We start from the raw sequence: 120,320 nt of genomic DNA, 5'->3' as shown, positions 1-120,320 counted from the left end.
ACTCATTTGCTTTACCTGCCTGGCTGGTGTAGGAGCTTATATTTTCAATCCTGATCCATGATGTAAGGTGTGTGCTTGTAGGAATGACTGAGGAGAGGGGCGCCTGGGTGCCTTCGGCTCAGGTCATGACCCCAAGGTCCTGGGATCAAGCCCACTGTCGCCTGCTTCTCCCTCTCCCTCTGCCTGCGGCTTCCCCTGCTTGTGCTCTCTCTCTCTCTCTCTGACAAATAAATAAAAATCATAAAAAAAAGGAATGACTGAGGAGAGGCAAGAGAGGGCAGCAGAGGGCAGGTCATGCAAACTTTTGTGTGATAGGCATGATGTCTGTCCTGTATGGGGTGCTCCAGAGGCTAATACAGATAGATAGGAGATTGGGAAACTTTTTTTGGGGGGCACTTAAAAAAAACTAGTTTTATTGAGGTATAATTGATATGGCATAAACTGTACATACTTAATGTGTACGACTGATGAGTTTGGACATATGTATACACCTGTGAAACCATCACCATAATATCAAGGTAATAAACATATCCATCACCTCCAAATGTTTCCTTCTGTCCTTTCATGTGTGTGTGCGTGTGTGTGTGTATTAAGAACAGTTAACATGAGATCTACCCTCTTAAATTTTTTTTAATGCCCCCTTTATTTTTTTAAGTAAACGATCCCCAACTTGGAGCTCAAACTCACGTCCCCAAGACCAAGAGTCTCACGTGCTACCAACTGAGCCAGCCAGGTGCCCCCCCCCCCTTTTTTTTTTAAGATTTTACTTATTTATTTGAGAGAGTGAGTAAGCAAGAGAGAAAGAGAATGAGCAGGGGGAAGGGCAGAGGGAGAAGCAGGCTCCCCGCTGAGCAGGAACCCAATGCCCCCTAGATCCCAGGACCCCAGGATCATGACCTGAGCTGAAGAAACCGACTGAGCCACCCAGGCACACCCCCCTCTTAACAACTTTTTAAGTGCGTAATATTGTTGACTATAGGGAGATGTTTTATAAGTAGAATCAATTGGACTTCAAGAAGAGAAGACAATATACAAATGACTGAAGTTTAGGTGACATTGACCCATTTGCTGAAGAGCTGAAAAAACAGGTTTTGAGTGTGGGGGGGGTGATAACAATTTTAGTTTATTGGTGTGAGGTGCCTGTAGAGCCCCAAGTGGAGGTGTTCAACGTGCCATTGGATTAGTGGAGTGGAGCTCAGGAGAAATGACTACACCTGAAACCTAATTTAGTAATTGAGCCCCTCTTTCAACAATGGTGGACTGAACAATTTGCTTGAGCTGAGGATGACTAAAAATGTTAGATGAAATACTTTAAAAACTCAAAGCACTAATAAGACACTGAGGAATTATTGGTGTTGAGAACATGAAAGAGGAAAGCATAGAAACGGGAAAGCATAGAGGTGAGATCAGCAGTAGGACTGCTTTTACCCTGGGGTCTTTTGCAGATGAGAACTGGAGGCAGAAAATGGGCTGTGTGGGGCAAGTGAGACAAAAATTATAGTCCAAATGTCCCCAAGGGTGAGAAACCTGGCAAACCATCTTCCGCTTTGGGGTTAGGATCCTGAAAGCTGTATTCCTGGGGGAAACCTTGGAGTCCAGTAAATCAGAAGTGAATAGAAAATTCACACCCCAAAATACTAAAAAACCAAAATTAAGAATTAACCAATAGGTTTAAGAGTAGGTCAGACTCAAGAGCAAGTAATGCATTGGAAGAAAAAACGAAGAAACTACCCAGAATGAAGCATGGATTCAACGAGACAAGAGGGATACTGTGAAAAAATCTGACATACCTTTATTCAGAGCCCAGGAAGTAGGGGGAATAAAAAAGCCCCACAGATTCAAGAAGTTCAACAAACCTCAAGTAAGATTTAAAAAGTCCATATTTTGACCCATCAAGATGAAATGGCAGAAAATTAAATCAAAGGCAAAATCTTTAAAATAGAAAAAAAGAGGATTGATTACCTTCAAAAGAGCAACCATTAGGTTGGCAAAAAAAAATTTTTTTTTTTCATAGCAAAAGTGGAAGCCAAAGATAGTAAAATAATATAGTAAATGTGCTGAAGGAAAATAACTTCCAAGCTAGAGTTCCTTATCCAGAGAAAATGTCCTTCAAAAACAAAAGCACCTGGGTGGCTTAGTCGGTGGAGCCCTGATTCTTGATCTCAGGCTCCTGAGTTTGAGCCCCACTTTGGGCATACAGCTTACTTTCAAAAAGGAAGGAAGAAAGAAAATACATACAGAATTTAAATAATGTACACATCTACATCTACCAAGAGAAACAGATACATCCGGCCACACAAATCTTGTACAAAAATAAAGCAGCTGAATAAAGCAGCTTTATTCATAATGGCTCCAAAGTGTTAACAACCCAAATGTGTTACCTGTGTGTCCCAGCCAGTTGGAGAATGGTTGAACAGGAGAGTCGATATATTTATGTAAAGGAATGCTGCTCATAAATAAAAATCAACAAATTGCTGATAAATGCAAAAACGTGGAAGAATCTTGAAACGTGTCAAGCAAGAGAAACTAGACAAAAAAAGAGCACATACAGGGGCGCCTGGGTGGCTTAGTCGTTAAGCGTCTGCCTTCCGCTCAGGTCATGGTCCCAGGGTCCTGGGATCGAGCCCCGCATCGAGCCCCGCATCGAGCCCCGCATCGGGCTCCCTGCTCAGCGGGAAGCCTGCTTCTCCCTCTCCCACTCCCCCTGCTCGTGCTCCTGCTCTGGTTATCTCACTGTCAAATAGATAAAAAAAAATCGAGTACATACAGTGTGAGTCCATTTATGTGAAGTTCAAGAACAGACAAACCTAATCTATGCTCATGGAAATCAGAATCATGATTGCCTCTAGGGGCCGGGTAAAGGGTCAAGAGCAAACTTTCTGAGGTGATAGAAATGTTCTTCGCCTTAATCTGGGTGATGGTTACATGGACGGAATACATTACTCAAAATTAATCGAGATGAAAACTTAAGATCTGTGCATTTTGCTGTAATAAATTATACATCAGTAAAGTCCTTAAAAGAATTACACAACAGCAATAGCATATAATTCTTGGGGGTGTGTGTGATGGCGGTAAACAATTAAATTATCTCTGCATTTTTCACCAGGAGGGCAAAAGTATTGCACACAATTAGACCTTGCTAAGTCAAGGATGCATGTTGTAATTTTTATTTTAATCAATTGATTGATTGATTGATGCAAAAAGGTGATTTTATTAAAGCGTGGGGACAGGACCCGTGGGCAAAAAGCTGCTGCCGCATGTTGTCATTTTTAGAGTACGCTAAAATAGTAGAAAAAGTGCCTAACCTCCAATTAACAAGGGCGGGGAAGGAAATAAACATAATCAGCGCAAAAGAAGGCGAGAAGCCCGAGAAAAATGACTCAGGAGGGACAAAAACAGCAACCCGGGCGCCGCCATTCGAACGTAGGGGACAGCGCCTGCGCACTCAGGGCGGGAGCCGCCTGCCCCCTCGGCGGCGGGCCTGCGGGGGGAGCGGCGACGTTGCGCGGGCTCTGGCGGGTCCTTGTCCCCGCCCCGCTCGCTTTTTCTGAGCTCTCTTTCTAAGGCTGCCTGTTTCACTTCTAGCCCGTCATCATCAGTGCTTTTCCCTCTGATTCAATCTGTATAATACGCTTCTCCTGCCTCAGGTTTCTGGCCTTCGGTGAACCCCCAGGCATGTAGTGTTGCCTAAGGTCCCTTCCTATTCCCTTCACTTGCTGATGGCAAAAACGGTTCTAAAGCCTGCGTTTTTGAAGAAGGAAAAAGTAAGAGGGTGGTTATAAGCACTTAAGGGTAAGCAGAAAATAAAAGAGCACGTGTTAGCAGAGGATGGTTTCGATCCATCGACCTCTGGGTTATGGGCCCAGCACGCTTCCGCTGCGCCACTCTGCTGCCTCGAAGAGGGTATTCTCTGGGTTCCTAAAGAAAGCTGTACCATGCCTTCTCCATATCGCGCCATCTAGTGTCCAGTTTAAAAAAAAAATTGTCGCTACCGTTAAATCTGTTGTTATTGGCTAATTTCTGACACAGCAGGCGTTTCCTATTGGCTCGCAGACTGGTCTGCCAAAGTAAGCCAATGGGCATTAGCGGCGGGGTAGGGCGGGAGCCAATCGCGCCAGAGCTTGTTGGCACGCGCGGACAAGCCGTGTCTCCAGTGTCTGCTCCTCTGAGGAGAGGGGCGGTTGGTGTGGCCTCCATTGTTCGGGCTTTAGGGCGCCATGAGGTAAGGGTACTGGGGTGTTCTGAGCAGGGCTAGCGTATTTTCCCGAAAACTTTGGGGGAGGTGGGCCGACGGGAGCCGGAATCCCCGAAGGGGCCGCGTGTCCGGGGGCCGCCTGAGGCCGGAGGGCCGGACAGACGGGCGCCGGGGGCGCGTCCCGACGGGGGATGGCGGCCCCGGGGGACACAGGGTTTACCCCTCCCGCGATCCAGGAGCGGCCGCTCTGGTCTCTGAGGGGTGTGGAGCCGCCGCGTCCCGGGGCTCCTGGGGTGCTCATCACAGGACGCGGTGCTTGAGGCGGGGCACTGGGAATGAGGAGGGTGGAAGTGCAGCGCCGTGGAGGTGCCTTCGGCTGAGTCAAAACGAGTGGACATCTCTGCCTTTCTAGGGGTGACAGAGGCCGTGGTCGCGGCGGGCGCTTCGGTTCCCGAGGAGGCCCAGGAGGAGGGTGAGTGCGAGTTCCCCGCGTCCCCGCGCTCGTTAGCTGCCGTCAGCCGTCTCCCGCGTCGGCCGAGGACTCGGGCTCCCGCTCTTGTGGGGTCCCGCCGTGGCTCGGCACCCTCTCTCTCCGTGCGCTCTGGCTAAACGACTTCGACCTCGTGATGCTAAGCCATCTGAGTTTTTTGATGAGTAATTTGGACTGTTTTTCTTGTTTTAGGTTCAGGCCCTTTGTGCCACATATTCCATTTGATTTCTATTTGGTGAGTACCTTGGCTCCTGTTCACCGCTGTTGACTGGTAGTTTCCCGGAACCCAGCACCTCTGTTAGGGAAACCAAATAGTGCTACGAGGCCGAGAGGGATCAGTGAATGGAGTTGGGGTTTTGAGTCGGCTGTGCGTGAACACGGTGGGGAAGGTAATTCTTGGGCTACTGTTGACAGTAACAGGGTTGTAATCTTTGTTCTGAATAATTAACTGTCTCTGCTTCGTCTGTTAATGTAAAAGCAGTGAGAGCTTAAATTATGGCTAGTCCTTCCCACAGGTATCCTGGTTTGAATATCTTTTTTTTTTTAAAGATTTTATTTATTTATTTGGCAGAGAGAGACACAGCGAGAGAGGGAACACAAGCAGGGGGAGCGGGAGAGGGAGAAGCAGGCTTCCCGCGGAGCAGGGAGCCCGATGCGGGGCTCGATCCCAGGACCCCGGGACCGTGACCTGAGCCGAAGGCAGACGCTCAACGACTGAGCCACCCAGGCGCCCCTGCTTTGAATATCTTAGGGAGTAAAAACAAATAGAGAATTTTCTATTTTCATTTGTTTCTGTTGTGGCAATGGAGAAAATGATCTCTCCTGTATAGTACTTTTGATAAATACCATATCATTGTTTCTTTCTGCTTTAGTGTGAAATGGCCTTCCCCCGGGTCAAGCCAGCACCTGATGAAACTTCCTTCAGTGAGGCCTTGCTGAAGAGGAATCAGGACCTTGCTCCTAATTCTGCTGAACAAGTATATTCTTTTGGCTTTCTTCATGGGATTTCTCTAAGAAAGCTAGAGAAGTGACTAACTCCTGGTGAGGTTACTGTTACCAGAGTCTAAACTCCACAAAGGCTTAATTCTCCTCATTTCTCACTGTGGGTAGAGGGAGAGTGCCAGCTGGATTATATAAACAGATTACATGGGTATTTATATATATATATATTTTAAGATTTTATTTATTTATTTACTTGACAGAGACCAGAGAGCACAAGCAAGGGGGACAGTAGAGGGAGAGGGTGAAGCTGGCTCCCCACCAAGCAGGGAGCCCGATGTGGGACTCGATCCCAGGACCCTGGGATCCTGACCTGAGCCGAAGGCCAGACACTTAACCATCTGAGCCACCCAGGCACCCCTGCATTTATATCTTTACTGGGGAGACCTATCTTTGGGTCAGAAAGTTACTGTCTTCTGGCATATTCAAGGCCAGAAGGTCAGAGTGTTTTCAGAGCCCTATGTAGATACTGATTCAGCTTGTGTAGAAGAGATTAGGGGAAAATACTCAAACTCTGAGAAGTTGCTTATGTTTCACTTTAGGATATTTTTGTTTCCTGCTGTTTTTCAGGCCTCTATCCTTTCTCTGGTGACGAAAATAAACAATGTGATTGATAATTTGATTGTGGCTCCAGGGACTTTTGAAGTGGTGAGTTTTTAATGATTCAGTCATGGGAAAGGGCAGCCTTGGTAGTGTGGGTAGTGTTTCCTAGGTGCCCATATCTTAATTCGTCAGTTACTTACTCTCCAAAGCCAAGCCTAAATAGGAAGGAAAGTACAGTGAATTCCTTTGTAGTGGTGATCTTGGGGACAAGACTTGTATCAGTGTTACCAGTTAGCCATAATGTATTAGGCTTTTCATGTGGTGGTTTTGGGATATGATTTGACTTCTGCTACTTCTGAATCTGGGTAATAATTGTGTTGTAATTGAATTCTGAGAGGAACTAGACAGTCTTTTTTTTTTTTTAAGATCTTATTTATTTGAGAGAGAGCATGAGCACAAGGGGGGACGGGGCAGAGGGACAAGCAGAATTCCTGCTGAGTGGGGAACCCGATGCAGACAGATCCCAGGACCCTGAGACCACCACCCCAGCTGACTCAGACTCAGATGCTTAACCAATAGCCACCCAGGCGCCCCTAGACAGTCTTTTTCACTTCTACCTTTTTTTTCCCCCCTTGAAATCCCTTTTCCAACAGCAAATTGAAGAAGTCCGACAGGTGGGATCATATAAAAAGGGAACAATGACTACAGGACACAATGTGGCTGACCTGGTGGTAATCCTAAAGATTCTGCCAACATGTGAGTGTACCTCTTTCTGGCCACAGGAGCAGAGAGTTGAGTTTGAGGCATAGGGATCTTTAAAGCCCAAATTTCTTTTCTTTTTCCTTTTTCTTTTCTTTTTTTTAAAGATTTTATTTATTTGACAGAGAAAGAGCATGAGCCATGAGTGGGGGGGGGGGAGGGGTTTGGTGGGGAGAAGCAGACTCCCCACTGAGCAGGGAGGTCCAACACAGGGCTCGATCCCAGGACCCATGAAATCATGACCTGAGCCAAAGGCAGCCACTTAACCAACTGAGCCACCCAGGTGCCCCTAAAGCCCAAATTTCTTGTGAGAAAGATTTGTTTGGAAGACAAATGGGAAATTTATTTATTTAATGTGTGTTGAGGTAATAAGGGACAAAGTCTGGACCACGTGTCCGAAAGAATGTATGGCTAGTTACTACAAGGCAGTGTTTCTCATTTGGTGATTTTTGTCTCCCATGGGATATGTGGCAGTGTCTGGAGACAGTTTGGGCTACTGGCATCAAAGGAGTAGAGATCAGTGCACAGGACATATTCTACTCTCTGACCCTCAAACAGAATTATCCAGCCCAAAATGGGATTAGTGCCACTGATGAGAAATCCTACTATTAAAAAAAAAAAAAAAGGGGGATGTGGCTATAGGAGGTATCCTGTTCCCTGAGCCTTCCAGTTTCTGTGTTCAAGTGTTAGTTTCCCCTTGTAAAAGTGTTTATTCTTGCTTGCCGTTGCTCCATCCTTGCATGTGGGGCAGAAATCAGAGGGTGGAGTAATGTAGAGATGTATAGAAAGTCCTTAAATAGTTATAATGTTCATGGTCTCTCTTTCTCTCAATCTAGTGGAAGCTGTTGCTGCCCTAGGGAACAAAGTTGTGGAAAGCCTAAGAGCACAGGATCCTTCTGAAGGTTTGAGTTTGTTGCTGAACATGTATTTAATGGTCACAGGAGCCAGGTGTATAATTACAAGTACACTTTTAACAAAGTTAGGTCAGCCTAGAAGGGAGAGTGAATGCAGAGTTTGATGGTGGGGAAGTTTTCGGCAGCGATCTCTAGTGTTCAAAATTCTGTTCATCTCCTTTACTTTTATTTACTTTTTTTTTTTTAATGGTCAAGGCTACTGTTTTTTTATTTTTTTTTTAAGATTTTATTTATTTATTTGACAGAGCAAGAGAGAGAGAGAGAGAGAGAGCACAAGTAGGGGGAGCACCAGAGGGAGAGGGAGAAGCAGACTTCCTTCTGAAGCAGGGAGCCTGATAAAGGACTTGATCCCAGGATCCCGGGATCGTGACCTGAGCCAAAGGCAGACGCTTAACCAACTGAGCCACCCAAGCACCCTTACTTTTTTTTTTTTTTAAGATTTTACCTACTTAGCAGGGGGAGGGGCAGAGGAAGAGGGACAAGCAGAGACTGCATGCTGAGTGCAGAGCCAGATGCAGACCTCGGTCCCACAACCCTGAGATCATGACCTGAGCTAAAATCAAGAGTCAGATGATTAACCAACTGAGCCACCCAGGCACGCCTACTTTTTATTTTTTTAAAGTTTAAGTAATCTCTACACCCAACATGGGGCTTGAACTCACACCCCAGAGATCAAAAGTCCCATGCTCTACCCACTGAGCCAGCCAGATGCCCCTTCTCTTACTTTTAAAATTGTATTCTGAATCCTCATTCTGGACTCTTAATATTTTTTTAAAGATTTTATTTATTTATTTGAGAGAGAGTACTCGCTCGTTCGCAGGGAAGAAGGGGCAGAGGGGGAAGGAGAGGGACAGGCAGACTGTGCGCCCAGTGCAGAGCCAACATGGGGCTTGATCTCAGGACCCTGACATCAGGACCCGAGCCAAAACTGAGAGTCAGACGCCCAGTGGACTGAGTCACCTAGGCGCCCCTGGACTATTGCTATTTTTTTTTTTAATTTTATTTATTTATTTGAGAGAGAGAGAGCACATGAGAGGGGGAAGGGTCAGAGGGAGAAGCAGACTCCCCGCTGAGCGGGGAGCCTGATGCAGGACTCGATCCTGAGACTCCAGGATCATGACCTGAGCCGAAAGCAGTCGCTTAACCAACTGAGCCACCCAGGCGCCCTGGACTATTGCTATTTTTAAAAACCCGTCTGTTCCCCTACTCCCACTGTATATTTACCTCTGGTCATCTAAAGGAAACGGGAAAGTTACAGCTTTTGATTTTCTTTCAGTTTTGACCATGCTGACCAATGAAACTGGCTTTGAGATCAGTTCTTCTGATGCTACGGTGAAGATTCTCATTACAACAGTGCCACCCAATCTCCGAAAACTGGACCCAGAACTCCATTGTTAGTTTTTTTTTTTTCTATTGCTGGGATAGTTGGGGGAAAATCAAAACGTGGTATAAGGTTGTTGTTGAGTTTACTTATTAGCTTGTTGCTATTCCACGTGAAACCTTCTGGACCTAAGTTGACCAGACTTTGTTGTCCCCCTCTGTAATGTGGGGAGTTTTACCAGCTTGCTAGTGAAATTGTCACAGGGGATGGCTAAGAAAGCACCTGGAGTGGAGGACTTAAGAAGGACTGAGGAAATATTTATGGAGGGAGTAGGCTCTTGGAGAAAGTGGTGGATCTTGCATGCTTGTAGATTTGATTTGGGGGAGGAGTAGTGATTTTTGGACAAGTGATTTGCCTGCTGATCTGTGGAACATGGGGTGGTTTAAGAAATTAGGAAGTTATCCTGTCTTCCTTCCAAGTTCTTGGACTATGGCAACAGGGTTGAATTGCTTAATGATGGAGTGCTTCAGTGTGGTCTGTCCTGCTTGTCTTCTAGTGGATATCAAGGTGTTGCAGAGTGCCTTAGCAGCCATCAGACATGCCCGTTGGTTTGAGGAAAATGCTTCTCAGTCCACGTGAGTCACTATTCTGAGTTAAAATAATCTAATCCTTCTAATTAGCGGTGAGTAGCCAGATGCCCCATACTTCCTGTGTTAGAACTTTTTTGGCTGTAAGTCAGGGTTGTTTTTTGGTGGTGGCGGGGGGTGGGTTAACAAATTTAGATTGAACGAAACAGAAATGTGTAGTTTTGGAAATAGCATCAGCTCTGTACCTCAAGGATGGAAGCACATGATCTTACTCCTTTTAATCTCTGGGTCCCTCTTACCTTCAGAGTTAAAGTTCTCATCAGACTGCTGAAAGACCTGAGGATTCGTTTTCCTGGCTTTGAGCCCCTCACACCCTGGATCCTTGACCTACTCGTAAGTGAAGAAGGGCAGTTGGGAGTTCCTGCTCATCCCTCTTTTAACAGTAGTTATTCTGAAACCTACCAGGGTCTGAAATTCGGTGAAGCTGAAAATAAATTTCATGGTGGGCAGGTAATCCAGTAAATACTCAAGGTTTATTACTTCCTTAGGTTTTTGGAGTATTCAATTGAATAATTGGCTGCCCCTATGCCTTTTTGTTACTGATGTCATTTCAATACTGTGATAATGAGAGGAAATTACTGAATGAACAGCCATTTCAGAATACTTCTGAACTTTATAGCTAGGCCTCAATAACCGGTTTTCTCTTTGATGGTTTAAAGTTTACATTTATGGGGCGCCTGGGTGGTTCAGTCGTTAAGCGTCTGCCTTTGGCTCAGGTCGTAATCCCAGGGTCCTGGGATCGAGCCCCATATCGGGCTCCCTGCTCCGCGGGGAAGCCTGCTTCTCCCTCTCCTACTCCCCCTGCTTGTGTTCCCTCTCTCGCTCTCTCTCTCTGTGTCAAATAAATAAATAAAATCTTTAAAAAATAAAGTTTACGTTTATTTGGCTAGTTATGCCAAGTTTATGGCACACCTACCAGATTGTTTTATTTTCTAGGGGCACTATGCCGTGATGAACAATCCCACCAGACAGCCTTTGGCCCTAAATGTGGCATACAGGTATAACAAGCTGCTTTGGGTTTGGGGCTGGATGTAAGTTGTGTTCTGTGTTCTCTTAATGTTCTTATGTGTTTCAGGCGTTGCTTACAGATTCTTGCTGCAGGACTGTTCCTGCCAGGGTCAGTGGGTATCACTGACCCCTGTGAGAGTGGCAACTTCAGAGTACACACAGTCATGACTCTGGAACAACAGGTATTGGGACAGCTCTGATATGGTCTGTTGTGCCCCACTCGACTACTCCAGGTCAGAAGGCAAAGGGAATGTGGTCTTTAGGGGTCAGGATTTAGGGGTTCTCACAGACTTTGGTCTTGAAATTAAGTTGTCTTCATCTTTTTTTTTATGAGAATGTTCATCAGATAAGGTACTTTGATTCATCTTGCTAGTTTACTCTCACTTTGCTCTCCTTTAGGACATGGTGTGCTACACAGCCCAGACTCTGGTCCGAATCCTCTCACATGGTGGTTTTCGGAAGATTCTTGGCCAGGAGGGTGATGCCAGCTGTGAGTGATCACTGTGGGTCAGGGGTTCTTTATGCTACTCTGTGGTCTGCAAAGATGTAGTGCACTACTCAGATGTCTTGATATTTCTACTGTATAGATCATGACTTGTATGCTGGGCTACTTGGCCTGAAATCACTTTTTCTTTTCTAGATCTTGCTTCTGAAATATCTACCTGGGATGGAGTGATAGTGACACCTTCAGAGAAGGCTTATGAGAAGCCACCAGAGAAGAAGGAAGGGGAGGAAGAGGAGGAGAATACAGAAGAACCACCTCAAGGAGAGGAAGAGGAAAGCATGGAGACTCAGGAGTGAACTTCCTTTCTCTTCACCCTCTTTCTTTTCCAAGGGGAAGACTGCAGCCTAGCTAACTGCTACTGGCCTTTATATGGTGGCATTTCTGAGGGATAGGGGAGACAGAGAAAATAAACTATAGAAGGAAGTGTCATTCCACTGGGTTCTGATTGGCTCAGTAGCCAGAAGTCTCCCATTTATGACCTATGCCATCCATCTATAATGAAGCAGGATACCAGCTTTTCTTCCTAAGACTTCAGAGAACCCAGTTCCTGGAAACCTCTCTCAACCAGTACTTTGTTGTTGAAATGTTGTGAACTGTTAGTGTCTGGATTTTTTTTTTTTTTTCCCCTAAGAAAAATGATTAAAATACTTCCTAGTAGGGCTCTTGGTCTTGTTTTTCCTTGGCATCTGGCAACTTTTTTGCTTTCTGCATTCTTCAGTGAAAGTGATACTTGAGTCTTCTCATTGTAAACACTAGATCACAATTTGGAGCTATATTTGAATTAAGTACAAAGACTCTTGGATCCTTTCCATATACCAGAGTAAACTAAAACTGTTTTAAGCATTTATTGGATTATATGGTTCTAGCAGGACTGCTATATATTCAAGCCAAGTGCAATCAACAAAAGAGGGTAGACAGGAGTCATTCCCTTGACTTTGCCTGCCCTCTTCTCCAAATCCTCTGTAAACAAAGGAAAAAAGTCACAAGTAGAGGACATGCAACAGAAGAGAACTAGGCCTGAAGGTAGAGGAGCTGGGTCTTGAGTATGTAGAGGCCTCAGCTCATTCTTGGAAGCAAGAGCCATAATAAGTCCTTTGGGATCATTAGTCCTGCTGTATGCAGGTTTCTTTGGGACCCCATATAAACAGGTAAGACTTAAGTGCTTCAAGGAGAAACAACAGGGCTGCCTTTTTGATGTCCCAAGGTCTGCAGGGAGGAGTCCTGGAGGAAACAAGGCAGCTCCGGAACAGTACTTGTGCTACTCTGAGGCAATGCATGGGTCCCATCTTCTGGCCTGTTACTTGCTTGGGGAACCAGGCGGGTAAACTCCTGAATCCAGCATTGCCCTCCTGCGGGCTGTTTCCTTGGCCACGCTGTGGTTTAGCCGCCTCAGCCGTTCCTACAAGACAAGATTTGGAATTATAACTGCTCTGTGAAAGGCTTCAGCACTCCCTGTCAACTAGGTGCTGGGAAATACCTTGGGCTTGCTCTAACTCTGAGGAATTTAAGAATGTACAGGAGAGCAGCTGGGTACTGAGAACAAGAGTTCTATCACGCCTGACTCCAGTTAACTCCCTTTCACTGCGCTGGGGACTTTGGGATGTCCCAGAGGACTTGTAAAGAATCCCTGCTGGCGGGGAATTCTTTTACCTGCGCATTCTGGAGAATGTTGTTGACCAAGACAACTCGGCGCCGGGCATTAAGTAGCTTTTTCACGTAGGGGTCGAGGTCCAGGGCCACTTTCTGATCCTCATTGATTCGGCACAGTTCTGGGGGATGGAAGGAAGGGGCAACTAACACCTAATGGTTCCCTTCACGTTCGTAGGGAGAGCAGGCTGGTAAATGGGATGCAAACACGCCTGCACCCACACGGGCCGGCCACTAGAAACTCAGGAAAGCAGGAATCCACTGCAGCCCCGAAGCCCTGGAAGCATACGACCGAAACCCACCCCGAGCTCGGCTAAACATGAGGCCCTAAAATGCGTGGCAGTGTCGCTGGTCTAGGGGGCGCTTACTCACCAGTAGCTAGGTTGTCAATTTGTTCTCGTAGCTCTACCTGGCTCTCTCTGCAAAGAAGTACGAGGCCCACACTGTCCGTTAATGGGACTCGAAAAACCCAGTCCCCGAGGGACTCCCCAAGCGCCGGAAGAAGCCATCACCACCCGCGGCTTCCCGCCCACCGGCCGGGCCCCCCGACAGTCCCACCCGGGACTGGCCCCTTCCGGCACAGGCCCCGCCCCTTCCGGCACAGCCCCCTTTCACCCGGGGAGCGGCCCCGCCCCGCCCCTCCCTCTCGGACCTGACGGCGTGGACGTGAGAGTCCAGCTGCTGCACAGCCGGTCGCAGGAACTCGAGGAGCCCCTCGGCGAAGAGGTCGCGGCCTGCGGGACCCGCCACTGGGGTCCCTGCCCCGGACACAGCGGCGGAACCAGCCGCAGCCATCATGAGCAGCCCTTCCGCCGGGAACGTGCCGCGCGGGCCGCCGGGAACTGGAGTCGCTCTGAAGTGCACCACCAGGGGACGTCCGGGAGCTGCCGGCTGGACCCAACCTGGGGACTTCTGGGAAACCGAGTCTCCGCGATCGGGGGCGGGGCGGGCGGAGCAGCAGTTCCTTGGAGGCCCCGGAGAGGCGGTGTTGGGGGGCGTCTCCAGACCTCCGGGGGGCTGGGAGGAGCAATTTTGAGGGCGGCTATCTTTGGTGTTCTGCGGAGGTGAAAAAGAAATGCTTGTCTCCCCGGTTGCGCTTAGCCCTCCCATGCTAGCCGGATTGTATTCATAGTATATATAGTTAAAGATTTCTAACTTGGAGAGTGTACTTTTTTAATGGCACCCTAGTGTCTACAAAACTGCATAGGAGTATTATTAAGTCTTAAAAGGGAATGCAATTCTGGTACATGCCACCATGTGGATGAGCTTTGGAGACTATGCTGAGTGAAATAAGCAGAGCAGAAGGACAAATACTGTCTGGTTATTACATGAAATACCCAGAGCGGCCAAATTCATGAAGATAAAATATGGTTTTAGGTCTCTGTCAGAACAGGGTTGCCAGGGGAATTACTGTTTAATGGTTAGAGTTTCAGTATGGGATGATTAAAAAGTTCTAGAGATGAGTAATGATGACACAGTAGTGTGCATTTACTTAATGCCACTGAACTGTACACTTAAAAATGGTTAAGGTGGTAAATTTTATGTGCATTTTGCCACAGTAAAGCAAAACTTAAAACCTACAATATTTTCATTTTTTCTTTCCTTCAAAAAGTTTCCTTAGTTTTGTTGTGTTTTCATGGCTTTCCAGAGTTTACATGTCTTGTCGAATTCTCAACAAAGGGCACAGTCTCTTAAGCTCTGGAGTGTTCCAGTGGCTTGCAGTCCTGTGGCCCTGGGGTAAAGTGTGTGTGCTCCTGGAGGGCAAAGGGGTCCCCAGAGATAAATGGCACCAGAATGTTCAGCCTTGAGCTTCATCCTCAGGAATAAAAGAGGAGGTGTTTAAATCACTGTGGGAGAGTGGTAGTCCACAGCTGGGAACCTGAGGCTCCAAGTGTGATAACTTTTAAAGCCTTGTACACTTTTTGTTGTTCATTATCTTTATTTCTCTGTATCTTTCCCTCTAGTGATTAGAGCTAAAAGTCTCCTGAGAGGCTGGAGGCTTATTATGGGAGTCAGCAACGGGACGAGGGTAGCTAGGGTCACTAGCCTGCTCCACAGTCAGGCCTAGCGAGGAGGAAGCCCAGAGGATAGAGAATGGTGACAGTGTTGAAGAGGAAGGAATAAGGGCTAAGTCCTTGAGGCCTGTACTGGAGAGAGAATAGGGCTGGTCTGGGCAGGGAAAGGTTAGTGGCTCAGTGTCTAGACAAAATGCTCCCAAGTTGGGCCACAGTCCTTTCAGGTACCTTTTTGAAGTAAGGTTGTGAGATTTGGAAAACAGAACAATCAGAAAAATTCTGGGACACTAGGTAAATTTGAAGTTCAGATAAACAACATTTTTTTTTTTTAGATTTTATTTATTTATTTGAAAGAGAGTGGAGAGGGGAGCACAGAGTCCCATACTCCCCGCTGAGCATGGGTCCTGATGTGGGCTCGATCTCATGACCCTGAGATCATGGCCCTTGAAGCCAAAATCAAGAGTCAGATGCCTGGGGTGCCTGGGTGGCTCAGTTAGTTAAGCATCTGCCTTGGGCTCAGGCCATGATCCCAGGACTCTGGGATTAAGCCTCACATCCGCAGGGAGCCTGCTTCTCCCTCTCCTCCCTGCTGGTGCTCCCTCTCGCTATCTCTCTCTCTCAAATAAATAAATAAAATAAAATCTTTTTTTTTAAAGATTTTATTTTTTTATTTGACAGAGAGAGACACAGCAAGAGAGGGAGCACCAGCAGGGGGAGTGGGAGAGGGAGAAGCAGGCTTCCCGCCGAGCAGGGAGCCCGATGCGGGGCTCGATCCCAGGACCTGGAATCATGACCTGAGCCGAAGGCAGACGCCTAACGACTGAGCCACCCAGGCGCCCCAAATAAAATAAAATCTTAAAAAAAAAAAACAAACTCTACCCCCAGCGTGGGGCTTGAACTCACCACCCCGAGATCAAGAGACTCATTCATGCTCCACCAACTGAGCCACCCAGGCGCCCCTGAAAGGGACTTTAGAATCCATCTTTCCGCGGTTTCTTGGATACCTCTGTAAGGGAGACCAGGCAAGGGTCTGTTGAAAGGAAAACCAAGGGCCTAAGATGGGGTCACTTATGTCAGGCCAAGTCACCAGACCTGGGCTTTATACTTAACCTAATTGTAGTTTCAACCTCCCCCAGAAATGTAGTTTTAACTGGTCAGTCGGGAATTTTCTGGTCGGCACCAATCAGGCAATCTGTCACAAGGGCCCTCTCCATACCCTCCTCGTCCCCCCCAAAGGAAGGTGAGGTCATCTGCAGGATAAGACCCCTCTGCCCTTCCCCCAAGGGAAGGTGACCTTGCCTGGAGCAATCCTTTCTTTTACTAATAACTTTTTGCCTCACCCTCCTTCCTACAGAACCCTTCCATTTTTGTACAACTCCTCAGAGTTCCCCTCTCCTTGCTGGATGGGATGATGCTTGATTCACGAATTACTTAATAGAGCCAATTAGATCTTCAAACTTACTCATTTGAATTTTTGCTCTTTAAGAAACTGAAAGCACAGGGCACCTGGGTGGCTCAGTTGGTTAAGCGACTGCCTTCGGCTCAGGTCGTGATCCTGGAGTCCCGGGATCGAGTCCCACATCGGGCTCCCTGCTCGGCGGGGAGTCTGCTTCTCCCTCTGACCCTCTTCTCTCTCGTGCTCTCTATCTCTCATTCTCTCTCTCTCAAATAAATAAATAAAATCTGTAAAAAAAAAAAAAGAAACTGAAAGCACATCCTCTAAAGGAATTTCATTCCTGGAGAAAGCCAGGTAGCAACCAGAGGCGAGGAGATGGGGGGCAAGATAAAAGGACAGGCCTCTGAGGCCGTCTCATGCTCCTCAGCGCTGCCGAGGCCAGGACTCCAGCCTCAGCTTCTGACTCCTTTGTGACAAGCAGGAGTCCTGGAGTCTCACCAGATCCTGGTCTGACCAGGGAACCCAGGACAGCAACTCTCTAGAAGCACCAGTTGGGGGGGGGGGGAAGCTGGAATCTCAGGCCTCGCTGCCTGCTCTACGCCTTTCCAACACCCATCCCAGTGCTGCCCCTTCAGCTCTGCCATTGAAGCATTGTAGGGCTCCCTAAACCAAGTTCTCACCTCCCAGAAAGTGGGGTGGACGAGGAAATCCCTGTCCCTTACCTGGGCCTGACTCTCAGGCCCCCTCCCCTGGTAAAGTCCCCCGTCCCCCAAGCAGGACCCTCTGAAAACCCTGACCAGCCCCCTGCCCCACCCAGGCTCCCCATTGGGTGTGGGGGCACACCTAGCCTGCTGAGCAAAGGGCATGGTGGGCTTGTACCACCGAACCAGTGCAGCTTCTCCCTGAAGAGCCTCCTCAGGATGAGCAAGGAGGGGGCAGTTCAACCTAAGCACCTCTCAGGTGACCGGGCGAGGAGAGGAGGCAGTTTTTTGTTTTTTTTTAATTTGAGAGAGATTTGAGTGGGAGCACGAGCATGAGCAGGGGGGAGGGCGAGAGAGAGGGAGAAGCAGACTTCCCCCTGAGCAGGGAGCCAGACAACATGGGGCTCGATCCCAGGACCCAGGGATCCTGACCTGAGCCGATGGCAGACGAAGGCAGACGCTTAACTGACTGAGTCACCCAGGCGCTCCTGAGAATAGGGCAGTTCTTATGACCTACATCCCCTACAGCCTCTATGGAAAAGCCGAGAACTGGAGGGCCACTGCTACGTTTTAGAGTGCAAGCAGGGAGGAGGGGGGTTCTTCACTGAAGACCTTGTGCCATGATGCCTGGAATTTGATAAACAAAGAATGAATAATTGAGCCAGCACTGGCCTTCAAGCTGTTACCAGATTTCAGAGTTTCTGTAAAACCTGTTGAAAAACAAAATTCAACTAAATAAATCTGGAGATCTAATTGGCTCTATTAAGTAATTCGTGAATCAAGCATCATCCCATCCAGCAAGGAGAGGGGAACTCTGAGGAGTTGTACAAAAATGGAAGGATTCTGTAGGAAGGAGGGTGAGGCAAAAAGTTATTAGTAAAAGAAAGGATTGCTCCAGGCAAGGTCACCTTCCCTTGGGGGAAGGGCAGAGGGGTCTTATCCTGCAGATGACCTCACCTTCCTTTGGGGGGGCGAGGAGGGTATGGAGAGGGCCCTTGTGACAGATTGCCTGATTGGTGCTGACCAGAAAATTCCCGACTGACCAGTTAAAACTACATTTCTGGGGGAGGTTGAAACTACAATTAGGTTAAGTATAAAGCCCAGGTCTGGTGACTTGGCCTAAGTGACTCCATTTGGGCCTGTGCATTAAACAGGTTTAAGCAGAATTTAACAGGTTAAAATGCAAAGGATAAAGCTTTAGGGCATTTTGGAAGAACTCATTTCACCCAAGACTTCCAGATAGCTTTTCAACTGTGCGTACCTTCCATCCCTGTGTCTTTTGGGTTCTGAGAATTCAACTCCATTCGGCACGGTCTCCCCGGAGGTAGCATCAGACCCCACAGGTTAAGTGCATGATGGCCAACCGCCCCCCCCTGCCTTCAGACACCAGTTGCAAGCCCAACTTGTCCCCTGTGCTTCTGTCTGACCAGGTATAGATTGGAGGGTCCCACCTCCCCTCCCTTGGGTTCAGTTAATTTGCTAGAGGCTCTCGGATCACAGAGAAGCATTTTCCTTACTAGAATGCCGGTTTATTATGAAAGGCTAGAACTCAGGAATAGCCAGGTGGAAGAGATGCAGAGGGTAAATCCGTGTGGGAAGGAGCACAGAGCTTCCGTGGCCTCCAGGTGCACCACTCTCCCCTGAGGCCCCACGAACCCCATCCTTTATTACCCAGGCATGATTGCTTCCTTGGCCACTGGTGATGGATTGAACCTCCAGCCCCTGTTCCCTGGAGGTTGGGGAGGTGGATGGGACTGGAAGGTCCAGCACAGGGTTGGTTCCCCTGGCAACCAGCCTCCATCCTTAGGCTATCTAGAGGCTTTTGGAAAGTCAACATTAACACAACAAAAGGCCCTTTATTGCTCTCATCACAGGAACTTCCCAGGTTTTAGGAGTTCTGTGCCAGGACAAGACTAGATACATTTTCTTTCTTTCTTTTTTCTTTCTTCTTCTTTCTTTCTTTCTTTCTTTCTTTCTTTCTTTCTTCTTTCTTTCTTTCTTTCTTTCTTTCTTTCTTTCTTTCTTTCTTCTTTCTTTCTTTCTTTCTTTCTTTCTTTCTTTCTTTCTTTCTTTTCTTTCTTTCTTTCTTTCTTTCTTTTCTTTCTTTCTTTCTCTCTCTCTCTCTCTCTTTCTTTCTTTCTTTCTTTCTTTCTTTCTTTTTCTTTCCTTTCTTTCTTTTCTTTCTTTCTTTCTTTTCTTTTTCTTTCTTTCTTTTTCTTTCTTTTCTTTCTTTCTCTTTCTTTTCTTTGTTTATTTTTTCTCTCTCTTCTTTCTTTTTCTTTCTTTCTCTTTCTTTTCTTCTTTTTCTTTTTCTTTCTTTCTTTCTTTTTTTTTTAAAGATTTTATTTATTTGAGAGAGAGGCAGAGGGAGAGGGAGAAGCAGGCTCCCCACGGAGCAGGGAGCCCGATGGGATCATGGACCCTGGGATCATGACTTAAGCCAAAGGCAGGCGCTTGACCAGCTGAGCTACCCAGGGGCCCTAAATACATAGTTCTTATTATAAACCACAAGATCACACCATGGATATGTTTAAATCTTAAGCCGATAGTCACCTTACACTAAAGGGTACCTGGGTGGCTCAGATGGTTGAGCGTCTGCCTTCGGCTCAGGTCATGATCCCAGGGTCCTAGGATCGAGTCTCGCATCGGGCTCCCTGCTAGGTGGGAGCCTGCTTCTCCCTCTGCCTCTGCCTCTCTCTCTCTCTCTCATGAATAAATAAATAAAACATTAAAAAAAAAAAAAGGGTAAAGAAATCCAATAAATCGAACCTAAATAATCAAGTGAATATTTTTAAGAGGTTTCCTGGAGCCTTATGTACACCAGGCCTGCTGGCCAGCCTGCCCTACACAGTAAGAGGACCATGACTGAGGACTGCTGTCGCCATCACAGGCCCCAGAGCTGACCTGGCCTCCGTGTCCACCCTCAGGGGTCCCCCTGCTGTCCTTTGCCCCTGGGCCATGTGGTCAGTCAGGGCCCTCACTAGTCAGGGTACAATGCAGGTTGAGAGCCCACCCAGGCAGGAGTGTAGGGCAGCCAGGTGGCACCTGGAATATCTCTCCCACTGGCATGACCAGGTAAAAATGGGAGACAGAACATCAGGAGCCTGGGGGTGTGGAGATTCCTATGAAGAGGCTGGAGATAGGGGCGCCCGGGTGGCTCAGTCGTGAAGCGTCTGCCTTCGGCTCAGGTCATGATTCCAGGTCCTGGGATCGAGCCCCACATCGGGCTCCCTGCTCCGCGGGAAGCCTGCTTCTCCCTCTCCCACTCCCCCTGCTTGTGTTCCCTCTCTCGCTCTGTCTCCTGCTGCTAAATAAATAAAATCTAAAAAAAATAAAAAAAATAAGAGGCTGGAGATGGTGTCTAGAGAAGGTCCTGGGTCAGAAATCAGATGATACACCATTGTGGCAACTTTGTGTTTGTGGGGAGGGAGCGAATCCTTAAGAGGTCCCCAAGAGCCCAGGGAAGTGGAGGCTGGGGCTCTCTGGCTCTTCCCACGTTGCCTGGGGAATTGGTGGGAAAGGTACTGGGGCTTCAGAGCGATGGACGGCACAGTCCACTGGAAGAGGAGAGGGGTTACAGAGGCCAGGCAGGTCCTCGTCCCAGGTCACAGCCTCTCCGGCCCCACTTACAGTGCTGATCTGGGCATACCCTGCTGCTGGAGCTACAGGAGCCCCCAGGAAGCCCCTAAGAGGGGAGGAAGTGGCCCTCTTGCCTGGAGGCCTGGAACCTTGAGGAGCGGGAGGCTGTGGTGGAGGCTGGACTAGATGGTGGGCAGCAACGCTGCCATTGGTTCCAGATCAGACATCATGGGGTCATCAAGGGGAGAGGGAACCACACATGCCCTGCTGCCCCTGGCAGCTTGTTCAGGCCGCCCCGACTGCCTTCTCATGTCTGACAAGACAGCCAGATGTCAGCGCGGAAACCGCTGAGGGTGTGGGCTTCTCCCCAGCCACCCTGCCACCGCCCAGATTCAGGTTCACTCCGGCGACTGGACTAACACAACAGCCGTGAGGGTCTCCCAGCCTCCACCGTGGCTTCGGCTAACCCATCTGCACCAGCACTGTGTATATCACCCCGCTTGAAAATCCGCAGTGGCTCCCCACCACCCGAAGCATGAAGCCCAAGCTCTTTAGCAGACAGTTAGGCTCTGGGCTACCTGACCTTGTCAGTCGTGCCTCCCACCCTAGGTTGGAGGACCACTGAACACTCACTCCCCAGCATGCAACACACGTTTAGGCCTCTGTCCCTTTGTATTTGCTGTTCTCTGTACTTGGGAGATTCTTCCCCCCTTCTCTGTGAAACTTTCCCTTTTCTTTTTTAAATAGGCTCCAGGGCCAATGTGAAGCCCAATGTGGGGCTTGAACTTGCGACCCTGATTGAGACCTGAGCTGAGATCAAGAGTCAGATGCTTGGGGCACCTGGATGGCCCAGTCGGTTAAGCGTCTGTCTTCGGCTAGGGTCATGATCTCAGGATCCTGGGATTAAGCCCCGCATTGGGATTCCTGATCAGTGGGGAGCCTGCTTCTCCCACTGCCTCTTCCTGCCGCTCCCCCGCTTGTGCTCTGTCAAATAAATAAAAAAAAATTTTTTTTTTATTTGACAGAGACAGTGAGAGAGGGAACACAGCGGGGGTGTGGGGAGTGGGAGAGGGGGAAGCAGGCTTCCCGCCGAGCAGGGAGCCCGATGTGGAGCTCAATCCCAGGAGCTGGGATCATGACCCGAGCCAAAGGGAGCTGCTCAACGACTGAGCCACCCAGGCACCCCAAATTTTCCCTTGACTTTCAAGGTCCAGCTCACCAATCTCTTTTCTGTGGTCCCAAGACCCCCTTTACAGAAATTTTTAAAATAATCTCTACACCCAAAGTGGGGCTTGAACTCACATGCCTGAGATCGAGTCATTACTGAGCCCGCTGGGGCCCCAACCCTCCTACCAAACCACACCTTGTCGGTGTCTGCATGGCAAGGCCTTGGCAGATGGTGGTTGAAGGGGTGAAGGGCTGACCCAGGAACTGGCCTCGATCTCCTTGTCCCTCTCTACCCTGGACACTCGGCTGGGACTGAAGGTGGAAGAAGTGGCCACAGGGCTCAGATGCCCAGAACTGCAGTGAGCAGCAGGAGGGCCAGGAGGGTCTGAAGCTGGTAGAGTTCCTTGTGCCCATTGCTGGGAATCCTGCTGCTTCATGAGGTAGGACGGATATAGTGGAGGGTCCACTGGGACCTTCAAAGCAGGCCCCCCACCCCCACCCCCTCAGGGTTCACAGTAAAGATTCACACAGATGCTGGAAACGGCGGCCCCAACCTGGTCTTAGCTCACTCCGCTGCAAGTTGGGCCCATGCAAGAGATGGGTGTGGACATGGGGCAAGTCGTCCTGATGGCCACCTGTGGGCAAGAGGAGCCTGGAGTCAGCAGGGTGGTAGGGCTGAAGCACCCTGGGAAGGGGCAGTCTGGGCCAAAAGAGGCTGACCTGTGAGGGAGCAACTAAACCACACTCAGCAGAACCCCCCACCCTCCCTTTTCCAGCTCAGGGGGTGGGAACATTCAGGGACTGTCCTGAAATGAATCTCCCAAGCAAATCCCATCAATGAATTGGAGGGCAGTACGGGCTCAGGGCCACCATTCCAGCGTCCTGCTCTCCCATTTCCCGACTCCCTCAACATTGTGCTTTTACTCTGAAACTTGCCACACGTGGTGCTATCTGCAAGTAAAAGGGGAGACATGGGCATAGATGTGTGTGGGGCACTGCGGCCCCTCCCCCCCACCTGGCCAAGTTCCCTTTTCCTCACGTATGCCTCAAATCCTTCTGTGAATCTTTTTCTTAGAGGATCTCAGTGGATTAAAAGAGGGGTGGGGGGAAGAAGTGGTTCAAAACGCACCAGATTGGGGCACCTGGGTGGCTCAGTTGGTTAGGCATCTGACATAGTTTCAGTTCAGGTCATGGTCTTGGTGTCCTGGAGTTTAGCATTGGGCTCCACGCTCAGTGGCAAGTCTGCTTGGCATTCCCCACCTGCCTTGTGCCCACTCTAAAAATAAATATCCTATTTGGGGGCATGCACCTGCTATCTAGGGAGACTGGGGAACAACCCCAGAGAAATGGATCATCGGAAGTTGTGTGAAGAGGGTGAGGGACCTACTCACCCTGTACTTCCCTTTCCTTCTTCCCAAAGGTGTCCTGTAAAGTGCCTGGTGTAACCAGTGATGTATTTGAAAAGGGCACCCCGTCCACTGCCAAGCAGCACTTCCCTCACAAGTCTTGGGAGCTGACAAGAGTCTGGGTCTACCTAAGGGACTATCCTTACAATTGGACTTGCCCAAATAAAAATACTTTCCACCCCTTCCAATTACATGTTATGAACCCCTGTCTGACCTAAAGACCTCCAGCCTCACAGTCCATTTTTAATAAAGAGAAGCGATTATAGCACACTCAGAAACCAGATCAGGTGGGATTTTTTTTTAAACGTGGTTGTCCTCTACCACACCTGGTCTGTCTCACTCTTCTACAGGACTAAACCACTCGCCTTACAATCCAGAGGCTAAGCAGCCCAAGTCATACAGACAGGATTCAAGTCCAGGCTGTCTTGACCAAAATTTCCTTCCCCGTATGCCACACACACCTCCCAACAGTTTAGGGAACCATGTGTCTCACTAGCAACTGGTTTGGTTGGAGGTGGTTAGGTTCTTTCCCACAGCACAGGGGAAAAGAGAAACCAGCGCCAGGGTCCAGAATATTGCCTAAGATCATTCCGCTGGAGCTTCCTATGGGCCAAACAGGCAGAACATTATTTTGTGTGGATATTCACCTTTCTGCCAGGCTTACTCAGAAGGCAAATTCACTTTCTGGATCAAGGCCCTATCTTTATCTGCCCCCCCCGCCAACCCTGATTTTAATACACCTATGAAGAAAAGGACTCTGAATCCCACAAGGGGTAGGTCAGGGTATTGTTATAGTGACCACAGCATTTCAAGGAGCCCAACAAAAGAGAAAGTCCTGACTAGATTTGAGAATGATTTCTTGTTATGATGAACCAGAAATACAAGATTCCACTGAAAACTGGAACAGCTGACAGAATATAGTTGAACTTAAACCTTCAAAGGGAAATAAAAAGAGGACCAAACAAAGCCAGTGAATGGAGAAGCCCAGGACTGGTTTGGGATAAACATAAGGACAATAGCATTCCAGCACGGGTATGTTCTGGCTCCTAAAAGGTATCTGCCATTATTCTATCCCTTTCTCTGAAGCATCTGCCAAACCAAATGGCCATTTCCTATTACAAGTGTAAGCCAACCCAACAGTAGCTCTTTGGACAGGATACAAGGCCAAGAGCTAAGTTTATACATCTCATTTCAGGGTAGAAAATGCACACACCCAGCCCAGCACACTCATTATGTGGTGTCAATGTACACAGAAGTAACTTTAATCAAATCAGAGGTGTTACCACGTGTAACCTGTTATGTGGCCCTGTGGCTACGTCAGTGTCCCTAATTTACTACACTAATGTATCAATGTGGCAGAATTTGAGCTCCACATTTTCTAAACACTTCTAAGAGGCTTTATATTAAAGATCATGTAGAACAGAACCATGTCTCAGAAACCCAGGCATCAGGAAGGAACACTGATGGGTTCTTTCTGGGGCTTTTCTCGTGGGGACAAAGAGATGATAAGAGGAAACGTTGGAACACAAGAGCATCTGACAGATGAAGGGAGGCAGAGGTGGGAAGAGGGTTTCTAGCCACAAGACCACCACATTCATGTTCAAAGAGAAGTCAGAGCGATTGGGGGGGGGACCCCAAACACAACAAAATAAAACCCAAGTCAGAGGAAAAAAGGGTTTCATACAACACAGTATCAAAAAACTAAAAGGAACACACTAAATGCACAAACTGGTGGCGAGTTAAATCCATAGCCCATTGTGATAGGTCCTTCCAGCATCAATCAGGTTTCTTCTCCATCTGTTATCTCAAGGTCATTTACAGATGTGGTGACTTTTGAACAAGAGTCTCTCACAGGAGGGTGGGCAGGTTTCAATCATTGGTTTCTGGATCTGTCTGTGCCATGTAGGCATCCAACTCGGCATCCAGGTGTCCTTTTGTTTTCGACATGTATGCATCCAACTGGTTGTCCAGCTGCTCCTTGGTCAGTGCAGGGCGAGTGAGGGCACCTCTCCCTCGTCCACGGCCTCGGCCTCGGCCTCCAAAGCCCCCTCTTCCCCGACCTATCATACCCCGACCTGGCCCAAGGGGAAAAAAAGGAGACAGTTACAAGTAGGTTTAATGGGTGTTACGGCAAATGCCCCTCAGAGCAGCAGGGCCTAGCTGAGAAAGGCTGAAAGGGCAGGGCAAAGAGGAGAAATCTGGAAAAACAGGAAACACACTGGGTAGAAAGCAACACATGGAAAGCACACATAATGAATCCCTGTTTACAGGCTCATCTCTAAATGCTAAAGACTTTTTATTCTGTTGACAAAGGGAAAGTAACTGACAATTAAAAGAATCTCAACCTCTCCTAAAACAAAGAAATTATCTCAAGTTTGAAACCCACTGTAAGCTCATAATTAAAATACACTATAGATAACCTCACTTAGGGAGGAAGTAACAAGGGCACAGAGCTAGATAGTTTTTAAAGTAAGCCTTATTGAAGATCTTTCTGGAAAATTAGTTCATCTCTCCTCAAATTTATTAAACCTAATGAGCTGACCCCACATCGGGAGACTGAGGAGTTATTCTGACATAGGAACGAAGTGAGAAGACAGGGGATATATTTAGAGTAGTCCCAGCCAATTCTATCTCAGATTCTAGTCACCTTATAATTATGGTTATCTGAGAGGTGGTTTCAATTCACTTAACAAAACATATGCAGCTTTTTGAAAAACTTCTTTAGACACCCCCCCCCGCCCAGCCTGTGATGCTCTCTCAGAAACCAGGTCAAGAGTCAAGATAATGTGGAAATGTACTATTTCATCCTGAAACCCAAACTAGCCTGTACTTCACTCATTAAGCCAACAATATCATGGGAGAGAAGAAACCAAGTCCTTGGCTATCAAATTTCCTTTCCTAACAATTATTATCCTTTGGCAATCTCAAGGTCATAAATTATACAAGACCCACCACACACTCTAAAAGGACCAAAGCAGATATTCACAGGGGCTACAGGAATAGATTTTCTACCCCCTTGGACAGGTGTTGTTCAGAGTTTTCCACCAAGCTCTAAAATCAGAAAACTCCGAGATTTGGATTAATGACAGCAACACCATTAAATTCTTTTCCATCTGGGTCATGAGGTCACAAAACAAGTATCACTAAGTCTCAAAGGTAACATTATCAACAAAAGTCAGTCAGTTAACTGACACGGTACCTTCTTGCTTTCTACTTTGACCAAAAAAAAAAAAAAAAAAAAAAAAATCTCTGATTTCCTGTAGACAGAAACTACCCTTGACTTTACTTGGCTTCAAAGTCAATATCCAGCTCCAATCTCATCATCCTTTTTAACTCAGCTTCATTTCTGTACATCTCCCTCTTCTTTATTCTTAGATTCAAAGTGGGGTTTTGAACTATGGGATAGGGTGTGTGGTGGTGGGGCAGGGACACAGAAAAGTAAAACCTCAAACTGACCATCCTGTCATTTTAGTAATATGATTTAAATTGTAAGAACGTGGAAAAAGACTGAATATAATCTGGCTCTGATGTGTACCTGACTGGCTCTTAGACAACCCATGACAGACTTTTTGCACTACCAGCATGTGAATTTAGAAAATAAGCCAGTTTCAAAAAACAAAACAAGACAAACAAATAAGCCTGCCTATGACTTGAAGCTGTGCAGAAAGGTGGCTCTGAGTTTTGAAGGGAGAGAAATAAGGGGGAGCTATTCTCTGAAGTTGGTAGCTGACTAACCTCTACCACCGATTCCGCCACGACCCATAGCTCCACGCCCTAGGCCCCCTCTCCCAGGACCTCCACGACCTCGAACACCACCTCTTCTTAAGCCCATTCGGGGAGCTACGGCTCGTCCACCTCGGAGCAGGTTTTGACCTTGGAGAGGAGGCATACAATGTATATGCAGGTAAATCCAAGAGAGACAAAGTAGACTCTAACCAAAGGAAGGCGGTGAGGGTTAAATGAGAGTTAATTCAGTTAATTTTTAGGTTGGGTGGGACAAGCTGTACACCAAGTGTGAACAGATAGATCAAACTGCTCTTTATTCAATCAATTCAACAAGTCTGACCACAAACCCATTTTTGGAAGAAGCTGGGAGTTAATTAGTTAAGTACATTATAATAAATATCTATTGAATAATCAGGTAAGTGCCTAGCATTACTGTAGATTTAAAGATAAATGATATGGTTCCTGCTCTCAACACATTCTTACAAGGGACAAGAACAACACAGGGAACAGTGTTAACAGTGCCCAAAATGTAACATGTAGCTATGGGTCCACTTGTCCTCTCTTTTCCAAATATTACAGTGTATTTCACTAGCACAGAGATGGTTAGTTAAGATACAAGCCAAGGGACCAAATATTTCTTAGAGCTGACTTATTTCTAGAACTTGCATGTGCTTTGATTCAAGCAGCAGCAGGGTGTTTAGACGGAATGGAGATGACATGAATTACCTGTCGTTACGCAGGTCATAGCCTCTCACCATTGCACATTATCAGAAAGGGAATGGTATCGAGAAAAGACATGCAGCACTATTAAAAATATGTGATTTCAAAAGTTATTAATTATATTAATACAAATTCAGGCTTCAAGATGTTAAAACAAATGTGTCCATAAGCAGCCCAAGAGAAAAGGGAGGGGTAGGCCCAAGAATCACCAGGTACACAGCACTGACCTCGGAGCGACATCCCGCCCCTAAGCAGGGTTCTGGTGGCACGTCCCCCACGCAGTCCTCCTCGGGGTAAGCCTCTCTGGATTATGGGCAGGCCTCGTCCTCCGACTGCTCCCCGGGCCAGGGTCCCTATGGGTCGGCCTAACCGTGCCTGGATGTTACTCTTACCCAGGCGCTGCTTTAAGCTCTTCTGGAAGAAAAGGTGTTGGGGGATTGAGATCAAAAAAGCATTCTAGTGGCATTCAGCAACTCCAAGTGCAGAGAAAAAGAAGCAAGTGAGATGGCTGTGTGGAGGGAGATAAACCTGCTGTATATGGCACAAAGATCCTAAACCAGAAACTAGCCTTTGCCTCGGGACATGGTATAAAAGAAGCAGAATTGTGATCCAGAGCCTTTATGAAAGCTAAATTATGGTCCTGTGACATTGGCATCAACACAAATTACCTAAGTTTGGCTACAGAAGCCATACACCACTCCTCGGAACTTAAGCTTTAGTAAGGACCCCGTATTTCAAATCCTGGATTCTGTTTTTGAACCACAGGTTGACAACGATACGACTTGATTCATACTTGCCCAAGGACTACCACTGTCTTCAAAGGCTTACTCAAACACCATAGGAAGTTCATCACACTCTGGGAAATATTTTAAATTTTAAGTTCATTTGAATTCGTGTCACTTAAAAACAAGATTTGATTTTTCAGTCAAAGAGGCCAGTGTGTTCCATTTTTCCTCTGAGTATCTATCTCCAGACGGTCCACTTTTTACCTTAAGATGTAAATAAACACAAGAAAGTCAAACCTCCTTTCCTTACATTTCTTAAATTGCTATTAATTCCATGTCTCCCCTTGCAAACAGCTCCATTAAGCCAGTACAATAACCTTTCATTCAAAATACGCAAATATATCTCCAGAGAGAAAGTTAACTTTCATTAGAATTAAGACAGGTGATATAATCACAAAACTCAGGGCTGTATTTGAGAATAAGGACATACCACTAATGGAGGTTTTCAGTAATCTGTCCCTCAAGGAAACTAGTAAGACCACATCTCAGCGAATTAAATTCCTTCAAAGGAAAGGTAACTGTGTTGCCTTGAACACAACCAAGGCCCCAGCAAACCTGTTTTCCTATAAAGCCATCAGTCAGTACGAATGAAAATAAATTCTGTGTATCCTCAGGCTTCACCCATAAATGGCTTACCAATGTTTTTTTTTTTTTTTTTGCGACCACATGCTGTGAATTATTAGCTTTCTAGCACAAGATAATAAACTGCTTCTAAGCAGAGGGACAGGCTCTGAACACCTACACATAACCAACCTGAAGAGCCTGTTGCATCACTCCCGACAGCACACAATTAGTAGGAGTTCAGGACTTCATGCTACAAATCCCTTCTGTTCGATGATCCGGAGTATATTCTCCCAAAATCCGTGCTTCAGAGGAGAATGCACAGTGCTTAGAAGTTCTCCCTTCCTAATCCTTTGTTGCCAGCAACAGTAGTCTCTAACACAGTCAGCAAGCTTAAAAGATGTTACTATACCATCTAGTTTTCACTCCAGAGCTGTGCAGTGTGCTAAGGAAGCCACTAGCCACATGTGGCTATTTGAATTACAAGTAAATAAAATTTAAAAAGCTCTTCAATCACACTAGCCACATTTTGAGTGTTCAACAGTCACACTTGGCTAGTGGCTACCATATTTGGGGAGCAGATGTAGAGTATTTCCTTCACTATGGAAAGTTCTCTCAGATAGTTCTGCTCCAGAGGCAACTTTCTGCCCAGCCTATACTTAAGGCTTCTTCTAGAAAGGTCCTTTGGAATGATGTGTCAGAGACTTATCTTCAGCAATTTATAATAGCTACTCTTGGAAAATGGTGGGGCCCTTTTCACTGCTTTCCTGAGTCAGGGACAAATACAGAACTCCATGGCTTAAGGCGGCTGAAGCAGAAGGCCTTGTTTATTTTTGGTCAGTGAGCCCAACAGTTCAGGGTGGGGGTGGGAGGGTGTTATATTTAACTGCCGAATTTATGCACAGCCATGCAGTGCTACCAGTTAAAGTCCTTACAGTTGCATGGCATCGCCCTCCAGACGCCCAGCCACAGCTTGGACATATCCTTCCACAGCCACTGTCCGGACTTGCATATAAAGTCTATGAATAATAAAGAGCAGGTTTTATTTCAGGTCTGAATAAGGATTACCTCTTACTGGAAATTTGACAGAGAACCCACTAATTCTTAAATTAATTATTCAATGCTCTCCCTCTATTTTATTGACAAAACTTAGGTGCTGTGGAGATGAAGGTCACCCTACTCTTTCTATATTTTAGCATCGGAAATCTTTGGCTAAGGCTGTTCAGACTTCCTATGCTGTGGGAGAAAGAATAAGATTATTTCCCTCTTTTGTAAGTCATTTAACATGGAATAAATAAAGGATTTTCAGAAGGTCATCTAAAACAGAAACCAAAATTTCTTTGTGGTAAAATCCAGTGAACTGATTTTAAGGGCAAAGGATCAGGAAAAAAGAGATTAATATACTCATTGATAACACAGAAATAGGCCACACTGATGGCAAACTACCTAAAAGAGAAAGACAACAAAAAGTTACTTATTGGTACCTGACAAAATGGGAATTCTCTGAACTTCTCTTTCCTCCAGAGAAGTTTCTGCTTTTGCCCTGAGCCACCTTGCAATCATCCTTCATGTCCTGACAGCCTCAGTGGACTGCCTGACAGAGATCACCAGCTGCTTCTGCAGCATAAAGACCCATCCTCTCACCTGCTTAAGTTTTAATGCTGCCTGGACAGAGGGTCTATTCTCCATCTGCTGGGCCAGTCTTCTGTTTCTGGCACTGGCTAGCTGCTGTTGTTGCTGCATCGAAGCCCGAATATTCACTGGCATCGGCTGTTTGTTCTTCAGCATATTAGTAAAGCTTCAAGGTCGAACAGAATGGATGTTTAAATAAAAGCTTTATTACAAAACATTTATTGGCATTTTCATGGCTTGCTAGACCAGGAGCTCCAGATCCCACGAACTTTAAGTAAAGTGGTACACTTAGATCAAGGCTGAAGTGGGTTAAAGACTCCTCTGCTTCCACAAACTTGCAAGAATCAGAAACTCAGAAACGCAGCTAGGTGCAGCACATTCAATCAAAAGTGGTAACAAGGGCTCAGGTAACGGCTTTTAAGAGAGGTGGAAGGTATGAAAAACACGCAGTAAGCAGATATGATGACAACAAAAGACAGAAAATGTAGTTTCAAAGACAAACAAAGAAAGCCAAAATCTTGGGGGAACCTGAGGGTGCACTGTAAGAACAAATATAAGGAAGGACTAGAGCATCTTCAGAGCCCACGGAAATAGTACACCCATATGAATTATAGGAGTGTATCTTATTTTCTTATGTAATTTGTATTATTTGCTTAGTAACATGTAAACATGGAGAATCACTATATCGTACCCTAAGAGATAAGAAGCAGCACATATGCTTCAAAAAAGAAAAAAAAAATCAAGTAACTCTTTCAGGGGTCTAACATCAACTAAGTGAAATCATTGGTGAAAGGCACTCAATACAGAGCTCTGGGAAATAAAATCTGTACCTTAAGTACCTTAAATTTTCTTAGTCTCAAAGGATTACTTTTCCTAACTCCAAGTGATTACTTCTGAGAAAATCAGATTACTTTAATCACTCAACAGCTTGTGAAGACACTCCTCTGTTATTCCTGTCAAATAAGGTTAATGGCACAAAAAAGAACACTTAATTGTAAAAGAATCCAACACAGAAACAAACTAAAAGCAGGACTGAAAGAAAGAGAAATGGAGCAAAGCAAGTGCCTCTTACAAGGCCCAAGAATGGCATTCAAGGGCCTTTGGACATATCCACAGCTTGCTACCTGCCTCTTACAGGCCAGACACAACACTGCTGGCCTCGGACTGGGCAGCAAACCTACTGCAGCCAAGGTTCCATGCTACCGAGCTGCACCACCCCTGTATCAACGTAAAAAAATGTGAAGAGGGAGGGTGTGAGGAGTCTTTTAAAATACATCCCACCAGATAAATGTGTCAGACAGCTTAACATAAAAATCTACTGAGGAGGGGTTTTGAAACAACCGCCCAATTTGTTTTGTGTACCACATAAGATCCAACTAAAAACAGAGGTCTGTAGCCTTCTGTTGGTATTTAGTTTAAAACTGGTTTTTGTGCACTGGACCCCAGGGCCAAGTTAAGTAATGTTTTCTTATCAACGAGCTGAAGTTGCTGTTGGCTGCCTCACCGCTCATTTAGAGACATCTTGGTGGTGCTTTTTAGCACAACTTTCGGCGCTGACTGTGCAGCCATCTTCAGATCCCGAGAATCTACAAGGGACAACAGGGCAGAAGGAGCAAATCAGAGCGAGGGCCCCTCGTTTCTGCATCAGAGCCCCGGCCCAGCAAGGGGCGAAAGCAAACGGCCTGTGCCAGGGCTCCCGAAGGCCCCGCCAAGGCTCCTTCCGGCGGCCACATCCACAGCAGTGACCGCGAACGGACCTCAAGGCCGCAGGACAGAGCGCACCCACCGCGCCCCAACGGCAGACCCAGGCCAAGCCAAAGCAAGGCAAGTTCGGCCCTCAAGGCGGCCTAGCCCTTTCCGGCCGGGGCCGCAGGGAGCTTTCGGGAACACAAGCAACGCGGACCCCCCTCCCCACCCCCGAGGGAGGCCCGGTCTCGGCCGTGAGGCCTGGGGGTGGGCCGAGGGCGCCTCGCCGCTCCTCACACGCAGCCCGCACCGAGAGCCCCCGACCTGGGCACACGGCGCAGGCAGACCCGTGTCGAGGACGGCTTCCGGCGCCACCATCGGGGGGGCGCCCGGGCGGGGGCCCGGCGACCGCGCGGACGGAGCACCCCGCCCGGACCCCGCCCCGCCGCCGCCGGCTCCGCCCCCCGGGGCCCGCCGTGCCGCCCCGCCACTCCCCCCTCGCCACGGAAACGCACCGAAGGAAACGGACGCCAGTGCGCCTCCCGGGGCTGCCACCACGGCTGCGGCGCGCGGGCCGGGGCCCGGCGGAACCTGAGTTGACTTGGTGGGCGGTTGGTTGGAGGTGTAAGCGGTAGGCTGCTAGGTTAGCTCGCTGTCGCCAGCCGGCTGTCCGGTCGGCCGGTCCGCCTGCTCGCCCGGCCTGCCCTTTCCTGCCTTGCGTGGGTGCCCCCACAGCCGCCGCCGCCGCCGCCGCCGCCGCCGCCGCCTCCCGCTCGCTGCCCAAAACAAAATGGCCGCCACGCCCAGAGCCGAGTGGGACCGGCTAAAATGGCGTCGACGCAATTACGCCAGGCGTCAGACCCGCGCCCAGCTGGGTGATGGGAGAAGGTGAGCGCGACGCCTGCGCGGGGTTTGGGGCGGAGCCCCGGGGAAAGGCGGGGCTTTAGCAAAGGTGGGGGCTGAGTTACACTCCGCCCCGGCCGCGGAGGGGCGAGGCCAGTGCTCGCGTTTGGTGGTCTTGGAGGTTGTCGGTCCAGGCAGGGTGGTTGTAACCGGGACCCCTGAGAGCAGTTTCGGTCTCGGGGAGAGAGATGTCGCGGCGCCCCGCCCCAGCCAAGGGCGACCATCTACAACTCTGTACGCGGGATTTGCCTCGGTGCCTCTTTCCGAGCCCCTGGGCCCCGGTGCCGGACGCGGGCTCTCTCCGAGCTGTGAAGGGCCATAGGCGCCCCGGATCTTACGCCAGTCACCAATGCCTGTGCGTATTTTTCTCGTGCTGAACATTGTGAAATCCCTATGGGGGGGTGTCTCTGTGTCCCTGCTCCCCCTTCCATGTCCTCCCCATCTGCCAGTCCCGTGCGCTTCGATGCAGACCTACACAGGATTTTTCTTATGCCTGGGTACACAATAAAAGTACTCAGATGTTTGAGGAATGAGTGAATGAACACATCTTCAACCCTTCTGCATATACGTGCATCGTGATCCTTTCGTTTCTTCCTAGCATTTGCGTGTGTGTGTGTTTAATGGTCTGGCATCCTTCCTGGATTTTACCTGTGTGAGAGTAAGGGTCGTGTTTGTTTTGTGCACCGCTACATCCTCAGTTTCTACACAATGTTTACCACATGGTAGGTCCTCAGTAAATATTCTTTGCAGACTGAAGGGAAATTCTTCTGTCTTTGCAGCTGGAACTTTGAACACCTACCTTCCTGGGCCTTGAGCATTCCTCAGCTAGGAAGATGTAATGGCCCCTTGACCTCTCTCCGAGTAAGATCCCTTCCCAAATAAGGTGAATTGGGAGTGAGCAACCTTGATTTACTCACTCCCAGACCCCAAAGGAGACAGACAGCAGCTGGCCAGAGAAGAGCCTTTAATGAAAGATGAGTTGCAGGCTTGGCCCACTACTCTTGCGCCCTTGGTGGAGGGTGGGCAAGGGTAGGAGTGTAGGGAGGGAAAAGTGGGGTGAGGGGGAAGGGCGCTGCCCACCGGGGCTGTCTGCTCAGCTGTTCTCCCAGAAAAAGTTGTTGCAGGCTACTGTGAGGGCAGCCACCAGCACCACATACTCCTGGAAGTCTACCTCCCCATCTCCATTCTCGTCTAGCTCTTTCATCACCTTGTCCACAGCATCTGCATCCTTCTGGGCCTGTGGTGGGAGGAGATGGAGAGGTGGGTTTATAGGGAGATGAATAGTACTGAATCAGGGGCAAGGGGGGTAGCTGATTGGGAAGAAGGAGGCAGAGATGAGCAAGAGGCAGAACTACATCTAATTATGGGACTGTTCTGAGTCCCTCCTTAAAACTAACACTGGTGGCCTCCTGTCATCTACAGAATAAACCCCTTAACAAGGCAGAGTAATAACCAACATCGATTACCATATGTTGAGTGCCTAGAGAAGCTTTACAGGGATTGTCTTGTAAAACTGTTAATTCTAACACAAATAGTATGAGGTAGGTTTCATTATTCACATACTAGAGAATAAACAAATTAACAGTTGGTGGTTAAATAACATGCCTAAGTCACACAGCTGGAAGGTGGCAGGGTCAGAATTGGAGCCCAGGCCTGATAAAACCTCAAAGCTGGTGCACTTTCTCCTGGCTTCTTTATTATAGGGCCCCTGTCAGCATTTGCAGCCTACTTTTCCGCATCCTTCACTCTGGTCAAAACTACTGAGCATGCTCCATGTTCTTTCTTCCAGGCTTTTGTTCATGCAGATACCTCCTAACATGTCTACATTTATCCTAATAAAATTCCAGTGGAAATCCATGGCTCAAGTGCCACCTCTTTGGAGAAGCCCACTTCAGTCAGGTTAGTATTGTCCCGAAGTCCTTTCTGGCAATTCTGTTAAAGCTCTGCGTACTTCCTAAGTGGCTGGCCCAAGGATTCATGGGGACGGGGATCTAAGTGCCTCTGAGCTTCCTGTCAGCAGACTGGGGCCTCTTTTGGGGGGCTCTCCTGAACAGATCACTTCCTGGTGTTCATGGTTTACTTCCATGTGTCAGTCTTTCCCTTCTAGACCGTGAGCCTTCTTTAATGATGCGTCTGCATGGGTCCTAACCCTTAACGGGTGATTAACAAATTAGGGTATTTTGTCTTGAACCAAGAAAAATCGAGGAAAGAAGTCTGGAGAAGAAGAAGATGATTGGAGTGAGTTGGGGTAGGGTGGGAAGATGGTAGGGAGGTCCCCAGTTGTTCCTCCACCCCTTACCCATCCCACCCTGTACCCCGCTCTGTGCTCACGTCCAGGAAGCGGGAGAGCTCAGTCTGCAGCAGTTCTTTTAGCTCCTTCTTGCTCAGCTTGTACTTGTCTCCCTCCTTGCCCGAGTGGGCATGGAACACATTGATGAGAGTCTCCATCGCTGTCTCCAGCTCAGAGCCCATCGCGCAGCTCACCTACCCACCCCCACCATGGAAGTAAGTTGGGGACCGTGCTCAGTGTATCTAGGGTTGGGGGGAGGGGAGCCCTCAGACCTGGCCCCGGTCCTGCACCTGAAATCACCCTGAGAACAGAGCCACACTGCATTTTATCTCTCACTGAGACTTTGGGATGTGGGAACCCAAACAGGCCTAAATCCAGGCTTGTTCTCTGTGTCCCTCAATCCGTATCCCAGCCAGAGGGAGTCAGGGACTGGGGCCGTGGAGGTAGAGCAGCTGGAGCTGGGCTGGCTTTAGAGGCCTGCAGTGGCCTCTGCAGTGGCTCCTGGCTGCCTGGGTGGACACTAAGGAGGGCGGGGCAGGCAGGAGGGGTGGTCACAGGACACCGCCAAGCTTCCTCTGGCTCTATTTTTACCCTGCCCTGCCTGACTAGCGCAGCTAAGCTCTGCTGCTGCGGGTGGTGAGCTGCGTTCTCTACAGCCTTGACTCTGCTGTCTACCCCTAGCAAGGGGCCAGTCTGGTGCCCTCAGCCGGCCTGATGGAGAGAGTGGCAGCCAGAGTGGCCCAAGGCTTCGTGGGGACGGGGATCTAAGTGCCTCTGAGCTTCCTGTCAGCAGACTGGGGCCTCTTTTGGGCCTTCAGCTCTGCTCTCTCCTGAACAGGTCACTTGGGTTTCCCTGGGGTGCACCTCCGTTGCCTCTAGTTTGGTTCCTCTTACTTCTCTGCAGAATCAGGCCTTCCATCAGGTGATGGTGGGAAGGGAGAGAGGAATGACCAAGCCTTTCCCCAGAGCCAGGGCTCCCAGCGAGAGGGAGAGGAGACCTCCGGGGCCTTGTCCCTGCTGCTGCCCCCTCCCTCGCCTCGGCCCAGCCTGGATGATGTGAGGACCGTGGGAGTGGGAGAATGGGTCTGATACATGCTGGGGGAGATAAAAGGCTGAGTATGTCCTCTGAATTCAAGGGGAGAGAAGAAAAGAAAAATGGAGGGTTTTGTTGAGGAGAGGGAACTGCCAAGCCGGTGGGCCTCTTTCTTTTGGCCTTGGGACGGTCATCCCTCCACAGCCTCGGGGGGCAGCTCAGGTGTCTCAGATCAGGTGTCCTTGTGTTTCTCCAGGCCTGGGGCGCTGAACAATGGGCCCTGATCGAATGACCTTCCACCTTTACAATGGGAACCTTGTGAGTGTCACCTGAACTCTGGACACGAGAAGCAGTTGTCACAGAGACCTGGGGAGATGGAACCCCAGCCGGGACTGATGGAGGGGATAAGGGTGTTTGTGGGGGAGGGCTGTTGGTGGCTCAGTTATTGGCCACATCCAGGAGCGGCACTTAAGAGGTTGCCTGGAGCCCTTGAGCAACCTGGGGTTTTATGTAGGGGCCGTTTGGAGAGTACTTTGGCAGGGAGGGGGCAGACAGGAAAACAAAGGGAAAGACTTGAAGGAAAGAGGGGTCTGGAAGTCTGAGCCAAGAAAGGGAGGAGAAAGGGAAGGTCACGGGAAAGGAAAGTTGGGAGTGGGTACAGTACCCTAATGCCCCCTCCTCTTGATCTCACGTGGTCCGTGCTCGGCCACCCCCAGACTTCCCTGGGACCTGAGCCCTTGGCAAGGCTGGGTGGTGGTGGGCGTGGGGACAGAAGCAACAGTTGCATTTGCTTTCTTGTTCTTACCCACCTGGAAGCAAGGTGGGAGCTGGCTCCCTTCCCCAGCACCGGGAGATTGAGAGAGCCTTGGGAGGGCACTCTGAGGGCTCTGTGGTAGGAGGGCTTGATCTCCTGGAAGCTTGGTGGCTGGGCTCCCCACTGGCTTCTTCATTCTCTGAGGAGTACCACAGACCTCCCTCTGACCTTCACTTGCTTCCCTGCACTACTGTCCAAACCTTGTCTCCCCCAGATCCCAAACTGCTGTCACTCAGGCCCCTCCCAGACCCTCGGTGCAGCAGAATGCTATTGTCCCCAGGCTTTAGGAGCCCCGCTGAAGTCCCCTTTCCCCCAAGCTGGCCACAGCAGAGACCTAGCACAGATGGGGCAGGATACTCACTGTCAGCCTGGACCTGAGGTGGGAGCAGGTTCTGGACAGACAGACGAGTCTGCAAATGTGGCTAAGGGAGCTGTGTGGGGAGACCTGTCTTCAGTCCTTCCCCCGCTGACCCCCCCCACTGGCTCCACCCCTTCACAGACAGACACCCAGTGGGGCAAGGGGCCAAGAGCGGACAGAGGCGCCCTCTGTCTCCTGGGCCAGAACAGGCTGCCCTGTGTCTTCTTGTCCAGCCTCAGTTGCCTCCCCCCTCCCTGCTGGGCACCAGCAGGCAGGGCCCAGGAGGAAGAGGGGTGGGAAAGGTCCTGGGAGGGACACGGAGAGCCCTCGCCCCACCCCCACCCCAGCACTGGCCGGAAAGGGGAGGATCCTGCCGAGGGGTCTCAGTGAGGGGACCGCTCCGTGAATCCCTTAATCTTGGGCGTCTCACTCCCCGCTGAGAGATTTCAGTCCAGGAAATCTTCCTCCACGGGGGTCCCAGCGGGATTCCCCTCTGTGTGTGGGAACTCTTGGGGGTCTGGGGCTGCAGGGTCCTTTTCAGGATCTCATGCGGAAGGGCCCTCTGTGGTGCTTCTCAGACCGAACTCCCGGGCAGGGCTCCCTCTCGGGCCTCTAGGATGCAGAGCACACCGGGGCGGCAGACGCCCGGTGCCCGGAGGGGGGTCTGTCCCGGAGGCGCCTTCCCGCCTGCCCCCTGCAGAGGGGCGCGCGTGGGCCGGGACGGGCGGAGGGACCCGGGCACCCCGCCCGGCTGCTGGGGGGCGGGAGGCGGGTGAGAGGCGGGCCTGGGCGGTCTCCTCCCTCCGGCATCAAGGCAGAAGCTGGACACCTCCGGGCTGGGCTGGGGCTCCGCTCCCTCCTGCCCTCCGGCTCCTGCGCCCACCTCCCCCTGCCGCGGTGAGTCCCGTGCCCCCCACCCTGGGGGCCGGGCGCCTTCCCGCGCCTCGCCCCCACCACCCCCCGCCCCGGGACTCCCGGGCATCTCCCCGAGCCAGCTCGGACTGGGGTTCGGGAGGCTTTGGGGGGGGCCGGCCGCTGTCCTCGTGGAGGGGAGTGGCGGGAAGGGGCTGGAGGAGTGGGCTCGGCCTTGTGCCCGCTGCCCCTGCGGGGCGGGGTCTCTGCGGCCTGACCGCAGGCTGACCGCAGCCGGCTGTTTGCCTGACTCCGGGCTTCTCTGCTGGGAAGAGCGGGCGGGAGCGTGTGGGCGGGCGGGGTCCCTGCACAAACAAGCCTTGGAGACAAGCAGCCTCATGACCCCTTGGGGCCGCGTGAGCCTCCAAGAAAGGGCCCTTGGGACTGAAGGCCACAGAGGGGCCCCTCCAAAGTGCCTCCTCTCAGAGGGGTCTCCAAACCGAAGGGCCACCACCGAGGGATCCCTAAGGCACTGACACTTGGAAAGGACCACCAGGCTCAGACCTAGAGAGGATGGTGTTTCTGGAAGCAAACACCCCTTCCCCCACCTACACTGAGCTGTTGTTTCCTGGTCCCTGCCCCAGGCTCCATCCCTGACCCCTGTCTCCTGGCCCATAATGCTTCTTCCAGGCAGGGACCTGAGGTGGCAATGCCAGGGCAGGGGCATTCTGGTCTATTGTAACTCTCCCTTTCTCTCCTTCCCTGTCCTACAGAGTCCTGATGGCAGCAGAGCCACTGACTGAGCTGGAGGCCGCCATTGAGACAGTGGTCACCACCTTCTTCACCTTTGCGGGGCAGGGGGGCCGGAAGGGTAGCCTCAGCATCGATGAGTTTAGGGAACTGGCCACTCAGCAGTTGCCTCATTTGCTCAAGGTAGGTGGGGGTCTCTGGGCCTGAGATTTTGGAAGACAGTGGCTGCCGGACACTGTGGATGTGAAGTGATGTTTCCGGGCACAATAATGTGACCCCAGGTATGTGGTGGATAAGGGTGTGGGTAACTGCGTGTGTAGCTTGGTAACACTGTGTTGATGAGAGTACACGTGTGTTATTGGACTTTGTACGCCCCTCAGACAGAGCTGTGGGGTGCTTGTGTCTGCTCTGTGCCTCTCTGGTCTTCTCTCTCCACTACAGGAGTGGGCCCAAAGGTGGCTTCCAGGAGAGTCGTAGACCATCAGTGCTGGAAGGAGGCCAAGAGAAAACACAGACCAAACTCCTCACTTCACATGTATAGAAACTGAGGCCCAGCTGTAGAAAGGGGTTTGTCAAAAATAAAATCATAGCCCAGTTCATGGAGTGACAGAACCTCAGTGTAGGAGGGACCTGTAAGTAATCTTTGACTACTCCTCACCCCCTCTGGCGAACCCCCCTATAATGTACCAGATAAGGTCATTCTTCCTCTCCTACTCGCTGGACAGAGTAGGAGTTTAGATTTCATCCACTACGAGTTGCCTAATCATAGCAGGCTGTTAAGTTTCTTTTATACCCTATCTGAGAATTCACAGGCACGTGAAAGTGTGTGGATATGGATTTAAAAACCCACAAACAAACAACAAACACGTCTTGGAAACTCAGTCTATCATATGCAAAATCCCGTATATCTCTAGACTTCTCAGACTTTTCCCTTCCTCTTCTCTCAGGAGACTTGAGACTCCGCCGGAGGTTCAACATTCCCTGTAGCCTTGCCACATAATGACTGGTTTTTCCTCCAAATCCAACTCCCTCTGGGCCTGGAAATGCAAGAAGTGACCTCTTAGCTTTTTGTCACTGCTTCCAGATCTTAGTTTCTTCTTCCTACTATGCAAAGCTCCTTGGAACCTGCCCCCCTTTAGCTCCTGCCTTCCTGTTTCTCCTCACTGCTTTTGTCGGGGTCCTCAGTCTGCACACAAAATTCATCCCACACCTGGGCCTTTCAACTTCTTCAACCCCTTGCTTCCAAAGATTCTGTCCTGCTTCTGATCAGCCTACTCCTTTGTTCTTGCTTCAGATCTTGTCATTACCAAAATAATGTACCACCTCCAGAGTCTCAGTTTCAAGCTTCCTTTTCCCTGGGTACCACCTCCTGCCCTTCCAGCTCTGTTCCTCCACTCTCGCATTTCCTCCACTCCATGGGGACCGTCAGTCTCCTGACCCTGTCATGTTCCCTTTGCCATGTCAGCCCCTCGTGTCAGGTCTCTTCTCACTCAGCTGGGTTCTGAGGCTCAGCCATGCAATCAGTCCCTCAACTCCCTTGATTCTGTTTCTCCCTTTGCTGGTTGACAGAATCTCAGCCCAGGTTAAGTCCCAATATTTCACCTCCATTAACTTGAGGGTTAAGTCTACCATTCTTTCTCAGATCCAAAATAAAGCAAAAATCTCCGTTCTCAAAGAAAAAAAAGAACAACAACCACCCAATCAATCATCTACGAACCATTCTGCCTCTGCACTTGTGTGGCTGAATCTGGCTTCAGGAAAAGGTGCTGCCATGTTGACTTGTCCTGCTTTATAATTTTTATTATTATTTTTTCGCTGAAGTGTAGTTGATACACAGTGTTGACCTGTTTCTCTGTAATTCTGGAACCACAGACTCCGAGGGGCCCTTGGCACAGCCTGCCAGTTCTGCCCCATTTCCCACTGGGTTCATTGACCCCCTCTTCCAGATGACAGTGTCACAGCTCTTCCTCTCCTCAAACCCCAGTCCCTCTTTCCACATTCTTCCTCTCACTGAGAATTTTCTAGAGAAAATTAAGAGCAATCAGGAAACTCCTGTGTGCTGTTCCCCCAAATCTAAGCAGAGCAGCGTTTATGCTGCCTGCCTGTTACGTGCAGCCTCTGTCTCTGCCCGCAGCAGCCCCTCCTCTGCTGCTCAACCCCGTTCTTTCGCACCACTTAAAATCTGGACTCTCAGTCCTAACTCCTCTCTCTGACATCGTCAATTTTCCCTCTTCACCGGATTGTTCTGATCGGTTTCCCAATGTTCTGTAATATCTCCCATCTTAAAAAAGGGAAAAAAACAAAACAAAACCCAAAACAGACCTCTCTCTTGGCTCTGTAAGTTCCTCCAGTCACATCTTCTATCTCTGCTCCCCTTTATAGCAAAACTCAAATGCAGCAAAGTTACTTACACTTATTTGCTCTCCTGGTCCAAAATGCTCACTCCTTAGGTATTGGCTAGTCTTACTCTCACTGAACTCAGATTTCTGCTCAAATGGCAAATCCTCAGCATCGCCTTCCTTCACCTCAGAATGCAAAGATCACCTTCCTTGTCCTCTATTCCTTTACCCCTTTATTTTCTTTCACAACACACCCATCACAACCTGACTCGTGTACACACTCGCATGTTACCAAGAATGTAAGTCCCGTGAAGGAAAGGAATATGCTCGCTGTTTTATCTCCAACGCTTAGAGCAGCTATCAAGTGAGTGAAATTAAAAAAAAAAAAAAGTTTAAAAAAAGAGTAAGAGTTGTTGAGTGAGTAAATGAATAAATGCATCTTAACTATTGTTCTACAAATACCTTTTTAAAAATGGAACCATGGGGCGCCTGGGTGGCTCAGTCTGTTAAGCAAGTGTGCCTTTGGCTCAGGTCATGATCCCAGGGTCCTGGGATCTGCCCGCTAAGGGCTCCCTGCCTTGCAGGAAGCCTGCTTCTCCCTCTCCCCTGCCTGCCACTCACCCTGCTTATGTGCATGTGTGCGTTCTCTCTCTCTCCCTCTGTCAAATAAATAAATAAAATCTTTAAAAAAAAATGGATACTTTCCTGTTTTAAGAAAATGATGCACTATACATATGGTATATAGCTTAACAAATTTATGTAGCTAAGTTTCTATTGATGGATATTTCTCATACCAATTTTCTTTTGTAAACATTCTCGTTTATGTTTCTTTACATACTTGAGGAAAATATTTAGGGTAAATGTGTGGCAGTAGAAATATTAGGTCAAAAGCATGTTTGTTTTTCATTTTTATGGATATTGCCTCCCAAGCAAGGTTTCAAGGCCAACAGTGTATACAATTGCCTATTTCCCTGTGTCCTTGCCTAAATCGGGTCGTATCAGACTTGGTTTTTGCTAATCTGATATGTGAAACTGATCCCTTGTTCTGATTTACACTTCTTGAATTCTGATTGAAATGGAACATTAAAAAGTTTTTTTGAGGGGTGCCTGGGTGCCTCAGTCATTAAGCGTCTGCCTTTGGCTCAGGTCATGGTCCCAGGGTCCTGGGATCGAGCCCCGTGTTGGGCTCCCTGCTCCGCGGGAAGCCTGCTTCTCCCTCTCCCACTCCCCCTGCTTGTGTTCCCTCTCTCGCTGTGTCTCTCTCTGTCAAATAAATAATTAAAATCTTTAAAAAAAAAGTTTTTTTGATGGACATGTATAATCCTTTGTGAACTGCTTGCTTATTTCTTTTATTTAAGAGATTTTCTTTTTCATATTGATTTATTATAGCTCTTTATAGAAGAAAGAAATTTGCCTTGTGTCTGTTGTATGTGTTGAAAACATTTTCTCCTAACTTGTCCTTTGTCCTTTGACTTTATTTTTGGTAGTTTTTGCCATAAAGAATATAAAAAATTTTCATGTAGTCAAATCTGTCAAACTTTTAGTGAATGGCTGCTGTGTTTTATGCCAAGTTTGGAAAGGTCTTTCTCCGTTTAATATATTAAAAAAAAAAACAATTTATTTTATTATTAAAATTTTGCTGCTGAAATACCACCTTTATTATTTATTCAATTCCCATATGTATTTTGGGTCTCTTTATTGGGTTTCATTAATGTGTTTATTTTTTATTTAATTATTGTAGTTTTAATATGCCTTAATTACCTGTAGGGTTGGTTTTCTTTCATTATTCTTATTTTTCAGAATTTTGTGGTGGATCTCACAGTTTGTTTTTCAAGAAGAATTTTAGAAACGTTTAATCATGTTAAAAAGAATCCTATAGAGGGATGCCTGGGTGGCTCAGTCAGAAGAGTGTGTGACTCTTGAACTCAGGGTTGTGAGTTTGAGCCCCATGTTGGGTGTAGAGGTTACTAAAAAAGAGTAAAATAAAATAAAACTTAAAAAAAAAAGAATCCTGTAGATATTTAATTAGGACCATATAAAATTATATTTCAGGGAAAATTGACATCTTTACACTATTGAGTCTTTCAAAAAAAAGGGTACATTTTTCTCTTCATGTTTTCTCATGTTCTTCAGTTCATTTTTCTTCACAAAAGCTCAATTGATTTCTTAATTTATGACTAAGTGCTTTATTTCATTTGTTACTATTTTTTTAAAAGATTTTATTTATTCATTTTACAGAGATCGAAAGAGAGTGTGTACGCGCAAATGCACAAGTAGGGGGAGCAGCAGAGGGAGAGGGAGAAGCAGGCTCTCTGCTGAGCAGGGAGGCCGATGCCGGACTCGATCCCGGGACTCCAGGATCATGACCTGAGCTGAAGGCAGTCGCTTAACCAACTGAGCCACCCAGGCGCCCTCTGTGCCTTAATTTCTTATCTGTGAAATAGACTTATAATGATACCGTCCTTGTTGGATTACATTTAGTCAATCAATATTTATTGAGCATCTACTATGTCTTGTCTTGATACTATCTTAGGCTTTGGGTTACAGTGATGAACAGGCATCTGCTATGTGCCAGACATTCTCCCCGGCACTGGGGTTACAATGGTGAACAAGGTGGACAAGGTCCCTGTCATTCCAGCAGATTATGAAGTTAGATGAAGTAAGGCATGTCCTGTGTTTAGCGTAAGCCTTGGAACAGTCAGCACTATTAAGTGCTTACAATTGTTGAAATGTTAGTCATTGTCACTCTTGGTTTTTCCTAGGTATGCAATTATATAAGTGCTAATATAATAAGTGAATTTGCCTCTTCTTTCCTAATACTCATACCTTTTATTTCTTTCTCTTGATTAATTGTATGTTTTCCTCTCTCCCAATATGTTACACCGGGCATCTTTGCCTTCCACTGACAGTGCTTATCCTGTTTTACAATTAAGCGTGATTGTGGGGGCGCCTGGGGGGCTCAATCGATTGAGTGTCTGCCTTCGGCTCAGGTCATGATCCCAGGGTCTTGGATTCGAGCCCCATGTCGGGATCCCTGCTTAGTGGGAGTCTGCTTCTCCCTCTGCCTCTCCGCCCACTTGCGGTTGCTCTCTCTCTCTCCCCCAAATAAATATAAAAAATCTTAACAAAAAAGAAAGAGGCATGATTGTGGCTTTTACAAAGGTCTTGCTTAGCTTTTCTATGAATTAGCTTTAGCTTTGTGCCCTCTGGATTTGGCATGTCTTCTCTGCCTTCATGAAAATATGATTCAAATAGTGAGCATTAGGCTCTGCCTGCAGCACCCTTCTCTAGCTTGACATCGATCCATTGTTCAATAGGTTGTTTTGGTTGTGATTGTTTATCTATAACAGATCCTTTGATCATGGGTCCAGTTTATGTATCCTTTGATTTCACAGGCCTGTCATGAGAGACTTTGTCAAGGACAAAATCAGATACCCCATGTCTTTGCCATTCCTCTGATCAACCAGGCTAATAACCAAACTGGAAAAAATGAGACTACGTTGGGGTTATGCAAAGGAGGAGCTTAGGGCTGCGAATTTCTCTAGCTTTCTGTGAAGGAGGAAGGTGGCCTGAGAAGGCTCTGAGGACCCAGAGTGGGTCCGTGCCTACATGGCTCCCCAAGTGTCCTGTGCTCTGAGGATGGCCAGAGTGGGTCCTTGAGCAAATCACAGGTGCAGTGGTATGCTGGAGCTCACCTCCCTGTGGGCGAGAGCCCATTGTTTGCATGGCTTCCCAGCTCTGTGTTCAGTGACACCATGTTTGTGGTTCATAATCAGCCGTGGTGGGAGTGTTTACACACCAGCAGACACTACAAGTCAGGTCCTCTACCTCCTGCCGCTGCCGCCATTGGAGCCCAGCCAGTGTGGAGAGGTTGTTAACTGCCCGACACCGTGGCAGCGCTGTCCTGGGGCCGCAGCGGGGCAGGTCCTATATGAAGAGAGTGGAGATTAGCAGTTCTTGCCTCTCTCCCTGTCTTGAGAACTCTCACTTCTAACCCCACCCTTTCCTTTTGTGTCTCCTCAGGATGTGGGCTCCTTAGATGAGAAGATGAAGAGCTTGGATGTGAATCAGGACTCCGAGCTCAAGTTCCACGAATACTGGAGACTGATAGGGTTGCTGGCCAAGGAGATCCGGAAGGAGAGGGCCCTGGAGATCCAGAAGAAGTAAAGCCCTGACCAGGATAGTGCTGGGCGGTGCTAGCCAGGCAGAACCCCACTCCCTCCAAAAAAAAGCCTCTTCCTTGAAACACAAATGTTTCTTATTCCCACCCTACCCCTCTTTTTTCTCTTGAGAGTAGACAGTGCATAAGTTCTGCCCTGAACCAAGAGTGGGTCCAAAAATTATGAGCTTTCGGGGCGCCTGGTTTGGCTCAGTTGGTTAAGCGTCTGCCTTTGGCTCAAGTCATGGTCCCAGGGTCCTGGGATCGAGCCCTGTGTCGTCTCCCTGCTCTGCGGGGAGCCTGCTTCTCCCTCTCCCTCTGAAGCTCCCCCTGCTTGTGCTTTTTCTCTGTCAAATAAATAAATGTCTTAAAAAAATTATGAACTCTTTAAGGACCAGGAATGTTAGTCGTCTTTGGATTCGACAGCATCTAGCACCAGGTCTTGTGCGGGGTAGGTGCTCAGTAAGTAAATGGTTGATGAATGAGTATGTGAAAGGAAGGAACAGATCTCTGGGGCAAGTGTAGTGAGTCCTGTTCTGCCAGGTGCCTCCTTAGCTCCCACTTTTCTTATTCCTGGGGTTTGTGTCATTGGATGATAAGGATAGCAGTGAACTCGCGTTGAGGGCTTGCTATGTGCCAGGCACAGTACTAAACACTTTTCCTGTGTTAAGTTAGTTAATTCTCACAGCCCTTCGAGGTAGGTACTATTTTTTTCCACATTTTTATTTAAATTCTAGTTAGTTAATAACATATGGTGTATTATTGATTTCAGGAGTAGACTTCAGTGGTCCATCACTTCCATACACCACCCAGTGCTCCTCACAGCAGGCGCCCTCCTTACTGCCTGTCCCCTGTCTAGCCCATCCCTGGCCCACTGCCCTCCAGGGAGGTGCTATTTTTAGATCCTATGTTAGAGATGAGGAGGCAGATTTTAGAGAGGCCGAGCTCACAAAGACAAGAATAGGTGGAACTGGGTTGATGTTCCATAGCCTCTGTGAGGAACTAGGATCATCTCTGGATGGGCAGCTTGGGAACACTAGGCCCTCCTCTCCTTCCTCCCTGCATAGCAGGGTTGAGGCAGAAGAATGGACACAAGGGTCTGGTATGAAGACTGTGGGATGGGCGGTGGTGCCCCTCTCCCCATCCTTCTTGGCTTGAGGGGTGTATGGTTTGCATTGCCCGCCACCAGAGGGAGCAGAGGCAGGGCAGCCCAGTGGGTGAAGCCTTCTGGCGGCTGTCACTGCCAGGGTCTGGTGTCCATTACTCCAGAGGGACATTTAGGCTGAGACAACCTCCCTACTACACACCAAAAAAGGGTCCTAGGTTGAGACCTTCCATCTAAGTGCCCTCAGACTGAGAGACCCTAGAAGGACCCCCAGGCTGCAACTCTTTGAGGGGTCATTTGGCTGAAGACATTCCAGAGGGGATCTCACAGGGGGCTTCCCCACAGCGAGAGACTCTAGGAGGGTCCCCCAGACTGAGACTCCTCAGTGGGATCCAAGTTTGAGGCACTCTTGGAGAAACCCTCAGATTGAGCCCCTCAGGGGGTCCCCAGATTGAGACCCTCTGAGGAACAGGGATGATGAGACACTGTTGGGAGGGCCTTTTCATGGAGACACTTCTAGCAGTACAGGGGAGCCCTAGAAGGAGACACAGGGACAGGCTGGGAGGGGCGTGGGAGACATGCTCCTGACCTCAGAGTTCAGGCTTTGCCCCCCCCCCCATCCTTGCCTTGACCCACACTAACTCGCCTGCCCTTCTCCCTTCCCCCTCCCCATCAGGTGAGGAGGTCCACTGGGGTCATTCCAGGCTTCCTGGGATGTCATCCTGGGCACTGGATTGGGGTGGGGGGGCGGTTAGGGAAGGCATGGCTTTCTGAGGGAGGGAGAAGTAGGCAGCCCAACCTGTTTGGAGGGGTAGTTAACTGCCAGGTAACCCATCTGGGTCTCTCTCACACATGTGCGTGCTGGCCGAGGGGAGCTGAAGGGGAGTTGGGACAACACTCAGTTGGGCCCCCTCTACCAGGCTGCCCTTCTGTGGCTCCTTCCCCACCTCTCAGCCGTGGGGACTGCAGGTATGAGTGTCATCACCCAAACTGGCCCCGGTGGGAGGAGTATGAGTGCGTGTGTGTGACATGGCAGAGTACAGAGTGGTCCCTGGGGACCTCTCTCAATTCACATGTCCCTCATTCCCTCTGGACCACAAGCCCTGCCTCGATCAGCCTCTGATTCTCCTTCTCAAAGCCCCTCCACTTCCCTGCCCTACAATGCTTCCAGGATTTTCCTCCCGGGCTTGACCCCGCAGTGTTGCCAAGCCCCCACTCTTCCCTTCCCTTTCTCTGGCCTTGACTCTGCCTGCTGGTCTGGGGCCAGGGGCGATCCAGACCCAGCCCTTCATGGTCCCCTCCAGTGGCAGGGTGGGCGGGCTCTTGGAGCTCTGGCCAATGGAGGGTGGGGCCCACGCCCCTGGCTCACAGCCCAGATGACAGTAAGAGCAGGGGAGGCTTCGGGAGGAGGCCCAGCCCCCTGCCTTCCCTCCCTGCCCCCAGGTATAAGAGCTGAGCTCAGGTGCGCCAACTCCTCGCGTCCTGTCTCAGCAGCTCCCAGCAGGTAAGGAGACACAGCACTTTTCAACTAAATGGGCTGCCCCCTGTCCAGCGGCAACACTTGGCTATTCTACCCTAGCCTGCCAGGAGAAGGGCTGGGAGCCAGGTCCTAGAGGCTGGGGGGGTGTGTGTGTGCGTGCGCATGTGCAGAGCAGAGGTGAGTGGTGGGAAGAAGTGGGAGGCCTGATCCAGGGTGAGGCCCTCTAGATGGTGGGCCTGGGGGCTGTGACCTTGGCTCCAGGGTGAGGCCCTCTAGATGGTGGGCCTGGGGGCTGTGACCTCGGCTCCTGCCTGGATCCTTCACAGGGGCCGGGCTTCGTGTGGAGCTGGCGCCGACCTCCTGAGTGAGGCACAGAATATCTGGGGTACAGCCAGAGGGGATATTTGAGAAAGAAATGCTGAGCCCTCCCATCCCCTCCGTCCCCCTCCTTCTCTAGGCAGACCATGAGCCATCGGCTCCGCTGGAGCCAGCTGTAGGACAACACAACTCTCACCAGGACAAGCGCACCGGGCACCATGGGACAGTGTCGGTCCGCCAATGCTGAGGTGGGCCCATTCATGGCTGGCCTTTCTGTTCCCATGCTCCACTCCTCCACCTTGAGGGTCTGCGTCCCTGTTGACTTCTGCCCCCTTGCCTTGGCCTTGCCTTGTACCCTAGACCTTGCCTGGAAGACCTAACCTCCTCTCTGGTGTCCACACAGGATGATGTGTCCACACAAGGAGCCCTCCTGGGAAGAGGTGTCTATGCCTCATGCTAGAACCCATCCTGCGTGGAGGCTGTCACTGACAGGGAGGAAGCCTTGCTTGGCCTGTGGCTCAGGGCAGAGGCCAGTGGGGGCAGGGGGGCTAGATGCTGGGCTCTGGAGTGGGTGGGAGCCTCTGTGCCTTCCAGCTGTCTTCTGCCCCATTAGCCAGGGTGTTGTTGGGTGGGTGGAGCCTCCCTGATGTTGGTGATGTCCCCTGCCCTCAGGATGCGCAGGAATTCAGCAATGTGGAGAGGGCCATTGAGACCCTCATCAAGAACTTCCACCAGTACTCTGTGGAGGGTGGGAAGGAGACGCTGACCGCCTCCGAACTACAGGACCTGGTCACCCAGCAGCTGCCCCACCTCATGCCGGTACTGAGTGGGCCCCACCCCAGGCAGCACCCTGACTTCCCTAGCAAGGTCTCCAAGACCCCACCCACAGTGGCCCGGCCCCAGGCACTAACAACCCCTAGCCCTTCCCCTTGCCGGTGCCAGGTAGGCACAGGTCCTGCGTCCTGCCCCCCGGGCAGGGTGGGGCAGGAAGACGGGAGGTTCTGCCTTGCTGAGCTGTGGTGTCTTCCCTCCCCTCAGAGCAACTGTGGGCTGGAAGAGAAAATTGCCAACTTGGGCAGCTGTAACGATTCTAAACTGGAGTTTGGGAGTTTCTGGGAGCTGATTGGAGAAGCAGCCAGGAGTGTGAAGCTGGAGAGCCCTGTCCGGGGCAGCTGAGAACCTTTTCCTGGAATTCTTGAGGGGATGTTGGGGTCTAGAAATAAAAGTCCTCTCCACCTGCACCACGTGACTCCCCCGTCTGCACCTGCCTCACCTCTGCAAGGTTCAAGTCCTCAGTGACCCTTCCCAGGGCTCTCTGTGCACTTCATCCCTGGGAGCGCCATGGAGCTACCGGGTCCAGGAGTCCCCACCAGAGGGAGGCTCGGGGGTGGGTGGGGGCCAGGGTTAGGTGTGGTGAGATGCTGGAGGGATAAGGGTGGTGAGAGGGCCAAGTAATTTGGTTCGGGGGGGGGTGGGTGGGAGGGCAGAGAGGAGGTGGGCTACCGGAAATGATTGGAAGAAGGGGGCTGGCAATAGGGCTGGGTATTTGTTACGAAGAAGGGTCTCTGAGAACCTACCCTTCCCAATCTCTTCCCCAACCCACACAGTAGCTGTCTGTCTGGTGCTACACCTTCCTGCCTCCAGCTCTGCCCAGCCTCGTCCCAGGACTCTGTCCCTGGCCTAGGGCAGGGGACGAGAAAGAGCAGGCTGAGGGAGAGGCAGAGGAGGGTGTGACTTTGGGAGAGGACCAGCTGGGTGCTTGGGCATTTAAAGGATGATGGTTGTTTTGTATCATTTGATTAATAAAAAAATGGAAAAAGAAAAGATGTTGTCTTGACTGGACATCTACCCCCCACCTCGGTCCCCAGGTGATTTGGGGTGAATGGCAGAGTCCTTGGTGGCCCAGGACACGTGGGGCTGCGGTGGTTGCAGCGGGAGTGAGTGGGGGACTCACCTTTCCCCATGGATTTGGCTTGGAGGGTGGGTCCCAGGCCCCAAGTTGGGAGACCTGGTTCTCTCTGAAGGATAGGCTTCTCTTTGCCCAGGGGCTGGTCCTCTGACAAGAGAGAGGCCACGTGTGCTCACCTGGGGAAGCGGTTATGGACCCAGGTGTGCTGGACCTTAGCTGACTGGCAGCAAGGGAAAGGCGGGGCTGAGAAACAGGCCGAGCAGCCTGGGTTTGCGCCCAGCTCTCCTACTGATTATCTCTGGAGCTTTGGGCATGCTCCCAGAGTGTCAGTTTCCTCATCTGTAAAATGGAGTCTCCATATCTCTCACAGATTTGTTAAGAGGATAGTGGACACATCACATAAAGTCCTTAGAAGAGAGCCTGACACAGAGCAAGTGCCCAGAGCTGAAGTCTCTACTGGCCAATTCCCTTGGGTGTCCTGGGGAAGGGGTGGAGAGGTGTTTCCAGAAGAATCCTCTGCTGCACCTGACAGGTCCTAGGAATGGGTGTCAGCTCCTGGTGGTCGGAACGGGAGTCTGAAGGCCAGGGGCCAGGCTCTGCTGCGGCTTCTGACTGGGGCCCACAGGAATCAGGCATTACTCCTGAAATCCTAAGAGCAAGGAAGTTTCTGTGGCCAACCAGGCTGGCCTGGAATGCTCATTGAACTTGTCTGTTGGGGGACCCTGAAACTGGGCTCCCCCAGTGATCCAGGTGACAGCCCTTCCCTTTCTTCTCCACCGACTAGACTCCTTCTGCTCAGGCCCTGCAGGACGAGGAGGGTGGAGTGTGGGGGGGTGCCTGCTTCCACCACTCCCTTTGGGGTGGAGTGGAGGGGTGTTAAAAAAGGTGTGTATCCCTTTAACAAGGGCCCAACCCCAGGGCTAAGCCAAGAGGGAGCTCAGTCACTACCTCCCCACTGAGCCAGCTCAGCCAGGCACTGCTGGGGGAGTGGGACAGATTCTGGGAGCGAAGCGGGGAGGAGTCCTGGCCGAGCTGAGCGGGGGGTGGGGGGAGCAGCTTGGCAGTGCCAGAGCCCAGGCCCCAGAGCCCTGCTGGAGAGGAGACAGTCCGAGGAGGCAGGTGAGCACCCCCAGCCCATCCTGGGAGGTCTGGGGCTGCTGGAGAGGCCCTGCAAGCATTTGGGGCCAGGAGGAGGGGCAGTGAAGGGAGCCTGGAGCGGGGGGCCTGCTAGAGACTGGGCAGGAAGGTTCGGTTAATTGTTAATTTTCCCACAGGCTGGTTTGGGGTTGGAGATTTCTGGTGGGGCTGGGGGCTGGAGAGGCCTTCAGAGGCGTGGATGGGGTGGGGAGACCCCCCCCTCCCTACCCCAGAGGCTGACGGGGCTCTTCTCCAGGGCCTGCGCCGCAAGGCAGAGTGCTCAGGAGCTTTGTCGCAGCTGCTCCAACCCTCCCTTAACAGAAAAAGGACAAACGCGTGTTGGTGGGGGTTGGGAGGTGGTCCGACCTGGACACAGGCCTCAACCAGCTTTGGGAACCGTGTCCTGGGAGAGGTGATGGGGTCCAGGAGGAACCAGGAAGGGCCCAGCGAGCCTGAGAGCCCGAGGAGAGGAGACTTGTTTCCACTTCAGGACCCAGGCAGGTTGTGGCTTGACTGGCTTTGCTTGGTGGAGCCACCTGCACTGTTGGGGCCTTGCGGTGCCTGCCCAGCCCTGTAGGGTTGGGGGTGAGGGCAGGGGTGCTCCGAGAGGGAGCACTGCAAGTGCTGGTGGGCTGGGCTCAGCCTTACTTGCTGACTAGTAAAGAGCTCTCTGCCTGTTGGTGAGACCAGGGGGGCAGTAGGCTGTGTGACTGTCCACACCATACTCCAACTCCACTTATCTGGACACTGCTCCAGAGGAGTAGGCTTCTTCCTCCAGAGACATGCTCTAAAGCAGAGGTGGGTGGACAGGGCATGGGGGCTCTGTGTGTGGATGTGTGAATTAGATGCAGTGAGTCCTGTGAGGGTGGGGGGGGCAGGGGCACCTGTGTGAGACATTAGCCTCTGGAACCAGGAAAAGAGTGAGAAGACGGAGCACAGAATGGCGCTGTTGAGGTTGGAGATACTCATTTGAAACAGCCTTGTAAATAGAGTGACAAGGTACCAGCCAGTTCAGATCACACTTTCCCTGTGTACTGAAGGCACTTGGGGCAGACGAATGAATGAAGAAGGAAAGGAATGAGTGAATGAACGAGAGAACTAGCAGGTGATTGAATGAGTGAATAAATGAGTTGATGGATGAAGAAGGAAATAAATGATGAGAAATGAGTGAACTGGGGCGCCTGGGTGGCTCAGTTGTTAAGCGTCTGCCTTCGGCTCAGGTCGTGGTCCCAGGGTCCTGGGATCGAGCCCCGCATCGGGCTCCCTGCTCCGTGGGAAGCCTGCTTCTCCCTCTGCCACTCCCCCTGCTTGTGTTCCTTCTCTCACTGTATCTCTTTCTGTCAAATAAATAAATAAATAAATAAGAGAAATGAGCGAATGAATTTGAGGTGTATGAAAGGGACACAGGAAGCGCCAAATTCAGGCTTGAGAGTGGGCCAAGCTCTAGAGAGGACGGTGACCAGGAGGCGTAGAAGTTCAGGGACACCTCCTAACACCTAGAGACCATTCGAGACTTGAGAAGAGTATGTGTAGTGGGGAGAGAGGGTGGATTTGTGTGTGGTGGATGTTCAGGGCTCCAGACTGAAGGGGACTGGGGGTGGCTAGGAGGCAATTGGAGGGGTGAGGCCTAGAACCTGGGGGTGGGAGGCGGGGGTGCTGTGGCCAAGACCCAGGGTCAAGGGTCAGAGCGCTCCTAGGCTTTGGGAGAAGTCAGCAAGCAGGACTGAGGTGGGCGGGGATGGGGTGGGGCCTCTGGGTTGCTCAAGGGTGAATCAGCTAAGGGAGGGACAAGGAGAGCAGGAGCGTTGGGGGCTCTGGGTACGAAGGCCCTTTGGAGGACAAGTGGCCCCCCCACTCCTACATTTTGGGAAGGCTCTAATGTACACGTCCACCCCACTCCCCAGGCTCTCAGGCCAGGACCTCCCTCCTGCCAACCCTTCCTAGGAGGGGCTGATGGGACAGCTTGACCCTCCAGCCTGATTCCACCTTGGCTGGTGGCTGATTGCGGCAGGCGGGAGGGGCAGGTGCCTGTGCCCTGGCCTCCAGGGGAGGGAGGGAGGAAGAGGGTAATGGCACCTGACTAACCCACTCTGACACCCTTCTCCAGAAAAAGCTTGGAGAAGCACTTACCCAGATGGCTATCTCCCGCCTTCCCATGTGGCTAGAAGGTGGGGGATGGACTACTGGGGACCAAAAATCAGGGCTGTTGAGGCAGGCAACTGACTGTCCTGGGTGCTCAGCTGTGTCTGGCCTGCTCGGCTGCCAGAGGCCAGGTAGAGGCTGGGACGTGGTATCAGGAAGGGCAGGAGGAGTCGGAGAAACAAGACTCTAAGAAAGGTGGTGAGGAGGGCGGGTGGGCCAGGGGGAGGGGGTAGAGGCACAGCACCCGAAACCTGATTTCTTTCTCTTTCCTCTCCCTGACTAGTTCCCACAGGGTTCCTCACTTAGGAACAAGGTCTGGAACGGTTTAGGTTTGGGCGTTCTCTGAGCTACCTTCCTACTCCCAAACGTTGGTGGGGAGTAGGCTTGGCACAGTCCTTGCTGAGGGGGCTACAGCTTTTGGAATCCCCAGGAATGCTGGTCCTGGTCCTGGGCCATTCCCCACTCAGGGGCAGCAGAGCACTGGTTCGTGGATCGAAACTCTTCTCCCTTGTCATTTGTGAGTGTTAGGGTGTTTGCATGAAAGTCTTATATTGAAGGGCGCCTGGGTGGCTCAGCCGTTAGGCGTCTGCCTTCAGCTCAGGTCATGATCCCGGGGTCCTGGGATCGAGCCCCGCATCGGGCTCCCTGCTCGCGGGAAGCCTGCTTCTCCCTCTCCCACTCCCCCTGCTTGTGTTCCCTCTCTCACTGTCTCTCTCTCTCTATTGAAAAATAAATAAAATCTTTGAAAAAAAAAGAAAGAAAGAAAGTCTTACATTGGACCTCGCAGTCACACACCTTTTTTTTTTTTTTAAAGATTTTATTTATTTATTTGACAGAGAGAGAGAGAGAGAGAGAGAGAGAGAGAGGGAGAGGCAACATGCCCAGAACATGTTCCTGCAGGGAGAGCAGGAGAGGGAAAAGCAGATTCCCTGATGAGCAGGGAGCCCGATGCCCTATCCCAGGCCCCTGGGATCATGACCTGAGCTGAAGGCAGACGCCTAACTTTCTGAGACACCCAGGTGCCCCAGTCACACACTTAATAGACAAAGAGCATGGGGAAAGAATGTGGTTTCTTAGAGTCCCAGTTCCATTCTCCATCCTCTAGCCACAGACCAGAGTGGTCAGGTGGGCAAGGCAGGGACAGAAGGCAGCGTCCCTGGTCAGAGACACTCCTCTGTCTCAACCCCCACTTTCTTCCTCCATTAGGGCCTCATCCCTCTGGGTCACATCCTTCCTTCGTAAAGAGCTTCGTAAGGGAAGTATCTTAGAAGGGTGGTCAGGGGCTTTGGATACCTGGTACCAGGGCTGGAAGGAGGTAGAATATTTATAGAACATACACCTCAGGTAAGCCATTGCGCCAGATGATGCAGGCGAGGGGAGACGCAGAGATTAAAAGCAGGGAGCTTATGTACTTAGGATTTTAAAAAAGTGGTCCTGAAGTCTATGAGTCATGCCCTTTGGTTCAGAAAACACAATGGCTGCATGTAAGAAACTATCCTTGCCTCAAGGAATGCCTGGTATCTGGGGAGACCAGACCCCGGAAGAGACGGTAGCCCCTGCCAGTGCGGCCTGGGAGTCTGGGGGCCAGGGAGGCAGGGTGCCAAGGGCAGGGGATAGGGCTGTGGTGAGGCCTGGCCAAGCAGACCTCTCTTCCAGGTCGGGCCACGGGATGCCCAGGATGGTGGCTGTGTCCACCTTCCCTTGCCAGGATCTGACAGCAGGGCAGCTGTAGCACATTCCTGGGCTTGGGGGCGGGAGGGGAGGCTCATTTGCCCCGGTTCACTTGGGGGGGCTCTGGGCATGGGCGGCAACTCACAGAGTAGACGCGCCTGTTCCCCTCATATCCTGTTATTCAGAAGGCTGTATCCGCTTGGACTGTGAGTGCCTTTTGTCCTGGTGTGAGGGGTGATACATGTGGTCTCTGGCGGCAGCTCTGTCTCCAGCTGGGGCAGGACCAGGCCTAGCTCCTCCTTAGGTAACGGGCTGGAGGGTCTTTGGGTCCTCCTATGTATTTTGGGGTGGATATGAGGGAGGGCAGCCTAGCAGGGTGTAGGTGGGGTTCTGCAGAAAGTCTGACTCAATGGATGAGGGTATCGTCCTTTCCCTTCCCCGGGCTCCTGAGGTCCCTGTCCTGGTGCCCAGCTGAAGGGACTGGGGAGGGCCTAGGTCCCTGCCCCCTGCTCTGTGGCCTGGTCTAGGGTCTCTGCCAATCCTGCCACTGGGGGGTTACGGCTTCTGGCCTCCCTGCCCCCTTCTAGCTGTGTGCTTGCTCCCAGGGCAGGGGCCCTGGGTGGGTCAGGTGTGGAGAGGGCAGAGGGATGGGCACTTACTCTACCCCCTTCCCACGGGAGCCTCCTGATCTCACTGGGGCTCTGGCAGGCCAAGTGCCTGGGGCTGGGGCAGGGCCTGGGGAAGCTGCTGGGGGAACCTGTTGGGGCGGTCGAGCTGGTGAGCATCTGGATTACAGCAACCACACAGTTCGCATTCCAGGCCCACCCTGGTGCCCCCCTTTTCCTGTCTCATCCCTCCTGCATCCCTCCTGCCAGCCTGGGGGCCCAGGGGGCGGATGAGGGCAGGGGGCCGGAGGCGGTTTGGACTGTGAGGGCTCCTCACCTCCCCTGTTCGTGGTGCCCAGGCCCCCCGAGCAGTGAGGCGGTGAGATGGCCGACTGCTACACGGAGCTGGAGAAGGCGGTCGTGGTCCTGGTGGAAAACTTCTACAAGTACGTGTCTAAACACAGCCTGGTCAAGAACAAGATCAGCAAGAGCAGCTTCCGGAAGATGCTTCAGAAAGAGCTCAACCATATGCTGACGGTGAAGTGCCCCCACCCAAGGGCCTTGTCTACCCCCCAAGCCTTTGTCCTCACATGGGTACCCTCCCTCACTGTGCCTTCTGTCTTTTCAGAGTGACCCCCCAAAACAGGGTCTCCCCCCTCCCCGCCCAGGCCTCTGTCCTCTCAGGGTACCCAGGCCTGACCAGGGAGGGCTCGGTTCGAAGCTTCCCAGGCAGCAGCTACTCAGGCCAGAGCCCCAGGAGTCCTGTCTTGGGCTCTGCGGGGCCGCTGCCCTCAGTACTGCTGACTCCCATTCCTCTCCAGGACACGGGAAACCGAAAGGCTGCCGACAAGCTCATCCAGAACCTGGACGCCAACCACGATGGGCGCATCAGCTTCGATGAGTACTGGACCTTGATAGGCGGCATCACCAGTCCCATTGCCAACCTCATCCGCCAGCAGGAACAGCAGGACAGCAGCTAGAGGACCCTCCCACCTTCCCTTCATGGCGCTGCCTGCCGCCCAGCCCCTGGTGCACTTCCCAGGCTCCCCTCGGCCTCCTCTGCCCGCCCAGGCTCCCACCCTCGCTTCTCCCTCCAGACCTTCTGCTGGCCCTTGCTGGACAGGGCAAAGGGCCCCTTTGTGATGTCTCAGTCTGGGGGTGACTCCTTAGGGGTCTTAGTCCCTGGAGCCAGCAGGCTCTGAGGCCCCCTCTGAGTTTTCAGTGCTGTTTGGGGGGTCCCACGAGTTTCCTCACCTGCTTAGCCCATCAGCCCTTCCAGCGGCTGATGTTCTGCCTGATTCGGGGTCTCTCCCGACCTCTGGAGGTCAGCTTGCTGCTTGAGGTCTTTCTGCTCCTGGCGGCGGCAGCAGAGCTCTCCCCTTTCTCTCACCCCCTTTGCTGGGTAGAGAAGATTCCCAGGGACTCCCCTCCCAGCTCTGGGTCAGGGGACAGCTGAGCAGGGCTGGGCCCCCACCTTCCTGCTCACTGAGGCGATGGCAGTGAGGCTGGATTTGGAGTCTGTACCCCTCACCCAGTCCCGTTGTGATGCTCATTAAAGCCTTTCCGCTCCCTGGAACCTCCTCATTCCTTGGTGGTCTTTGCCCTGGGGCCTAAGGCAAGGGGGAATCTCACCAGAGAGAGAGGCCAGAATGCCTGGGTCTGGCAGGTGCTGTTAGCCCTGGGTCAGAGGCAATCCCCATCTGGCTCCGTGAAGGGTCAAAAGCCATGTGTCACCATCCCTGGGCCCTTGTAGCCCCCATTCAGACTCCTGCTCCACTTCTGGGCACACAGTGTGTCCCATTAGGGCCTCTTTCCAGTTCCGTAAGAGAGCAGCTGCAACCCTCAGCCTCGACTCATCCTCATCAACAGATTCTTCTAATACCCAGAGAAGTTTGTGGGATGGGAAAGTAAGGGTGAAGGAGAGGGGTGTGGGAGGCCAGAGCTGACCTGCGGGGCAGGGGGGCGATGCTGGCTTCTCCCTGTTCTTGCCCTGAGTGAGACAGCACCCCGCCCCTCTGGAAGGCCAGCAGCAAGGCAGGAAACCCAGGCAGCAGGCTGCAGATCAAGGGTGTTCCACCTGGGGTGGTGTGCTCCAAAATTTCAGGTTTTTCAGAAGAGGCACAAGCACAGGCTGTTTTATTGAACTCCATTTACAGATCCTCGAGTTTTTCAGATAATCTGCTCAGGACAGGCCTTTAGTGGTGAGCGGTCCCCTTCCTCAACCCCCCTTTACGGTGACCCCTCCCCAGTTACCCTTTGCCTGTCCTGAGGGTCACTGCGCTGCCCTAAGTGGGGAAGAGCTTGTTCACATTTCTTTGGGGGGGGTCTCTATATATGATTGTGGTAAAAAACATGTAACATAATTTTACCCTCAACAACTTTTTTTTCCCCCCAAGATTTTATTTATTTGAGAGAGAGAGAATGAGCAGGGTTATGGGCAGAGGGAGAAGCAGACTCCCCATTGAGCAAGGAGCCCGATGCGGGGCTCGATCCCAGGACCCTGGGATCATGACCTGAGCCCAAGACGAATGCTTCACTGACTGAGCCACCAGGCGCCCCTCCCTCAACAGCTTTTAAGGGTACATTCTGGTTGTTAACTACATGTACTTTGTTGTACTGCAGATCTTGAGAACTTTTTCATCTTGCATGACTGAGACCCTGTACATCAAAGAGCAGACCCCTCAGCCCCTGGAAACCACTATTCTACTGTGTGTTTCTATGAGTTTGATGACTTTAGACATCTCAGATAAGTGGAATCCTGCCATATTTGTCTTTAGGGTTGGCTTAAATCACGTAGTATAATGTCCTCACGGTTTATCCCTGTTGCATACACCACCATTTCCTTCTTTTTAAAGGCTGGATAATATTCCATTCTACGTATACCACATCTTCCTTATCATTCACCTGTTGGCGGACATGTAATTTGCTTCTACTTCTTGGGAGCACTAATATCTCTTCAAGATTCTATTTCCAATGCTTCTGAGATACACCCAGAAGTGGGATTGCTGTTAGTTTTATTTTTCAAATTTTTGGGGAACCTCCGCAGTGGCTGCACCAGTTTGCATTCCCACCGACAGTGCACAAGGGTTTTGATTTCTCCACATTCTTGCCAACACTTTGTGTTCTGTTTTTTTTTTTTTTTTTTTTTTTTTTATAGTGGTCGTCCTAACAGGTGTGAGGTGATATCTAGTGGTTTTGATTTGCATTTCCCTAATGTTGAGCATCTTTTCATGTGCTGTGGACTGCATATCTGCTTTGCATAAATGTCTATTCAATGTCGATTTACTCTCTCTCTCTCTTCTTCTTCTTCTTTTTTTTGAGTAGGCTCCATGCTGGGCTTGGAGCCCAACATGGGGCTTGAACTCACAACCCTGAGATCATGACCCGAGCCGAGGTCAAGAGTCAGACGCTTAACCAACTGAGCCATTCAGGCGCCCCTATTTGCTCATTTTAAATTGGGTGATTTGTGTCTTGTTGTTAATACTGAGTTGTAGTTCTTTTGTATTTTTTTTAAGATTTTATTTTTTTAAATTTTATTGTTTAAATTTTAAAACTTTTTTTTAAGTAATCTCTACACCCAGTGTGGGGCTTGAACTCACCACCCTGAGATCGAGAGTTGCATGCTCCACCAACTGAACCAGCTGGGTGCCCCTTTATGCATTCTTAATATTAACCTCTTGTTCAATGTACAGTTTGCAAGTATTTCTCACCTCTTGTAGGCTACCTTTTCACCCTGTTGTTTCCTCTCCTCCGCAGAAGTTTTGAACTTTGATGTAGTCCCATTTGTCTATTTTTGCTTTTGTTAGCTAGCTGCTTTTGGTGTCATATCCAAGAAATCATTGCGCATTACAATGTCATGATTTCCCCCTATGTCCTCTTCTAGGAGTTTTATGGTTTTAGGTCTTATGTTTAGGATTTTAATCCATTTTGAATTAATTTTTGTTTGCAGTGTAAGGTCTGGGTCCCACTTTATTCTTCTGCAGGTGGATGTCCAGTTTTCTCAATACCATTTGTTGAGGAGACTGTCTTTCCCCATTGTGTAGTCTTGGCAGCCTTGTTGAAAATCATTTGACCATGTAACTAAGGCTTTATTTTTGGGCTCTTCATTCCATTCCATTAGTCTATATGTCTGTCTTTATGCCACTTCCATAGTGTTTTGATTACTGTAGTTTTGTGGTATGTTTTGAAATCAGAATGTGTGAGGCCTCTAGCTTTGTTCCTCTTTCTCAAGATTTTTTTGGCTACCTGGGGTCCTTTGAGATTCAATATGAATTTTAGGATAGTTTTTTTCTATTTCTGCCAAAAAAAAAAAAAACACCTTTAGAATTTTGATAGGGATGCATTTAATCTGTAGATCACTTTGGGTAAGACCAACATTTCAACAATATGAAGTCTTCCAATCCATGAACATAGGGCTTCTTTCTATTCATCTCTTCTTGCTTTCAGCAGTGTGTTCTGTAGTTTTCAGCAGAGGAGTCTTCGGCCTGCTTGGCTAATTCCTAGTTATATTATTCTTTTTTTTTTTTTTTTAAAGATTTTATTTATTTATTTGACAGAGAGAGACACAGCGAGAACAGGAACACAAGCAGGGGGAGTGGGAGAGGGAGAAGCAGGCTTCCCGCTGAGCAGGGAGCCCCGTGTGGGGCTCGATCCCAGGACCCTGGGATCATGACCTGAGCCGAAGGCAGACGCTTAACGACTGAGCCACCCAGGCGCCCTATATTATTCTTTTTGATGCTGCTGTAAATGAGATTATTTTCTTAATTTCCTTTTTGGACTGTTCAGTGCTAGTGTATAGAAACACAACTGATAATTTTGAGGGTTGATTCTGTGCCAGCAACTTTGCTGAATGTATTAGTTTTTTTAGGGTTTTGTACATATAAGATCATGTCACCTGGAAACAGAGGTAATTACTTCTTCCTTTCCCGTTTGGATGTCTTTTATTTCTTTTCAATGCCTAATTGCTGTGGCTAGGACTTCCAGAACTTTGTTGAACAGAAGTGGTGAGAGGGGGTGTCCTTGCTATGTTCCTAGTCTTAGAGGAAAAGCTCTCAGTTTTTCACTGTTGAGTATGACGTTAGCTGTGGGTTTTCATATATGGCTTTTACTGTGTTGAGGTATGGTCCTTCTTTTCCTAGTTTGTTGAGTGTTTATCATGAAAGGGTGTTGAATTCTTTTTTTAAAGATTTTATTTATTTATTGGACAGAGAGAGACACAGCGAGAGAGGGAACACAAGCACGGGGAGTGGGAGAGGGAGAAGCAGGCTTCCCGTGAGCAAGGAGCCCGATGTGGGGCTGGAGCCCGATGTGGGGCTCGATTCCAGGACCCTGGGATCATGACCTGAGCCGAAAGCAGACGCTTAACGACAGAGCCACCCAGGCGCCCCAGGGTGTTGAATTTTTTTTTTTTAAAGGTTTTATGCAACTAATTTTTTTTTTTTTAAAGATTTTATTTATTTATTCATGAGAGACACAGAGAGAGAGAGAGCGAGAGAGAGGCAGAGGGAGAAGCAGGCTCCCAAGGAGCAGGGAGCCCGATGCGGGACTCGATCCCAGGACTCTGGGATCACAACCCGAGCCGAAGGCAGACGCCCAACCATCCGAGCCACCCAGGTGCCCAGGGTGTTGAATTTTGTCAAATGTTTTTTCTACATCAATTGTGATGAGCATGTGTTTTTTTCTTTTATTCTGTTAATGTGGTGTGTATGTTTATTGCTTTTTTTTTTTTAAAGATTTTATTGATTTATTTGACAGAGAGAGAAAGAGCACAATCAGGGGGAGTGGCAGGCAGAGGGAGAAGCAGGCTCCTTGCTGAGCAGGGAACCTGACGCCGGGCTCAATTCCAGGACCCTGGGATCATGACCCAAGCTGAAGGCAGATGCCCAACTGACCGAGCCACCCAGGCACCCCTCGTTTATTTTTCTTTGAAATTCTTTCTTTTTATTAAGACTTGATTTTTTTTTTAGAGCACTTTTGTGTTCAGCAAAATTGAACCCACACATGCACAGCTTTCCCCATTGGTGACATCCTGGACCAGAGCCGTACCTTTGTTACAACTGATGAACCTCCACTAATACCTCACAACCACACAAAGTCTGTAGTTTACATTACGGTTCACTGTTGGTGTTGTACCTTCTATGGGTTTGGACAAATGTGTAAGGACATGTATCTGTCATTATAATATGTTGCAGAGTATTTTCACTGCCTTACAAATCTTCTTTCTTCTTTTTTAATGTAGATGCTCCCTGCTATAAACTTCCCTTTTGGCACTGCTTTTGCTGCATCCCATGTTTTGGTATGCTGTGTTTTCATTTTTATTTTATTATTATTATTATTATTAAAGTAGGCTCCATGCCCAATGTGGAGCTCAGTGTGGGACTTGAACTCATGACCCTGAGATCAAGACCTGAGCCAAGACCAAGAGTCAGACACTTAACCGACTGAGCCACCCAGGTGCCCCTTTATTTTTTTTAAAGATTTTATTTATTTATTTATTTATTTATTTGAGAGAGTAAGAGAGAGCATGAGTGAGGAGGAAAGGGAGATGTAGCTTCCCCATGAGCAGGGAGTCTAACGTGGGGCTCGATCCCAGAATCCTGAGATCATGACCTGAGCTGAAGGCAGATGCCCAACCGACTGAGTCACCCAGGCGCCCCTTTATTTTTTATTTTTATTTTTAAAAAATTTTAGGTAATCCCTACACCCAACGTGAGGTTTGAACTTACCACTCTGAGATCAAAAGTCACATGTTCTACTGACTGAGCCAGCCAGGCATCCCTGTGTTTTCATTTTATTTGTCTTGAGATATTTTCTGATTTCCCTTGTGATTTCTTCTTTGGCCCATTGGTGGTTCAATTTCTACGTATTTTTGAATTTTCTAGGTTTCCTATTGCTATTGATTTCTAGTTTCATTCCACTGTGATTAGAAAAGACATTTGGTATGATTCCAATCTTCTTAATTTTGTTAAGACTTGTTTTGTGGCCTAACATGTGATCTGTCTTGAAGAATGTTCTATGTGAGCTTGAGAAGAATGTGTATTCTGCTGCTGTTGTGTGGAGTAGTCTGTGTGTGTCTGATGGGTCCATTGGTGTATAGTGCTCTCCAAGTGTCTGTGTCCTTACTGATCTTCTGTCTAGTTGTTCTATTATGTGTACAGAGAGAGGCAATGGTTGGTATCAGATCATTGTGATGTTTAGATTTCATTGAACACACATTTAAAACAGTCTTAATGGGGGCGCCTGGGTTGCTCAGTCAGTTGGGCATCTGGCTTAGGTCAGTATCTTGGGGTCGTGGGATCGGCCTCTATGTCGGGCTCCACATTCAGCATTTCACTCTCCCTCTGTCCCTCCCCCCAGCTTGCTGATCTCTCTCTCTCTCCCCCTTCTCTCTCTCTCAAATAAATAAATCTTAAAAAAAAAAATAAAACAGTCTTAATGGTTTTATTTTAAAATGTTGCAACAGGGGCGCCTGAGTGGCTCAGTCGTTAAGCGTCTGCCTTCGGCTCAGGTCATGATCCCAGGGTCCTGGGATCGAGCCCCACATTGGGCTCCTTGCTCGGCGGGAAGCCTGCTTCTCCCTCTGCCACTCTCCCTGCTTGTGTTCCTTCTCTCACTGTGTCTCTCTCTGTCAAATAAATAAATAAAATCTTAAAAAAAAATAAAAAATAAAAAATAAAAAAAATAAAAATGTTGCAACATTGGTACACCTGGGTGGCTCAGTCCGTTAAGCATCTGCCTTTGGCTCAAGTCATGATCCCGGGGTTCTGGGATCGAGTCCCATATCGGGCTCCTTGCTCAGCGGGGAGCCTGCTTCTCCCTCTGCCTAATGCTCCCCCTGCTTGTGCTGGGGCTCTCTCTCTGACAAGTAAATAAATCAAAATTTTAAAAGAGAATTAAAAAAAATGTTACAACATTTAGGGGCACCTGGGTGGCTCAGTCAGTTGATCTCAGCTAAGGTCTTGATCTCAGGGTCGTGAGTTCAAGACCTGCCGTTGGGCTTCACACTGAGCATGGAGCCTACTTTAAAAAAAAAAAGTCACAACATCAGAAATACCTTCTGTAATGATTTAAACTGATGACAAAACAATTTTAGTTGTCAGCTTAAAATACATGCTGTAGGACATAGTTTTTTTCAAAACTCCCTCAGGGAGCACGGAAGTGAAGCCTACAAAGACAGACCGTTACTTCAGTGAGCAGCCGTGGGTCACCTGAGGTGGGGTATGGAGTGCATGCTACTTGAGGAAGCTCTGGCGGAGAGGTGGGCTGAGCTGTAATGGAGGCAGGAGAGGGGCAGACCTAGTGGGTCGGTCTGATGATGATCAGGTGTGGTGTGAATTGAAGCCCCAGGTTTTGCCATGAATAACCCTAGGCGATTTTTAAAAAAGATTTTATTTATTTACTTGACAGAGAGAGAGTAGCAGAGGGAGAGGGAGCGGCAGGCTTCCTGCCAAGCAGGGAGCCTGATGCAGGGCTCCATCCCAGGACCCTGAGATCATGACCTGAGCCGAAGGCAGACGCCTAACCGACTGAGCCACCCAGGCGCCCCAACCCTAGGCAATTATACAACAGCCCTGCCTGCCTCCCCTCTTCCAACAACTGGCTCCTCAGTCATTTCCCACTTTCTATGCTGTGCCTGTTCCATTCCACACACTCAGCATTTCCATCCCTCTTCCAAAGGGAGGGGGAGACTGGGGAGGGAGGGAAAGGTTATCTCCATGTCAGAAACCAGAGAAAGCCCAGGGTCTGGGTGCCAATCCCACCCCTGTTCCTTGGGATCGGCTCTTGTTTCTTTGAGAGGAGGGGCTATGCTCCCTTCACTGCCCCTGATTTGGGGGACCTCGTCCCCCAAGGCTTTAGGATAGCTGGTGGGAAAATTTATGTGGGTGACCCCTGTTGGAAATCTGTTTCTAGGGGTCTAAAACTAAGTCCAGAGCTCTGAAGTGGATGCTGAGCTTCAGTGGAGGCCAGTCGGGGCTTGGACGGCCAGAGAGGCCCTAGAGGTGAAAACAGACACTGTAGGGGCAGTCAGCTCAGCTGAGGCCCCCCCTGGGGAGTGTCAGGCTGAGGCGGGTCAGGGTTGGGGGGGTGCGGACTGAGATGCTGGGGTGCTTCCTCCCTCACCCAGAGGTCCAGGGACCACACTACACAGCCAGAGCAGGACCTGAGCAGCCCTGGGGGCGGGGAGGGGTGCGCGGGGGTAGAAGCAGGTTTCTTTGGGGGCCCCGGAGTTGTGCTGAGATGAGTCTCTCTGTTAGGGTTTCACAGTGGCCTGGCCTTGTGTCTAAACCACTTGATACTGAGGTGGTCCCAACAAATCATGCCCGTGAAACCCATCTGTAGCCAGACTTGTCATTGTCCAGGGTAAGAACCTGGCTTAAGTGTTGAGTTGGGGTAAGGGGCTTAAAACTGCCTGTGTCAGCCTTTATACTTCTTGTATATTTGGTTTTTCTTTCCATTTAGATTCCTGGCAAAGTTCCTTTTGAAAAACTAAACAACTTTTCACCTTGTTTAATGTTAAAAGTTTAAAAAACCACCATCTAATCCAAGGTTCCTTTGGTCCTCTGGACAACTCTGTGATATAGGAATCATAATCCACATTTTACAGATGAAGACATGGAAGCTCATGTAGGTGACAGGACTTAGCCAAGGACACATTGCCGGTCACCAATGCACCTGCGGCCCAGAGGTCTTTCACTACCTCTGTGTGGACTGCCCAAAGTCAGTGGCTTGGCACCAGTAACTACGAAGGGCCAAGAGTGCCCCCTTATGGACCCTGTATGTTGGCTGTGGTTGCTTCTGCTGAAGACCCATTCATTCATTCATTCACTCATTCAGAATATAGTACTTGTATGTGCCAGACAAGGTAGATTTGCTGCAACCAAAACAGTAGGAACAGATACGTTTCCTGATTTTACAGGCCTTTCAGTTTAGAGGGGAGGACAGCAAATAACCACATGATCACACAAACAAATGGATAATTACGAGTGGGGGTGACTTCTGAAGGATCACATTTATGGTAATTTTTTTCCTTTAAAGATTTTATTTATTTATTTGACAGAGAGAACACAAGCAGGGGGAGTGGCAGGCAGAGGGAGAGGGAGAAGCAAGCTCCTTGCTGAGCAGGAAGGCAGACGCGGGGCTCGATCCCAGGACCTCAAGATCAGGACCTGAGCTGAAGGCAGACGCTTAACTGGCTGAGCCACCCAGGCGCCCCACATTTGTGGTAATTTTTAACAAAGAAATGTAACTTAGTCTGGGATTGGGGAGCACCTTTGTGGAAGCCATGCTGGAGCTGAGATGTGCAACATGAGCAGGACAGGCAAAGGGCAGACCAGAGGGAAGAAGGGCTTCCCAGACAGAGGGACCATCATGTGCAAAGGCCCTGAGGCAGGAGGGAGCATGGTGAGCCTGTTTCTGAGGGAAACTGGGTGTGGCTGAAGCTCAAGAGCAAAATGGACAGAGATAAAAGGCAAGGCTGGGGAGGTGGGTAGGACTTAAGGAGAATGTTAAGGATTGGTAGCCCCTGAATGTTGGGCTTTTGTTTTGTTTTGTTTTTTTATTTTAGAGGTGGGGAGGGGCAGAAGGAGAGGGAGAGAGAGAATCCCAAGCAGAGTCCATGCGGTGCACAGAGATCGACCTGGGGCTTGATCTTACGACCCTGAGATCATGACCCCAGCTGAAATCAAGAGGCAGACACTTAACCTACTGAGCCACCCAGGAGCTCCTGAATGTTTTTTTCAGCAATGTAAGTATGCGTGTGTGTGCACTTGTGCATGTAATGTGATCAGAGTTGCATTTTGAATAATCACAGTCTGCATTATGGGAAAGATTGAGAGAAGAAGGGCAGAATGGATGCAAGGAGACCAGTGAGGAGGTAATTTTTTTTTTTGAGGAGGTAATTTTTAACAAGTAATAGCAAATAACAGCTAAATTTTACCAAGTACTTAATCTATACCAGGCGCTGTTCTGACTATTTATTTTTTTAAGATTTATTTATTTATTTGAGAGAGACAGAGAGAATGTGGGGGAGGGGCAGAGGGAGAGGCAATCCCAAGCAGACTCCGTGCTGAGTGCAGGGCCCCACGCAGGGCTGGATCTCATGACCCTGAGATCATGACCTGAGTGGAAACCAGGAGTTGGACACCCAACCTACTGTGCCATCCAGGCACCCCTATTCTGAGCATTTTGCATGTATTAACTCCCTAATCCCTACAACCCAATGAAGTAAGTCCTTCTGTTATCTCCATTTTGCAGATGAGAAAACCAAGGCACAGAGAAGCTACATAATTTTTTTTTAAATTTATTTATTAGAGAGAGAGAGAATGAGAGATAGCACGAGAGGGAAGAGGGTCAGAGGGAGAAGCAGACTCCCCGCTGAGCAGGGAGCCCGATGTGGGACTCGATCCCGGGACTCCAAGACCATGACCCGAGCCGAAGGCAGTCGCCCAACCAACTGAGCCACCCAGGCGCCCCAAGAAGCTACATAATTTGCTGGAGATCTTAGAACTGGTAAGCCCTGGCACCCAGGTGGTCTGATACTGGGGCTGCTGCCGCTAAGTACAACTGTCTCCTGAACGAGGGTGGCGGTGGCGCAGACTCATTCATGAGGTCAGCACGGACTTGCTGAGGGCTCACTGCGTGCCAGGCGCTCTTCTGCCTCTGCCTTCATGGAGCTCGTAGTCTGCCTGGCTGGAGACACCATCAGCAAACAAACAGGAAATCATGTGGCGGATAAAGAAAGCCTTAAACAGAGAGGAGGAACAGTGAGTTCTGTAAGGGGCTGGGTACCCATGAGCTAGCCAAGGGGTAGAGCTGGAATGAGAAGAGACAAGAAGAGGCCCGTCCAAACGGCAGCCCGGCTTCCCATGTCCAAGCGCACCCTCCTGACGGCCTCTCCCGCACTCCCCCTGCCTTTCCCTGCTCCCCCATTCTCCTGGCTTCTCAGGACAGAACCATGCAGTGTTCTTGCCCCCTTTCATATCTCACATTGCACATCTAGTCTGTCTTCAAATCTTGCCAGTTCTATCTTCAAAATGTGTCCAGAATCATTGTCATCTTTCCCCTCCTGCTGCCACATCCATCGGAATCCTGTCATCTCTCACTTGGTCATTTCAGACCCCTGCCACCCCCACCCCACAGGGGCCAGTCTCCTGCTTCCCACGTGTTCTGCTTCAACCTCTTAGAAACAACTGCTAGTTGTTTTTTGCTTCTTTTTTAGAGTGTCCATGACCCCTATCCATTAGCCCCAACAGCAACAACAAAAAATTAAGCAATGCAGCAAATACTGATGCAACAGAGTAATCACTATCCCACCACCCAGAAATAAGCACGAGCATTGGATGAGTACCATTTGGATCTCTTGCAGTATATACAGCTAGAAAGACTGAGAGAGGGACTTACAGGAAAAAAGCCACAAAAATGGACCATAATGCATGTTATTTAGAATAAAAAGTATTATTTACGTTTTACTTGCCGATGACAAAAGGGAAAAATGTCAGAGAATGAATTACTGAACTTCAGATAAATATTTTTCATCATGAGAAATATTAATTTGTAAAAGATTCTAGAGATTAAAAAACAACTTGCCACATTTTCATTTTAGACAACATCTTTGGACTCTGCCGGAAGGATGAGGATTGCCCCCATCTACCAATCTCTGATAGTTACACTAGTTAATTTTAAAATGTGGATGTTTATGGTATTTGCATTCTGTTTTGTAACCGCGATCTCCAACGCAATGTTAGTCTCAGTTCTGTGAATCCCGTGCTCACAAACAGACCTTTCGGCATGGCTGCTTCTTTCCTGCAGCCTTTATTTGATTCATTTGGTTGGTGGGATTTCAAAGGGCTCTGGGCTTTTGTATTTCTTGAGATGGTTGCTGCTTGGCAGCAGAGACTCCTCGGCCATGCACTCTCTCTGAGCCCTGTAGACTAGCTCCACTGCTTGTGCCCTTGTGGCGGCCGTGGGAAAGTCTCAGGCTAACTGGGTTTTCCTACCTTATATGTGGCTTGCTTTTTCTGCATGGATGCCCTCGCTTCCTTTTTTCCCCTTTCTTTCTTTTTCTTTTCCTACTATTTTAATGATGAAATAAATGATGAAATATTTCAGAATATTACAGAAAAGTATAGAAAATAGCACAATATCCAGCTATAGGCTTTGTTGAATTTGACCATTTAAAAAATATTTGCTGTAGATCACTTAAAATAAAACAAATAAAACTTACAGATCTAGTTAAAGGCCTTCCTGTGCAACCCTATATTGCACTGGCCCCCTTGATAACCATAGCCACCATCTTGAATTGTGTGTTTATGATTCCCTCAATTGAAAAAAATAATTTTGGTCACATACGTACATATTCCTAAGCAATATATTATTTAGTATTGTATGTTTTTGCACTTTATGTAAGTGCTATCACAATGTATAGGTTCTTCTGCAAATTCTTTTCTTGTTGAAAATAAGAGATTTAGGGCGCCTGGGTGGCTCAGTCGGTTAAGCGACTGCTTTCGGCTCAGGTCATGATCCTGGAGTACCGGGATCGAGTCCCGCATCAGGCTCCCTGCTCAGCAGGGAATCTGCTTCTCCCTCTGACCCTCCCCCCTCTCATGTGCTCTCTCTCTCTTTCATTCTCTCTCAAATAAATAAATAAAATCTTTAAAAAAAATAAGAGATTTATCCATGTTGATGGAGTTCATTAGTTTTCACTATTGTATCACATTTCATTGTTTGAATATGCTTTAATTTATTTATCCATACACCTGTTGATAGACATTAGGACTGCTTCAGTTTTTTTCTCCTTCTTTTAAAACATCTATTAATTAGAAATTTTTATCACATAAGAGTAAGAAAGCATAATTATAATTATAGTCCATATAATAAAGATTCTTTGGAATTTATCGAGACTTCTTTTGTGCCCTAGAGCATATTCAATATTACATGAGCCACATGTGTTAGAAAAGAAGGTGTATTTTCTCTTTCTTGGGTGTAGAAGTCTGTATTTGCCAGTAACTTGCCAGCCAATCTTATTAATAAATAAGATTATTCAGCTATTTTATATCTTTATTTTTATCTCCTTGATCGTTCAGTTTCTGAGAAGAGTGTGTTAAAATCTCTAACCATTGTTTATTTATTTCTTCCAAAAGATTTGATAGTAGTTGCTTTATATATTTTGAGGCTGTATTATTGTCCTTTTGTGTTTACCATATTTATATTTTCTTGTATTATGTTTCTATTTGACTCATCTTTTTCATCTTGAATTCTCCTTTATCAAATATCAAAATTACTTCCCTGATACTTTTTTTTAAAGATTTTATTTATTTATTTGACAGAGAGAGACCACAAGCAGGGGGAGTTGCATGCAGAGGGAGAGGGAGAAGCAGACTCCCTACCAAGCAGGAAGCCCCATTTGAGACTCAATCCCAGGACCCTGGGATCATGACCTGAGCCGAAGGCAGACATTTTAACTCACTGAGCCACCCAGGAGCCCATAGATAATCAGTTTTATTATATTTAGCCAATTTTGCTCCTCATATCTCAGGAATCATCCTGATTTATTTCTCTTGGGTTTATTTCTCTTCTTATTTGAGTACCTTCTCCCAGAGTGGTTTTTTTTTTTTTTTTAAAGATTTGTTTATTTATTTGAGAGAGAGAGAGCGCAAGCATGCATGTGCGCGTGAGCATGCGGGGGTGGGGGGTGGGGGAGAGAGGGGCAGAGGGAGAGGGAGGGAGAGAATCTCAAGCAGACTCTGTGCTGAGCACGGAGCCTGACATGGGGCGCAATCTCATGACTCTGAGATCATGATCTGAGCTGAAATCAAGATTTGTATGCTTAACTGACTGCACTCCCAGGTGCCCCCACTGAGTGTTTTTAATGTAGGTCTTTGTGCGGTAAAACTGCTTTGGCCTACTATATCTGAGGATATTTTTTAATACCTTCACATTGAGAGACTCTTTGGCTATAGGCAAGATTTCTTTCAGTTTTTTTTTTTTTTTAAGATTTTATTTTTTGACAGAGAGACAGCGAGAGAGGAAACACAAGCAAGGGGGAGCGGGAGAGGGAGAAGCAGGCTTCCCACCAAGCAGAGAGCCCAAAGCGGGGCTCGATCCCAGGACCCTGGGATCATGACCTGAGCCGAAGGCAGATGTTTAACGACTGAGCCACCCAGGCGCCCCAAGATTTCTTTCAGTTTTAAAAACATTTGCTACTTTGTCTTTTGTGTCTAGTGTTTCTACTGAGAAGTTTGATGTCAATTTGATTCTTGTCCCTGTGCATTGCTTTTGGAGGTGTTCAGAATTTTATCTGACTTTGATGTTCTTAGACATCCATATGTTCTTCCATATAATGAATCTGGATGTGTTTCCCCTAGTTACCCCATTTTTTAAAAAGCTATTCTTTCTTTCTTTCTTTTTTTTTTTTTTTTTGATTTGTATTTATTTATTTATTTGAGAGAGAGAGCACGAGCCGGGAGGAGGGTCAGAGGGAGAAGGAGAAGCAGACTCCCCACTGAGCAGGGAGCCTGATGTGGGACTCAATCCCAGGACCCTGAGATCATGACCTGAGCCTAAGCAGACGCTTCACCGACTGAGCCACCCAGGTGCGCAGTTACCCCGTTTCACACTCTGAAGAACAGAGTCCCCTTTCATCTGAAATTCTGAGAAATTTTTCACCATTGTTTCTTCAACTGTTTTCTCCTCTCTCCCTTTATGCTCATCTCTTTGGGGAACCCTATTATCCTGATATTAACACTTCCCCTTTTCTTTTTTTTAAGATTCTATTTATTTGACAGAGAGAGAGAACACAAGCAGGGGGAGCGGCAGGCAGAGGGAGAGGGAGAAGCAGACTCCCCGCTGAGCAAGGAGCCCGATGTGGGGCTTGATCCCAGGATGGTGGGATCATGACCTGAGCTGAAGGCAGACCCTAACTGACTGAGCCACCCAGGCGCCCCCTATGTGATGTTTTAATCCTTCCCTTTTATTTCATTTTGGAATTCTTCTAATTCTCCCTTCTCCAACTTCTTTTCCTGTGTAATCTTTTCTTTGAACTTTTTATCTCTCTCTTTTTAAAGATTTATTTATTTATTTATTTTAGAGCGAGAGAAAGAGAGAGTGCATGTGCATGCTTCTGTGGAGTGGGGGAGGGGCACAGGGAGAGAGAGAATCCCAAGCCGACTCCTGCTGAGTTGGAGCCTGCCGTGGGGCTGGATGCGACGACCCTGAGACCATGACCTGAGCCAAAATCAAGAGTTGGATGCTCAACCGACTGCGCCACCCAGGTGCCCCTAAAAAATTATTATTATTATTATTATTATTTTTGAGTAGGCTCTGTGCCCAGTGTGGGGCTTGAACTCATAACGCCAAGAATAAGAGGTGCATACTCTTCAGACTGAGCCAGCCAGGCGTCTCCCACCCCCTTCCAATGGCTTCCTGTTTTACTTAGAACAAAATCCAAACTCCTTACACTGACCTTACAAGGCCCTGCATGATTTGACCCTTCCTGACCTTCCCAATTCTGTCTCATGCCCTTCTCCCCCTCACCGTCCATGGACCACCCACACTGCTCTTTTCTCCTTTCACACCACAAACTCCTTCCCATCCCTGGGCCATGCCTGGAACACACCCTCCCCTCCCTGTGTGGACAACTCCTCCTCCTTCAGGCCTCCTCCTTAGTGAGTCCTTCCCTGGCCACCTGCCCAGGTGACAATTCTGTCATTATACCTGTTCGTTTTTGTTCATAGCCCTTCCTACAGCCTGTACTTTACATTTATGTCCCATCTTCCCCGTTTGGTTCCATGCTCCACCAGGGCGAGGGCTATGTCTGTCTTGTTCACTGGTGTATCCCTAGGCCCCAGTGCAGTGTCACTACTGAGGAAATATTTGCTGAGTGTCTGCAGAAAGACCGAAGTGGAGTGTTGGATCCTTGAGCGCCACACTGAAGAGTTTAAATGATGCGGTGGTTGGGGCACCTGGGTGGTGCAGTCAGTTAAGCGTCTCACTCTTGGTTTTGGCTCAGGTTGTGCTCTCAGGGTCTTGAGATTAAGCCCCGCATCGGGCTCTGTGCTCAGCGCGGGGTCTGCTTCGGATTCTCTCGCCCTCTGTTTCTGCCCTTCTTGCTCGTGCGCTCTCTCTCTCTCTCAAATGAATCAATAAATCTTAAAAAAAAAAAAGATGTCATGGTCAGTAGAGAGACTCAGAAGTTTTTTGAGCAAGTGAGTGACCGAATGGACAGCTGTGGTCGAGGCGGGGCTCCCCAGGGAGGCCCAGCAGCACTGTGGCTGCCTGGCTGGGCCTATGGTTCTGCAGAGCAAGGCAGAGACAGTGCCCACGCTGGGGCTGGGGCAACTGGGGCAGCAGCCAGAGCTTGGGGCTGGGCTGGCGGGGCGGCCCGAGTGCAGATTCAAATCCTTTCGTTTTAGGAGTCGTTTAAACTGAAGTATGCTATGAGAAAGAGGGAGAGACAGAAAGGCGATAACTGGAAGCAAGCAAGAGGGAAAAGGGCAGAGACGAATGACAGCCCCACCAGCAGACACAGGGATGAGAAGAGGGCCCAGGAAGTGGCCGGGGCCGGAACTTGGGGTAGAGAGCTGGCAGCGAGGTGACTGAGGAGTGGTGCTCAGTAGCAGGGCCCCTGAATTTAAATCCTGGCTCTATACCGAATCTCCTGAGCTTCTGTTTCCTGATCTATTAACCACAGACATTGCCCACGTCATAGGCTGGTTGGGAGGGTTGAACTAGATGGTGTATGCATTGTACTTAAGCAACGTCTACAAAGAGTAAGCACTCAGTAAACTTTAGTTTCTCCCTCCTACCTGCCGGCTGCCCTCTTTCCTTCTTCAAAGCAGATGTTTATCTAAGTTCAAAAAGACATTTTTTATCACTTCACGTAGTGATGGTCTTGTTCTGAGAGATTAATTCTTCTTCATTCTTATGACTGCCTGGCAAACCCAAACATTCCAGAAATCAGCTTAATTTCTTCCCAGGAGGAAAGTCCCTTTGAGAATCCAGATGCAAAGCAGAGGCTGGTTGGTGGATAGAGAGCCAAGGCACACGGCGGTGGATGATCTTAGCAGGCCGCGTGAGTAAGCTGGCATGATGGTGTGTCTACCCTGATGCAGGGAATCAGTTTCCTTGTCTATGACACAGGGTGTAGGGAGGCATTGAAATGGATCAGGCCGGGCTGTCACCAAATTCCACTATTTCTGAAGCCAGACCTGGGTGTTTTGCCAATTACAATGGGGAAAATATGATCATTTCCAAGCTAGGAGAAAGAATCAAGCAAATGAACAGATTTTTCTCAATTTTAAGATCTACTTTGTTATTTTTTCCTAAACTGTTAACATCTGATACTAGCAGATGACCAAATAAAGTTTCAAAGGACAAACAAATATTGACAAGGAAACCAGGAATAAATTATTGTTCTTGTGTTTGGGGGTAGGTATGGGGTTTGATTGTACTTTCATTTTGCTGAGATGTCAGACAACCCCATCTCGTTAATGATGCTGTTCTTACTGTATGTCATGGTTTCTTCTACTGTTGCATCTAAAACATTCATTGAGTCCTCACTATGTGCTTTATGTGTATCATCTCATTTGATCTGTGAGGAGGGGGGCCATAGCATTCTCACAATACAGAAGAGGAAACTGATGTTTAGAGGGAGATTAAGGACCATCTGTAAGGTCATATGGCTAGTGTAGTGACTGTGATAGCTCTCTGCTTCTGGTAAGAGTCCCTTGACCTGACCCACAGTGGCCAGTCCATCGCACCCTGCTCCCGGGACCCAGGAATTGGTTCATGGCTGAGTGTGTGAACCAAGTAAGGGCTAATCAGGGCTCTTCCTGGGATAGATGGGCACTGGGTTTTACAAAGCTAAGGACGGCCTGTGGCCATGTTCCTTGTTCCTGCTGTGGTAAGAGTAAATACAGCCTCAAAGAGATGAACAGTGAACAGTGATGAGGCAAGGACGGACAGATGTTTGGATGGATGGACGGATGGATGGTGCTGAGTTCCCCTTTCTAGCCCCAAGGCTATGGTTCATTGATCCTTCGAATTATCTCAGTGAGATTACCAGTTATATAACACAACACATTCCCTTTTTGGCTTCAGTGAGCTTGCTTGGAGCTTCTTACAGCTGGAAGATCCTGACTGATAGAACGAGAACATGGTGAGGTCAAGGTTAAAACCTAGAATCTGTCTTCTCTGCTGTCACCATTTCCTAGTATTACACATCGATCTCTCAAAACATCTCTCTTTAAACCACTTCCTCATGAGCAACACCCTGTAATTTTTTAAATCACAGCTCACCTTCCTTAGTCAACTTTCTTTTTTTGAAGCTGCCCCTAGTCCCTTTCTGAGATTTGGGAAGTTGCCTGGGTTTATTAGAACACATTAAAATGCATCTCTCATGTTGGGTGTTTCTGGGAAAATGGCCATTCTTTCTGCTTTATGTTGGTTCCTGTTAGCACCAGTCTTACCAAATGACATTTTCCATCCTTGGAACCTCCGTTCTGGCAAATGGTAGAAACCTGCTCCCCAGACCTGGGTGCTTGCTCGCTGGCTGGCTGAGCAAGGCCATAAGGAACTTTCGGGTGGGGAGGGGGAGTGTCTTAGGCTTCTGAGTCAGACACCAGACCTCAGGAACTACAGGCCTCTGTAAGGAGTTGTGGGTAGGGGAAGCAAGTCCCCAAACCTGAAGTCCTGCAGTGCCAGGGGATGGCCTGCTTTCTTCGCGAGGACATGGATTCTGGTGGGTGTGGCTGGAGGTTGGGGGCACAAGGAGTGGTTTGTTCCTGACCACATCCCCTGAGGATTGACCCTAGTTAATGCTGCATTCTTCTCCTGCTGCTTCCCAAACTGACCTTCCCTACCTTCTCACAGAGAGCCGCTGCCCAGCTGTACCCTGCCCTGCGGGATGGGCTCACCGGGAAGGTGAGGAGGGTGCAGCCAGCTGGTTGAGAAAGAGAGAAGCATAGTGTGGACTCTCACCTCTTCCTTGTTGACAGAGAGAGGAGTGGAAGGGCTCCGCTCCCCTAGAAACCCTTTTGGGGAGTGGGGTGTTTAATTGCCTCCTCCCCAAAGCACTGGCATGGGCAAGAAGGAAGCATCTGGTGACAATGGAGAGAGTTGGGTGGATGCAGTGGTAGCAAGTCAGCTTCTAGAAGGTTTGGGGTGGGGGTAGAGCCTGGTCTGGAAATGTGGTGTTGAAGGGAGGGGGAGGGCGGTGGCAATGAGGGACAGAGCTGGCCATTCTCCAAACATCTGCTCTGTGTTAGGCACTGGGGACACTGGGAATGACCAATACTCAATGTCTGTTTCTCAGCAGCCCAGCCTAGTGGGGGAGACGCATAAAGAAATAGTCTCATAAAAGTTGCTGTTATAGGGGCGCCTGGGTGGCTCAGTTGGTTAAGCGACTGCCTTCGGCTCAGGTCATGATCCTGGAGTCCCGGGATCGAGTCCCACATCGGGCTCCCTGCTCGGCGGGGAGCCTGCTTCTCCCTCTGACCCTCTTCCCTCTCGTGCTCTCTCTCTCTCATTCTCAAATAAATAAATAAAAAATCTTAAAAAAAAAAAGTTGCTGTTACAGGGCAGGGGGCTAGTGAGCTCCATAAGAGGACCTAACTCTGTGCGTGTGTGTGCTCTAGTATGTGGGGAGGCTGGGGAGCAGCTTCACGGTGCGGCACAGGGATGATCTTAGAGCTGAGTTGAAAGGGTGATTAGGAGATCGACAGGGAACAAACTGAGGAAGTGCTCTCGGAGAGAATGAGTGGCTTAGGTGGGGGCTTTGATGCATGGGAGGCCGTGGCCTGTGCATCAGTGAGGTTGGTGCCTGGGAAGGCGTGTCACGTTTGGTAGCCTTCTCCTCAAAGTTATGAGACATCACGGTGCTTTCACCTGAGGGGTGACATGCTCAGATTTGGATTTAGGAAGATCACTGGGGAGGCAGAGCTGAGAAGGGGTCGGAGTGGGGGCAAGGTTGGGGTGTGAGAAGAGTCCAGCTGTGCTTACAACCACCCAGGGGAACAGGGATGTGGCGGCAGCTCAGGCAGTCTGGCAGAGATGAGTGGCATTGAGAAGGCGGGCGGAAGGCAGAGATGGGGAAGCAGGAGGCTGGGAGGACAGCCAAGTTTCTGGTTTGGGTCATTAGGTGGATGGTGGTGTTATTTGTGGCAGAGAGGGTACTGAGGGAGGTGAAGATCCGAGGAAGGTTATTTTTAAGTCTGCTTTAAATGCAGGCCAGAATGCAGTTGGAAGGCAAGGGGAAAGGGGCGGGTGGTTGAAGATGCCAGAGCAGAGCAGGTGGAGGAGATGCTCCCCTAGGCCCTGGTGAGGTTGAGAAATGAGTCCAAGAGGCCAGGTGGGGGTGTGGGGAGAGAATGGCAGAGCGTCACGGTCTGAGTGGAAAGGTTAGAGCTCTCAGGGATTCGCAGGGATTGGGGCTTATAGAAGAGTGTTACCATTGTGACTACCTATGTTTGTCATGCCTCGTTAACTGTGTGAACTTGGGCAAACTTGCCTGATACTCAGTTTCCTCCTCTGTAGAGTGGGTGAGATTGTACCAACTTCCTGGGATAGTTGTGTAAATTAAATGGAATAACATACAGAGATCACCTAGCACACAGTAGGTACTCCATAATGTCAGCCACGTAGCCCTCCAGCACTGGGAATGCATTAGCTCATTGCATGGTGATATCATCAGGTTTTCTTGTGCTGATCATGCTATCAGGGGATAGTTAGATAAATTATTTAATGCAGTTTGTTATGAGAAAATATTTCAAAGCGGGGCACCTGCATGGCTCAGTCGGTTAAGCGTCTGCCTTCTGCTCAGGTCATGATCCTGGAGTTCTGGAATAAGCCTGAGCCCCAAGTCTCCACGTCTCAGGCTGAGTCTGCTCCTCCCTCTCCCTTTGCCCATCCCCTGCAGTTTGTGTTCTCTCTCTCTCTCTCTCTCTCTCTCTCTCTCTCTCTCTTGCGCGCGCGCGCGCTCACTCTCTCTCAAATAAAATCTTAAAAAAAAAAAGAAAATATTTCAAAGCATATTTTGGGGGGTAGAGGACTAATAAAAGGGATCCCTGTGGTGAAAAGTGGAAGGTCTATGGTGCAGTGCAACTGGCCAGGGTCGCATGGTGAGCCAGACGGAATGCCAGGGCTTCAACCTGGGGCCCCAACACTGGGGCCATTTCTCTTTCTGCCGAATTGTCCTGGGGAAAGGGTTGTGTGGGCAGAGCTTGGCAGTGTTCAGTCCCTCACTCAGGCCACCTCGTTCCCTCCTGCCCCTGTCCTTAAGGCTCCTAACAGCTTCTAGACATGGGCTTCCGTCTCCAAGGTCTGCTTGTGCTGCTCAGCAGGCACTGTCCAGGAAAGACTTCCTGTGTCAGGCAGGTGTGAGGGTGTGGGTGTGGGAAGGCCCCTTGGAAGTGAGTCAGCACTGCCTCCGCCTTCGTGAGTCAGGGGCCGGGCGGGGCCAGGGCTGGGGACCGGGAAAGGTGGTAGGGAGGAGGTGGGGGGTAGAGGTGGGACTGGCTGCCAACCACAGGTCTCAACCACCAGGGGGCAGGAACCAGGTGGGGAAACAGCCACCTAGGCTGCACGCCTCTGGCCCCAGCAGCCCCGGGGGTGGGGGGGTGGGGGGGGTGGGGGGGTGGGGATGGTGGGGGACGGAGAGCCATGACCCAGCTTCTCAGGCTGGGCATGGGCAGAGTCACTGCCAGCGACGTGCCCATTGCCCAGCTGTGGCCCAGCTTCTCTGCCTTCATGGCCAAGTGGAGAATGTGGCCGGGATTGGACGCTGGAGTCATTCTGTCCAACCCTCCTGCTCTGCTGACTGGGAGGGTGTTGCTCAACTCACACTGTGAGTTAGTGGCAAATTAATGTGGTTTTCACCAGTCTCAGGAATACGGCCACTTGAGGGCACCATCCGGGCCTCAGTTCCTGGTGAGGGACAGGTCTCCCGGGGGGCTGCCCCTGGTAATCAGTGGCTCTCTCTCTCTGCTCTCTTATTTCCTTCACAGTCCTTCTGTTTCTGTGGCTCTCTGACCTTTTCTCCCAGTTTCCACGGTCTCCATCCCTGCTGCTGGGGCACTCGCTCAGCTCCCTCCCTCCCTGGGCCCCAGGGCTGCAGCGGATGTTTCCTGAGGGGTTTGCCGCTTCCCGAAGCTGTTTTCCAGCCCAGGGTCTAAGTGACACTCCTGGGATCTGGGGAAGTTAGGATTTGGTAACAGAATCCGTGGTGTGATTTGGGAGGCGAGAAGGTCCCCTGGCTCCTACATACCATCCCCAGGGCCCCACTGCATTGGCAGGGGGTGTGTGTGAGACGCTTTGTTCATGCAGAAACGAGTAAGACCCAGCCCCTGCCCAGTGAGCTCACCGTGTGGGGGTGAGGGCAAGGGAAGACAAGCCCTCGGATGATTCAGCGCAGGGCCGATGCTCTAGTGCACAGCGACAAAAGGAGTCCTTGTATGGGACAGGGCAGGTGGAGATGGAATCTGGCTGGGCCCGGGGAAGGCTCCCTGAAGTAGGTGGCGTTCACCCAGCCTTTGAAGGATAGATGGGGTTCCACCGGGAAGAGATGCTGGGAGCAGGGGTCAGGACAAGCAGCGGGTCCCAGCGTGCCGGGTGCATGTACGATGCGCTCAAGACACGATGAGCCAGGCAGTTAGGGTATGCGTAGAGGGGGTCGGAAAGCAGGTTGGGGCAGAGTCCAAGCAGCTCACTGCCAGGCTTCGTGGAGGAGCCATGGGCACCACTGTGATATCTGAGCCTGAGAGGCCTTCTCTCCCGTCCTGAGGCAAAATGGAAGAAGTGCTTCGAAAAGCAATGCATTGCACCCACTGGGCTTTACCCTCAGGGTGAAGGATTTTTATTTCAAGCTCTACATGAAATAAGGTTTGACAGGGAGGAGCAGTAGCATGAGGGGTCCATGTGCCTTGGAAAGGAGGGGACACCGGGGGCTCCAAGGCCTGACTCCATCTGCACTATTCAGGCTGCCCTGAGTCCCATGGTGACCCCAGGAGACAGCAGCCTGGCTTCCATCTGACCCTGTCAGTTCTCAGTCCCAGCTCCTCTGTGGTGGCTAACTCAAAGCTCCCAGAGGGGGCGTCCATGAAGGGTCTCCGTGCCAGCATCCTCTCCTCCCAGGCTGGGTTGGGGTTTCCAAGTGCTGCCCTGGCCTCCAGGGAGGAGGCGGGTGCCGCTGAGTCACTGCCTGGGCATCTGGGCCTGGAACAGTGGGTGAGTCACCTAGGATTGGGCGTTGGGGGAGGGGAAAGAAGCTGCTGGACATCTGGAAGGGGGAGGGGAGCTAGCGGCCGGAAGGGCGGTGCCCAGACTGGTGGGGGTAGAAGGAGCAGTAGGCAGGGGCGCCTGGGAGGGGAAGGCGTGAAGCCCGCTCTTCCCTGAAAACCCCGCCCCTGGGCTGGGTCCTGAATGGCTGCAGTGTTGGCCTTTCTCTGGGTATGGGGAGGAGCCTGGAGGGATGGGGTGAGGAGGGCCATGGCTGTGGCCTGCCCCAGCCCAGGCCTCCGCTTGGGAACCTGTCCGGCCCCTCCTCACTTGCCCACCCCCCAAGCCTTCCTTTCTCCGTTTCGAACCTCCAGGGGCTTCCTTACAGTCCCCACTGACTTGCTCACCCCCACTGCGAGGGTCTCTCAGGGCTTCCCTGCCTCCTTCCAGATGCTTTCCTACCCACAGGGGCCTTTCAAGCTGTTTTTAGGCACACGCTTCCCTCATTACTTTACCAAGAGGAATTCCGTTGCCAGCTACAAAGCCCCCCCCCCCCCCCGTGAGTCCCTAAAGTCAGCTTGCAAGCACGCGCGCGCGCGCGCGCGCGCGCGCGCACACACACACACACACACACACACACACACACACACACACACACACACACACACACACACACACACACACACACACACACACACACACACACACACACGGGCCTGGGAAGTCCCTGGGTGCCTGTATCCTCTGACTCACAAATGAGCTGCAGCCCACAAGCATGTGTCATTCGAGCAAGGCCTGGCATGAGACTCCAGTCCCACAAACAGGGGTGATGGCCCCTCACCCTGCTTCCCCATGACACCTCCCACTCCCCTCCACGGCCTAGGTGGGGCCTTCTCGTCCAGCTGGTGGTGGGGCTGGCAGGGGTGGCAGAGTCTGGGGTGGGGGGCTGGCAGGGAGTGGGTGGGGGTGGCAGGAGGCCAGGCTTCAGCGGGATCAGGTTGGGGCAAGTTTGATTTCCTTAAAATGCCAGGCTGAGGGCCAGTGGGGCAAGCATATAAACCCCAGTGTGGGCGCCTGGCCCTTTGCTTTCCTTCCAGAGCCTCTCTGTCATCTGGTCTGGTGAGTGCCTCTGTCTTGCTGAGGGCTGGTTGGGGGGACCCCAGGGGTCTCTGCCTTATTCCTCTGTCTTAATCTTTGTCTCCATAGCTTCCTCATTCTGGGTCTCTCCCTTTGGGGGACCTTGTGTGAAGTGGCCGACTGAGTTTTTTCCAGGCTCCTCTGTGAGGTCTTAGTTTAGGGGTTGCTCTGAGGCCTTCTCTTGGGTCTCCCGGTCTAGGCATCTCAATCTAGAGACCCTTCTTGGGGACCTAGGCCTAGGAATATGAGGTGTGGAGAGTGGTGCTTTAACAAGAGTCTGGAGTTTGGTTTTTGTTTTTGTGAAGTCCTGGATTCGAGCAGGACTAAGGGACAAGAGCCAGGGATCTCAGGTGCCTGGGCCCCTGCCCTGCGTAGCTGCATGCCCTGCCCATCTCCTCCCCCTTGGGAAGGCAGAGCCAGCGGGATGGGCCCAGGACTTTACTTGCTGCTGACACCAGGTCCTGGGGCTTACCCCAGGCCCCCCCGAGCATCCCGGGGCTGCTCAGAGCATTCTCAGAGGCAGAGCCGTGGAAAAGATGGCCTCTGAGTTCTGTCCTGCTGTGTGCCCAGGGCCCAGGACATGTAATCCCTATAGTACCCATGCCAGTAGGACCCTTCCTGGTGGAGAGGGTGGCTCAGTGACCTTCAGCTGTGCCCTGTCTGGTAGAGACAGTACTCCCCTCCACCTCCCGACTCAGAGGTCTCTACTGGGAGGGAAGATTCATGCCTACCCTCTGAGAGTCCTTAGTCTAGTGGAGGAAACGTACTTTCCCAAGGGTACTTCCTCTGGCCTTGGGGGTCCCTCGTCTGTGGGGGAGATGACTCCTCGGGGAGAAACAGTCTCGGGGAGATGCAGAGAGGGGTTTGGAGAGGCACTTTGGGGCACAAGGGCAGAGTGTCCTGCGGGCTGGGATGAAGTGTCTCCATCACCTGCCACCCCTGTGGCCCCAGATCCAAGATGTCCAGTCCCCTGGAGCAGGCGCTGGCTGTGATGGTCACCACCTTCCACAAGTACTCTGGCCAAGAGGGTGACAAGTTCAAGCTGAGTAAGGGGGAGATGAAGGCCCTTCTGCACAAGGAGCTGCCCAGCTTTGTTGGGGTGAGTGGGGCTGGCTGGGGTGGGAGGGTCCTGATGTGTGTGTGGGGACTGCCTGCGGGTGCAGACACAGGGCGCAGCCTCACCGAGGGGGCCGAGGCCCACCCACGTGTGAGTGCCCTGTCACTGCCGTTCCTGCAGCTCTGCAGAGGATGGGTGGCTGTCAGGGCCCTCAGCGTCCATCTGTCCAATCCCTCACTGAGTTGAGCAAACCAAAGTCCAGAGAGGGGAAGTGACTGGCCGAAGAGCACACAGTTCTCTCACTCTTAGTGTCCATGTTATATGCCAAACGAAGAAGGTATGTGGGGAGAGGAGAGCCCAGCTAACACATGCGCCCTGGGGCAGTTTGCAGAAAAATGCAGTCAACTTTCAATTTGCCCCTCACCTGTCTCATATTGACTCCCAAAGAATTCAAAGTCAGGTCTCAGGCTTTGAACTTATGGGGCATGTCCTTTATTCCTTTAAAAACTTTTTTTGGTTAAGCTTTTCTAATTTGGTTTCCTTTTGGCTGGTATTAAAAAGTTTGCCTTTTCTGAATTCAGAAATTTTTAATTTGTTCATCAGCACAGTGGGGGTAGTGATGCCCACCTTGCTGGGCTCAGGCAGTACCTGGGTGCTCCTCACTCCCAGCAGGGGCAGCTGGAGACCTTCCCCAGTGAACGTCTACCTGTCCTTACTCCCGGAGCCTCTCTGTGGCTCCCAGGAGGTCCCTGCCCACCACTTACCACTGCCCAGTGCGGAGAGAGGGCTAGGCTCTGATCAGTAGGTGTGTGATTGGTGTGGGGGTGGGTGGAGAGCAGCCTGCTGAACCATTCTTTCTCACTTTCAGGAGAAGGTGGATGAGGAGGGCCTGAAGAAGCTGATGGGCGATCTGGATGAGAACAGTGACCAGCAGGTGGACTTCCAGGAGTATGCTGTTTTTCTGGCCCTTGTCACTATCATGTGCAATGAGTTCTTCCAGGACCCCCCAGACCGGCCCTGAAGCAGAGCTCTTGCTCTGCTATGGCCTCCTGGACTCACGAGGACTCTAGCTACCCTTTTTGTACTCAATAAACTTATCTGTTGATCATATTTGAATCGCTCAGTGATGCCCCATACCCTGGCTGGCTCAGTTGGGGTGCTGGAAAATGAGAGCCTCCTTAGATCCTACCCCCTCTAGGCTCTGACTCTTCTGGAAATCTCCCCAAGGCCAGAGCTGTGCCTTAAGTCCCAGACTTTGGGATTTCAAGTACCAGTAAAAATTTGAGATAGTTTGCTAACATTTTTTTCCCAATAAAGATATTAAAAAAGGCAAATACCATCCACCATCACTGTCATTTCATAAAAAGAGATACGTCTAACAAAGAAGGAAGGGTATACTCAGAACAAAGGACAGACCTTGACCTTCAGTACTGGGAACAATTAGCTGTGCTAGGATCTGCTCAAGAGGCATAAGGTAATCTAACCAACCCAGCAGACCTTCTCATTAAAGACTTCTTATCAGGTTGCAGGCCGTGGGCAGTGGCCCTGTTTTAGCAAAGTTGTATTTCTTTTGATATCTGCTTTCAGATGGGCTCCAGTTTGAGTTCATTCTTCTCCTGTTGGAAGCTACCAGAGACTAGTTCATATCAGCATCCTGATTTTTTTCTACCGTTTTCCCTAAACTTGTAGCGAGGTTGCCATCTGTTCCGCACCCTATGGTCCATCAGGTGACAACATGACCAAACACCTTGCCACCTCCTAGCAAAGTCACTGACTTTCCAGCCAGCAAAGGTGAGGTCCTCATACTTTATCCTATCCTCTCCTCAATTAATTACACGTTAGGTTCTCTCTCTCTCTTTAATGGATCCCACTTCTAGTTACCAAATTCTCTACCAGTTAGGAATGTATTCAGTTGTAAGGTACAGGAAACCCGACTAAGAATGGCATAAATAAATTGGCATTTAAATGCCTTATAAAGGGCGCCTGGGTGGCTCAGTTGTTAAGTGTCTGCCTTCGGCTCAGGTCATGATCCCAGGGTCCTGGGATTGAGCGCCACGTGGCACTCCCTGCTCAGCCGGAGGCCCGCTTCTCCGTCTCCCACTCCCCCTGCTTGTGTTCCTGTTCTCGCTACCTCTCTGTCAAATAAATAAATAAAATCTTTAAAAAAATAAAAAAATAAAAAAATAAATGCCTTATAAAATAAGTCTGAGGTATGCAATTCAGGTTTGGTTCAGTGACTTAGAGATGCTGTTCTGGTTACCTATTGTTGCATTACAAATCACCCAACACTTGGTAAATTAAAACAGATTTATTGGGCGCCTGGGTGGCTCAGTTGGTTGGGCGACTGCCTTCGGCTCGGGTCATGATCCTGGAGTCCCGGGATCGAGTCCCGCATCGGGCTCCCTGCTCAGCGGGGAGTCTGCTTCTCCCTCTGACCCTCCCCCCTCTCATGCTCTCTCTCTCTCTCATTCTCTCTCTCAAATAAATAAATAAATAAAATCTTTAAAAAAAATAAAAAATAAAACAGATTTATTATCTGTCAAGTTTCTGTAAGGAGACTGCAATCAGTCAATGAGGTTCTCATTTGGGATTTTTCATGTGGTTGCAGACGGATGTTGCAGCTAGAGTCATCTGAAAGTTCAAATCCATTCAACTTCCAAGGTAGCTTACTCGATATGCCTGGCAATAGGTGCCAGTTGCAAGCTGGGAGCTCAGCTGGAACTGTCATCTGATGACTACCTATGACCTCTCTATGTAGCTTGGGCCCCTCAGGGCATTGCAGCTAGGTTCTGATAGGGAGGATCCCCCAAATGAGCATCCCAAGGGGTCCCAATGGGGGCTGTGAGGCTTAAGATTTATCTCAGCAATCCAAGAACATCACTTCTGCTGCATTCTATTGATCAAGCAAGTCATTAGGCTGGCCCAGATTCAAGGGGAAGAGAATTAGGCTCCATCTGTTCATGTGAGGAGCAGTAGCACAAAACTGACGTGGCCATCTGGGGAGACCGTATACCATAGTCTGACTTCTAGCAACCATGTGCAGAATGTAGTCACCTCCTTCCCAAGACCCACCATGTCTCACCCTGTTAAGGCATCAATGTGAGGTCCAGGGTCTTGTTATCTATGTCAGGCCCTAATCAGCTCCTCAAGAACAATTCCTTTGACCTGAAGATCTATGAACAATACATTCAATGCGCAAAGGTGAGACAGACAGATAATAAACACTCCTAGTCAGAAAGGGGTGGTGATGGATCAAAGGCACAAAAGTGTCATTGGTCCATAGCAATTCTGAAATTGAGTCAGACACATGCCACCAGATTCTTGATTAGGGCCCAGTTCTGCTCCCTATAAGTGGTTCTTCTTGGGTCCACACTCTAGGCTGTTGGTTTCATTCTCTTTAACTCTTTATTTTCCATAAGAAATGTCTGTGTTTGTAGCTTTCTCAGCTGCCCCCTGCCCAAAGGAAGTTGACAACCCAAAGCTTCTTTTGTTTGAACTGTCTCTATCCCTTTCAGCCCAGGATTATGTAGTTCCTTTAAAATGTTGTGGGCTAGGGGCGCCTGGGTGGCTCAGTCGTTAACCGTCTGCCTTCGGCTCAAGTCATGATCCCAGGGTCCTGGGATAGAGCCCCACGTCGGGCTCCCTGCTCAGCGGGAAGCCTGTTTCTCACCTCTCCCACTCCCCCTGCTTGTGTTCCCTCTCTCACTGTGTCTCTCTGTCAAATAAATAAATAAAATCTTAAAAAAAAATGTTTTGGGCTTCCTGTGTGTCAACTTATAATTCATTTAATTAGACTAATGCCACACTTAGAAATCTCTCTGAGACTGGCCCCTCCCTACCTTAGACTGAGAATCAGGGAGCTGGGAGAAAGGCCCTCTTGTCTGAAAGCATCTGAGAGGCACACTTCCAAAATTATTAGAAGCCAACCTGCTTATCTGAGATCTGTGAGACTTGCCCTTAAATCTTTCCAAGTCTCTACCTTTGACTTTGTTTTTACCCTGAGTCCCTCTCTATTGGCAAGGCCCTGGATTTGACCTTTGCCCTGAAGCCATTTATTACTTTGAGAGCCATGTGCTGGCCGTAAAGACTGTTCTGGGCCATCTGTATTTCCTCTAAAAAACATGAGCAGTTCCTTCTTAGGTCATCTCTTTCTTCTCCTGTTTTATCATGGGCATCAGAAGAAGTAGGCACTTTCAGTATTCTGTCTAAACATCTCCTCAGCTGGATCCATGAGTTCATTAGGTATGCTTTCTATGTTCCTATTACCATAGACTGTAATGTTCCCAGACATTCCATGACTACATCCTAGGGGTCACTTTTTCTTTCTTTCTTTTTTTTTTTTAAGATTTTATTTATTTATTTGACACAGAGAGCACAAGTAGGGGGAGCAGCCGAGGGAGAGGGAGAAGCAGACTCCTCGCGGAGCAGGGAGCCTGATGTGGGGCTCGATCCCAGGACCCCGGGATTATGACCTGAGCTGAAGGCAGACGCTTAACTGACTGTGCCACCCAGGTGTCCCTAGGGGTCACCTTTTCTTCAGCCTTCAGTAGCAATTTCCTCACTGCCTTCCAGATTATTACTGCTAACCTCCTGAGGTCCTTCTAGCTTTCACTTATTACCTGGTCCCAAAGCCAATGGCACCTGCTTGGTTTTTGTAATAGCAGCATCCCCCTCTTGCAAGGAACCAGCTTACGCTAACTTTCTAAACTTTTCCTACCACTTCCTCTATCACAACATTTAGGATTCCATTTGGTCTGCATCCCAAGATACATCAATGGACAGTTCAACCAAATATTTTGTCATTTTGTAACAAGGGTCTTTGACTTTCCAGCCTGGTCTATTCAGCTCTTGTATCTCTTTGTCTTTCCTCCTCCACTTCGCCAGTTGTATTTTTTAGATTCTTTTGCTTGAGGACTCCACTTTCAGATGTAAAATTCTCTACCAGTTTGGAATGTATTCAGCTATGAGTTGCATGGTTATTTCCATGGTGCTTAATTGTCTTACATACAAGAAGTGTAGGTTGGGCGGTCAGGTTGGTTCAGGCGGAGACGCCATATGACACCAAGTGCCTTCTCAATTGTGTTTGCTCTGTGACCTATAGTATGTATGCTTTTCCCCTCATGCATGCTGCTTCATGATCACAAGATGGCTGCTATATCTCCAGGTTCCACTGTCCATGTTCCAGTCTGGAAGATGCAAAAAGCTTTCCTTCAGACTTTGCCTTTTAATTATGCAAAAAGTGCTCTCTCCAAGGATTTCCACTTGCAGCTCTTTGGTCTTAAGGATGTAATAAGACTGGACTTAGCTGCAACCAAGTATTTTTACCTGGGCATGTTGACACTTGGAAAGAAAAAAAAAATTTTTTTTTTAAGATTCTATTTATTTATTTATTTATTTGAGAGAGAGTGAGCACACAAACGTGCATGTGCAGGAGCAGAGGGTGGGGCAGAGGTGGAGGGAGAGGGACAAGCTGACTCTTCGCTGAGCATAAAGCCCAATGCAGGGCTCGATCTCAGGACCCTGAAATCATGACCTGAGCTGAGACCAAGAAGTGGCCACTCAACCTACTGCATCACGCAGGTGCCCCCAAAATGGGTTTTCATAATAAAGAAAGAGGGGATGGATAGTAGACAAGCCATAGACAATATGATATTTTCCTGAATTGTTTTCTTACTTCCCTGGGAAACTCTGATGCTTGGCGACCACTTTCAGAGTACCTCAGACTAGACCTGCTCAGAGATGGATGGGACCCGAGTGCGAAGGTGCCTGGACAACCTGCTGCAGTGTTCTCACTGTTCTGCTTAACTGCACATCTGGGGCTGCACACCGAGGCAGGCTGGGCAGGCCTCACAATGAGAGAAGCCCACCTCCCTAATGTGCTGTAGGAGACAGAGCCAGGAGAAGTAGGTCAGGGAGTGCTGCTGATGGTGACTCACACGCCCAAAGCAGCTCTCCCAGCAACTCCATGCAGTGTCACTTGGCCTCTGGATTCCCTGGAGAGGGTCTGTCCTTAGACCCTCGTCACAGAGAGGAAGTGGGGAGGGAGCAGCATTGGCGTTCCTGGACATCTCCCTCTGGCCAGGCTCTCTGCTGGGCCTGTGGAGCACTGTCTCCTTGCATCATCAGAATGATTAGATGATGGGTGTGCTGGTGGTAACTGCACTTCACGGAAGAGGAGACGTTGAATAAGGAGCAGTGTTGGGACTTGACTCAGGTCTGTAAGGAAACACCTCACCTCTGTGGAACTTGGGATACGGAGGAGCATTGTGGGCCTTGCTCCTTTCCCCGGGCCACCTCCACAGCCTTGGGCTTTGTGGGAAGGGAAGGGGACCCGGGTGAGTACAGTCCAGATGTTCTTGGTCTCTTGATGAATCAAGGGGAAACCTGGCTCACTTGCTGGTGGTCTGGATACTCACAATGGATCCTGACTTCTGCTGGGGCTCAGTTCCCCATTCTTGGACTGTTTTGGCTGGTGGAGACTGGCCTCAGCTGGCTGGGCACTGAATGGGGTTAATTTTTTGAAAAAATATGTTTTTATTTATTTGACAGAGAGAGAGAGAGCACAGGCAGGGGGAGCAGCAGAGGGAGAGGGAAAAGTAGGCTCCTTGCTGAGCTAGGAGCCCGATGTGGGACTTGATCCCAGGACCCTGGGATCATGACCTGAGCTGAAGGCAGACACCCAGCCGACTGAGCCACCCAGGTGTCCCTGAATGGGGCTAATTTCTTTTCCTTCTGTGCATTTGACAGACTAACAAACACCAGACTTACCTAGCTGGTCATAACAGTCCTCCCACAAAATCTCTGCTGAAGCAGAGAGCAGAAGAGTCCAGAAAATGGCATCATTCAAAGGATTGTGGGACAGGTTGCTTCCTCTCTCCTCATGGAGCTGCAGCTGGGAGACCCTCCTCAGGACAGCCACCCCTCCTGTCAGGGCTTGCTGTCCCCTTGGCCTTTGCTCTTTAGGGTCTACCCTTGGCAGCCTATTAACCCTCCAAGAAAAGAGATATTGACGTCAAAGGTGGCTTCTGAGACAGGGGAAGGACTGAATTAGGGCTCCCTGTGCTCCTGTCTTCAGGTCACATGAGCTCTCCACTGACTCATCGATCCCATCTGGGAAATGGGCATAACTGGCTCGGCCATCAAAAGAGGTAGTATTCTAAGCTCCACAGGCTCTCCTTGGTCTCAGTTCAGACCCTCTCCCCAGGAAAGACCTCCCCGGCTCTAGCCCCAGTAATTAAATCCCCCCTTCTCACCTCCCCTTATGGGGCTTAGATGATGAGGAAGAAGGTGGATCAATCTGACAGCAGTTCATTGGCCCCATGGGGCTATGGAATTGGGTGTGCTCACCCTGATCCCTGGGCCCAGGTCCTTTTGAAACAAGCACATGAATGTCCAGGTACTCTAGGACACTTCATTTTATTTCTCCCTGAGGTGTAGAACCAGACACTGACCTTGAAAGGGCAACACAGCTTCCCAGGAGCTTTTCAAAGGCCCTGGTGGTGATGGTGGGGGCAGTGGAGAGAGGAGGGGCCGGGAGGAGAGGGAGAGGGGGAAGACGAGGGGGGAGGGTCAGTACTGTAGGAAATCCTGCCAAGGCAGAATGCATCTACTCCCACCCTCACGCCCACAGGCCAGGGAGAGACCCTCACATTCCAGATGAGGCGCACACCTCAGCATTTAGCTCCGGCACCCGCAGCAGGGGAGCTCTGGTGAGAGCCCAAGGGTAGAGAAGCAAGAGGAGGTAGTGGACAGCGGAGGGTGGGAAAGGAGGAGGGCGGCCCCCGGCTCGCCTCGGAGGGATGGTTAGTGTGAGGTCCATTCGGAACCACTGCAGAAAGCGGGATTCAGGGCAGCTGCTTGGGAAGGCCTTCCAACAGGCAGGCAGATTCCCATCGCTGCTAGAACTCGGGAAAGCAAGAGAGGAGCAGCTTTACCTGCGCCCTGTGTGGAGGCCGAAGAAGACTGCACAAAATGACCCGGTGAGGACGGCCTTGTTCCCCCCTTCCGCCTCCCCTCTCCCTGACGCCTCCATTGAGGGGTCTCAGTGGGCTGGAAGGTTGTAACAGTGAGTAACATAAAGCACTTTCACATGGAGGTCCTAGGGTAGGAATCTTCCAAACCCATTTTGGAGGCAAGGAAATTAGGCCCAAACCAGGCGAAGGATAAGTTCGAGGCCAGGTGGCAAGAGGGTGGTGGAGCTTGCAGGGGAGGTCCAGTGAAGGGCCCTTTCCACGACGGTCCTCCAACCCCAAAGTGCCTGTCTCTCCTGGGTGAGCTCCTGCCCCTCCCCCGCAGCAGGCAGACAAAGGGGCAGCATCCTTCCGGAAAGGTGCAGCAGGCTGAGGAATGTGAAGGCCCTGAGAAGCAGGCTGCCGCGCAGCAGACCACCACATACAGTACCAGCCCGCCACCACCCCCTTTCCCTTGGCCCTGCGCTCGGGCTCTTGCCAGCACTGACACCACCAGCCGACCGTCCTTTTGTTTACCTGTGTCCCCCACTAGGTTGTCATCTCCACAGAGCCAGGCTTGGTGTGTCTTGCTTATGACTATGCCCACAATGACTCAGACAGGTGCCTTTAAATATCTACACGAATAATGGATGGCGCTTAGGCTGACCACTTATTAGCTGTGTGACCTCGGACAAGTTTCCTACCTCTCAGCTAACATTTATGCCCTTACTATGTGCCAGGCACTATTTATCTGAGAGCTTTATACATATTAACTCGTATAAGCCCCACAGAAATCCTATGAAGTGGTCACCATTATTATCCCTGATCATTGACAGATGAGGGAAGTGAGGCCCAGAGGGTGGGGTGACCTGTGGCAGGGAAGGGGCTGGTAGCAGAGCCGCGAAATCACAGGCCGGAACAGGTGCTTGGCCTAGAAGTGAAGTAACTGCCGGCCCCCACTTCTGCCCCCTCCTCCTTGTAACCTGTTGCCTATAAAACAGGGCTAATCACAGTTCTCCTTTCCCTACCCGCCCCCTGCTCGCCCCCCCCCCCCCCCCCCCCCCACACACACACACGGGCTGAGCCCTCATGGAGAGGATGCAGAGGCACAGTTTGGGTTCTGGGGAAGGGCTGGGATCAAGGTATCATGAGCTCTCTGTCTGCCTCCATCAGCAACAAGCTTCCTCAGAGGCCTGGGTGCTGACCCCTCTTCCTCTTTCCACACACTCTTCTGGGTCTTAGGTGCTCCTGCTATGAAATGGGGAAGGGTCTCTCAGGCTGGGGGGCATGAGAGAGGGAATAGAGTCATAGTGATATGGAGGGATTTCCACTTCTGGTAATATGGTGGTCTCTGCCTGTTCCCACTAAAAACAACAAAAAATGTTGGACAGAATTAAAAAACATGTTTCAAAGCAATGAGGCGCTCACAGGGCAGTAGGGAACGAGGAGACCAAAATCTAAGAGAAAGCCAACTCCAGGGTGTGAGCAGGGCACCAGGGCCCCTCATGCCCCAAGAGCATTGGCCAAGCTGAGCCCAAACGACCTTTGGCTTTCATAGTCTGTGGGGTGAGGAAGACAGAAGCTGAAGCCCAAGCCTCATTGAGGTGGGGAGACAAGGGGGACAGCCCCCCATAATGCTGGGACCCCAAAGGGCTACATACTTCAGCTAAAGGCCAGAGGAAACCCAGGCCCCATCCCATCAAACCTCAGGGAGCAGAGGACACAGGACACAGACCTAGGGGCTGTACGCACAGGGAAGCGCACAGGTTCTGTGGCCCACTCACGGCACTTAGGGCCGTGGGGCGCGGGCCGCGGGCCGCAGAGAAGTCAGCCTGACTGTGGAAGGGCCCCTCGGAGAGTTTGCCTTCCTTCCTCCTATTCTTCTAGACGCCCTGCAGATGGTCTCCTCAGGGGAGAGAGCAGTCCACAGCCCAAAGTGACCAAGAACCATTGACCTGGTCAGGCAGGGAGGCTATCTTAGGCCTCAGTGTTCTCACCTGCAAGTGGGGGGCGCTAAGCAGATGCTCTCCAAGATCCCCTCTGGCATAGGGATTCTCTAAGGGTGAAGCTATGTGTGCTTCTAGAGTGAAGAGGTGGGGGTGGATGTGATGGATCAGCCTGTCTCCTCCAACTGTGCTGGAAGGGGTTGGGGGGTTGCTGTGCCCAGTTCCCAGCTCTGGGGGTGGACAATAAGGGGGTTGTGTCTGTGGCCCCGAATGGGCCTTTGATGTATGCATGGGTGGGTGGGCTGGTGGGGCCTATAATAAGGGCCGCCAGGGAAGGAGTCAGGGGAGCCCCTGGGGGTATCCTCAGCTTGACCTACTTGGGTCCCCATAATTGCTCCCTTCCTTCGTTGGGAGGCTACAAATAGGGATGTCCCGTCTCTAGCCTCCTACAGCTGAAACCAACACCAGCGGTGAGTACGAGCTGCTTGGGTGCTGCCCTGGATTGGGAGGCAGGGCAGCTCAGGGTCTGGGCATGGGTGCAGAGGGACGAGCGCAGCAGGGACTGGCCAGGTGAGGGACGTCAGATATGGTGGGCTCAGGGCCCCTTTGTACAGTGAAGGGCTGTCTGGAAGCTTGGGTTAGGGGTGTGGAGCGTTGAGGTCTGGCAGGGGTCGGGGCTTCACAGGGAAGAGAGGATTCCCTCCAGTCTCCAGGCACCCAGCTTCTGAAAGAGCAACCGTGGTGGTGCCAGCCAGGCCGGCAGGAGCCCAGAAGGGCAGCTGAGCACCTCTGAGTTTCCTTATTCCCTGCGTGTGTGGCCCTTTCCTCTGCTGGGAACACAGACACCTTGCTCCCACGCTGGTCTGTCACAGAGAGACCACAGGCAGTGCTTTGCCCCGTCGCCCCGCCCCCAGCCCTGCCAGCCTTCTGCTCCACAGGGCCCAGCAGAGGGGCATCAGGGACAGAGCCATGGCCTGGCAGCCTTGCTGCACACTCCTGTCCCCTAGGCTCACAGGGGAATAGTACTGCCTTCCCGACTGCCTCAGGGTTTCCCAGGCTGGAGGCAGCCTCCCAGAAGGCCGTGGGATTGGGGGGAGGCGGGCACTTCCAGGAAAGCCTGCCCCTCTGACAGAACAGGGTGGTCCTATGCAGAGCCTTCTATCTCACGACCTCAGGGAGCAGGGAGACAGCTTCAGGTGGGGGCAAATCACAGACGGGTAAATACCTGAGCTGACTCTCTCTGTGGACTGCCGGTTCAGGTCCCTGAGTAGGCCTGAGAGGTGGAATGAACCCCAGTTTACAGGTAAGGCCCCTGACACCCAGTGTCAATGGCTCATCTGAGGTTGCATGGCTGGTTCGATGCACAGGGGATCCCAAGCAGAGTGCACGGGAGGAGGGATGGGTGACGGTGGTGGTGGTGAGGTGGTGGGGGTTCCTCTCAGACCTGGCCCCTCCCTGAGAATGCCCAGCTTCTCCAAGGGCCTGAAGATGGGGCACACAGGGCAAGGGTCTCCTTGTGCTATTTCCTATGGAAGGAGTTTGGGTCCTAAAGGTCAGGAGGCTGTATCTCATGGTGGTGCAGAGTTGGGACTGAGCCCTTCCTGGGTGTCAGGGACGAGAGAAGGTAGACAGTCAGGGAGTCCTCAAAGATCCCCAGTGTGGGGGTGTGGTTGGGGGGTGGGGCACTCTCCCTGAGGAATTTGCAATGATGTTAGGGAAAGAAGACCTCCATCCAGGAAAATACCAATGGGGTAGTAGGGAAATAAATTAGAAGGGGCTGGAGTGGTCAGGGAGGGCTGCTCAGAGGGGAGCTTGTGGGGCCCGAAGCCCGGTGGAGACTAAGGTCTGGGAGCAGTCCCTGGGAAACGCCCTGGGCAGAGGTGCCCTGGGCTTCGGGCATGAGTCTCACACGCTTGTTCTCTGACAGTGAGGATGGCCAGGCCTCTGGAGCAGGCGGTGGCTGCCATCGTGTGCACCTTCCAGGAATATTCAGGGCGCTGCGGGGACAAGCACAAGCTCTGTCAGGCAGAGCTCAAGGAGCTGCTGCAGAAGGAGCTGCCCACCTGGACCCCGGTGAGCACCTGGGGTGGCCAGTCTGCCGGGGAGCACTGCCTGGACTCTGCAGAGACAGACCCGGGGGCAAGCTCTGAGCAAGTGGGGTACAGGCGAGTCTGTGAGGAGGGGACACCAGAAAGGGAACGGACGTGGCAGCAGTGCCAGTGTCCTCATCTGTGAGACGGGAAGGAGAGTTGCTACACCTGCTGCTTTGCAGGGCTACTGGGAGGACGGAGGGAGAGATGCTCAGTAGCAGACAGCGGCATCTGAGAGGGACGGTGTGGGGGGCATGGCCGTGGGCGAACGACCAGAGCAGGAGGCTGAGGCTGGCCCCCAGAAGGGTGGGGGAGGCGTGGGACCGCCCGGGAGGAGAGGGCAAGGCGTGGCACGCTCCCCCCTCAACCTGCCCCTCCCCCTCCCCCTGCACAGACCGAGCTGCGAGAGTGTGACTACAACAAGTTCATGAGTGTTCTGGACACCAACAAGGACTGCGAGGTGGACTTCGTGGAGTACGTGCGCTCCCTCGCCTGTCTCTGCACCTTCTGTCACGACTACTTCAAGGACTGTCCCCCGGACCCCCCCTGCTCCCAGTAGGCTCTGCTCCCCTGGGCAAGGGTCTGCTGGGGCAGGACCTGATACGCTGGCCGGGCCCACCCACGAGGCTGGGGAAGTGAGGGGACCTGCCCAGGATCACAGCTAGAAAAGCACAGAGCAGTCAGTTGCTGCCTCCCTTCTGAGGCTGTGACGGGAGGGGCGCGAGGCTGCCCTGCACACGTGAGGCCCTTTTGACTCCTAATAAAGAACTGGTGTCACTTGCTTTGGCTTCTTTTGATAGTCCGGGTCTTGGGGCAGAGTCCTCACTCCTCTCTGGTCTTTTGTGCTGGAGAGCAGGAGGCCAACCCAGCGGAAACATACGGTCTCCACCTCCGGTGGGAGGGGTGGGGTCAATATGAGGACAATGTCTAGGGGCTTTGGGGGTGTCTCTTTCTCTCTCTTGGGCCTTTGAAGGAGAAGCTCCCCCAGGGCTGTCAAGGAGGATGCCAGGGCAGCCTGAGATTCCCTGGGGATGGTGCTCAGTCCTCGGCAAGGCTGTTCTGAGGAGGAGGGTGGGGTGTAGGGGTGGGGCGGGCTTGTTGGCCTGGCTGTGGGAGCCCAGAGAGCAGAACTAATAGGATTAGGGTGTCTGAGGTCTGGCTAGGGTATTGCTCCTGGCCAGGGAGGCGTACCCTGCATTGGAAGGGGAAGGGGGCACCTTGAGCCGTGACTCATCCCTGAAGCCATAACCAGTTGAGGGCCTTAGCCCCCCCCACTCCCGATCCTCATTCAACCTGAGTTCATACCCCACTCTGAGAGGGTGACCCTGATCCCTGCCTCCCCCATTTTGTGCCATTTCTCCTCTAACTTTCCACCCCAACCTGCGTCCTTCACTTTCATTCTTTCCCAACTCTAGATACCCTCTCCTGATACCCTCCCTCTCCCCAGTCCTCTGGGTACCTGCTGTCCATCCCTGAGCCCCACACTTGACTCCTACTCCCTACTCCATCACTGCTGCACCCAGGACCTTTGTCCACTGACATGCCTGGGGCGGTCCTAGCATCAGCTTTGGGTGTTGGTCTGCTCCTCCTCCAGACCCCCAGCTCCTGCCCTGGACCTCACTCAGCATGGCAGAGTGCCCTTTGGAGCGGGGAAAAGGGCAGCAAGAGCCATACCACAACACTGAGCCTGGGGTCCCCTCCTTAGTGCTTGGGCAGCCACATTTCCATGGCAATTTCTTTTTTTCAAGATTTTATTTTATTTTATTTCATTTTTTAAGTAGGCTCCATGCCCAATGTGGGGCTTGAACTCAAGAGATTCAGAGATCTAGAGTAGCATGCTCCACCAACTAAGCCAGCCATGGGCATTTCCAGGGCAGTTTCTCACCCATCACTGGCCTCCCCTGTACCCTGCTTTCTAGCTGCCCAGTGGGACCACTCCTTCTCTGTCCCCCATAGCCAAGGCACAGACTTCCTCTCGCTCCCTAAAATTCAGGTCGAGCTGTGCCCACCGGGGAGTGCCCACCCCGCTGAGACCCCTGCCTGTGTGGGCTCTCCCATTGTCCAGTGTGCCTGCCCAGGGCCGGAAGCGGGTTTTCCAGTGGGGCTGGTGGAGGGGCCCATAGGAGGACTGTCTCTCACTCTTCCCCAACCCCTGCTATGGGCAGGGCCTGGCCGGGGTATAAATAGGACAGACCGCTGGGGTTTCCCACTCCTTCTCTCTTTGCACCCTCTCTCCTCATCTCCTCCTCCCTCTAGGCCTGGTGAGTCGTGGTCTCCTGACTAGCACGCAAGGGGTGTCAGGTTGAGGCTGGGGTCAGGCTCGGGGCAGAGGAAGGAGTGGCTGGTGGGGGCCAGATGAGCTAACTGGGTCCAGCATGAGATTCTGATGAGGAGGCCCTGTGGTGGGAGGTGTGTGTGTGTGTGTGTGTGTGTGTGCACCTGCATGCACATGCAAGGGAAAAAAACCAACAAAGCGAGAAGCGTGCCGGTGGCTGGATTTGACCTAGCTGGGTGGTAATGAGATGCTGGGCTTTGCAAATGTTGTTGCTGTAGTGTGTGTGACCTGTGGGTCTGCACATTGGCTTGTGTTTGCTGGGTTGCACAAGCCTCGGGTGTGGGAAGAAAACTGAAGGCAACTGGCCTTTTGTCTGGTTGTGTCCTATGGGCCTCTGCTCTGCACCCAGCAGCCCAGCCAAAGGAAGCTTGCCTCCCCACCCCTCCCTTGCACCCCTGCCCCTGCCACCTCACCCTGCCCCTCCCTACTCTAGGGCTAGGCCACTTGTTTTTTCCGCTGCAGGCCCCTGGGCAGGCCTCCAGCAGCCCTGGCAGGGGGAGAATGCGGCAGGGCGGGGCCGCTGTGGTCGTGGGAGTACGGGGGGGGGGGGGGGGGGGGGGCGGGCGGAATAGTTGGTGAGGCCCAGCCTGAGCGAGGCTGCCTGAAATCCAGAGCCTGTGCAGCCTGTGTCCTCGCCAGTGTTGGCGGCCCGAAGCACACACTTTCCACCAGGAGCTGAGCCCCACCTTTCTGGGGTCCCCCTCTGGTGAGAGCAGAGTCTCACCAAGTGGTCCCTGAGGGATGGGAGTGGGGTGGGGCATTCTGAGGGTGGGGCCGGGGAAGACAAGGGTGTCTCTGGGACCCTGTCCTCAGATCCTGACTGCCACCATGGCATGCCCCCTGGAGAAGGCTCTGGATGTGATGGTGTCCACCTTCCACAAGTACTCCGGCAAGGAGGGTGACAAGTTCAAGCTCAACAGGTCAGAGCTAAAGGAGCTGCTGACCCGGGAGCTGCCCAGCTTCTTGGGGGTGAGTGGCTACTGCCTGGGAGTATGCCCCTGTGTGCCCCCTTCTCTGCAGAGGAGGGGCAAGGCCTGGGTGGGGGGGGCACCAGTGTTTTGGCAGAGTCGTAGCTACAGCTGGTATCTGTCACCGAGATGGGGATGTCCGGTCAGAGAGCTTGCTCTAGTTGGAAACACAGTGAGCACCCGCCGCTCATTTCCTGGAGCCCAGCAGGAAGAGGGCTGGGAACGAACAGGTAGGACGCCCGCCGGACTTCGCCAGGTGCTTTGTACAACTCAACCGAAGGGCAACAAAAGTTCAGAGAGGCTAAGGAACTTCCTAAGGTAATGAAAGTGCAAAGCTGAGATCCACAAACCGGGATGTTTACCATCAGTCCAGCAATGAATAATTTTTGAGTCTCTGTGGATGTGAAGACACAGTTATGGAGACACATGCCTACGCTCCTGAGCGTTCACAGCTCCCATTTGTATCCAACTTTATGCAGTTTGTGTGTTACCTTCATGACCATTGTCTAGTTGCATTCTTGGAACAACCTTGGGGGAAGACATTGTGGTCCCCTTCTCCAGCTGTGCGCAGGTACTCAGAGTTCCTCATCCCTTGGGGTGAACTTCTGTGGCCCCAGCCTAGCCCCTGAGAGCTGGGGTTCCAAAGCGAGGCCCCCAGGGAGTGGCTGTGCCTTCCTGAGCTCCCATCTGAAGATGGAAACCTGGTCTAGTCTTGGCTCCATCCCCAGACTTTGTGGTTCTACCTGTTGCCTCTTCCCTGCAGAAAAGGACGGATGAAGCTGCCTTCCAGAAGCTGATGAGCAACTTGGACAGCAACAAAGACAACGAGGTGGACTTCCAGGAGTACTGTGTCTTCCTGTCCTGCGTTGCCATGATGTGCAATGAGTTCTTCGAAGGGTTCCCCGATAAGCAGCCCCGGAAGAAGTGAAGGCCCGCATGTGGGTGGGGGGTAACCTACCTGTTGGTAGAGGGCACAGGACCTCACCCCGGCTCCACCAGATGTGTGCACGCTGTACACCAAGTTCAATAAAGATTCTTGGAAGCTTTGAGGCTGATGGTCTGAGAAACTCTGGGTCTGGGGTGGGGGCTGAGGGACATGTGGGGGTGGGGAGCACAGGCAGTGGGCAGCGGTTTTGTGGAGAGCAGACTAGTGAAGGTGGGGGGGAAGGGGTGAATGGAAGACTGTCCTTGTGCATGCATGATGGAGCTGACTGATGGGGCTGAGGGCAGGGAAAAGAACCCCCAAAGGCTTGGAAAGCCCCAGCTGTGGGGTCTTTGCCAGCAGAATTGTCCCTCCCACCTCAGCCTTGCCTCTGGAGGGATTGAAGTTCTTTCGCATCTGCTCCTGGCTGGGGCCTGGAATGGAGTTTGGGCGCCCTGCAGCAGGGAGCTGAATCGGGAGGGCCCTGCCCTGTGGGCCCCTTCCAGTGACCTGGTTTTCAACCCAGGGATGGGTGAGTCCATCTTGTCCATGGTTAGGTCAGGGAGGCCGCGTGGAAGGAGGCCACGCCATTGCAGCAGCCTGAGAATATCACCCTCTCAACCTTTGCTGTCCCTGCCCCAGAGACCCTGGAATGAGGGCTGTTATCAGTTAGAGTCATGGTCCTTCAGAGAAGGGAAAAAGGACCTCAAAGGGATGAGTGGAGGGTAGTAGCTGGGGTGGAAGTGAGGGAGACGGTGGGAGGTGGCCATAATTTTGGAGATGAAATTCCAGACACACGATCTGATAAATGAAATTGAGATTTTTCTTTCCCCAGAAAATATCAGGCAGGATGTTGTATCCCGTCAGGTTAAAGGCTGGTGGGTGATTGAAGTTAGACTTCCAGGCCAGGTCCAGGTGGTATGGGGGCCGTTAGGAAGGACGTGAGTAAATGGGGTGTCCCACAGTAGGGGGTCTTAGTCCCTTGACCTTTCAAGCTTTCCCCCTTCCTTCTCATTATACCCTGTTTTTCTCTCAAGTGTCAGAGCAGTGGGGCAGCTGACTCAGATGTTCCCTCAGAGTGTGACTGCAGAGGCCTGGGTAGGATTTTGGTCCAGGAAAAAGCCTGCCTCCTCCCCTTCTGTCTGGCCCCTGGCCGCCCATCTTCCAAGGGAGTGACCTTCCCTAGGGACTGCTCCTGCATCACTCTACCTCGGAAACTCCTGTTGCTCAGTGACCAGTCCCTGCTGCTTCTCTAGCCTTGCCAATGGGGGTGGGGCAGAGTGGGCACAGAGGGGAGCGCCCAAGCAGGCCAGGTGGGGCTGCAGCACCCACAGGTGCAAGCCCCTAACTCCAGCTCTGTTCTCATACTTGAACTACTTGGTGGTAGAACAATGTCTCTCCTGGGATTCAGGCAACTCTCCCTGCCCCCTGCCCCATTCCTTCCTGCCCCCCAAACCTGCTTCCCCAATCCACAACCTCTACACCATCACCTGGCCCTACCCTTCCTGGGCCCCTTCCCGGTCCCTGATTCCCAGGCTTCCATTCCAAGTCTCTGACAATTTTTTCCCATGAAGATGAGTGAGGCTTAGAAGAAATCACTTTTAAAAGCCCTTTAGGGGCACCTGGGTGGCTCAGTCGTTAAGCGTCTGCCTTCGGCTCAGGTCGTGATCCCGGGGTCCTGGGATCGAGTTCCACATCGGCTCCCTACTCAGCGGGGAGCCTGCTTCTCCCTCTCCCACTCCCTCCGCTGTGTTCCCTCTCTCCCTGTGACTCTCTCTGTCAAATAAATAAATAAAATCTTAAAAAAAAAAAAGCCCTTTAAAAACCTTAGGCTCCATACTCGCTAATGACCTTGACCTTGACTTTCATGCCCTTGGCAGGAAACATCTTCCCTCATGGATTCCCATCTCAAGGTGTGTTTGCTCTGCTCTTGGTGTGGATGGGAGGGCCCCAGTGTGGAGACTGGCCTAGGGTGAGAGAAGATACCCTGTGTTTGGCCCACATTTCCTGGGTCTTTTTTCCCGGGGGCAGCTGGCTTCTCTTCTACCCTGTTGTCCCATCAGATTGAGTGCTGGTTTTTGGTTGGGAAAATAAAGCTTCTGGAACTGAAGATGTGTGTGCCACAACGAACTCAATGTGCCCCCCTTCCACTCTGCTTGGAAACAAGGAAGGCAAGATTGGCAGAGGGGTTTCTCCCCAGCCCTGTCCCACGAGGCTCTGATCTGGGCCTTCTCAGGTCCCTCTCCTTCTCATTGGCTCTTTCCCTCCCCTGGTTTCCTGGGGACCAGAGCAAGGGAACAAAGGCAGGGAGTGGTGGGAGGGAGCCTGTTTCTGCTGTGTGGGTTGTCTGCTGCTTCCTTCCCTGGTGAGTCCTTCCTTCTCACCTCCCTGCTCATCTATACGCTGCGGCAAGCAGGGCAATGAGGCCAGACCGTGACAAGCCTTGAGGAAGGCCTGGCATGATGAGTTGGCGTGCCCTCAGGAAGGAGGACCGAGTGTGGAGCTGTGGTTATCAGAATTTCTTGACAAGTGGCTCTAGGCATGGAGTTGTGATCAGAACCAGCCAGGATGCTATTGCAGCCACCCAGAGAACCTGTGGTCCTGGCTGAGTCTCCTGGAGTGGGGGAGGGGGGTGGGTGATGCTGAGGTTTTTGGGGTGCTGAGAGGTGAATGACAGATCCAATTCAAGAATCACTAGGGGGGCTTGGGCTGAAGGTGAGAGCCAGCTGCTTCTTCCTTCTTGCTCTGGACTCCACACAGATTAACCTGGAGCCCCCAAGTTTCTTGGGTGTTGCCTCCTTCCTAAGGGGAAGTGGTTTTCGAGTCTGAGTTATGGGAGCTGCCTCTTCCCTTGGGTGGGTGTGGCTGTGCTGATGGACATGGGGGGCCACATTCAAACCCAACCTCTGGATCCAGCTCTCAGAGGGGTCCTGGAGATTTTGATAGGCCCACCCTTCTTGGTGCCAGTTGCATGCAGTTCTCTGGGCCAGAGACTGAGACCAGCTGGACAAGTCCAACAACCTCTGCCCTGTTTCCTGCTGAGACCTTATCTCCCAGTTCCAGCCCCAGCCCCCTCCAAACCCTGGACTCTCTCTTTGCCCTGTCCTCTACCTCTATAATGGGACACTCCCCACTATTAGGTGATTCAGGCACCGGGGCAAAGGAGGGAGATTGGGGTGAGGGCTGTCTCCGGGAAATGAATGTCCAAGCTATATGGGCCAGGGGCCCTTTCTCGGCTCCATCATCTGCCACCAGTTCATCTTTGGGGAGGTCACCTTGTCATCTGCCCCTAGAGCCCTTTTCCAGCATCTCCTAAGCAGTCCCCTGTGTAAGCTCCTTTGGGGGCTGGCTGGTCTCATGGCTCTGGCTGTTCCACGTTTGCCTCCGGTCTTACTACAACCTGTTCTGGTACATTTGGGTCCACTTGTTGGTAGATTCTGTGTCATCTGGGTTCTAGTTTCTGGTTCTTTAGAGAGAGCCTCGAGGCTGGGCTAGTGATAGGGGAAGCAGAAGGTCTGGCTTCCCCTGGATGTTGATCCTTCCCTCTCCCTTCACCCTCCAGAGCCACACACTGAGGGAGACACCTCTTGAGAAGGCCCTGACCACTATGGTCACCACTTTCCATAAATATTCGGGGAGAGAAGGCAGCAAACTGACCCTCAGCAGGGAGGAACTAAAGGAACTGATCAAGAAGGAGCTGTGTCTTGGAGAGGTAGGTGACTGTCACCCCCACCCCAAAGCCTGAATTCTCCCTGTGCACACCATGGGGGAGGAGGGAAACAGAGGGAGCACCATACCACTGTCAGGGGCTCCCCTTCTGTGAGGTAGGAAGCCCCAGTTCTGCATCTGTAGAGACCCAGAATAGGGGACACACATCTGCCCTCCAAGTGCTCTAGTCTCAGCCAGGAGCAGGACGGCCAAAGGGAACTGACAGAGACCTAATGAAGAAGGTGGACATCTTGGGCCACCAGATGCAAGACCTCTGTGACCAGGGATGAGTTGGGTTTCACTGGGAAGGAGGAAGGGCAGCATCCAGAGGGTGAATTACAGCCTGTGTGAAGGTTTAGAGGTCAGGGAGCCTTCTTTGTTGAGGCCAGGCCCACACAGCCATGGAAGAGCCTGTGTGAGGAATCATGGGGGTCAAGGCACCAGGGTGCCCAGCTTGAGCTGCGCACGGCTCAAGGGCAGGGCCTTCACCTGTGTGCCTGGTACATCCAGGGCTCTCAGCTGGCACTGACATGGGAACAAAAAGGATCATTCTTCTAATTTGTGACCACAAGGTTGGAAGGAGACAGATTGTTTCTTGCCAGATGGAGACGGTGGGAGGTGGCTGACCAAGGGGAAGGCCTATGAGGAAGTTATGTAATTTTTACAGTTCAAAAAAATAGAGACTCAGAAACATTATCTAACTTGTCTAAAGATATCCAGCTAGTAAGAGGCTGAGTCCTTCCTTTTTCCTTGAAAATCCAGTCTTGGGGGCCTCTCCAGTCACATTGTGAACCTTGGTGGGCCTCCCCAGAGAGAACCTCCCCTTTGGGCTGTGGACTGGAGCAGGTGTGGGTTTCACCAAGCCTGCCCTCCGGCTTTCCTGCCAGGCTCTCTGCATCCTGGAGTTAACGAGGGCGAAGGGAGGGGTGGCGGTTCCCCTAGGCGTTAATTACAGGGGAACAGAGGCCCTGGGGAAGGCCTGACTTAACAGGAGCCCAGACTGGGGGTAAGGACCGCGTCACAGAGAAGCTGTTTCCATCTCCATTTGTCCTGACGTCTGTCTCCTGTGGAAAAGTGGGAGCTAAGGGCAGTGAAGAGGGGAGGGCAGAACAGGTCTGTGTTTTCTTCCTGTCCCACGGGAGGGCCCTGTTTCCATCCTCTTGGTGGAGCTGGGCTGGCAGAGCAGGGGACAGACAGAGTATGGCTGAGCCGCGGCCTCATCCTCACACAGGTGTGCTGCAAGCTCTCCCAGAAAGGGAGGCTGTGTTGGCTTCTGGGCTCCGGCACACTGCTCTCATGGCGTGTTGTCCGGGTCGGTTCTCAACTATCCTCTACAGAGACAGAAGAAGTCTGAATCATGCTCAGTGCCACATAGTCACCAAGGCATTTCTGTTGGACACTGTATAAAATCTAGATGATTATTTCTTTGGATGGTGGAAAGTGCTGAGGAAAGGGGAGGTTGGACCAGCTTTCCTACGGACGTTTGCTTAGATTCAGGAGTCAGGTCACTGCATGGTGCCAGGCCCCAGACTGGGTGTGGGCTGGGGGAGATGCTGGGGGTTGAGATGTTCAGAGTGTTGCTGACCCAGATGAGGATCACCCTGAGACTGCCTTCCCAGGGGGTGGGTGGCACCATGCAGTGGTGAGGCAGGGCTAGGTGGGGTGGCTGACCTGTCCCTCTCCCTGGGCCCTTGAAGAAGATGAAGGAGAGCAGCATTGATGACCTGATGAAGAGCCTGGACAAGAACAGTGACCAGGAGATCGACTTCAAGGAGTACTCGGTGTTCCCGACCACGCTGTGCATGGCCTACAACGACTTCTTCCTGGAGGACAGTGAATGACCAGGGCTCAGCCCCTTGCCCCTGGTCTCTGCAACCCCTCTCACAGCTCCTCTCTGGTCCCTTGCCCTCCTCTCCCTTCTGGATGGACCCTGCTTCAGCCTTCCCTTCCAGCAGGGGAAATAAAGATTTTCCATTCCTGGCTGGTTTTGAGGAAGTCTTGTCCACCTTGCCTGGGGGTGGGTGGGGCAAGGCAGAACTTTTCCTTGAGTGGGTTGAGAGCCTCTGGGAGTTAGGGTCCTGGGCTTCCACCCCACTTCCTGCCCTTCTTCAGTGTGGATGTCACTGAGCTTGCTGGGCTTAGTTTTGCCTTTCCGGAAAATGGGGGAAGTTGGGCCAGGCTTTCACTTGCCTCCCAGAGAAAGCTAAGAGGAAGTGCTTTGATAGAGCACAGGCAGTGAGGGAGCTGGGGGAGGCTCCTGAGGGCAGTGGTGGACAAGCCAGTCTGAGGCCACAGAAGGCCACCAGGACAACACCCCATGCCAGCCCCCTTTCCCTCTCCCCCATTTCCCCCTCCGCAGCTAGCCCTACCCACCCCACCACAATCATCTATGGGGTTCAGTGCTTCTGCTGTCTCCACTTCCCCCTGTGAAAATCCTGTCTCAGGAGAGGATCTGGAAAACCTTTTCACTGGAGGGTACATAACTCAGGCAAGCGCCAGTGTGCACATTGCCCGGCAAGAGGCTGCAGGCGGAATTCCAGGCTGGGGTGTGGGGGTGTGGGTGGGGAGGGAGGGGGTGCAGTCGGGGAGGAATGGTTGTGAGGGTTGTGGTGGGAATTTGTTTTTGCTGAGGGGTGGGTGTTCCAGATGTCCTTTAAATCATATCCTATAGACCACTGGCTGCTCCCTCTCCTTCATCTGGGGTTGATCCTGAACACCCTCCGGGGAACCCCCGGACCAGGGAGCTGGCTCGGAGCTCGATGTCCCTGGCTTGCAACGGTCTCCCCTGGGATCCCGGTTCCATCCCGGGAACCCGGAACAGCCCGGGGCAGGAAGCGCCGAGGGCTGGGGGGGGCCCCCAGGGTGTGTCGTGCGGGCGCGGGCGCCCAGCGGGCCTGGACGGGGCGGGCCTGAGGGCGGGGCAGAGGTCGGGGTGGGGCTGGCCGGGGGTGTGTGTGTGTGTGTTGAGGGGGGGAGTTGGCTGGGGTAGGCGGGGCGGGGTTGGGGGCCTGGCGGCGGGAGGGGTGGGCTCTGGCTCGCCGGGCCTCGGCTCCGCGGCCGCCAAAAGGCGCGCTGGCCACCGCCCCGCCGGTCCCTGGACGCTCTCCCGGCCAAGCGGTGAGTCCTCGCGGGCCCACCGGGTTCCTGTGGCCGCCCGCCCTGGGGTGAATCGGCCCCCGGCCAGCGGATGGCCGGCCGAGTGTACCCCGGGCTGCGGGAGGGGTGTGCCCCGGGTGTGTAAGCGCGGCCTGTGTGCGGCCCGCCTCATACTCTCCAGTTTCTGGAACCCCTGGAGGCTAGCTCTCACCTGTGGTCTTATTTGCTCCTTGACCACCTCTTTCCTCTGGGCCTTCAGGTCTGCCTCTCCCTCCCGCTCAAGCCCTGGGCTGACTCCTGATGGTGACACCGATGCGGGTGGGGACAGAGCACTTGGGGAATGTGAATGTGGGTGGGTGGGGAGGCCGTTGGGCACTGACCAGGCTTTCCATCCCCAGCTCTGAGCCCAGTGCCCAGCCATGGCGTGCCCCGTGGTTCAGGCCATTGGTCTTCCACAAGTACTCGGGCAGGGAAGGTGACAACACTCTGAGCAAGAAGGAGCTGAAGGAGCTGATCCAGAAAGAGCTCACCATTGGTGCGGTGTGTAAGGCCCCTCTTTCTCTGCCCTTTAGAAGCAGGGTGAGGAGAGGGAGAAGTGCCAGGTGCATCTGGCTCACAGTTATCCACATTCTGGGGCCCAAGTCCACATAGCTTACTGGGACCATTGGTCAATTCCTAATACTCTCAGCCTGGTACTCTCCCTAGTGAGGAGCCGGAGCGGAGGAGAAGTAAAGCCAAGTGAACCCAAGGTGGACTCAGTGTCTTTGACAAAGAGAGTGCACAGCCTCTTGTGTGAGGGAGGGCTGCCTGGAAAGGAGAAAGGGAGAGAACCCAAGGTTCTCATCACACTGAGTCTGGATTTCCCTTTCTGACATGCTAGAAGCTGCAGGATGCTGACATTGCAAAGCTGATGGACGACCTGGACCGGAACAAGGACCGGAACAAGGACCGGAACAAGGACCAGGTGGTGAACTTCCAGGAATATGTCACCTTCCTGGGAGCCTTGGCTTTGATCTACAATGATGCCCTCAAGGGCTGAAAATAAATCAGGAAGGTGGAGACACCCTCCATCGGGCCTGCCTGAGTCAGCTCCAGTGGTGGGTAACTGTTCAATAAATATCTTTTTTTGGTCAAGTCTGCCTCCATGTCCTGGCTTTTAGTGACTTCTGTTCCCTCCTCTTCGTGGTGCTGCGCCAGCCATCAGAATTTGCTCATGGTCACCTCTGGGAGTGACTCAGCAATGCCCCACACCTGGGGCCACCCTGACCAGGCCGCCGCTAGCTCGTGAGGTGCCTTTACATGAATTAGAAAAGGGTCTCGCCCTGGACGAAGGCATCTTAAGGGACACTCAGGTGGTCCCCAGGAAAGAGGGTTTTTAGGATGTGGGTGGGGAAGGAAATGGTGCCTGAGCCAGGCTGGGATGGGTCCAATGGGGGGGCAGAGATAGTCCTGGTGATGCGATGTAGTTTTTGAATGTTGGTGAGGTTGGTGAGGGCTGGAGCCGATGGCCAAGAAAGATTTCTTGAGACCTCCTTGGTGCAAAAAGGTGGTTTTATTAAAGCTCGGGGACAGGACCCGTGGGCAGAAAAGAGCAGCTGTCCCTGGATTGTAAGGAGCAACTGATTATATACCTTTGGGTTAGGGGAAGTAAAGACAAGGGAAGAGCCAGAAGGACTTTCATACATTAAAGCCGTCTGGACTCTCTGGATACTGGAGGCCTTGCTATTGTCAAGCTCAGGTTTTTCCCTCTAGCAAAGCATTTACTTTAAGACCGTTGGGGGCTTCCTGCAGGAAGGTATACTCTGCTTGCCTCAAGTATTTTGTCAATGGGCTGCAGACTATAAGGACGTTTAAATTTATTTACATTTCCTTCTGCCTTTGTTTCCCACATCACTGGCAGGGTCCCTGAAGACAAAGACCTGTTTTGCTCTTGGTGTGCTGACAGAATGGGTGGGGGCCGGTCCACTTTCTTCCTACTGTGAAGTGGAGGCAGAGGGCACATCTGGCATGCCCAAAGTCCGGCTGGAGTGTTCTGAGGCCGCTGAGGCCACTGTAGGGCTGAGTCCACAGCAGCTGCCCATGGCCCAGTTGAAGGTGGGGGGCCTGCTTTAGGAGCCTGTCTCTGTATTTTGTGTTGGGGGTGGTGGTCTGAGTAGCTCATAGCTGCAGGAACGTGAGAATCATGGGGTGCTATGATGGGGGCAGGGTGGGGTCCCTGGGGCTGGGCCAACCACAGCTTCAAGCCTTTCAATATTGAGCTGGCCCATCCCTGCAGCCTCAGAATGAATCATCCTAGTTATTTCATGGGAACCAATGGCTCTCAGCCCCCATCAGGGAGAATGACTAATTGAATTATTGTCTGAATCCATTGTTTGCATTTGTGGTTTCAGGGTGCGGGGCATGGGGATAAACTGTATCTCACGGCAATGGGGCATTTGTCACTGTTCTCTCCCCTCCAGGCCTAGTCTGAGCCAGGCAAGCTCCTCTGTAGGTTCTGGACACCTCAGAGGGAGACCAGAGCCTCCTTCCCCTCTTTCTTCCCCACTTCCTGGGGGCCCAACTTTGTGGAATTGTCTTCCTTCTCCATGGGCCTGCGAAGAGTGAACAGTCGAGAAAGGGCAACTAGTCCCTCCTCTAGTTGCCCCTCCTGCCCCGCAGGGAGTAGGAGCTGGCCCCAACGGGAAGCAGAAGAGATCCAGGGCTTCCTGCTCCCCGGCGGAAGAACCTTGTCCCAGCCTTGGTCGGCTCTATTTAACTCGCTCTGGCAAAGTACCTGACCCGCCGACAGTGGTAGGCAATTTGGGACGTGGAGCGTGCGCCCTCGTGTGGGCGGAGAGCAGAATGCTGGGGGGAGAATGGCAGTGGTTTTCTTGAACCCCTGGGGAGGGGCCCGTGTTGATGGAACCCGCAGCTCTGGCTCTCAGGGAGCTCTTATGAAGGGGGGAGACAGGATTTGCCCGCCCAGGGAATGTCAGCAGGGGTATCTTTTGGCTCCATAAAGCAACTCAACTTTGTCTAAGACACACCTGCGTGAGTGAGTGGATGAAAGGAAGGCGGTTTGCAAAGACAGTTAGAATTTGAACCTCTTCCCCCCTTTCAGGGGCGAAAAGACCTCGGTGCAAAGAGGAAGGAGGAACTGTCTCAGCAGGTGAAGACCTCCTCCCCCTCCACCGAGGGAGGAGCTGCTCTGGAGGCTGAAGTGAACCCACAAACGTGCGTAGTCCACCTGCTACACGAAGAGGCTTGTCCTTTAGCTTCCGCTTCTCCGCAGTAGTGGAACATGGAGTTAAAGAAATAAAACAAATCCCAAATAAATAGCAAGTCTTTTTGTTTGCTTTGAGAGTGTGATTTTTTTTAAAAGAGATTGTATTTTTAAGTGATCTGTACACCCACTGTGGGTCTCGAACTCACAATCCCGAAACCAAGAGTCCCAGGCTCTACTGACTGAGCCAGCCAGGTGCGCCCAAGGTATGATTTTAAAGGTTTTTTTTGGGGGGGGGGGTGGTGATGGGAGGAAACAGCATTTCCCGTGGAATCTGGTGGGTGCAGCCATCAAGGGGTGGAATTGGGGGTGCAGAGGTGCATGGACTGTTCATTTTTATTGTTTGACTCCAATTGATGTAAAGTTGAAGTGAACCCTTTGAGCTCACTCTGTGGAGTAGGGGTCTGGGCTTAGAGGAGAGGGAGAGGTTCAGATATGAGGTGGGGGGGTTGCTTCATTTATACTCTGTCCCTTTGCTGAAGCTGATCTGGGAGCCAGTTCACCTGCGGGTGGGGCGGTGGAAGAGGCTGTGTGACCCCCATTCCCCTAGCTGAGACTCTCTTCCCCCTCACCATGCATAATTGATATTAATCCTTCAACCTGTGGTCCTGACCGTGTGAAGCCCAGTTTTGTAAGCTGGGGTGGGCCCAGGAAGAGGGGTAGGACTGAGTCACAGGATGTAGCTCTCTGTTCCCTGCCCCAGCAAATCTGAAATTATTAAGAATAACGCCACTTTACATTTGTGTAGCACTTTTATTTTTACAAGACACTTTCACATCCATTGTCTTTTGTGATCCTCAGAAGATGTATGTATGTATTTCCCTCATTTAATGAGTGAAAAGGCTGAGTTCCGGTGAGGTAAGAGCCTCTACTTGGGCATGTGATCAGAGCTGGGCCCTCCCCATCCCCTTGCCAGTTCACTAGTGTGCATTTTTTTTTTTTAATTTTCTTTATTTAAGTGATCTCTACACTCCACGTGGGGCTCAAACTCACAACCCAGATATCAAGCGTTGCATACTCTTGCAACTGAGCCAGCCAGGTACCCCTAGTGTGCATCTTGTCATGACATAGTTTTCATCTCTTTTTCCTGCATGTCTTAATTATATATTGAGAGTGTACGAGATGATTTTCGGAATACATCTAAGATTTAAGAATCATGGCACAAAAACCTTGAGTTTTATTAAATTAAATTATTAAATGCAAACAAGTTCAGAATTGTTAATCTTTGGGGGATTTTTTAAATTAATATGTGACTATTTTTTATTTCTAATAATGTTCTTTGCATGTTGCACTTTATATTAATCAGCTTTTGTTTGGTTAATATTTGCATGGTGTATCTTTTTTCATTCTGCTATTATTGACTAGAGTCCTTTTGCTTTTGATTTGTCTTTTGTAAACAGCACACGGAGATTTAAAAATCTGATCAGATAATCTTTCTTTCTTAACTAGATTATTGAATTCATTCAGATGTATTGAAATTACTATGTATTTGTTATTTCTACCATTCTATTTTATGCTTTCTATTTTCCCTCATTTTCTATATTTCTTTTTCCAATCATAATTGACTGAAGTAATTTTTCACCCATTTCATTTTTGTCCTAATCAGTATGTAAGCCTATTCCTCCTATTTCGGTGGTTACCTTGGATATATTCACATGCATATTGGATTCATTAGTATAAAGTATTCAGTATTTTTTCCTTCTCTTGAAGGAAGAACCTTAAAATATCTAATTCTGATCACCTCTTCCTGGTTTACGCACCATCTTTGTCAGGTGCATTGGTTTTCTCTTTTTAGCTCCACAAGTCAGCATCACCAGTTAATATGTATTTATATTCAGCCACACATTTTACCACTCATTTGTTCAATTTTCCTTATGTTTGAAATTCATCCTTAAATATTTGCTTATCTTTTGGTAGCAAACTCTCTTAGGTTTTGTTTTTCCTTATTATGCACTTGTTCTTGGAAGATATTTTTGGTGGGTTGAGTTTTCTCCCTGCTCATTTAAGTTATTATCCACTTTCTTCTGTTGTTTATTTTTGTTTTTGAAAAAATCAGCTGTCAGTCTAATTTTTAGTCTTTTATTCCTCTTTTTGCTCTACTATTTTTAAGATCTTGTCTTTGTCTTTGTTTTTCTACGGTTTCATTATTACGTCTCTAGAATTGGATTTGTTTGTATTTAACCTGCTTGAGATTCATTAGTTGGGGTTCATTCAGTTGTTACAAACCTGAGAATTGGTGTTTCTCCTCAGTTTTGGAAAATTCTCATCCATTGTTTCTGTAAATATTTCCTTGGCTCTATTATTTCTTCCTCTCCTCTCCTTTCTTTTCTTTCTGGAACTCTGCATGTTAGAACTTTTCATTCTCTCCTCCCTATCTCTTGACCTCTCATTCATGTTTTCCATCTCTCTATCTGTACTACGTTCTGGGTAATTTCTTTTATAGTTCACTAATTGTCTCTGCAACTGTCTCTTGTTTGTGGTTAAACCCATTCATCAAGTTTTAAAAATTTAATTATTATATTTTATTTTAATTTATATTTTATTTCATTTCATTTCTCTATTTGGTTCTTCAAATATAGTTGGTATTTTTATAGTCTCTTTCTCTTTGCTAATATATCAACCCATTTTTTTCCTTTAAAGATTTTATTTATTTATTTGAGAGAGAGAGCATGAGAGGGGGAAGGGTCAGAGGGAGAAGCAGACTCCCCGCTGAGCAGGGAGCCCGATGCGGGACTCGATCCCGGGACTCCAGGATCATGACCCGAGCCTGAGGCAGTCGCTTAACCAACTGAGCCACCCAGGCGCCCTCAACTGATTTTATTGTTAAACATATTACACATAGTTATTTTATGTTCTGTGGCTAATGTTTCAATATTGGAGTCTTTTTGGGGGCAAATTCTCGTCTCTGTTTCTTCTGGGTCTGTTCATGGTGCCTAGTTTCCTTGTGTGTTTTGTAATTTTTTGACTGTGAGCTCTTGTTTCTGGAAATTTTATCTGTGGATATTTTTCAAGTGTCTAGGTTAAAGATGGGTTCTTCTACAGCAAATTTGCATTCATTTCCACCAGGTGCCTTAGGGTACTCTCTGCTGAGGCCATTATATATATATATGATATATATACATATAAATATCTAATATGAGATATTTATATATAAACAGGTAAGTAAATATATATATACTTTTAGAGAGAGAGTGCGGGGTGGGGGGAACAGCAGAGGGAGAAGGAGAGAGACAATTTTAAGCAGGCTCCACACCCAGTGCAGGGCCTGACGTAGGGCTCAGTCTCACAATGCGGAGATCATGACCTGAACCAAAATCAAGAGTTGGATGCTTAACTGACTGAGCACCCAGGCACCCCTCTGCTGAGGCCATTTTAATTAATTAATTAATTAATTTTGGAGGGGTTTCTTTTTTAAATTTAAATTCAATTAATTAACATATAGTGTATTATTAGTTTCAGAGGTAGAGTTCAGTGATTCATCAGTCGTATATAACACCCAGTGCTCATTACATCACGTGCCCTCCTTAATGCCCATCACCCAGTTACCCCATCCCCCCACCGCCCTCCCCTCCAGCAACCCTCTGTTTGTTTTCTATGTCTTATGGTTTGTCACCTTCTCTGCTTTTGTCTTGTTTTATTATTCCTGAGTTTGTTTCCTTTGTAACCAGAATGTAACCAGAATCATGCTGTATGTATTGTTCTTTGATGTGCTTGTTGGAGATGTTCTCAGCCTAGCACACTCCTTTTATCCATTATATATTCCACAGAATTAATGTCACCATTTGGGTTGCTTCATTCTGCTGTTAAAATTATGAGCACTTTTGTGCACAAACTTGAGCACAGGGGATGGAATTTGAGAGGAAGAGTGCCAGTTGGAGCCATTGGCAATCTGAAGTGAAGGCGTGTTGACTTGAAATTGAGCAGGTGGCAGGCAGTACATGCTGACTTGGGCAGGAGGGCAGCGGGACTGTGAATTTGGGACCCACAGGCCGATGGCATCATGTGTGACAGGGACGTGGCTGATTTCGCTTTTAACTTTTGTTTTTCTGGGAAACTCGATCTCTCCTTCTATTCTGAATGAAAGCCTTGCTGGATAGAGTGTTCTTGGCTGTAGATTTTTTCCTTTTAGCTGTTTGAATTTATCATGACTCTCTCTTCTGGTCTGCAAAGTTTATGCTGAAAAATCCAATGATAGCCTTGTGAGGTTTCCCTTGTATGTCACTGCTTTCCTTTCTCTTGCTGCTTTTAAAATTCTCTCTTTATCACTACTTTTGGCCATCTTATTTACTTTGTATCTTGGTGCAGACCTCTTTGGGTTGGTTTTGTTGGGGGCTCTCTGCCTCCTTGATCTGGATTTCTCTTTCCTTTCCCAGATTCAGGAAGTTTTTAGCTATTATTTTTTCAGACAAATCTTCTGCCCACTTTTCTCTTCTTCTGGGATCCCGGATCATGCGACTGTTATGCTTGACAGTGTCGCTGAGTCTATTCTCATTTTGCATATTTTTTTTCCTGGGTCTATTCCCATTTTGCGTATTTTTTCCCCCTTTCATCTGCTCAACTTGATTACTTTCCATGACTCTGTCCTCCAGGTGGCTGATCCGTTGTTCTACTTCCTCTTGTTTGCTATTTATTCCAGGTGGTCTATTTTTATTTTCATTTAGTGAGTCCAATAGCTCTAAATGGTTCTTTTTTTTAGGTCTCCTATCTCTTGGTGGAGGGTCTCGTGGAGGTCCTGCACTTCTTTCTCAATTCTAGCAAATATCTTTACGAGCATTACTTTAAATTCTCTCTCAGACATATTACTTATCTCTGTTTTGCTTAGGTCTCCTGCTCTGATTTTGTTCTGGTTCTTTCATTTGGGACATACTCCTCTGTCTCCTCATTCTGTCTATTGCTATGTCTGTTTCTCTGTGTTAGGAAAGTCAGCTACGTCTCCTGCACTTGAAAGTAGCGGCTTTATGAAGAAGAGGTCCTGTAGTGCCCCACAGTGCAATGGTCTCCTTTTCACCAGAAAATGGTGCTTCAGGGGTGTCTCCTATGTGCATTGCTACAGGGGTGCCCTACTGTTGTGGTGGAGCTGTGTTTGCCTTCAGTCCAGCCTGTGATGGCTCTCTGCCTGTTGTGGGCAGAGTCTGGTGCCCGTGGTGTTAATGGGCCGGTCTGGGGCTGCCTTGGGCTTAAGTTGAGCCAGACCAGGCGTTTGCCAGAGATGCAGTAGCACCAAACTGCAGGCACTTTCCCTGTGTTGTCCCCTGAGAAGGTTTTGCTGGTGAGTGGGGCCTGCAGTCAGACTAGCAGCTTGCCCCCTGCCCACTGCTGGGGTCATAATCAGACTGGTGTGTGGTTATCTTCCCCTCTCCCTGGAGCTTGTATTGGTGGGTGGGGCCTGCAAGTCAGACCAGCTGCCTGCCCCAGCCCACTGCTGGAGTCACAGTCAGACTGGTGTGTGGTGTCTTTTTTTTTTTTTTTTAAGATTTTATTCATTTATTTGACAGAGAGAGAGAGAGATCACAAGTAGGCAGAGAGGCAGGCAGAGGGAGAAGGAGAAGCAGCCCCGATGCGGAGCTCGATCCCAGGACGCCAGAATCATGACCTGAGCCGAAGGCAGACACTCAACCGACTGAGCCACCCAGGCGCCCCTGGTGTGTGGTTATCTTCCCCTCTCCCTGGAGCAAGACTCACTTTGGAGTGGTGTTGGCCTTTGTCTGGGCTGCTTGCACACTGCCAGGCTTGTGGCACTGCTTTGACGGGATCTTGCCAAGAGCATATCAGAGTGGGTGGATCTGCTTTGTTGTGGCCTCTTGTCTATATCCGGCTGTGGAGAGTCTGTTCTGCCAGTCTTCCAGTCACTTTCTGGGTTATTTGTGCTGACGTGGTGTTCTCTCGGTGGCCACGCTGCAAGAGGTGAACCCAGGGTCCTCCTACTCCATGTGGTTGCAAATGTTAAGATTTCATCTTTTTGATGGTTGAGTAATAGTCCATTGTATATATATATACCACATCTTCTTTATCCATTCATCAGTCGACGGACATTTGGGCTCTTTCCACAGTTTGGCTGTTGTTGATAATGCTGCTATAAACATTGGGGTGCATGTACCCCTTCAAATCAGTATTTTTGTATACTTTGGGTAAATGCCAAAGGATTTGCATATGCTGGATCATATGGGAATTCTATTTTTCTTTTTGAAGAACCTCCATACTGCTTTCCAGAGCAGCTGCACCAGCTTGCATTCCCACCAGCAGTGTAAGAGGGTTCCCCTTTCTCCAAATCCTCGCCAACATCTGTTGTTTCCTGTGTTGTTAATTTTAGCCATTCTGACAGGTGTGAGGTGGTATCTCATTGTGGTTTTGATTTGTATTTCCCTAATGATGAGTGATATTGAGCGTCCTTTCATGTGTCTGAGGGCCATCTGGATGTCTTCTTTGGAAAAATATCTATTCATGTCTTCTGCCCATTTCTTAACTGATTATTTGTTTTTTGGGTGTTGAGTTTGATAGTTTCTTCCTAGATTTTGGATACTGGCCCTTCTCAGCTATGTCATTTACAAATACCTTCTCCACTCTGTGGGCTGCCTTTTACTTTTGATGGTTTTCTTCCCTGTGCGGAAGATTCTATCTTGATGAAGTCCCAATAGTTCATTTTTGCTTTTGATTCCCTCTCCTCTGGCAACATGTCTAGTAAGAAGTTGCTGTGGTCAAGGTCAACGAGGTACAGTCAAGGTCAACGAGGTTGCTGCCTGTGCTGCCTGTGTTCTCCTCCAGGATTCTGATGGTTTCATGTCTCACATTTAGGTCTTTCATCCATTTTGAGTCTACTTTTGTGTTTGGTATAACAAAGTGGTCCAGTTATATTCTTCTGCATGTTGCTGTCCAGTTTTCTCGACACCACTTGTTGAAAAGACTGTCTTTTTTCCATTGGATATTCTTTCCTGCTTTGTTGAAGATTAGTTGACCATATAGTTGTGGGTCTGTTTCTGGGTTTTCTACTCTTTCCATTGATCTATGTGTCTGTTTTTGTGCCAGTACCGTACTGTCTTGATGACTACAGCTTTTTGTTATTGTTTTTAAAGAATTTATTTATTTACTTGAGAGAGAAAGAGAGAGAGAGAGAGTGAGTGAGAGAGCAGGAGGGGTCAGGGGAGGGGAGGCAGAAGCCGACTCCTGGCTGAGCAGGGAGCCCGATGTGGGGCTTGATTCCAGGACCCCAGGATCATGACCTGACCCGAAAGCAGCTGCTTAACTGACTGAGCCACCCAGGCGCCCCTATGACTACAGCTTTGTAATATAGCTTGAAGTCCAGGATCATGAAGCCTCCAGCTTTGCTTTTCTTTTTCAGGATTGCTTTGGTTTTTCAGGGTCTTTTGTAATTCCATACAAATTTTAGGATTGTTTGTTCTAGCTCTATGAAAAATGCTGGTGGTGTTTTGATAGGGATTGCATTAAATGTGTAATTGCTTTGGGCAGTATAGACATATTAACATTGTTTGTTCTTTGTTTCCATGAACATGGCATTTTTTCCCCATTTCTTTGTATCCTCTTCAATTTCTTTTGTAAATGTTCTATAGTTTTCTTTTACCTCTTTGGTAAGGTTTATTCCTCGGTATATTATTGTTTTCGGTGCAGTTGTAAATGGGATCAATTCCTTGATTTCTTTTTTCTGTTGCTTCATTATTGGTGTATAGAAAAGCAACAGATTTCTGCACATTGATTTTATATCCTGCGATTTTTCTGAGTTCATGTATTAGTTCTAGCAATTTTTTAGTGGAGTCTTTTGGGCTTTCTACATAGAGTATCATGTCATCTGCAAACGGTGAAAGTTTGACTTCTTCCTTGTCCATTTGGATGACTTTTATTTCTTTTTGTTGTTGATTGCTGAGGCTAAGACTTCCAGTACTGTGTTAAATAGTAATGGTGAGAGTGGGCATCCCTGTCTTGTTCCTGACCATAGAGGAAAAGCTCTCAGTTTTTCCCCATTGAGGATGATAATAGCTGTGGGTCTTTTGTATGTGGCTTTTATGATGTTGAGATATGTTCCCTCTATACCTACTTTTTTGAGCGTTTTATCAAGAATGGATCTTGTATTTTGTCAAATGCTTTTTCTACATCTGTTGAGAAGATCATATGGTTCTTATCTTTTCTTTTCTTTTTTTTTTTTTAAAGATTTTATTTATTTATTTGAGAGAGAGAGAGAGAGAACACAAGCAGTGGGGAGGGGCAGAGGGAGAAGCAGACTCCCTGCTGAGCAGGGAGCCTCATGTGGGGCTCCATCCCAGGACCCTGGGATCATGACCTGAGCTGAAGGCAGATGCTTAACTGACTGAGCCACCCGGGTGCCCCAATCCTTTCTTTTATTAATGTGGTATATCATGTTGATTGATTTGTGAATATTGAACCACCCCCTGTAGCCCAGGAATAAATCGTGGTGAATAAGTCTTTTTAATATACTGTTGGAGTTAAATTGCTAGTATGTTGTTGAAAATTTTTGCATCCATGTTCATTAGGGATATTGGCTTGTAATTCTCCTTTTTAGTGGGGTCTTTGTCTGGTTTTGGAAACAAGGTAATGCTGGCCTTGTAGAATGAGTTTGGAAGTTTTTCTTCCATTTCAATTTTTTGGAACAGTTTGAGAATAGGTATTAACTCTTCTTTAAATATCTGGTAGAATTCCCCTGGGAAGCCATCTGGCCCTGGACTTTTGTTTGTTGGGACATTTTTTGATTACTGATTCAATTTCTTTGCTGGTTATCGGTTTGTTCAAATTTTCTATTTCTTCCTATATCAGTTTTGGTGGTTTGTATGCTTCTAGGAATTTGTCCATTTCTTCCAGATTGCCCAGTTGGTTGGCACATAATTTTTTTTAAGATTTTATTTATCAGAGAGAGAGAGAACAAGCAAGCGGAGCGGCAGGCAGAGGGAGAAGGCGAAGTAGGCTCCCCAGTGATCAGGGCCCCTGATTGATTTGGGGCTCGATCCCAGGACCCTGGGATCATGACCTGAGCTGAAGGCAGATGCTTAATTGACTGAGCCACGCAGGCACCGTGGCATATAATTTTTCATAATATTTTCTTATAATTGTTTGTATTTCTGTGGTGTTGGTTGTGATCTTTTTCATTCATGATTTTATTTATTTCGGTCCTTTCTCTTTTCTTTTTGATAAGTCTGACTATTTTTTTTTTTTTTAAGATTTTTATTTATTTATTTGTCAGAGAGAGAGCATGCAAGCAGGGGAAGAGGCAGGCAGAGGGAGAAACAGGCTCCCAGGGAGTCTGATGTGGGACTCAATCCCAAGACCCTGGAATCATGACCTGAGCCGAAGGCAAACGATTAACCAACTGAGCCACTCAAGCGTCCCAAATCTGGCTAGGGGTTTATCAATTTTATTAATTCTTTCAAAGAACCAGCTCTTAGTTTCATTGATCTGTTCTGCTGTGTTTTTTTTTTTTTCTGTTTGTTTTTGCTTGTTTGTTTCTATATTGTTTATTTTTGCTCTAATCTTTATTATTTCCCTTCTTGTGCTGGCTTTAGGCTTTATTTGCTGTTCTTTTTCTAGTTCCTTTCGGTGTAAGTTTAGGCTGTGTATTTGAGACTTTTCTTGTTTCTTGAGGTAGGCCTGTGTTTCTCTATACTTTCCTCTTAAGACTGCCTTTTCTGCTTCCCAAAGGTTTTGGACTGTCGTGTTTTCATTTTCATTTGCTTCCATGTATTTTTAAAAATTTCTTCTTTAATTTCCTGGTTAACTCATTCATTCTTTAGTAGGATGTTCTTTAATTTCCATGCATTGGTGGTCTTTTCAAAATTTTTCTTGTGTTTGACTTCAAGTTTCAAAGCATTCTGGTCTGAAAATATGCATGGTATGATCTCAATCTTTTTGTACTTGTTGGGGGCTGATTTGTGATCCAATATATGATCTATTCTGGAGCATGTTCCATGTGCACTCAAAAATAATGTGGGGCGCCTGGGTGGTTCAGTTGGTTAACCGACTGCCTTTGGCTCAGGTCATGATCCTGGAGTCCCGGGATCGAGTCCCACATCGGGCTTCCTGCTCAGCGGGGAGTCTGACCCTCTTCCCTCTTGTGCTCTCTGTCTCTCATTCTCTCTCTCTCAAATAAATAAATAAAATCTTAGAAAAAAATAATGTGTATTCTGCTGTTTTAGGAGAAAATGTTCTGAATATATCTGTTAAGTCTATCTGGTCCAGTGTGTCATTCCAAGCCATCGTTTCCTTGTTGATTTTCTGCTTAGATGATCTGTCCATTGCTGTAAGTGGGGTATTAAAGTCCCTCACTATTATTGTATTATTATCAACGAGTTTCTTTGTGTTTGCTATTAATTAATTTATATATTTGGGTGCTCCCAAGTTGGGGGCATAAATATTTACAATTGTTAGATATTCTTGATAGATCTCTTAATTTTGATATAATGCCCTTCTTTATCTCTTGTTACAGTCTTCGGTTTAAGTCTAGTTTGTCTGATATAAGTATGGCTACTCTGGCTTTCTTTTGGTTGTCCGTTAGCATGATAGATGGTTCTCCTCCCCTCACTTTCAATCTGCAGGTGTCTGTAGGTCTAAAATGAATCTCTTGTAGGCAGCATATAGATGGGTCTTGTTTTTTTTTTTCATCCATTCTGATACCTTATGTGTTTCGATTGGAGCATTTAGTCCATTTACATTCAGAGTGATTATTGCTAGATAGGAATTTAGTGCTACTGTATTACCTGTAAAGTTGGTGTTTCTGGTGATTTTCTCTGTTCCTTTCTTATCTTTGTTGCTTTTGGTCTTTATCCCCCCAGTCAAAGAGTCCCCTTTAATATTTCTTGCAAGGCTGGTTTAGTGGTCATGAACTCCTGTAGTTTTTGTTCGTCTGGGGAACTCTTTATCTCTTCTTCTATTCTGAATGACAATCTTGCTGGATCAGGTATTCTTGGCTGCATATTTTCCCCATTCAGCACATTGATATGTCCTGCCACTTTCTTCTGGCCTGTCAAGTTTCTGTGGACAGATCTGCTGTGAACCTGATCTGTCTTCCCTTTTAGGTTAAGGACTTTTTTTCCTTTGCTGCTTTCAGGATTCTTTCCGTGTCTTCTTTTCTGTGTATTTTGTGAATTTGACAGACCTACCTTATAGGGTGGTAGGGGTTAAGGAGGAAAGTAGGTACAGCAGGTACCTTAATGCCTGACACATTTAAGAACCCAATAAGTAGTGGTGGTCATTAGTGTTAATTGTCAGAGCAAATCTCTAGAAGGGTGGGTGATGAGCAAATACAAACCATGCTGCCTCCAGAGTCTGAAATTCCACCTTCCTTAGGTCCAGAAACCCAGTTTTCTCTACCCTATTTTCTGTCCTGCTGTGATGTGTCCCACTGGCCTCCCAGCCCCA

The 120,320-nt window shown here is 50.0% G+C and overlaps 12 protein-coding genes and 1 non-coding gene across 36 annotated transcripts; 9 read left to right on the top strand and 4 right to left on the bottom strand.

Moving 5' to 3' along the window:
- Positions 1 to 3,819: 3,819 nt before the first annotated feature.
- On the bottom strand, positions 3,820 to 3,891 carry TRNAM-CAU. Its single transcript has one exon. It is a non-coding gene; the product is annotated as a tRNA-Met (tRNA).
- Positions 3,892 to 4,124: 233 nt separating this feature from the next.
- On the top strand, positions 4,125 to 12,040 carry ILF2 (interleukin enhancer binding factor 2). 2 transcript variants are annotated; one of them, XM_027613107.2, is made up of 14 exons: positions 4,125 to 4,222; positions 4,608 to 4,667; positions 4,878 to 4,920; positions 5,558 to 5,662; positions 6,255 to 6,332; positions 6,881 to 6,983; positions 7,823 to 7,888; positions 9,177 to 9,293; positions 9,778 to 9,856; positions 10,114 to 10,201; positions 10,805 to 10,866; positions 10,944 to 11,058; positions 11,276 to 11,366; positions 11,517 to 12,040. In XM_027613107.2, the coding sequence occupies exons 1-14, from the start codon at positions 4,218 to 4,220 to the stop codon at positions 11,675 to 11,677; spliced, it is 1,173 nt and encodes a 390-aa protein (XP_027468908.1). In that variant the 5' UTR covers positions 4,125 to 4,217; the 3' UTR covers positions 11,678 to 12,040. The 2 variants fall into 2 exon arrangements, with proteins under 2 accessions (XP_027468908.1, XP_035578372.1); XM_035722479.1 differs by lacking the exons at positions 4,125 to 4,222; positions 4,608 to 4,667; positions 4,878 to 4,920 and adding an exon at positions 4,967 to 5,074.
- Positions 12,041 to 12,212: 172 nt separating this feature from the next.
- On the bottom strand, positions 12,213 to 14,602 carry SNAPIN (SNAP associated protein). 2 transcript variants are annotated; one of them, XM_027613109.2, is made up of 4 exons: positions 13,681 to 14,600; positions 13,401 to 13,447; positions 13,032 to 13,150; positions 12,213 to 12,780 (listed from the first exon to the last, which is right to left on the bottom strand). In XM_027613109.2, exons 1-4 carry the CDS (start codon positions 14,136 to 14,138, stop codon positions 12,679 to 12,681), a joined length of 726 nt encoding a protein of 241 aa, XP_027468910.2. In that variant the 5' UTR covers positions 14,139 to 14,600; the 3' UTR covers positions 12,213 to 12,678. The 2 variants fall into 2 exon arrangements, with proteins under 2 accessions (XP_027468910.2, XP_027468909.2); XM_027613108.2 differs by lacking the exon at positions 13,032 to 13,150 and having other exon boundaries at positions 13,681 to 14,602.
- A 9,925-nt stretch (positions 14,603 to 24,527) lies between these two features.
- LOC113932361 (chromatin target of PRMT1) lies at positions 24,528 to 33,056 on the bottom strand. 9 transcript variants are annotated; one of them, XM_027611352.2, is made up of 7 exons: positions 32,918 to 33,056; positions 32,221 to 32,302; positions 30,729 to 30,882; positions 30,020 to 30,103; positions 27,966 to 28,152; positions 27,028 to 27,165; positions 24,528 to 25,367 (listed from the first exon to the last, which is right to left on the bottom strand). In XM_027611352.2, exons 2-7 carry the CDS (start codon positions 32,283 to 32,285, stop codon positions 25,162 to 25,164), a joined length of 834 nt encoding a protein of 277 aa, XP_027467153.1. In that variant the 5' UTR covers positions 32,286 to 32,302; positions 32,918 to 33,056; the 3' UTR covers positions 24,528 to 25,161. The 9 variants fall into 9 exon arrangements, with proteins under 9 accessions (XP_027467153.1, XP_035578463.1, XP_027467154.1 ...); XM_035722570.1 differs by having other exon boundaries at positions 27,966 to 28,149; XM_027611353.1 differs by lacking the exon at positions 32,918 to 33,056 and adding an exon at positions 32,727 to 32,858.
- Positions 33,057 to 33,152: 96 nt separating this feature from the next.
- S100A13 (S100 calcium binding protein A13) lies at positions 33,153 to 46,251 on the top strand. Of its 6 annotated transcripts, XM_027611839.2 has the most exons (8): positions 33,153 to 33,290; positions 35,095 to 35,204; positions 35,399 to 35,543; positions 35,643 to 35,810; positions 36,500 to 36,651; positions 36,885 to 36,946; positions 39,426 to 39,585; positions 45,765 to 46,251. In XM_027611839.2, the coding sequence occupies exons 6-8, from the start codon at positions 36,936 to 36,938 to the stop codon at positions 45,906 to 45,908; spliced, it is 315 nt and encodes a 104-aa protein (XP_027467640.1). In that variant the 5' UTR covers positions 33,153 to 33,290; positions 35,095 to 35,204; positions 35,399 to 35,543; positions 35,643 to 35,810; positions 36,500 to 36,651; positions 36,885 to 36,935; the 3' UTR covers positions 45,909 to 46,251. The 6 variants fall into 6 exon arrangements, with proteins under 6 accessions (XP_027467640.1, XP_027467641.1, XP_027467643.1 ...); XM_027611840.2 differs by lacking the exon at positions 36,500 to 36,651; XM_027611842.2 differs by lacking the exons at positions 35,399 to 35,543; positions 35,643 to 35,810; positions 36,500 to 36,651; positions 36,885 to 36,946.
- On the bottom strand, positions 34,253 to 38,456 carry S100A1 (S100 calcium binding protein A1). The gene is made up of 3 exons (XM_027611844.2): positions 37,804 to 38,456; positions 35,637 to 35,789; positions 34,253 to 34,542 (listed from the first exon to the last, which is right to left on the bottom strand). The coding sequence occupies exons 2-3, from the start codon at positions 35,775 to 35,777 to the stop codon at positions 34,399 to 34,401; spliced, it is 285 nt and encodes a 94-aa protein (XP_027467645.2). The 5' UTR covers positions 35,778 to 35,789; positions 37,804 to 38,456; the 3' UTR covers positions 34,253 to 34,398.
- A 2,157-nt stretch (positions 46,252 to 48,408) lies between the features above and the next one.
- On the top strand, positions 48,409 to 50,620 carry S100A14 (S100 calcium binding protein A14). 2 transcript variants are annotated; one of them, XM_027613075.2, is made up of 4 exons: positions 48,409 to 48,509; positions 48,943 to 49,051; positions 49,476 to 49,622; positions 49,842 to 50,620. In XM_027613075.2, the coding sequence occupies exons 2-4, from the start codon at positions 49,022 to 49,024 to the stop codon at positions 49,977 to 49,979; spliced, it is 315 nt and encodes a 104-aa protein (XP_027468876.1). In that variant the 5' UTR covers positions 48,409 to 48,509; positions 48,943 to 49,021; the 3' UTR covers positions 49,980 to 50,620. The 2 variants fall into 2 exon arrangements, with proteins under 2 accessions (XP_027468876.1, XP_027468874.1); XM_027613073.2 differs by lacking the exons at positions 48,409 to 48,509; positions 48,943 to 49,051 and having other exon boundaries at positions 49,341 to 49,622.
- Positions 50,621 to 51,651: 1,031 nt separating this feature from the next.
- On the top strand, positions 51,652 to 57,862 carry S100A16 (S100 calcium binding protein A16). 2 transcript variants are annotated; one of them, XM_027611833.2, is made up of 3 exons: positions 51,652 to 51,831; positions 56,627 to 56,804; positions 57,089 to 57,862. In XM_027611833.2, exons 2-3 carry the CDS (start codon positions 56,652 to 56,654, stop codon positions 57,245 to 57,247), a joined length of 312 nt encoding a protein of 103 aa, XP_027467634.1. In that variant the 5' UTR covers positions 51,652 to 51,831; positions 56,627 to 56,651; the 3' UTR covers positions 57,248 to 57,862. The 2 variants fall into 2 exon arrangements, with proteins under 2 accessions (XP_027467634.1, XP_027467633.1); XM_027611832.2 differs by lacking the exon at positions 51,652 to 51,831 and adding an exon at positions 55,848 to 55,966.
- Positions 57,863 to 74,086: 16,224 nt separating this feature from the next.
- Positions 74,087 to 84,002, top strand: S100A2 (S100 calcium binding protein A2). 5 transcript variants are annotated; one of them, XM_027609865.2, is made up of 3 exons: positions 74,087 to 74,334; positions 82,563 to 82,710; positions 83,537 to 84,002. In XM_027609865.2, exons 2-3 carry the CDS (start codon positions 82,570 to 82,572, stop codon positions 83,687 to 83,689), a joined length of 294 nt encoding a protein of 97 aa, XP_027465666.1. In that variant the 5' UTR covers positions 74,087 to 74,334; positions 82,563 to 82,569; the 3' UTR covers positions 83,690 to 84,002. The 5 variants fall into 5 exon arrangements, with proteins under 5 accessions (XP_027465666.1, XP_027465667.1, XP_027465664.1 ...); XM_027609866.2 differs by lacking the exon at positions 74,087 to 74,334 and adding an exon at positions 75,933 to 76,002; XM_027609863.2 differs by lacking the exon at positions 74,087 to 74,334 and adding an exon at positions 76,040 to 76,184.
- Positions 84,003 to 93,708: 9,706 nt separating this feature from the next.
- On the top strand, positions 93,709 to 95,423 carry S100A3 (S100 calcium binding protein A3). The gene is made up of 3 exons (XM_027613147.1): positions 93,709 to 93,866; positions 94,491 to 94,636; positions 95,048 to 95,423. The coding sequence occupies exons 2-3, from the start codon at positions 94,496 to 94,498 to the stop codon at positions 95,210 to 95,212; spliced, it is 306 nt and encodes a 101-aa protein (XP_027468948.1). The 5' UTR covers positions 93,709 to 93,866; positions 94,491 to 94,495; the 3' UTR covers positions 95,213 to 95,423.
- Positions 95,424 to 96,787: 1,364 nt separating this feature from the next.
- On the top strand, positions 96,788 to 99,005 carry S100A4 (S100 calcium binding protein A4). Of its 2 annotated transcripts, none has more exons than XM_027614177.2 (3): positions 96,788 to 96,914; positions 97,802 to 97,957; positions 98,720 to 99,005. In XM_027614177.2, the coding sequence occupies exons 2-3, from the start codon at positions 97,817 to 97,819 to the stop codon at positions 98,882 to 98,884; spliced, it is 306 nt and encodes a 101-aa protein (XP_027469978.1). In that variant the 5' UTR covers positions 96,788 to 96,914; positions 97,802 to 97,816; the 3' UTR covers positions 98,885 to 99,005. The 2 variants fall into 2 exon arrangements, with proteins under 2 accessions (XP_027469978.1, XP_027469979.1); XM_027614178.1 differs by lacking the exon at positions 96,788 to 96,914 and adding an exon at positions 97,601 to 97,694.
- A 317-nt stretch (positions 99,006 to 99,322) lies between these two features.
- Positions 99,323 to 104,560, top strand: S100A5 (S100 calcium binding protein A5). Of its 2 annotated transcripts, XM_027614176.1 has the most exons (3): positions 99,323 to 99,410; positions 102,441 to 102,590; positions 104,284 to 104,560. In XM_027614176.1, the coding sequence occupies exons 2-3, from the start codon at positions 102,486 to 102,488 to the stop codon at positions 104,425 to 104,427; spliced, it is 249 nt and encodes an 82-aa protein (XP_027469977.1). In that variant the 5' UTR covers positions 99,323 to 99,410; positions 102,441 to 102,485; the 3' UTR covers positions 104,428 to 104,560. The 2 variants fall into 2 exon arrangements, with proteins under 2 accessions (XP_027469977.1, XP_027469976.1); XM_027614175.1 differs by lacking the exon at positions 99,323 to 99,410 and having other exon boundaries at positions 102,408 to 102,590.
- A 1,541-nt stretch (positions 104,561 to 106,101) lies between these two features.
- Positions 106,102 to 106,816, top strand: S100A6 (S100 calcium binding protein A6). The gene is given in 3 exon segments (XM_027614179.2): positions 106,102 to 106,130; positions 106,132 to 106,222; positions 106,563 to 106,816. Coding segments are annotated over 3 exon segments (279 nt in total). The 3' UTR covers positions 106,722 to 106,816.
- Positions 106,817 to 120,320: the final 13,504 nt, after the last annotated feature.

Source organism: Zalophus californianus, chromosome 10 (assembly GCF_009762305.2).
Source record: "Zalophus californianus isolate mZalCal1 chromosome 10, mZalCal1.pri.v2, whole genome shotgun sequence".
NCBI classification, from domain to species: domain Eukaryota; kingdom Metazoa; phylum Chordata; class Mammalia; order Carnivora; family Otariidae; genus Zalophus; species Zalophus californianus.
This window is presented reverse-complemented; position numbering and strand designations above follow the sequence as displayed.

Excerpts from the sequence above, each read along its gene's own strand:
- ILF2 (XM_027613107.2), top strand. Across the intron at positions 10,867-10,943 it reads GCCCTAAATGTGGCATACAG|GCGTTGCTTACAGATTCTTG; the intron begins GTATAACAAGCT and ends TATGTGTTTCAG. Across the intron at positions 11,367-11,516 it reads CCAGGAGGGTGATGCCAGCT|ATCTTGCTTCTGAAATATCT; the intron begins GTGAGTGATCAC and ends TTTCTTTTCTAG.
- SNAPIN (XM_027613108.2), bottom strand. The coding sequence starts at position 14,138 with ATGGGAGGGCTAAGCGCAACCGGGGAGACAAGCATTTCTTTTTCACCT. Across the intron at positions 13,448-13,680 it reads TCTCACGTCCACGCCGTCAG|AGAGAGCCAGGTAGAGCTAC; the intron begins GTCCGAGAGGGA and ends ACTTCTTTGCAG. Across the intron at positions 12,781-13,400 it reads AATTGACAACCTAGCTACTG|GAACGGCTGAGGCGGCTAAA; the intron begins GTGAGTAAGCGC and ends CTTGTCTTGTAG.
- LOC113932361 (XM_027611352.2), bottom strand. The coding sequence starts at position 32,285 with ATGGCTGCACAGTCAGCGCCGAAAGTTGTGCTAAAAAGCACCACCAAG. Across the intron at positions 30,883-32,220 it reads AAGATGTCTCTAAATGAGCG|CTTTACTAATATGCTGAAGA; the intron begins GTGAGGCAGCCA and ends TCGACCTTGAAG. Across the intron at positions 28,153-30,019 it reads GAGGGCGATGCCATGCAACT|AAGAGCTTAAAGCAGCGCCT; the intron begins GTAAGGACTTTA and ends CTTTTCTTCCAG.
- S100A13 (XM_027611837.2), top strand. The coding sequence starts at position 33,193 with ATGGCCGCCACGCCCAGAGCCGAGTGGGACCGGCTAAAATGGCGTCGA. Across the intron at positions 33,291-39,425 it reads CAGCTGGGTGATGGGAGAAG|AGTCCTGATGGCAGCAGAGC; the intron begins GTGAGCGCGACG and ends CCTGTCCTACAG. Across the intron at positions 39,586-45,764 it reads AGTTGCCTCATTTGCTCAAG|GATGTGGGCTCCTTAGATGA; the intron begins GTAGGTGGGGGT and ends GTGTCTCCTCAG.
- S100A1 (XM_027611844.2), bottom strand. The coding sequence starts at position 35,777 with ATGGGCTCTGAGCTGGAGACAGCGATGGAGACTCTCATCAATGTGTTC. Across the intron at positions 34,543-35,636 it reads AGCTCTCCCGCTTCCTGGAC|GCCCAGAAGGATGCAGATGC; the intron begins GTGAGCACAGAG and ends CTCCCACCACAG.
- S100A14 (XM_027613073.2), top strand. The coding sequence starts at position 49,356 with ATGCTGGGCTCTGGAGTGGGTGGGAGCCTCTGTGCCTTCCAGCTGTCT. Across the intron at positions 49,623-49,841 it reads AGCTGCCCCACCTCATGCCG|AGCAACTGTGGGCTGGAAGA; the intron begins GTACTGAGTGGG and ends CCCTCCCCTCAG.
- S100A16 (XM_027611833.2), top strand. The coding sequence starts at position 56,652 with ATGGCCGACTGCTACACGGAGCTGGAGAAGGCGGTCGTGGTCCTGGTG. Across the intron at positions 56,805-57,088 it reads AGCTCAACCATATGCTGACG|GACACGGGAAACCGAAAGGC; the intron begins GTGAAGTGCCCC and ends ATTCCTCTCCAG.
- S100A2 (XM_027609863.2), top strand. Across the intron at positions 82,711-83,536 it reads AGCTGCCCAGCTTTGTTGGG|GAGAAGGTGGATGAGGAGGG; the intron begins GTGAGTGGGGCT and ends TCTCACTTTCAG.
- S100A3 (XM_027613147.1), top strand. The coding sequence starts at position 94,496 with ATGGCCAGGCCTCTGGAGCAGGCGGTGGCTGCCATCGTGTGCACCTTC. Across the intron at positions 94,637-95,047 it reads AGCTGCCCACCTGGACCCCG|ACCGAGCTGCGAGAGTGTGA; the intron begins GTGAGCACCTGG and ends CCCCCTGCACAG.
- S100A4 (XM_027614177.2), top strand. The coding sequence starts at position 97,817 with ATGGCATGCCCCCTGGAGAAGGCTCTGGATGTGATGGTGTCCACCTTC. Across the intron at positions 97,958-98,719 it reads AGCTGCCCAGCTTCTTGGGG|AAAAGGACGGATGAAGCTGC; the intron begins GTGAGTGGCTAC and ends TCTTCCCTGCAG.
- S100A5 (XM_027614175.1), top strand. The coding sequence starts at position 102,408 with ATGTTGATCCTTCCCTCTCCCTTCACCCTCCAGAGCCACACACTGAGG. Across the intron at positions 102,591-104,283 it reads AGGAGCTGTGTCTTGGAGAG|AAGATGAAGGAGAGCAGCAT; the intron begins GTAGGTGACTGT and ends GGGCCCTTGAAG.